This window comes from Nerophis ophidion, linkage group LG14 (genome assembly GCF_033978795.1).
Source record: "Nerophis ophidion isolate RoL-2023_Sa linkage group LG14, RoL_Noph_v1.0, whole genome shotgun sequence".
NCBI classification, from domain to species: Eukaryota; Metazoa; Chordata; class Actinopteri; order Syngnathiformes; family Syngnathidae; genus Nerophis; species Nerophis ophidion.
In genome coordinates, this window is record NC_084624.1 from 52,829,569 (window position 1) to 52,964,468 (window position 134,900).

Consider the following 134,900-nt stretch of genomic DNA (forward strand, 5'->3'; position numbering starts at 1 on the left):
AAGCCTGGGTGGAGGCCTAAATACATATTTTTACACATATATTATATTGGTTTTTGAAATAAAAACATATCAAAAAGGCCCCCGCTTGCTTTGATTTTTCAGTGAGCGGCCCTCAGTGGAAAAAGTTTGGACACCCCTGCGTTAAAGTGTGACGGTTGCTCAGCACAAAACACAACCCCTAGAAAGGCGCAGAACTTTAAAAAAGTCACCACGCTCCCTGCAGTCAAGTTTTTGTATTGATGGAAACTTGTATTAGTAGATTGCACAGTACAGTACATATTCCCTACAATTGACCACTAAATGGTAACACCCCAATAAGTTTTTCAACTTGTTTAAGTCGGGGTCCACTTTCATCAATTCATGGTAAGCATCAACTTCCCGGGGCCACAACAAAGGGATAAAAGGGCCACAGGTTGCAGACGGGTAAGATGTAGTTAGGACGGGGACAAACTAGTACTGTGTTTCTTTACGACTTGTGTCTCGCTTCCAAAACAAAAACAAGTTTTGAATGTAGTTTGCTGTTTGGGCGATGCTAAGCTAACGAGATGCCGACCTGTCCAACATGGAGGTGCAAATTCCCCGAAACTTGTAAATACTGCTTTTATTTTGGAAGCATGAAGAAAGTAGAGGAACGCTATTTGAACAAAAACTGCGGAGACGTGACGCCGTCACGCTGGCCTGGATGACTGGAGTGCTGGTCACAGTACAACTCAGACAAGTCACAGTTTTTTTGTTGCTTTTTTTTTGGAAAGAGCGGAAAGAAAATGTCAGAAGTTCACAGAAGGCACGGTAACACAACACTCATCTTTGTTTTTTTTTCTTCTTGTTGAAAATCTTTGTACATCAGGCTCGTGATTAAAAACAATAATGGCACCAACAAACTGGAAGTAGCCGCACAAAAACATGGCTCAGATTAAAATAGCACTGTTCAGGTCTTAAATCTACGGATTATGAAAGAATTAATTTAGACGCCTTCAGCCCCATTACATGATAAACATTTAGATGATAAACATTGACATGATAAACATTTAGATGATAAACATTGACATGATAAACATTTAGATGATAAACATTGACATGATAAACATTTAGATGATAAACATATCCATGATAAACATTTACATGATAACATTTACATGATAAACATTGACATGATAAACATTTACATGATAAACATCTCCATGATAAACATTGACATGATAAACATTTACATGATAACATTTACATGATGAACATTTACATGATAAACATTGACATGATAAACAGTGACAGGATAAACATTGACATGATAAACATCTCCATGATAAACATTTACATGATAACATTTACATGATAAACATTTACATGATAAACATTGACATGATAAACATTGACATGATAAACATTTACATGATAACATTTACATGATGAACATTTACATGATAAACATCTCCATGATAAACATTGACATGATTAACATTTACATGATAAACATCTCCATGATAAACATTTACATGATAACATTTACATGATAAACATTTACATGACAAACATTTACATGATAAACATTTACATGATAAACATCTCCATGATAAACATTTACATGATAAAATTTACATGATAAACATTTACATGGCAAACATTTACATGATAAACATTTACATGATAAACATTGGCACGACAAACATTGACATGAAAAACATTTACATGATAAACATCTCCATGATAAACATTTACATGATAACATTGACATGACAAACATTGACATGATAAACATTGACATGACAAACATTGACATGATAAAACATCTCCATGATAAACATTTACATGATAACATTGACATGATAAACATTTACATGATAAACATTGACATGATAAACATTTACATGATAAACATTGAGATGACAAACATTGACATGATAAAACATCTCCATGATAAACATTGACATGATAAATATTTACATGACAAACATTTACATGATAAACATAGACATGTTAAACATTGACATGATAAACATTTACATGACAAACATTGACATGATAAACATTGACATGATAAACATTTACATGATAAACATCTCCATGATAAACATTTACATGATAAACATTGACATGTTAAACATTGACATGATAAACATTTACATGACATTGACATGATAAACATTTACATGATAAACATCTCCATGATAAACATTTACATGATAACATTTACATGATAAACCTTTACATGACAAACATTTACATGATAAACATTTACATGATAAACATTGACATGATAAACATCGACATGACAAACATTGACATGATAAACATTGACATGATAAACATTTACATGATAAACATCTCCATGATAAACATTTACATGATAAACATCTCCATGATAAACATTTACATGATAAACATTTACATGGCAAACATTTACATGATAAACATTTACATGATAAACATCGACATGATAAACATTTACATGATAACATTGACATGATAAACATTTACATGATAAACATTTTCCGGTAAGTAGACATTCCTAAAGATGACATATTGGCATGATGATGATGATGTGAGGAACATTTCAGAAGCAGAGTTTGCAGACTACTTCCTGGTTCAAGGAGAAGTTAGTCAGTTTGATTCTGGAATGTTCCATTCATGCCACTGTTGCCATAGGAGGGCTCCTATGTTGATGAAATGCTTTAAGTTAATTCATTGTGATCTTGCTGCTGTGTAAGTAGACAACCAATAAGTAGAAATGGAGATGGATGATTTTGTGCAAAGTAATAATAATTACATTATGACACAGCGTTAATGTCAACACAAAACCAGTACACAAACACACTCACAAACAGGCACACACACACACAGACAGGCAGACAGACAGGCAGACAGACAGATGGACAGACAGACAGACAGACAGTTAACAGTTTTGAGACATGGTAGTTTCCATCAGAGCACCAGTCAGTGGGACAGCTGGTTTTAGCGCACGTTAGCAGCAGCATGCTAAGTGACACACTTCCACCTTTCAAAAAACAGTGAAAAAAAGTAACACACAATTGAATACGTCAACACAACAACAAAAAAAGACGAGTGAGAATACAAAATAAAAAATACACTTTAAAAAAAATTGACAAGTGAGAATTTTTGCAGAACGTATTCTTGCTCAGTAAATATATTTGAATAAATTGTCTTTTTTCTTTTTACATAGAACCCACTGAAGGAAAATATTATAAATATATAATTTCTAACCTCAACTATTGACAAAATGGACGCCACAACATATTACTCAAACACACACACACACACACACACATATATATATATATATATATATATATATATATATATATCCATCCATTTTTCTACCACTTATTCCCTTTTGGGGTCGCGGGGGGCGCTGGCGCCTATCTCAGCTACAATCAGGTGGAAGGCGGTATACACCCTGGACAAGCCGCTACCTCATCGCAAGGCCATATATATATATATATATATATATATATATATATATATATATACATACATACATACATACACAGGTAAACATCACGATTAAAATAAAGGACCATCCATCCATTTTCTACCGTTTGTCCCCTTCGGGATTGCATGTGTGGTCAAAATGTATCACAATTTAATATATTAGGGACAATTTCGTGTATATGTATATATATATATATATATATATATATATTTTAGTAGTTTTTTAAATGAGCAATTGTAACAGTGTAGTGTAAAATACTATAAATAAAAATGCTTTTTACCACAGACTATCAAAACAAAATATATATATTTTTTAAGACTAATGTATTATTTACAAATAAATTAAAACAGATTTTGAGAAATGGAGAATGGTCGAAATGTATCCAACAATTATAACTATAACTAGACTACAACTACAGTATATAAATGAACACTTTTTTCCTCCGAGTTGTCACATTTTGAGCATTAAAATGAACATTAATATCATTTTTTGGCGATAGAGTAAAGTTCATGAATACTTAATACACATCTCTTTCTAGCCTCTGATTTCACGTATGAGCACCGACAAACTCAGTGAAAATTGAAAAATGTTAATAAAAAACTTCTACGACAAACACTAATCATTCTCCCGGTTAGAATAAAAGTGAGAACAACAATTATTTGAATGTGTTTTAGTGCTGGAGTCAATGTTGCTGACACATTCTGTCTTCTAGGCATCATTTGTAAAAGAATATAAATGAGTGTTTGATGAGTACAATCATTAAAAATGAAGATCATTGGGATTGTCAGAAGACATTTGGTTTTGTGTGGACTATGTTGGTCTTTTCCTACCTTTTCTTTTCTAAGCCCATCTTAAAAAGATCCTAGCTGCACTTAATAATGAAAATAATAAAAAAAACATCAACATGACTCCACAATGACAAGAAGATGCATCGTAAAGCAAAACATTACATTCAATGCAGGACATGTCTTCTTTACAAAAAGTAATGTTTTAAAAATGAGTGAAGGACGAGGCACTTTGACATGATTTTAGGGCGCATTGATATCACTTTGACATGATTTTAGGGCGCATTGATATCACTTTGACAGGATGTTATGGAGCATTGATATCACTTTGACAGGATGTTATGGAGCATTGATATCACTTTGACAGGATGTTATAGAGCATTAATATCACTTTGACAGGATGTTAGAGAGGATTGATATCACTTTGACAGGATGTTATAGACCATTGATATCACTTTGATAGGATGTTATACAGGATTGATATCACTTTGACAGGATGTTATAGAGGATTGATATCACTTTGACAGTATGTTATAGAGGATTAATATCACTTTGACAGGATGTTATAGACCATTGATATCACTTTGATAGGATGTTATACAGGATTGATATCACTTTGACAGGATGTTATAGAGCATTAATATCACTTTGGCAGGATGTTATGGAGCATTGATATCACTTTGACAGGATGTTAGAGAGGATTGATATCACTTTGACAGGATGTTATAGACCATTGATATCACTTTGATAGGATGTTATACAGGATTGATATCACTTTGACAGGATGTTATAGAGGATTGATATCACTTTGACAGTATGTTATAGAGGATTAATATCACTTTGACAGGATGTTATAGACCATTGATATCACTTTGATAGGATGTTATACAGGATTGATATCACTTTGACAGGATGTTATAGAGCATTAATATCACTTTGGCAGGATGTTATGGAGCATTGATATCACTTTGACAGGATGTTCTGGAACATTGATATCACTTTGACAGGATGTTATGGAGCAATGATATCATTTTTACAGGATGTTATAGAGCATTGATATCACTTTGACAGGATGTTATGGAGCATTGATATCACTTTGACAGGATGTTATGGAGCAATGATATCATTTTGACAGGATGTTATAGAGCATTAATATCACTTTGACAGGATGTTCTGGAGCATTGATTTCACTTTGACAGGATGTTATGGTGGAGCATTGATATCACTTTGACAGGATGTTATGGAGCATTGATATCACTTTGACAGGATGTTATGGAGCATTGATATCACCTTGACAGGATGTTATAGAGCATTAATATCACTTTGACAGGATGTTCTGGAGCATTGATTTCACTTTGACAGGATGTTATGGTGGAGCATTGATATCACTTTGACAGGATGTTATGGAGCATTGATATCACCTTGACAGGATGTTATAGAGCATTAATATCACTTTGACAGGATGTTATGGAGCATTAATATCACTTTGACAGGATGTTATGGAGCATTGATTTCACTTTGACAGGATGTTATGGTGGAGCATTGATATCACTTTGACAGGATGTTATGGAGCATTGATATCACCTTGACAGGATGTTATAGAGCATTAATATCACTTTGACAGGATGTTATGGAGCATTGATATCACTTTGACAGGATGTTCTGGAGTCACAATGCCACTGTATCACAATGTTAAGGACAATCGATGCCACTTTGATTGGATGTTGAGAAGGATTGACATGCTACTACTTTGACAGCATGTTTAATGAGGTCTGATATCACCAGGGTTGATATCACTTTCACAGGATGATAGGGGATTGGTATCATTCTGATGTTGATATCATTGTACAAAGTCCAAAGCTGCAGATGAAGACATTTGGCCCAGCAAGACGTAGAAGAGTATGAGTAAATGGGCATGGCACTGTGAGGAAGGACCTTCATGGACATATTACTTCACGTCGGCACTAAAAGTGCAGGACTGATATCATCAAATCCTTCATGTCGCCACTAAAAGTGCAGGATTGATATCATCAGGAGCTTCACAAGCTTTGTTCATTGGCTCTCAGCCTAAATGTGGCTTGGATGCACTCGACATTCATACAATAGTGTTGCCATTATTATACAAAATACAACAGCGACCATAACATAATAACAAAATGATTAAATATTACTTTTGAATTCCCTATTTGCCAAGTTTTGAGCGTCAACATGAAGATAAAGAGGCAGCCCTTGTTTGGCTGCACGTGGTCATGATGCACCGCCATCAATCTGAGAATGATTGGAAGAATACGGAGCAGGACAAGGACATTATTCTGGTGTTCCAAGCGTGAAACAGACTTTTCTGATGGCAGTGCGTCAAAGGAGTGAAACCAGGCATGGTCTATAACGCTCAGGAGGTGGACAATCAATACTGAATGACAGCTGTTCATAGTTGCTACACTAATTGACCTTGTCCGCTCCAACAAAAAGCTAAGATGTTGTTTTATAATAGCTATTCATTCATTATTATTATTTTTTAGCATACCGTATTTCCTTGAATATACAGTATGCGCCTGCCTAGAATTACTGCCGGGTCAAACTCGTATCGCAAAATATTATTTCTATTAGTGCATGTCTGGAATTTCCACCGGGTCAAACTCGTTTTGTCAAATAATTAGCATATGCCTAGAATTTCCACCGGGTCAAACTCGTCACGTCACAAATGGAGGAGGCTGATTTCGATCATTTGAAATCGCATAAAGGGAAGAAGATTAAGAGCTATTCAGTAGGATTTAAGTTCCATGCTATTGAATATGCTAAAAAGATCAGTAAGCAGCTATGTTTTATTTATATACCGTAGCTGCGTGTGTCAAATATGAGTCATTAAATGACTCCCGCCTCCTGGTGGTAGAGGGTGCTAGTGATCCTTCTTGCGACTACTCGGCTGCAGAAGAAGTCACAACAAGCAACGATCAATTAGTTTTTCCTCTCGCTTGCACTTTTAACATGGAGGATTACATATCTAAAATAAACCTGTTTTCTAAACTGGACTTTCAATCGAAGCAGGAGGTCATAAAGGAAGATCTCCATCGAGACAGAGAGACCTTTAAAACTGAAGAAAGATAAGGAAGACTTCTATAAACAAGTTATCTATGCTTTTGATCAGAAGGAGCTGCGCATGGACTTCATTTATAAGTAAAGGTAAGACCATAATATTGTTTTTTTTATTAAATGTGCTTTTCATGATGGTATCCTTACATCACACTCAAATTTAGAAGCGCAGGCCTAAATTTACCGCATGCCGTTGTGAGAAGAGGTTTTAAAAAATTAGCGCCAAGGCGGCAATTCAAGGAAATACGGTATCTAACGTTCGAGATGTACAAGTTGGATTTTGACATTGATTATTTTTATATTCCAGCTTTCTTTCCACAGATTTGGACTCCAGTCCTTTTTTTTTTTTGTCTCTCTTTTGCAGAATAGAATGTTTCAATACGATGCAAAACTAATGAATACAGAAACAAATCTGATCTTCTATTTACAAAATCCATGAGGTTTTTTTTGTTTTGTTTTGTTTTGTGTCTATCTTTTGACATACTCAGTACTTTACGGCTGTTTGTAGAAAAAAGCAAAATGCAACATTTAAACAATGAGCATTAACATGTACAAGCGAGGCAATTGTGTGTGTGTGTGCGTGCGTGTGTGTGTGCGTGTGTGTGTGTTTTAAACCTTTGGACTCCATTCAGGCGACTTGTATGGCACTTTGAAGCACAGGACTGTACACAAAGCCAAAGAGGACCCCTACAGTACGATCACAGTTCATTAAAAGAGCTTTAAAAAGGTTGAAAAAGTGAATTTGTAAAGCCTGGACCAAATTGAAGTGAGAATGACAGTGAGGCTGGAATAAGAAAATGCTGGCGCTAATAACTTGAGGAGTACTCTACTTGTGTGTGCGGCGCTTTGGTCTCTTCCGCCCGGCGAGGATTCATGGAGGCGGCGTGGCGGCTGGCGGCGGCGAGGGGGGCGCTCACACGCTCAAGTGGGCAGGCTGATGTTGGCGCTCTCCGCCAGGGGGCTGGACATGCGTATCTGGGAGCTGCTCTTGCTCAGGATGGACAGCTGAGTCCCGCCGTTGACGCCGCTGCTGGCCAAGGAAGGATGCCTCTGCTGCTTCAGGTCCACAGCAAAGTACCGGTTCACGGTCCAGCTGCGCCATTTCCTCTTGATCTCTGACTGCACCTTCAGGGAGAAACTTCACAACGTCATTTTTAATGTACTTTAGGCCTCCACAAAAGCACACTGCACTCATATTTACAGCTACTGGACTAATATGTTGACAAATATAACAACTATCTACAGCAGGGGTCACCAAAGCGGTGCCCGCGGGCACCAGGTCGCCCGTAAGGACCAGATGAGTCGCCCGCCGGCCTGTTCTAAAAATAGCTCAAATAGCAGCACTTACCAGTGAGCTGCCTCTATTTTTAAATTGTATTTATTTACTCGACATTTCTAATTCTAAGAGAGACAAAATGTTGCGATCCGCTGCTCAGATCGTTCGTTGTTTAGATTTTTGAGGTTTTTTTGCGCACTTCCTAATTGGTTTCTGTTGCCATGGTTGCATATTTGTTTCACCTGTTCCTTGTTTCTGGACTCTCACCTGCTTGTTGATTACCATCCTTATTTAAGCCTCGCTCTCTGATCCTAGCCTTGTTTCCCACAACAGTGACGATCTCTATCTCCTGGTAATCCTGTTTTATACCGATTAGCTTCCACGCTATCCCTGTGTTTAGCGCTTTTGGTTTGTTTTATCTACCTAGCACCAGTGTTTTTGTTCTTAGCGTGTTTTTAGTTAATAAATCTACTTGTCTTACCTTTGCGCTGTGTCCGTGCCTGAACTGCATCTTGGAAGAAGCACCTTTAGCCACGTCACACAAAATTCAAATAAAATTTGAAAATCCAAGAAAATATTTGAAAGACTTGCTCTTCACTTGTTTGAATAAATTCATTTATTTTTTTACTTTGCTTCTTGTAACTTTCAGAAAGGCAATTTTAGAGGAAAAAATACAACCTTAAAAATGATTTTAGGATTTTTACCTTTTAAATTCATTCCTCTTCTTTCCTGACAATTTAAATCAATGTTCAAGTAAATTTATTGTTTTTATTGTAAAGAATAATAAATACATTTTAATTTAATTCTTCATTTTAGCTTCTGTTTTTTCGACAAGGAATGTTTGTGAAATATTTATTCAAACTTATGATTAAAATTAGATGGCGGCGCCCGGACGGGCTGCGACACTGCGGTGCTCTTGCTAAAGATGGAACATTTGGCGGAAATGCCGGACAGTTCTGCAGACTTCATGGCTGGCTCGCATCGTGGTCACTCCGTGATCACGTACGACCGCCAGACACTTCTGGATATGGACATATTGGGCCGTTTTGGACTGATAGACGCGGGCGTGCTAAACATGCTAACTAGCATGGGGATTCGTCGGCGGCTACGTCCAGCGGCCTGTGAAGCAGCGGAGTCTAGTAGCAGCGGGGGCCGTCTACGGAGCAGACGCCAGCGGTGTGATCGGAAACGCGGATGTCGAGCGGGGCTAAAAACAAAGCAGAAGGCTAATCCCCACAGAACACCACTTTCCTCCATCCCGAAGACGGATTTAGATGGAAAATGCGAGACTACTGGTCTGGGTAAGGAGTCAGTTAAATTAGAACAAGTTTTTTCTGCTTTGAGTGGTTCAGAGTTGGACATGTGTTTTACTGAGGTGGCTAACTATGATGCGTGCAGTTTATCAAAGCAACAAACAAACAATCGGAAAATCCCCGTTACTGAGGTGGCTAACCATGATGCGTGCAGTTTATCAAAGCAACAAACAAACAATCGGAACATTCCCGTCGTATCAATTCCTAGATATGGTCGTAATTATACTGAATGCACTGGGCATAATAAACACAACATTATTAATATTGCTACTACGGATAATTTGATCAAAAATTCCCTAAAACAGCCCACTACCTATAATATAGGTTTTTTAAACATAAGATCATTGTCTCCCAAAACGTTGTTAGTTAATGATATTATCAGAGACAACAATCTTAACGTCATCGGTCTCAGTGAAACCTGGCTTAAACCAAACGACTTTTTTGCGCTAAATGAGGCATGTCCTCCTAACTTTACACATGCGCATATTGCCCGTCCGCTTAAAAGGGGTGGGGGGGTCGCACTAATATACAACGAAAACTTTAACCTTAGTCCTAACATAAATAATAAATATAAATCGTTTGAGGTGCTTACTATGAGGTCTGTCACACCGCTGCCTCTACACCTGGCTGTTATCTACCGCCCCCCAGGGCCCTGTTCGGACTTTATCAATGAATTCTCAGAGTTCGTTGCTGATCTAGTGACACACGCCGATAATATAATCATAATGGGGGACTTTAATATCCATATGAATACCCCATCGGACCCACCGTGCGTAGCGCTCCAGACTATAATTGATAGCTGTGGTCTCACACAAACAATAAATGAACCCACGCATCGCAACGGTAATACGATAGACCTAGTGCTTGTCAGGGGTATCACCGCTTCCAAAGTTACGATACTCCCGTATACTAAAGTATTGTCCGATCATTACCTTATAAAATTCGAGGTTCAGACGCATGTTCGTCAAACTAATAATAATAATAACTGCTATAGCAGCCGCAACATTAATACGGCCACAACGACAACTCTTGCTGACCTACTGCCCTCGGTAAGGGCACCATTCCCAAAGTATGTGGGCTCTATTGATAACCTCACTAACAACTTTAACGACGCCCTGCGCGAAACCATTGATAACATAGCACCGCTAAAGTTAAAAAAGGCTCCAAAAAAGCGCACCCCGTGGTTTACAGAAGAAACTAGAGCTCAGAAATTATTATGCAGAAAGCTGGAACGCAAATGGCGCACGACTAAACTTGAGGTGCACCATCAAGCATTTAGTGATGGTTTAATAACTTATAAACGCATGCTTACCTTAGCTAAAGCTAATTATTACTCAAATCTCATCCACCGTAATAAAAACGATCCTAAATTTTTGTTTAGTACGGTAGCATCGCTTACCCAACAAGGGACTCCTTCCAGTAGCTCCACCCACTCAGCTGATGACTTTATGCAATTCTTTAGTAAGAAAATTGAAGTCATTAGAAAGGAGATTAAAGACAATGCGTCCCAGCTACAACGGGGTTCTATTAACACTGACACGATTGTATATACGGCGGATACTGCCCTCCAAAATAGTTTCTCTCGTTTTGAGGAAATAACATTAGAGGAATTGTTACAACGTGTAAATGGAATAAAACAAACTGGGAAACTGATCAAGGAGCTCTTTGTATTATTAGGTCCATCAGTGCTAAATATTATAAACTTATCACTTTCCTCGGGCACTGTTCCCCTAGCATTCAAAAAAGCGGTTATTCATCCTCTTCTTAAAAGACCTAACCTCGATCCTGACCTCATGGTAAACTACCGACCGGTGTCTCACCTTCCCTTTATTTCAAAAATCCTCGAAAAAATTGTTGCGGAGCAGTTAAATGAACACTTAGCGTCTAACAATCTATGTGAAACCTTTCAATCCGGTTTCAGGGCAAATCACTCGACGGAGACAGCCCTCGCAAAAATGACTAATGATCTATTGCTAACGATGGATTCTGATGCGTCATCTATGTTGCTGCTCCTCGATCTTAGCGCTGCTTTCGATACCGTCGATCATAATATTTTATTAGAACGTATCAAAACACGAATTGGTATGTCAGACTTAGCCCTGTCTTGGTTTAACTCTTATCTTACTGATAGAATGCAGTGTGTCTCCCATAACAATGTGACCTCGGACTACGTTAAGGTAACGTGTGGAGTTCCCCAGGGTTCGGTCCTTGGCCCTGCACTCTTCAGCATCTACATGCTGCCGCTAGGTGACATCATACGCAAATACGGTGTTAGCTTTCACTGTTATGCTGATGACACCCAACTCTACATGCCCCTAAAGCTGACCAACACGCCGGATTGTAGTCAGCTGGAGGCGTGTCTTAATGAAATTAAACAATGGATGTCCGCTAACTTTTTGCAACTCAATGCCAAAAAAACGGAAATGCTGATTATCGGTCCTGCTAGACACCGAACTCTATTTAATAATACAACTCTAACATTTGACAACCAAACAATTAAACAAGGCGACACGGTAAAGAATCTGGGTATTATCTTCGACCCAACTCTCTCCTTTGAGGCACACATTAAAAGCGTTACTAAAACGGCCTTCTTTCATCTCCGTAATATCGCTAAAATTCGCTCCATTCTGTCCACTAAGGACGCTGAGATCATTATCCATGCGTTTGTTACGTCTCGCCTCGACTACTGTAACGTATTATTTTCGGGTCTCCCCATGTCTAGCATTAAAAGATTACAGTTGGTACAAAATGCGGCTGCTAGACTTTTGACAAGAACAAGAAAGTTTGATCACATTACGCCTGTACTGGCTCACCTGCACTGGCTTCCTGTGCACTTAAGATGTGACTTTAAGGTTTTACTACTTACGTATAAAATACTACACGGTCTAGCTCCATCCTATCTTGCCGATTGTATTGTACCATATGTCCCGGCAAGAAATCTGCGTTCAAAGGATTCCGGCTTATTAGTGATTCCCAAAGCCCAAAAAAAGTCTGCGGGCTATAGAGCGTTTTCCGTTCGGGCTCCAGTACTCTGGAATGCCCTCCCGGTAACAGTTCGAGATGCCACCTCAGTAGAAGCATTTAAGTCTCACCTTAAAACTCATTTGTATACTCTAGCCTTTAAATAGACTCCCTTTTTAGACCAGTTGATCTGCTGTTTCTTTTCTTTTTCTTCTATGTCCCACTCTCCCCTGTGGAGGGGGTCCGGTCCGATCCGGTGGCCATGTACTGCTTGCCTGTGTATCGGCTGGGGACATCTCTGCGCTGCTGATCCGCCTCCGCTTGGGATGGTTTCCTGCTGGCTCCGCTGTGAACGGGACTCTCGCTGCTGAGTTGGAACCGCTTTGGACTGGACTCTCGCGACTGTGTTGGATCCATTGTGGATTGAACTTTCACAGTATCATGTTAGACCCGCTCGACATCCATTGCTTTCCTCCTCTCTAAGGTTCTCATAATCATTATTGTCACAGACGTCCCACTGGGTGTGAGTTTTCCTTGCCCTTATGTGGGCCTACCGAGGATGTCGTGGTGGTTTGTGCAGCCCTTTGAGACACTAGTGATTTAGGGCTATATAAGTAAACATTGATTGATTGATTGATAAAATTCACAAAATGTTTTCTGGCAAATCTAGAACATCTGTAGAATCAAATTTAAATCTTATTTCAAAGTCTTTTGAATGTCTTTTAAAAAAATTATTCTGGAAAATCTAGAAGAAATTATGATTTGTCTTTGTAAGAAATATAGCTTGGTCCAATTTGTTGAATATTCTAACAAGGATTGGATTCTAACGTATTTAAAACATGTCATCAAAATTCAAAAATTAATCTTAATCCGTAAAAATTACTAATGATTTTCCAAAAATTATTATTATTTTTTTTTTTTAAATATTCAAATTAGCTAGTTTTTCCCTTCTTTTTTTTGGTTGAATTTTTAATTTTTAAGAGTCAAAATTGAAGATAAACTATGTTTCAAAATGTATTTTTCATTTTTTTCGTGTTTTCTCCTCTTTTAAACCGTTCAATTAAGTGTTTTTCTTTCATAATTTATTCTCTACAAAAAAACCTTCCGGAAAAGGGAAAAAAATGTACGACGGAATGACGGACAGAAATACCCATTTTTTTGGTATGTATAGATTTATTTATTAAAGGTAAATTGAGCCAATTGGCTATTTCTTGCAATTTATGTATCAAACTGGTAGCCCTTCGCATTAATCAGTACCCAAGAAATAGCTCTTGGTTTCAAAAAGGTTGGTGACCCCTGATCTACTGCTTGTACTCATATTTGGATATTAGTAATACAATGTTGCAGTACAAATGGTAGAGTCCAGGAGCAATCCTAACATGAGGGTTGTTAGAATAATTATGTATAAGTTATCACACAACGTTTATGCTTTAAGGCTGTTGCTATAGTTATTATCAATTGTGCTGAAGTTGTACTTTCTATCTGTGCAAAGGGACATTGTCTTGTATCAATGTTTGTGTCCAGACCCGGCCTGCTGACTGCCAAGGGCGAACATTGCGTGCCGTGACGCAGACAAAGCAGAGACAGGGCGATATTACGAGTGTCAGTACATTTGCATTTCATGAATATTTATATATTGTGTCTAACTGGGGCTGCTGAAATTAACCCCCTTCCTTCAGAGGCAGCCTCAGTGATGTAACCAGGGACCTCCTAAATAAGTAGAAGAGGTTGGTTTTGTTACTAAGTGTACAGCTAAATACTTTTTTGCCCCACTGTATACATACACACACATATATATATATATATATATATATATATATATATATATATATATATATATATATATATATATATATATATATGTCTTGATTGGATTATCCAGAGAATAGTGCTCGATACCGTGGTAGAGCGCAATATGTATGTGTGGGAAAAAATCACAAGACTACTTCATCTCTACAGAACTGTTTCATGAGGTGTTCCCTCAATCATCAGGAGATTTTAATGGAAGCATTCACATACAATGGTTTATATAGGGCACAGAGTGGGTGGGTACAAGCAGGCGTAGGGTGTGGTGATTGGCTCATGTGTTACCTAGGAGGTGTTTCCGTCTGTGGCGGCATGTTGAAATGATTTCACTGCGCTTGTTGAGGGATGACAGATCTGGATGATATATAATAAACAGTTTCTCTTTTAAGCATCGGTTGCATCTTTTATTACCACTGTTGTAAGGTGTGCTGGATGCAAGAATTTGCCATGTTATTGAATATTCAACATTATTGTCTTTGAGGTTCCAAATGTGTTTGCTGAGTTCTGTAGAATTCCGCAAAGTCTGGTTTCTAAAGGAGGCGTTGTGATTATTCCATCTTGTTTTGAACGCTCCTTCGGTTAATCCTACCTTTACTTGGTAAACGACTGATGTCTGTAAGCACCTTCCGTTGAGAGGGCAATCAGGTTTCTTGCGACAGTTACATTCATTATTGGTTTCAGAGTCGTTTAGTCTGGGGGTAGGCAGTCCTTTTGCAATTGCTTTCTTGTGGTTTGAAATGATTTGTTGCATGTTATTCATACAGCTGTAGCTCAATTTAATGTTGTTCTTGTTGAATATTTTTCTTAGGGTGTTGCCTTTGGGGAAGCCTTTGGGCAACTCCCTAAGAAAAATATAGGTAACACATGAGCCAATTACCACACCCTACGCCTGCTTGTACCCACCCACTCTGTGCCCTATATAAACCCTTGTATGTGAATGCTTCCATTAAAATCTCCTGATGATTGAGGGAACCCCTCATGAAACAGTTCTGTAGAGATGAAGTAGTCTTGTGATTTTTTCCCACACCTATATATATACTGTATATATATATATATGTATATATATATACATATACATATATATATTTATATATATAAAGACTTTTCATTGTGTGGTGTTTTGTAATGTTTGTGTAGCAAGGTTACCTCCCCGTTGAGGAAGCAGTAGAGGACAGCCACCACGAAACCCTGCAGGACAGACAAGAGCTCTAGAATCCTGCGATCAACCATTCTGCAGAACTATTTGACAACGAGGACTCCTGTAGTCCGCTTTATGTACCTGGAACGATCCTAGGCCCAACTCGAAGACCAGACGCTCCCTCTTGCTGACGTCCTCGGGAGAGAAGGCAAAGACGGTGTAGTGAATTCCAAAGAGTGGTATGAGCAGGAGGGTGGAGCGAGCCAGGCGCCTGCACAACACACACCACACTTGTTGGACACTATATTAGGAACAGCTGGCATGCAAACGCCGATATATTTTAGCTCCACTTTCTCTTTAACAAGCTTATCTTTCTCTTTAAGAACATTATCTTTCTCTTTTTAAAGGTTATTTTTCTCTTTAACAAGCTTATCTTTGTAATTGCAATGTTTGGCTATTACTCGCTGAATACTGTACTGGTGTTTCTGAACATAGGCAGACATGAACACACCGGAGACAATCAATAGCAGGACAAAAATTATCATGACAAACAATAACATGACAGACAATAACATGAACTATAACCTGATAAACAATAACATGACAGACAGTAACATGAATTATAACATGATAAACAATAACATGACAGACAGCAACATGAACTATAACATGATAAACAATAACATGACAACAAATAACATGATAAAAAAATAACATGACAACAAATAACATGATAAACAATACCATGACAGACAGTAGCATGAACTATAATATGGTAAACAAAAACATGACAACAAATGACATGATAAACAATAACATGACAGACAGTAGCATGAACTATAACATGGTAAACAATAACATGACATCAAATAACATTACAAACAATAACATGAAACACAATAACATGACAAACAATAAAATGACAAGACAATAACATGAACCATAACATGACAAACAATAACATGACGGACAATAACATGAACTATAACATGATAAAAAAATAACACGACTACAAATAACATGATAAACAATAACATGACATCAAATAACATTACAAACAATAACATGAAACACAATAACATGACAAACAATAAAATGACAAGACAATAACATGACAAACCATACCATGACAAACAATAACATGACAGACAATAACATGAACTATAACATGATAAAAAATAACACGACAACAAATAACATGATAAACAATAACATGACAGACAGTAGCATGAACTATAACATGGTAAACAAAAACATGACAACAAATGACATGACAAACAATAACATGACAGACAGTAGCATGAACTATAACATGGTAAACAAAAACATGACAACAAATGACATGACAAACAATAACATGACAGACAGTAGCATGAACTATAGCATGGTAAACAATAACATGACATCAAATAACATTACAAACAATAACATGAAACACAATAACATGACAAACAATAAAATGACAAGACAATAACATGAACCATACCATGACAAACAATAACATGACGGACAATAACATGAACTATAACATGATAAAAAAATAACACGACAACAAATAACATGATAAACAATAACATGACATCAAATAACATTACAAACAATGACATGAAACACAATAACATGACAAACAATAAAATGACAAGACAATAACATGACAAACCATACCATGACAAACAATAACATGACAGACAATAACATGAACTATAACATGATAAAAAATAACACGACAACAAATAACATGATAAACAATAACATGACAGACAGTAGCATGAACTATAACATGGTAAACAAAAACATGACAACAAATGACATGACAAACAATAACATGACAGACAGTAGCATGAACTATAACATGGTAAACAATAACATGACATCAAATAACATTACAAACAATAACATGAAACACAATAACATGACAAACAATAAAATGACAAGACAATAACATGAACCATAACATGACAAACAATAACATGACGGACAATAACATGAACTATAACATGATAAAAAATAACACGACAACAAATAACATGATAAACAATAACATGACAGACAGTAGCATGAACTATAACATGGTAAACAATAACATGACATCAAATAACATTACAACCAATAACATGAAACACAATAACATGACAAACCATACCATGACAAACAATAACATGAAAAGACAATAACATGAACTATAACATGATAAACAATAACATGACAGACAGTAGCATGAACTCTAACATGGTAAACAATAACATGATATCAAATAACATTACAAACAATAACATGAAACACAATAACATGACAAACCATACCATGACAAACAATAACATGACGAGACAAAAACATGAACTATAACATGACAAACAATAACATGACAAGACGATAACATGATAAACAATAACATGACAGACAGTAACATGAACTATAACATGATAAACAATGACATGACAACCAATACTATGACAAACTATATCATGAAAAACAATAAAATGAAACACAATAGCTTGAACTATTACATGATAAACAATAACATGACAAGACAATAACATGAACTATAACATGATAAACAATAACATGACGGACAGTAGCATGAATTGTAACATGGTAAACAATAACATGACATCAAATAATATTACAAACAATAACATGAAACACAATAACATGACAAACCATACCATGACAAACAATAACATGACAAGACAATAACATGAACTATAACATGACAAACAATAACATGACAAGACAATAACATGAACTATAACATGATAAACAATAACATGACAGACAGTAACATGAACTATAACATGATAAACAATAACATGACAACCAATACTATGACAAACCAAATTATGAAAAACAATAATGTGAAACACAGTCGCTTGAACTATAACATGAAACACAATAACATGACAAACCATACCATGACAAACAATAACATGACGAGACAAAAACATGAACTATAACATGACAAACAATAACATGACAAGACGATAACATGATAAACAATGACATGACAACCAATACTATGACAAACCATATTATGAAAAACAATAAAATGAAACACAATAGCTTGAACTATAACATGATAAACAATAACATGACAAGACAATAACATGATCTATAACATGATAAACAATAACATGACAACAAATAACATTACAAACACTAACATGAAACACAATAACATGACAAACCATACCATAACAAACAATAACATGACAAGACAATAACATGAACTATAACATGACAAACAATAACATGAACTATAACATGATAAACAATAACATGACAGACAGTAACATGAACTATAACATGATAAACAATGACATGACAACCAATACTATGAAAAACCATATTATGAAAAACAATAAAATGAAACACAATAGCTTGAACTACATGATAAACAATAACATGACAGACAGTAACATGAACTATGACATGATAAACAATAACATGACAAACAATAACATGAAACAATAATATGAACTATAACATGATAAACAATAGCATGACAGACAGTAACATGAACTATAACATGATAAACAATGACATGACAACCAATACTATGACAAACCATATTATGAAAAACAATAAAATGAAACACAATAGCTTGAACTACAACATGATAAACAATAACATGACAGACAGTAACATGAACTATGACATGATAAACAATAACATGACAAACAATAACATGAAACAATAATATGAACTATAACATGATAAACAATAGCATGACGGACAGTAACATGAACTATAACATGATAAACAATAACATGACAACCAATACTATGACAAACCATATTATGAAAAACAATAAAATGAAACACAATAGCTTGAATTATAACATGATAAACAATAACATGACAGACAGTAACATGAACCATAACGTGATAAACGAAAACATGACAAACAATAACATGAAACAATAATATGAACTATAACATGATAAACAATAGCATGACAAACAATACACAACAGACCACACGCCCTGATGTGGGAATCTGAAGATGTCGTGGTGGCTTGTGCAGCCCTTTGAGACATTTGTGATTGAGGCCTATATGGTAAGTTAACTTTCACTGATTGATTGCTGAAGTGAAATTCATCCTAAAGTACACCTGTCACTCATCTTTGCACCGACCTGATCACTGACGTATAACAACACACCTTTCAGGTAATAATCCACCATTCAAATAATGTGTGTTCAAAATAATTTGTGTGATGAATTAAACGGTGCCAAACATGGATATATGTGGAGAGTGTTTAGCATTTTCCCATCATGCTTTGTAATTAAATTTAAATGGGAGTAATTTTGAATTTTTTTTATGGTGAATGAACATTTTTTTTAAATGTCCGCAAAGTTCAGTGAGCAGTATGTGTTACGTGTGACCATGTCTGTTAAGAGTTGTTGTTGGTTGTATTTTTTTTGCCCCATGACTAGGTAAGGTTGTTTGCATTGGGTCATATAACTAAATGCTGTGGATGTCCAATCAGAACATATTTAAAAGCCATTGACCTGAAATACTAAAGTTGTCCACTAGATGGCAAGATAGCAGCATCATCAAAATCATCAGACTATGATGATATAAATGAATGAAAATAAAATAAAATAGAAAATGATGACATCAATGAATGCTATCTTGCCATTGGTAAGATTTCTAATGAAACACATGACGGGGCCAAATCAAAGACGAAAGCAGGTTGCACTTGGCCCCTCCAGCCGTGGTTTGGGTACCCCTGTTCTGAATGGAAACCTTCACCAATCATTAAATGTCTGTGTCTTACGTTCCAATATTATGTCAAACAAACACTTTATAAAAGGGTGATAAAAAGTTAAATATATAAAATTAACTATATATATATATATATATATATATATATATATATATATATATATATATATGTATATATATATATATATATATATATACATACATATACATATGCACATATATACATGTATACATATATTTACATACATATACATATAAAAATATACACCTATTCATATATATACACAGATATATACAAATATATATACACACATACATATATATGTATACATATATATAAACATATATATATATATATTTACATATACATGTATATACATATACATACATATATACATATATTTACACATATATACACACACATACATATATAAACACATATACATATAAATACACATATACATTTATACATACATACATACATGAATATACACATATGTATTTATGTATATATACAGTATATATGGATATATGTGTATATATACATATATGTATGTGTGTGTCAATATATATTAGGGCTGCAACAACTAATCGATTAAAATCGATTATAAAAATGGTTGGCGATTAATTTAGTCATCGATTCGTTGGATGTATGCAATGCGTATGCGCTGAGGCTCTTTTTTTCACCCCCTAAACCTTTATTTATAAACTGCAACATTTACAAAAAGCTGATAAACAATAATCAACAAAAAATAAATGTAAGTTCATAAACTGTGAAAAGAAATGAAACAATGCAATATTCAGTGTTGACAGCTAGATATTTTGTGAACATGTTCCATAAATATTGATGTTAACATAATGTAACATACAAAACTCCACTTGGAAGAATTGGTGTTTTGTCGCAACTCGATCATAGTTTACTGCGACAGGTTCACTATTAAATATGTTATTGGGGCCCAAAATCTGTTCTTAAAAAGACCCAAGAAAACTGAGAGGTTAACACCAATTACTGTTAGCCAAGGGGTACTGGTTTCTAGTCCCGGTCTGGTTAAGCGCAAACTTTAAAAGTTCCAGTTGGAAGAGCTGAGTAGTTGACACCATTGGTCAACAAACAAGGGGAACTGGGTTCAAATCTCAGTAAAGAGTCAGAGTTTTGTTTCACTATCATTGTGGTTTAGTGCGACCGGTTCTCATGCTGAGTGGTTAAAGCAGCTATCTTCCAATCAAAGGGTAGGGAGTTCATTGGTCAGGTCCATCGGTAACTTGGAAATCTCCAGTCACAGTTTTATATCATAGTTTACCATGAACGGTTGGCAATTAAATATGTCATTGGGGCCTGAAATCTCGATTGCAGTACACCGAGGATAGCTGAGTAGTTGAAGCAGCTGCCTCCCAATCAAAGGATACGTGGTTCAAATCCAGGCAGGCCCATCCATAACTAGGAAAGCTCCAGCCGAATGAGTTAGTGTTTTATATCATAGATTACCGAGACAGGTTCCCAATTAAATATGTCATTGGGGCCTGAAATTGTTCTGTAAGAAGTCCAAGGGTAGCTGAGTGGTTAAAGCAGCTAGCTGCAAATCAAAAGGGTCTGGGTTCAAAACCCACGCAGGTCCATCGGTAACTCTGAAAGCTCCAGTAGCAAGAGTAAACGTTTTGTATCATAGTTTACTGAGACAGGTCCGCAAATAAATATGTCATTGGGGCCTGAAATTGTTCTGTTAGAAGTCCAAGGGTAGCTGAGTGGTTAGAGCAGCTAGCTACAAATCAAAAGGGTCTAGGTTCAAATCCCATCCAGGTCCATCGGTAACTATGAAAGTTCCAGCAGCAAGAGTAAATGTTTTATATCATAGCTTACTGAGACAGGTCCGCAAATAAATATGTCATTGGGGCCCGAAATATATGACAGAGACATCCAAGGATAGCTGAATGGTTAAAGCCGCTAGCTCCCAAACGAAGAGTGCAAGGTTCAAATCCCTGCCAGGTTCACTGGTAACTATGAAAGCTCCAGCAGCAAGAGTAAATATTTTATATCATAGTTTACTGAGACAGGTTTGCGATTAAATATGTCATTGGGGCCCGAAATCTTGTCTAACGAAGACCAAGGATAGCTGAATGGTTAAACAGCTAGCTCCCAATCAAAGGGTTCTGAGGTCAATCCCAGTCACCTCCCCCACATCAAAGTAAAGTTAAGTGGTAGCTGGTTAATTAACTTATAGTTAACAAGGTAAGTATGGGTAATAATAATAAGAAGAAATAATCTATAGTCCAAAAGTCTAAGGGTAACCTCGGGGGTTAGCTCCTCCTGTGTGCTGAGGCTAAAGTTGGGAAGTGTACCATCGGTAATTGCTGGCTGGGAATAGGAACATGAATAATTAATCATTGTGAGTGTTGACCAATTAGCTCTCCTTGGTTAATTAGTCAATTGGTTAATAAAAAAACAACCAATAAATATAACAAATTGGAATAATTGAAGAGAGAAAACTTTCTAATTGGATAATGAAAAACAAAAGAAAAATAAATGGGATAAATAAAAACAGGGGAAGTCAGTGGATAATCAAATGAGACAATAAATAAGAAAAGATAAAAGACGGAGGACGAATCCTCCTCCGTCTGACTAATTGCAATTGGAGATTAAAAACTATAAATAAGTAATAATTGGATGATGAAAAAAAGATAAAGCACAACTAAAATATGTATTACCTCATAATTTTAATAAATGATATGTACAGTCTTCTTTCTTTTCTTAATTGTTATTTTTTTATTATCCATCCCATCTTTTTTTTAAATTCTTTTTTCATTATCCAATTAGAATTTTTCCCTCTCTTCAATTATTTCAATTTGTTGTAGTTATTGGTACTTTTATATATTAACTAATTGACTAATTGATGGTCAGACAGAGGAGAGCTAATTGGTCAACACTCACAATGATTAATTATTCATGTTCCTATTCCCAGCCATCCCAGCCAGCAATTATCGATGGTACACTTACCAACTTTAGCCTCAGCACACAGGAGGAGCTAACCCCCGAGGTTACCCTTAGACTTTTGGACTATAGACTATTTGTTATTATTATTATTACCCATACTTACCTTTTTAACTATGAGTTGATTAACCAGCTACCACTTAGCTTTACTTTGTGTGGGGGAGGTGATACACCCCATATTGTCCGGCGTCCCCACTCCTGCATACTTTGGCTTGGCAAGCCGATCGACCTGACCGGGATTGAACCCAGAACCCTTTGATTGGGAGCTAGCTGTTTAACCATTCAGCTATCCTTGGTCTTCTTTAAACAAGATTTCGGGCCCCAATGACATATTTAATTGCAAACCTGTCTCAGTAAACTATGACATAAAATATTTACTCTTGGTGCTGGAGCTTTCATAGTTACCAGTGAACCTGGCAGGGATTTGAACCTTGCACTCTTTGATTGGGAGATAGCGGCTTCAACCATTCAGCTATCCTTGGATGTCTCAGTGATATATTTCGGGCCCCAATGACATATTTATTTGCGGACCTGTCTCAGTAAACTATGATATAAAACATTTACTCTTACTGCTGGAAATTTCATAGTTACCGATGGACCTAGATGGGATTTGAACCCAGCCCCCTTTGATCTGTAGCTAGCTGCTCTAACCACTCAGCTATCCTTGGTCTTCTTTAGACAAGATTTTGGGCCCCAATGACATATTTAATTGCAAACCTGTCTCAGTAAACTATGATATAAAACATTTGCTCTTGCTGTTGGAGCTTTCATAGTTACCATTGAACCTGGCAGGGGTTTGAACCTTGCACTCTTTGATTGGGAGATAGCAGCTCTAACCATTTAGCTATCCTTGGATGTCTTAGGGATAGAATTCGGGCCCCAATGACATATTTATTTGCGGACCTGTCTCAGTAAACTATGATATAAAACATTTACTCTTGCTGCTGGAACTTTCATAGTTACCGATGGACCTGGATGGGATTTGAACCCAGACCCCTTTGATCTGTAGCTAGCTGTTTAACCATTCAGCTGTCCTTGGATTTCTTCCGCCAAGATTTCGGGCCCCAATGACATATTTAATTGCAAACCTGTCTCAGTAAACTATGATATAAAACATTTGCTCTTGCTGTTGGAGCTTTCATAGTTACCATCGAACCTGGCAGGGGCTTGAACCTTGCACTCTTATGATTGGGAGATAGCAGCTCTAACCATTTAGCTATTCTTGGATGTCTTACGGATAGAATTCGGGCCCCAATGACATATTTATTTGCGGACCTGTCTCAGTAAACTATGATATAAAAATTTACTCTTGCTGCTGGAACTTTCATAGTTACCGATGGACCTGGATGGGATTTGAACCCAGCCCCCTTTGATCTGTAGCTAGCTGTTTAACCATTCAGCTATCCTTGGATTTCTTCAGCCAAGATTTTGGGCCCCAATGACATATTTAATCGCAAATCTGTCTCAGTGCGCAATGATATAAAACATTTGCTCTTGGAGCCTTCATAGTTACCATTGAACCTGGCAGGGGTTTGAACCTTGCACTCTTTGATTGGGAGATAGCAGCTCTAACCATTTAGCTATCCTTGGATGTCTTAGGGATAGAATTCGGGCCCCAATGACATATTTATTTTCGGACCTGTCTCAGTAAACTATGATATAAAACATTTACTCTTGCTGCTGGAACTTTCATAGTTACCGATGGACCTGGATGGGATTTGAACCCAGCCCCCTTTGATCTGTAGCTAGCTGTTTAACCATTCAGCTATCCTTGGATTTCTTCAGCCAAGATTTTGGGCCCCAATGACATATTTAATCGCGAATCTGTTTCAGTGCGCAATGATATAAAACATTTAATCTTGCTGTTGGAGCTTTCATAGTTACCATTGAACCTGGCAGGGATTTGAACCTTGCACTCTTTGATTGGGAGATAGCGGCGCTAACCATTTAGCTATCCTTGGATGTCTTAGGGATAGAATTCGGGCCCCAATGACATATTTATTTTCGGACCTGTCTCAGTAAACTGTGATGTAAAACATTTCCTCTTGCTGCTGGAACTTTCATAGTTACCGAAGGACCTGGATGGGATTTGAACCCAGCCCCCTTTGATCTGTAGCTAGCTGTTTAACCATTCAGCTATCCTTGGATTTCTTTACCCAAGATTTCGGGCCCCAATGACATATTTAATCGCGAATCTGTCTCAGTGCGCAATGATATAAAACATTTGCTCTTGCTGTTGGAGCTTTCATAGTTACCATTGAACCTGGCAGGGGTTTGAACCGTGCACTCTTTGATTGGGAGATAGCAGCTCTAACCATTTAGCTATCCTTGGATGTCTTAGGGATAGAATTCGGGCCCCAATGACATATTTATTTGCGGACCTGTCTCAGTAAACTATGATATAAAACATTCACTCTTGCTGCTGGAACTTTCAGAGTTACCGATGGACCTGGATGGGATTTGAACCCAGCCCCCTTTGATCTGTAGCTAGCTGTTTAACCATTCAGCTATCCTTGGATTTCTTCAGCCAAGATTTTGGGCCCCAATGAAATATTTAATCGCGAATCTGTCTCAGTGCGCAATGATATAAAACATTTGCTCTTGCTGCTGGAGCTTTCATAGTTACAGATGGACCTGACTGGGTTTTGAACCCCGTACTCTTTGATTGGGAGCTATCTGTTGTAACCACTCATCTATCGTTTGTCTACTTAGAGGAAGATTTCGGGCCCCAATGACATATTTAATTGAACACCTGTCTAACTTCTGAAAAAGAAACACTGAGTCCTCCCTGAGATTTGAACCCAGTTCCCCTTGATTGGTGGTCAACAGTGTTAACCACTCAGCTGTCCTGGGTCTTATTAAGCTGTGATTCGGAGCCCTAATGACAAATGTAATCAAGGATTTCTTTATCTCTTTTTTTCAAACAAAAATGCTTTGCTCTAATTAGGGTGTACTTGAATTAAAAAACCTTGAGAACCACTGCATTATCTGATCCAGTTCTGATCTGATGAGTTACATTTCTGTGTTGTAATTGGTGTATTATGCAACTCCAATGTTCATTTATTTAATTTAGCAGTTTTTTTTAATGTGGTGGCGTATTTGTCTTTTACGTCAAAAATGATTAATTAAATCAACTGGGTATGTATTGAGTTACATGTAAATGATGCTACTAGATAGATAGATGGATAGATAGATAGATAGTACTTTATTGATTCCTTCAGGAGAGTTCCTTCAGGAAAATTAAAACGTACTATGTACGTTCATAATATGGTTTTTCTCATTTCAGAAAGAAACAAGCCAGCATTAGTGACTTGGTACAAAGGAAGGTCTGCACACCACGGCAAGCGGCTGCACTGACTGATGCTATCCTGAATATGTTGCTAACTGACATGAAGCGACTATCAATAGTGGAGGATAAAGGTTTCAGACAAATGATTCACGTCCTCAACTCTGGTTACACTCTTCCTTCGAGGAACCATTTTACCAAACTGATGGAGAGGAAGTACGAGCAGATGTTCCAAGCAGTGTAGACTGACATGAAAGCCACCCAGAGCTAAATTGCTCTCACTACTGATGTGTGGACAAGTGTAGCCTACCTTGACAATACATGCCACTACATTGGAGAAGAATGGAACTGAAGTCAATCTGCCTTACCACCATGTCACTAGAGGAAAGACATTCAGCATCCAACATTGCAGAATGGTTGGAATAGGTAATAGCCAGGTTTGAAATTCCCCTAAGCAAAATAATTGCTATTGTGCAGGACAATGGTGCACTTTATAAAAAAACAAAACATTTTTGTAACTCTTGCCTTGTTTTATTTGGCAAGTCGAAAGGACGTGATGCCAGTATGCTGGTTTTTTAAATAAAGTATTGGAAAGGATAGAAATGTAGTTTGTCTCTTTCATCCGATTATTAATCTATTAATCGAAGTAATAATCGACAAATTAATCGATTATCAAATTAATCGTTAGTTGCAGCCCTAATATATATATATATATGTATATATATATATATATATACTGTATATGTATAACATTTTTTTTCCTTTACAGGCAGGAATATTTTTTTAATCCCTTTTTTTTTTCATAAGAATGATTTGATTAATCATTGCTGTGTAATGAAATGTTCTGAGTGCACCCTGAACCTGAGGAGGGTGAAATGCTTGTTTACTTAAAAAAACGTTTGACCCTCGAACGAACAATTTCCATTTGAATTTTCCTGGAATAAGTTGAGTTGTAACGTTTTGCTGGATTTCTTTACTAAATTCTCTTGCTTGCCCCCCCCCCCCGAGTTAGAATTCAGTGTGGGAAAAGTGTGGCGTCTTAAGTTTTAAGTTGAAATTGGTCACAAGGGGAAAGATCTCAGCGGGTAATGCATGATGTCATCACCAAGTGTGTGTGTGTGTGTGTGTGTTTGTGTGTGTGTGTTAAGAAATTTGAAGAGCTCTGTGGGTCATACATGCACACACACACACACACGCACACACACACACACACACACACACGCACTTACAGCGTGATGGTGGATAACTCTGACATCCTGCACGAATGTTGAACAGCCTGTGAGGGCTCACTGAAGCATTTCTGAGCACAGCTGCTACACGCCACAAACAAAGACAAGACAACAACACAACAAAGACTTTAGGGACACGGACGTGTTGTCGCACAAAAGCACACACACTCACACACACACACATACATACACACACACGTAGGTACAGATCATGCACCTAAAAAGTTCTACTAAAAAGGTGATATTCTTTACTGTATGCAAGGTGCATGTTTCTGTCATTTGTTTGCATATGAACATCATTTAGAGCAGACCTGGGCAAACTAAGGCCCGGGGGCCACATGCGGCCCATTAGGCTTCTCAATCTGGCCGGCCGGACATTCCCAAATAGTTGTTTTAGAGCAGGGGTCACCAATGCGGTGCCCGCAGGCACCAGTTCGCCCGTAAGGACCAGATGAGTCGCCCGCTGGCCTGTTCTAAAAATAGCTCAAATAGCAGCACTTACCAGTGAGATGCCTTTATTTTATTATTATTTTTTTATTTACTAGCAAGCTGGTCTTTGCTCGACATTTTTGATTCTAAGAGAGACAAAACTCAAACAGAATTTGAAAATCCAAGAAAATATTTTAAAGACTTGGTCTTCACATGTTTAAATAAATAAATTTATTTTTTTTACTTAGCTTCTTATAACTTTCAGAAAGACAATTTTTGAGAAAAAATACAACCTTAAAAATGATTTTAGGATTTTTAAACACATATACCTTTTTACCTTTTAAACTTCCTTCCTCTTCTTTCCTGACAATTTAAATCAATGTTCAAGTAAATTTATTTTTTTATTGTAAAGAATAATAAATACAGTTTTATTTATTTCTTCATTTTAGCTTCTGTTTTTTCGACGAAGAATATTTGTGAAATATTTCTTCAAACTTAAACTTCAAAAAAATTATTCTGGCAAATCTAGGAAATCTGTAAAAAGCAAATTTAAATCTTATTTCAAAGTCTTTTGAATTTTTTTTACAATTTTTGTTCTGGAAAATCTAGAAGAAATAATGATTTGTCTTTGTTAGAAATATAGCTTGGTCCAATTTGTTATATATTCTAACAGAGTGCAAATTAGATTTTAACCTATTTAAAACATGTCCCAAAATTCTAAAATTAATATTAATCAGGAAAAATTACTAATGATGTTCCATAAATAATTTTTTTAATTTTTTCAAAAAGATTCAAAGTAGTTAGTTTTTCTCTTCTTTTCTTTGGTTGAATTTTGAATTTTAAAGAGTAGAAATTGAAGATAAACTATGTTTCAAAATTAAATATTCACATTTTTTCCTGCTTTCTCCTCTTTTAAACCGTTCAATTAAGTGTTTTTTTTCATCATTTATTCTCTACAAAAAAGATTCCGTAGAAAGAAAAAAAATGACGGACAGAAACACCCATTTTTTAAAAATATTTATCTGTTTTTACATATATTTATTGTGAGAAATCATTAAGATGATCAGCGTTTCCACAAAGATAAATATCATTAATTATTAATAATAACATAGAGTTAAAGGGAAATTGAGCAAATTGGCTATTTCTAGCAATTTATTTAAGTGTGTATCAAACTCGCATTAATCAGTACCCAAGAAGTAGCTCTTGGTTTCAAAAAGGTTGCTGACCCCTGCTTTAGATGTTTAAGATGTAAAGTGTAGCTGCCACTCATCTTTTCTAATCACCCTAAGTCTTCAACTATACTAAGTATTTTGCATGATATAGTAGTTAGTATGCTCATCTAATTAGTTGCTATGGTAATTGATTGATTGATTGAAACTTTTATGAGTAGATTGCACAGTACAGTACATATTTCGTACAATTGACCACTAAATGGTAACACCCCAATAAGTTTTTCAAATTGTTTAAGTCATGGTACACGTTAATCAATTCATGGCACTTAATGTAAGATACAGCAGCTCAGACGAGGCACCAAGCAGTGTGGGTGGGGAACGTTTCCACAGAGTGTTTCCAGAGGCTGAAATGTGGGTGTCAGGGACAGACGTGGAAGGAGATTTTTACAACAAAGTTCTAAAGTTTAGTGATATATCACATTGTAGGTGTTATTCCGGTTTTTTTTTTACCTTTGTGATCATATTTTGCTGTATTTGTATATGTGGATGGAGAGGGGGTGTGACGTTCAAATGTTGTCAATATTCAGTGTTTTATCCTTCATAGTTAATATTGTAAATCCCACATTCTTTATTTTTGATTACATTCTGGGTGAAAAAAAAGAAAAAAAATGTGAAATTCCATTTTGTTTTTAAGGTCCATCATAACGTTTTAAGCATTCAATCAGACATTATTGAGAGGTTTTGTACTAATGTTCCTAAAAATAACACTGGCCCCCAGATACATTTTTTCCCTTTAAATTTGCTTTTCTTTCTCCTATGTCCCCCCCTCCCTTGTGGAGGGGGTCCGGTCCGATGACCATGGATGAAGTACTGACTGTCCAGAGTCGAGACCCAGGATGGACCGCTCGTCGGGACCCAGGATGGACCGCTCGCCTGTATCGGTTGGGGACATCTCTACGCTGCTGATCCGCTTGAGATGGTTTCCTGTGGACGGGACTCTCACTGCTGTGTTGGAGCCACTATGGATTGAACTTTCACAGTATCATGTTAGACCCGCTCGACATCCATTGCTTTCGGTCCCCTAGAGGGGTGGGGGGGGGGGGGGTTGCCCACATCTGAGGTCCTCTCCAAGGTTTCTCATAGTCAGCATTGTCACTGGCGTCCCACTGGATGTGAATTCTCCCTGCCCACTGGGTGTGAGTTTTCCTTGCCCTTTTGTGGGTTCTTCCGAGGATGTTGTAGTCGTAATGATTTGTGCAGTCCTTTGAGACATTTGTGATTTGGGGCTATATAAATAAACATTGATTGATTGATTGATAGTCAAAATAATTGCCCAGGCCTGATTTAGAGCATGAACCCTTTTCCTTTCGAATAAATCCAGACTAAATAACAATGTTTTAAAGCCCCAAGATGTTGACACCCCCTGAGGTGCGTTCACTTACAGGTAAATGCTGGATTCATTGCCGCCAATGTCCGGAGACTGAAGCTTCTGCACCAGGATGATGATGATTCCAATAAAGAGCACAAAATTGATCTAAAAAAAAAAAAAAGTGGAGAAAACATGACTTTAAAAAAGATGTTTTTTCAAAAGAAAACAAAGAAAGGTGTGCTACCATGATGGAGGCCACGACAGGTCCCTTGATCACCCACCAGAGGGCAGTGTTCTCATTTGTATCCCAGCATCTACAGGCGGAAGAAGCAACAACTTTTATTGTATTACTATTATTATTTCATTATTGATAATATATGATTATTTATATTTCTTTGTTTATGAAATATTTAGCTAAGTGCAAGTGTGTTTACCCAGTGTCGTGGAAATGGAGCCTGAGGACGGCCCAGACAGTTACACAAATAGTGGGAGTTCCTGGAAGAAATGATAGTCCAGCATTATAATATTAAGCATCATCATCATTATAATATACATTATCATATAACATTCTACCTAATTGAGGAATATATAATTCACAGACATTATATTAATAGATGTGTTGTTGTAGAGCAGGGGTCGGCAACCTAAAATGTTGAAAGAGCCATATTGGACCAAAAATACAGAAACAAATCTGTCTGGAGCCGCAAAAATAAAAATAAAAGCCATATTAGTTAGAGATAATGTCGCATGAGATATAAAGTGAATTAAGAGGACTTAAAGGAACTAAATGAGCTCAAATATAGCTACAAATGAGGCATAATGATGCAATATGTACATACAGCTAGCCTAAATAGCATGTTAGCATCGATTAGCTTGCAGTGACCAAATATGTCTGATTAGCTCTCCACACAAGTCGATAACGTCAACAAAACTCACCTTTGTGCATTCATGCACAACGTTAAAAGTTTGGTGGACAAAATGAGACGGAAAAAGAAGCGGCTTAAAACACGTCGGAGAGAGTTACACATGTAAAGCAGGGGTGTCAAACTCAAATACAGAGTGGGCCAAAATTTAAAAACTGAACAAAGCCGCGGGCCAAAGTTGAACAAATTAACCTTTTAATAGGACCTAAACAAGTTTTGCGTTGAATGGACTCCGGCTTATTAGTGATCCCCAAAGCCCAAAAAAAGTCTGCGGGCTATAGAGCTTTTTCATTTCGGGCTCCAGTACTCTGGAATGCCCTCCCGGTAACAGTTCGGGATGCTACCTCAGTAGAAGCATTTAAGTCTCACCTTAAAACTCATTTGTATACTCTAGCCTTTAAATAGACTCCCTTTTTAGACCAGTTGATCTGCCGTTTCTTTTCTTTTTCTTCTATGTCCCACTCTCCTTTGTGAAGGGAGTCCGGTCCGATCCGGTGGCCATGTACTGCTCGCCTGTGTATCGGCTGGGGACATCTCTGCGCTGCTGATCCGCCTCCGCTTGGGATGGTTTCCTGCTGGCTCCGCTGTGAACGGGACTCTCGCTGCTGTGTTGGATCCGCTTTGGACTGGACTCTCGCGACTGTGTTGGATCCATCTTTCACAGTATCATGTTTTCATATGTTCTCATAGTCATCAGTATCATCAGTATCACAGTATCATGTTCTCATAGTCATTATTGTCACCGACGTCCCACTGGGTGTGAGTTTTCCTTGCCCTTATGTGGGCCTACCGAGGATGTCGTGGTGGTTTGTGCAGCCCTTTGAGACACTAGTGATTTAGGGCTATATAAGTAAACATTGATTGATTGATTGAATATTGAACAAGCAAGGCTTATGTTACTTTATAGTGACTTGCAAAATGGAGTTTCAAATAATAATGATAATAATAATAATAATAAAAAAAATAGCAATGGCATATCAAATGAAATATGAATAAAAATGTAATGCCTCTTTTCTATTTGCAGCCCTCTGAGGTAAATATCAAAATAAACTTTGAACACTGACTTTTTGCAGTGTGTATAACACCGGTGGGACAGCTCTAATGTTAATTTGATATTGACTCAAGGGCCAAATTAAATTACACGACGGGCCAAACTTGGCCCACGGGCCAGAGTTTGACACCCATGATGTAAACAAACTACGGTGAGTTCAAGGACCGCCAAAATTAGTAGGACAAAACGGCGCTCGCCAAATACTCGAATCAGTGAAGCATGGTTAATGTAAATATTTTCGCTTTATAACTATTATGGAGGTTTGTGTCATGTTTGTCCTCCTACAGAAACTATATTAAAACAAAAAATATACATTTTTTACATTTTTTTCCTCTTATCTTTTTCCATTTTTCATACATTTTTGAAAAAGCTCCCGAGAGCCACTAGGGTGGCGCTAAAGAGCCGCAGGTTGCCGGCCCCTCGTAAAAATGAGTATCAAAATAAATGGAATTAAAAATATCAATCAATCAATCAATCAATGTTTACTTATATAGCCCTAAATCACTAGTGTCTCAAAGGGCTGCACAAACCACCACGACATCCTCGGTAGGCCCACATAAGGGCAAGGAAAACTCACACCCAGTGGGACGTCGGTGACAATGATGACTATGAGAACCTTAGAGAGGAGGAAAGCAATGGATGTCGAGCGGGTCTAACATGATACTGTGAAAGTTCAATCCACAATGGATCCAACACAGTCGCGAGAGTCCAGTCCAAAGCGGATCCAACACAGCAGCGAGAGTCCCGTTCACAGCGGAGCCAGCAGGAAACCATCCCAAGCGGAGGCGGATCAGCAGCGCAGAGATGTCCCCAGCCGATACACAGGCGAGCAGTACATGGCCACCGGATCGGACCGGACCCCCTCCACAAGGGAGAGTGGGACATAGAAGAAAAAGAAAAGAAACGGCAGATCAACTGGTCTAAAAAGGGAGTCTATTTAAAGGCTAGAGTATACAAATGAGTTTTAAGGTGAGACTTAAATGCTTCTACTGAGGTAGCATCTCGAACTGTTACCGGGAGGGCATTCCAGAGTACTGGAGCCCGAACGGAAAACGCTCTATAGCCCGCAGACTTTTTTTGGGCTTTGGGAGTCACTAACAAGCCGGAGTCCTTTGAACGCAGATTTCTTGCCGGGACATATGGTACAATACAATCGGCAAGATAGGATGGAGCTAGACCGTGTAGTATTTTATACGTAAGTAGTAAAACCTTAAAGTCACATCTTAAGTGCACAGGAAGCCAGTGCAGGTGAGCCAGTATAGGTATATATGTATGTATATATGTATATAAAGGTATATACAGTATAGGTATATATGTATGTATATATGTATATAAAGGTATATACAGTATAGGTATATATGTATGTATATATGTATATAAAGGTATATACAGTACAGGTATATATGTATGTATATATGTATATAAAGGTATATACAGTACAGGCGTAATGTGATCAAACTTTCTTGTTCTTGTCAAAAGTCTAGCAGCCGCATTTTGTACCAACTGTAATCTTTTAATGCTAGACATGGGGAGACCCGAAAATAATAAGTTACAGTAAAATTAAAGCAGGATTGACGAGTTCATATTAGATCAGATCAATGACTTGCGGTGTTAGAAGCGCTCGCTACAAATTGTAGACAAATGTATTTCTCAACTACAGAATGTTTCATAATGGACATCTTTATGTGCTCAACACCTCAATCATTGGTATGTTTTCATCAACAAAACCATTATTTGTATCACTCCATCTTATCTATCTTGTCTTTTAACAAAAAAACAAGGAAGTCACAATCTCCGTTCTTCAATTTGTCATCCCCCAAAGTAAGAACTGAACTGGGCAAGAAATTATTTAGGTTTTCAGCAGCGAAGGCTTGGAATAACCTACAATAGAATATTCAACTTCAAACCCTTGTTACATTAAATGAGTTTAAAGCTTCTGTGAAAGGATTGCAGTCTGTATGCACATGTGTCGTATGAGCAAGTTTTAATGTTGTAAATGTGATGTTTTATGTGTTGTTTACTGTTTTTAATGTAAACTTGCTGCTGCCCTCTTGGCCAGGTCTCCCTTGGAAAAGAGATCTTTGATCTCAATGGGATTTTACCTGGTTAAATAAATAAATGAATAATTATAAAAGCATCTAAATTAGAAAAATGTTGTAAAAATGATATATCCTAAAAAAAAAAGTGTCATCTTTTTTTTTTTCAAAAAGAGACAAAATAAAAGTCAAATCACACAGTTTCAAAAACAAAATAAGAGCAAACTGACAGACCCAGCCAATGATGGTCTGCCAGTAGAAGTATTACTCATTATTAAAATGAATAAATAAAAAGCTAACGGTGTACCAGTAGAAGTATTACTAATTATTAAAACATTAATAATAAATAAAAACTTTGACTGACTCCAGCCAACAATGGTGTACCAGTAGAAGTATTACTCATTATTAAAACATTAATAATAAATACAAACCTAACTGACCCCAGCCAACAATGATGTACCAGTAGAAGTATTACTAATTATTAAAACATTAATAATAAATAAAACCCTTGACTGACCCCAGCCAACAATGGTGTACTTGTAGAAGTATTACTCATTATTAAAACATTAATAATAAATACAAACCTAACTGACCCCAGCCAACAATGATGTACCAGTAGAAGTATTACTAATTATTAAAACATTAATAATAAATAAAAACTTTGACTGACCCTAGCCAAGAATGGTGTACCAGTAGAAGTATTACTCATTATTAAAACATAAATAATAAATAAAAACCTTGACTGACCCCAGCCAACAATGGTGTACCAGTAGAAGTATTACTAATTATTAAAACATAAATAATAAATAAAAACCTTGACTGACCCCAGCCAACAATAGTGTACCAGTAGAAGTATTACTAATTATTAAAACATTAATAATAAATAAAAACCTTGACTGACCCCAGCCAACAATGGTGTACCAGTAGAAGTATTACTCATTATTAAAACATTAATAATAAATAAAAACCTTGACTGACCCCAGCCAACAATGGTGTACCAGTAGAAGTATTACTCATTATTAAAATAAATAAATAAAAAGCTAACGGTGTACCGGAAGAAGTATTACTAACTATTAAAACTTTAATAATAAATAAAAACCTTGACTGACCACAAACTTAAGTGACCCCAGCCTACAATGGTGTACCAGTAGAAGTATTACTCATTATTAAAACATTAATAATAAATAAAAAACCTTGACTGACCCCAGCCAACAATGATGTACCAGTAGAAGTATTACTAATTATTAAAACATTAATAATAAATAAAACCCTTGACTGACCCCAGCCAACAATGGTGTACTTGTAGAAGTATTACTCATTATTAAAACATTAATAATAAATAAAACCCTTGACTGACCCCAGCCAACAATGGTGTACCAGTAGAAGTATTACTAATTATTAAAACATTAATAATAAATAAAAAACTGGACCGACCCCAGCCAACAATGGTGTACCAGTAGAAGTATTACTCATTATTAAAACATTAATAATAAATAAAACCCTTGACTGACCCCAGCCAACAATGGTGTACCAGTAGAAGTATTACTCATTATTAAAACATTAATAATAAATAAAACCCTTGACTGACCCCAGCCAACAATGGTGTACCAGTAGAAGTATTACTCATTATTAAAACATTAATAATAAATAAAAACCTTGACTGACCCCAGCCAACAATGGTGTACCAGTAGAAGTATTACTCATTATTAAAACATTAATAATAAATAAAACCCTTGACTGACCCCAGCCAACAATGGTGTACCAGTAGAAGTATTACTCATTATTAAAATAAATAAATAAAAAGCTAACGGTGTACCAGAAGAAGTATTACTAACTATTAAAACTTTAATAATAGATAAAAACCTTGACTGACCCCAGCCAACAATGGTGTACCAGTAGAAGTTTTACTAATTATTAAAACATTAATAATAAATAAAAACTTTGACTGACCCCAGCCAACAATAGTGTACCAGTAGAAGTATTACTCATTATTAAAATAAATAAATAAAAAGCTAACGGTGTACCAGAAGAAGTATTACTAATTATTAAAACATTAATAATAAATAAAAAACTTGACTGACCCCAGCCAACAATAGCGTACTAGTAGAAGTATTACTAATTATTAAAACATTAATAATAAATACAAACTTAACTGACCCCAGCCAACAATAGCGTACTAGTAGAAGTATTACTCATTATTAAAACATTAATAATAAATAAAAAACTTGACTGACCCCAGCCAACAATGGTGTACCAGTAGAAGTATTACTCATTATTAAAACATTAATAATAAATAAAACCCTTGACTGACCCCAGCCAACAATGGTGTACCAGTAGAAGTATTACTCATTATTAAAACATTAATAATAAATAAAAAACTTGACTGACCCCAGCCAACAATGGTGTACCAGTAGAAGTATTAATAATTATTAAAACATTAATAATAAATAAAACCCTCGACTGACCCCAGCCAACAATGGTGTACCAGTAGAAGTATCTCCTCTCAGGAAAGAAAGTCTCCACCAGCAGAGTGAAGAGGTAAAGGCCTTCAATGAAGAGCCAAAAGTAATTGGACATGACGCAGTAGTGGAAGAAAACCATCACAGCTTTACACGCCACCTGCAGGACGACACAAGAACTGCCTCAATTAAGCATCATCTCATAACAATTTAATAATACAGTAATCAATACCTTCAAATCAAACACGTTTCAGGTATTTTAGTGGCAGCTTTATAACTCAAAATATTTACTCAGCTTTTATTTAAAAAATTTTTTGAACGCAACAAAAATGGTTCAAGTGACAAGTTAACCTAGTCAGTTGCCATGGCAACACGGCACGTGTTCCTGTAGAGCATGGACGCATTTTTGAGCATTTTAAATATGCAATACACTATGAAATTATAATAGATAAATTATATCAATGTAATGATATTTCAAAATTAATATTGCAATGTATTACATCATTTTTTCATTGAGCAACTTTGAATTGTAATCAGAGTATTATTTAGTCGTATTATTTTCAATGTTCTAATGTATTGTACCGTTAAATTATTTCATAGCCATAACACATTGTTTGCAATGTATTTTTAAAATGTTTCTGCACTTTTTTATTTACATAAATTATACAGCTAAATCATTCTGTACATAAAAAATATATATATTTTAAAAAAAAAATCAACAATGGGATGTATTACAATTGTTTTTAATAATTGTTTTTAAATTGCCATATGTTACAGTTGAATGGTTTTGATAATGATTATAAAAATTAAAACAATCAAAACTGTAATGTATAAAAACAATGATAATCGCAAACTGTAATTTCCATATATATCGCTGTTGAATGTTTTTAATTGTAATAATTGTAATAGTAAAGTATTGCAAGAGCTTATATTTTGTAATATGTTTTTTATTTCAATATATAATAAAGTATTACAATATATTTGTTATTATACGGGCATATTTTCTTTATAATTATAACAATAATGATTGTTATTATTGCGATATGTAACATTATTTTTGTTGTTACAACTGTTCATTTACAAATAGTTTTATTAGTGCTTTTATGAAGATGGATGCAAATGCACCCGAGTGCGTGTGTGTGTGTGCGTGCGTGTGTATGTGTGTGTGTGTGTGTGTGTGTGTGTGTGTATGTGTGTGTGCATGTGTGTGTTTGTCATGCAACTACATGGCCGTCATGATTCCAGTGTCAGGGGTGCAGTTGCCATGGTGACACGGACTAAAGCAGAGTCAGCATTGACATGTTAATGTTATTGCAGCAGCGTTTCATTAGCACACCATCATTAATTAACTGGATTCATCACGGCTGCTTATTGTTTAGCAGCAAAAGAAACAATTGAAATCAGCTTGACGATTTTTATTAAATTAAAAAAAAACAACAAAAAAAAACATGTACAAACCTCGTTTCCATATGAGTTGGGAAATTGTGTTAGATGTGAATATAAGAGCGGGTATTTGTGGCGACTGACCGTGTGGACAAAGCAGTGGTCGCTGTCCTCTTGTGCGTACAAAACTCCGTCCTTGATGAAGACGGAGATGGCTCTCAGCATGAAGGACACAAAGAGGTTCATGTGGATAAAGTTTCTGGTGCAGTGGAGCTTCCTGGTGCAGAAAACAGTTCATTAACTTCCTCATAACCTGTACTGCTTATTAAGTTGACATACACCATATTGCCCAAAAAAATTTGGCCAGATGAGAATCAGGTGTCCTAATCACTTGGCCCGGTGTATCAAATCAAGCACTTAGGCAAGGAGACTGTTTCTACAAACATTTGTGAAAGAATGTGCCGCTCTCAGTGATTTCCAGCGTGGAACTGTCACAGGATGCCACCTGTGCAACAAATCCAGTCGTGAAATGTCCTCGCTCCTAAATATTCCAAAGTCTATTTTATTATAAGAAAAGTGAAGAGTTTGGGAACAACAGCAACTCAGCCACCAAGTGGTAGGCCAGGTAAACTGACAGAGAGGTCAGCATAGTGGAAAGACTTTCTGCACAGTCAGTTGCTACAGAGCTCCAAACTTCATGGGACAATTCCAATTAGCCCACATACAGTACGTAGAGCGCTTCATGGAATGGGTTTCCATGGCTGAGCAACTGCATCTAAGCCGGGGGTAGGGAACCTATGGCCCTAGAGCCAGATGTGGCTCTTTTGATGACTGCATCTGGCTCTCGGATAAATAAATGGGTTATAAATGGGTTGTACTTGTATAGCGCTTTTCTACCTTCAAGGTACTCAAAGCGCTTTGACACTACTTCCACATTTACCCATTCACACACACATTCACACACTGATGGAGGGAGCTGCCATGCAAGGCGCCAACCAGCACCCATCAGGAGCAAGGGTGAAGTGTCTTGCTCAGGACACAACGGACATGACAAGGTTGGTACTAGGTGGGAATTGAACCAGAGACGCCCGGGTTGCGCACGGCCACTCTCCCACTGCGCCACGCCGTCCCTAAATCTGAGCTGACATTGCTTAACAGGATAAGTAATGAATAATTCCACTTGTAATCATAGGGTTAAAAATAACATTACAAATATAAAACATTCTCATGCATTGTTATGTTCAAGAAGTTGCGTTAATGGTAAGAAGTAATTTATTTATTATTGGTTAGTGTTGGGCTTGCCCTCCTGGGGATTCTTCAGACCACCAAGGACCGACATGAGAGCCTGTTTTAGGGTAAAATATTGTTGTTGTTTTTTAATTAGTCTCTCAGTTGCTTTCCAGCAACTGTCTTTTTCTCTTTCGTCCTCACTCGCGCTCTGGCTCCAGCCCCAACCCTGTCTCTCATCCTGGCTGCTGCTTATAACAGAGCGACAGGTGATTAGATAAAAAGGCCCAGGTGGGCCATCTACGCACCTGTCGCTGATTTGGAGGCCGGTCCTGGCACACCCCGCTTTGCTGCAGGCCACGCCCCCTCCACAGTTAGCTTCAGAATAACTTTTTTTTTTTTTTGAAGTGAATTTTATATTTATATAGCGCTTTTCTCTAGTGACTCAAAGCGTTTTGCATAGTGAAACCCAATATCTAAGTTACATTTAAACCAGTGTGGGTGGCACTGGAAGCAGGTGGGTAAAGTGTCTTGCCCAAGGACACAACGGCAGTGACTAGGATGGCGGAAGCGGGAATCGAACCTGCAACCCTCAAGTTGCTGGCACGGCCGCTCTACCAACCGAGCTATACCGCTATTACAAAGAATAAGAGACCTATTATACTCTGGAAATCAATCAATCAATCAATGTTTACTTATATAGCCCTAAATCACTAGTGTCTCAAAGGGCTGCACAAACCACCACGACATCCTCGGTAGAAATGTTGGTCTTACTTAAAAATGCACGCGTTTAGTTGTGTTCAGTGTTAAAAAAAATATTATATGGCTCTTAGGGAAATACATTTTAAAATATTTGGCTTCTTGAATCTCTCAGCCAAAAAGGTTCCCGACCCCTGATCTAAGCCATACATCAGCAAGTTTAATGCAAAGCGTGGGATGCAGTAGTGTAAAGGACATCACCACTGGACTCTAGAGCAGCGAAGACGCCTTCTCTGGACTGATGAAGCACACTTTTCCATCTGGCAATCTGACTGACCAGTCTGAGTTTGGAGGTTGCCTGGAGAACGTTACATTTCGGACGACATTGTACCGAGGGTGAAATTTGGTGGAGGAGGAATTATGGTGTGGGGTTGTTTTTCTGGAGTTAGTTCCAGTGAAAGGAACTTTGAATGCTCCAGGATACCAAAATGGACAATTCCATGGGATGGCACTGAGTAAAGGCAGGTGGCCAAATACTTCTGGCAATATAGTGTATTTAATGAGAATCAACGTGAGAAAACAATTGTTTTCAGGAGTTTGCCATGGAGAAATAAGCTCCGCCTCTTCCTGCTCCTTTTCAGACATGTGCTACCATGCGAGCAGGTGAACTCACCTGAACCTGCAGAGAATAACCATGGCGGTGGTGAGCGACACCAGGGAGGTGCTGTAGCCCACAGTGTACAGCGCCTTGACTGATGCGTAGTACATGTCCTATGCAGTGGACACACATTGTGCACCATCAGCACTTCTGGTTGTCCGCACCTGGACCTATCAGACCGTGTTGGACTTACCGGTTTGGTGGCGTTGTCGTAAAAGAGACAGACGTCCAGGTAGTGAGGGTAAGGTTCCGACCATCCGTCCTCGGTGCAGTTACGACTGACCGTCCCCATCTCTGGAAGGAGGACATAACAATTATGAGAACGGTTGTTATTTTACCTGCAGGTGACCAGTTTGTCTTCTGCTCACCGTCCTCCGGGCCCATGAGTTCGTTGAAGAACTCTGGACAGTTGACCACCACCACCTCACCCACGCTGGCCGCCTGCCAACAAGTCAGGTTGTCCCACAGCCACGGACACACTGTGCAAATAAAAACAAAAAAAACCGGGAGATGCTGCTTCACAAAAGGACGGCCATGATGCAATTCCTTGTTTTTCATCTTTCAATCAACAAAGTTATGTTGATGGACGAAAAGAATTCAACCACCAGAGGCCTAGCTCGTTGGTGGCATCAATGGGTTATGATTACTGTACTTTCTGGACTGCCAATGAACGGGTCTATTCAGGTCTACTTTCAGACAAAAGGTGCACCGGATTATTATTATTAAAAGGGTCTGCGGAGAAGCGGAGCCAACGGTCCGACAGAGAGGCAGGGCACGCTGGAGCCCGGCCCAAGATGGCGGCGAGGAGGTGTGTGGATCGCGCACCTGTATACGATTAACGTATCTCCTCTCGCTATATAAAAGGAGAGAAGGAGGAGAGAACGGGGCTGGTGATGGTGTGGAGCGAGAGCAACCAAAACGAGGAAGGAACGAGAGAGAGAGACGACAACACGAGCAGCAGCGCGTGCGACCCGGAAGAGAGCGAGAGCGAGAGGCAGACGCAGACAACGGAAAGGCTGAAAAGCAACACGCAAAAGACTTTTGTTTAATGAAAAATAAAAGAAGTCTACACCTGCTCAAAAGGCGAGTCCTTCCTTGGTGGTCCCTGGAACCCGCAAGATGGCTAGAGTCGTTCACATGGGTCATATTATTATTATTTTTCTAGATTTAAAAGACTTCCTTGTGGTCTACATAACATGTAATGGTGCTTCTTTGCTCAAAATGTTGCATAGATGTTTTACATCCATCCATCCATCCATCCATTTTCTACCGCTTATTCCCTTTGGGGTCGTGGGGGGCGCTGGTGCCTATCTCAGCTACAATCGGGCGGAAGGCAGTGTACACCCTGGACAAGTTGCCCCCTCATCGCAGGGCCAACACAGATAGACAGACAACATTCACACACTAGGGCCAATTTAGTGTTGCCAATCAACCTATCCCCAGGTGCATGTCTTTGGAGGTGGGAGGGGCCTATCCCCAGGTGCATGTCTTTGGAGGTGGGAGGAAGCCGGAGTACCCGGAGGGAACCCACGCATTCACGGGGAGAACATGCAAACTCCACACAGAAAGATCCCGAACCTGGGATTGAACCCAGGACTACTCAGGACAGGGGTGTCCAAACTTTTTCCACTGAGGGCCACACACTGAAAAATCCAAGGGCCATTTTGGTATTTTTTAAATTTAAAAACCAATACAATAAATGAATAAAAAAGTCTACATTTAGGCCTCTACTCAGGTTTGATCCCAAAGCCAAAGGGTTTTGGTCAAAAAAATATAAAAAATACATCATTATTTAGTATTATTATTATTATTATTATTAAATCTCTCGATCGACATTAGGTCTATCTGTCAAGAAACATTTTCAACATTTAAGTTTGTATGCCCTTTTTGTAAAAGAAGAACCCAGGTTTTTCATGGAAAAAAATCACCTAATGTGCAATATTTTCCCCCAATTAAATTTCAAAGTGGAATGTTTGATATTGTAAAATAATTGGAGCCTTAAAAATGTCAATAACTCATAACAACATTGACATTTTCTGAGCAATGACACATACAAAAAAACCCGACTAAAATTATTGGGGATCCAAAAGGGTTCCACACATTAAAGTGTTAAAAAAAAACAATTTTGTTTTTTTTTCACTGTTTACTTTTAACACAGTGATCTCAAGATCAGCTACAGATCTATACTTTAAATTATAACTTTGATTGTTGTTCATGTTTTTTTTTCCGTTTTAGGCCCTTCAGCTCAGTTTTTTAAATGGCAAACACAAAATATGCAATATTTTTCCCAAAGAATATCTCAAAGTGGAATATTTAATGTGACGTTATTGGAGCCTTGAATAGGTCAATAATTCATAATGATGTTGATTTTGATTCATTATTATTTTAGCCCTGCGATGAGCTGGCGATTTGTCCTGGGTGTACCCCGCCTTCTGCCCGATTGTAGCTGAGATAGGCGCCAGCGCCCCCCCGCGACCCCGAAAGGGAATAAGCGGTAGAAAATGGATGGATGGATGGATATTATTTTTTTAAAGACACAGCCTGCATGGCAGCTTTGTGTTATTAGACTAAACATTGCAACAGTTTATTGTTACATTTCACCTATTTGCTCTTTTATACCATGTATGTTTGTTGGTTTTTTTATTGTATTTTTAGAATGCGTTTTGGGGCCGTTAAAAAATGACCTGTGGGCCGCAAATGGCCCCCGGGTCGCACTTTGGAAATCCCTGACTTAGGACCTTTGTATTGTGAGGCAGACGCACTAACCCCTCTTCCACCGTGCTGCCCTACTTTGTACTAAGCTACTGTAATTATTTGACAGCAATATTGTTTAATGAAGGACACCATTTAAAAAAATATAATGTTTAAAAGCGTTTACAGTAGAGTGGAAAAACAAGTTGCCTCTATATTGAAGCTATTATCATACATATCTGATTTATGACAGTGAAATACTTCCAAAGTTTGCAAATAAATAGATATGATCAAAAAAGTACATTTTTCACTATAAACACAACATTACATTATTTGGAGTCTTTTCCTCCTCCTTCCACGTCTTATGTGTGCAGATACGTGCTATGATATGTTTTAATAGAATGTTATGATCGACGGTATCGAAATCAGTGCTAAGATGAAATAGCAACAACATGGATGACGCATCAGCATCCATAGTAATGTTGCGGCTGCTAAAGCAGTTGTTATTAGTAGTTTGTTGACAATGATTCAGAACTTTGAATTTTATAAGGTCATGATCGGACATTACTTTAGTGTGCGGGCGTACCATAACTTTGGAGGCAAGCACTAGATCTAGCATATTACCGTTGCGATGCGTGGGTTCATTTATTATTTGTGTAAGACCACAGCTATCAATTATAGACCGGAGCACCATGCACGGAGGGTCTGCCGAAGTATTCATATGGATATTAAAATTCCTCATTATAATTATGTTATCTGTGTGTGTCACTAGATCAGCAAAAAACTGAAAATTCACTGACAAAGTCCGAATAGAGACCAGGGGTGCCAGGTAGAGACGTAGCGGTGTGACAGACCTCATAGTAAGCACCTTAAATGATTTATATTTATTACTTAGGTTAGGGGTAAGATTATGGTATTCATTGTATATTAGTGTGACCCCTTCACTTCTCTTAAGGGGACGGGCAATATGTGCACTCGTATAATTAGAAGGAGATGCCTCGTTAAGCGGGTAAAATGAATCTGGTTTGAGACAGGTTTCAGTGAGACCAGTGAGGTTGACTGTTGTCTCTAATGACCTATTAACTAATAACGTTTTGGGAGACAATGATCTGATGTTTAAAAAGTCCATATTATAGGTAGTGGGCTGTTTCGAGGAATTTTTTGTTAATGGTATCGGTAGTACTGATACTAATAACGTTACGTTTAGTTTGTGTAGTGCGCCTTAAATAGAATTTGATCCCATCTAGGAATTGATATGATGGGGATCTTGAGATGATTTGCTTGGTGCTGCGACAGATTGAACGTGTCTTGATTTGCCACCTCAGTAGAATGCACGTCATGTCATATGTTTGACAAGGAATAAAGAAAGCTGTAAAACAATTACAAGCACACAGATAGAAAGATAATACTTCGCTTTTTCGCGGCAGCAGCGATTGTCAGCAGACTTTTTACAATTGTTTTAAATTCAATTATTCTGTAAGGTTATATTTCTCCTCTTGAGTGCATGTGTGTGTGTGTGTGTGTGTGTGTGTGCTGACTTCCTTGCTAGAGTGCTGACAACATGGTACAAGCAGGGAGTGCATGGTGTGACCTGTGCAAGGGGAGAGTTTGGAGACCTTTCCCCAGTCACTGTGGTGGTCTAATGTGTGTTGCTGCTGTCTGCTCAGCCGTACAGGAAGCCAATTACTTGTAAAGGGCACATCTGAGTCAAATGAGTCGCACCGAAGCTGCAGATCAACAACTGCTTACATAAAACACTTAGTCAATGCAGCATATCATACTAGCATGGATATGAATACTAATACTAACACTAACACTAACACTAATACTAATACTAATGATAAATACTAATACAAGTACCAATATTAAAATGGATTGTAATGTTAATGTTAATCCTAATAATAATAATACAAATACAAATAATAATGTAATACTAATATAAGTACTAGGGCTGCAAATCTTTGGGTGTCCCACGATTCGATTCAATATCGATTCTTGGGGTCACGATTCAATTCAAAATCGATTTTTTATTCAATTCAACACGATTCTTGATTCGAAAACTATTTTTTCCCGATTTAAAAGGATTCTGTATTCATTCAATACATAGGATTTCAGCAGGATCTACCCCAGTCTGCTGACATTCTAGCAGAGTAGTAGATTTTAAACAAAAAAAGCTTTTATAATTGTAAAGGACAATGTTTTATCAATTGATTGCAATAATGTACACTTGTTTTAACTATTAAGCGAACCAAAAATATGACTTATTTTATCTTTGTGAAAACATTGGACACAGTGTGTTGTCAAGCTAATGAGATGCGATGCAAGTGTAAGCCACTGTGACACTTTATTTTTATTTTTATAAATGTCTAATAATAATGTCAATGAGGTATTTTTAATCACTGCTATGCTGAAATTATAAAAAATATTAATACTGTTGTTGATAACATTCATTTTTCATTCACTACTTTTGGTTTGTTCTGTGTGGTGTTTGTGTCTCCTTTCAATTGCTCTGTTTATTGCAGTTCTGAGTGTTGCTGGGTCAGGTTCGGTTTTGGAATTGGATTGCATTGTTATGGTATTCAATCAATCAATCAATGTTTACTTATATAGCCCTAAATCACTAGTGTCTCAAAGGGCTGCACAAACCACTACGACATCCTCGGTAGGCCCACATAAGGGCAAGGAAAACTCACACCCAGTGGGACGTCGGTGACAATGATGACTATGAGAACCTTGGAGAGGAGGAAAGCAATGGATGTCGAGCGGGTCTAACATGATACTGTGAAAGTTCAATCCACAATGGATCCAACACAGTCGCGAGAGTCCAGTCCAAAGCGGATCCAACACAGCAGCGAGAGTCCCGTTCACAGCGGAGCCAGCAGGAAACCATCCCAAGCGGAGGCGGATCAGCAGCGCAGAGATGTCCCCAGCCGATACACAGGCAAGCAGTACATGGCCACCGGATCGGACCGGACCCCCTCCACAAGGGAGAGTGGGACATAGAAGAAAAAGAAAAGAAACGGCAGATCAACTGGTCTAAAAAGGGAGTCTATTTAAAGGCTAGAGTATACAAATGAGTATTGTTTTGTTGGATTGATTAAAAAAAAGAAATCGATTTAAAAAAAAACGAGAATCGATTCTGAATCGCACAACGTGAGAATCGCGATTCAAATTCGAATCGATTTTTTCCCACCCCCCTAATAAATACTAATACTAATACGAATGTTAAGTGTAGTGGGCACCTACTGCATATACCACATAAACAGCCACATTATACAAACATTCATCCCATCCATTTTCTACCGCTTATTCCCTTTGGGGTCGCTGGTGCCTATCTCAGCTACAATGGGGCGGAAGGCGGAGTACACCCTGGACAAGTCGCTACCTCATCGCAGATATAGAAACATATCTACCAATTTACCATGAATTGATAAACTTGGACCCCGACTTAAACAAGTTGAAAAACTTATTGAGGTGTTACCATTTAGTGGTCAATTGTACGGAATATGTACTGTACTGTGCAATCTACTAATAAAAGTATCAATCAATTAATCAATTTTGGTTCAACACAGCATATTGTAATAATTGACTTTAATGACGTCACTATTGTTATGTTGTGTTCATGCACACTCACTCATGTCCAAGTCATCGCTGGGGTTGTGCATTGCCATCCTCTCCATGCATTTCTCATGTTCTCGCATGATGATGCAATGCTCCGACTCCGAGGAGACCTGAAGAGAGCACACCTGGTATTAGCCATATTGAAGCAGAATGAAGTATGATGAGGTATCGTGACATGATGAATTATACTGCAGGCCTCAACAGGTGCAAAGGAAATGTATCCAATGTCTGGCAACATAATGTCAAAACCTGGACTATGAGGTGGTTGTTTTCCCGAGATGCAAGTGAACTTGGACCGAGATGGCATGGAGGTAAAGACATGTTTTATTTTAACACTATAACTGCACAAAAAAAGGCAAACAAAAGGCGTGCACAATGGCAGTACAAAAACTTGGCTGTGAAAACAAAACTCGCACTAAGGCAAAACTATGAACACAAAACAAAAACTTGCACTGTGGCATCATTAACGACAAAACTTACTTGGAACGGGACATGAATCATTGGCATGGATTACAAGGTGCGTAGCAGGTGATGTAGGGTGATGTTGCAAGAATGAACAACAGAAACAGACAGGCTTAAATAATACTGGGGTGATTAGTGAAAACCGGTGTGAGACATGAGGACAGGTGAAAACTAATAGGTAGTCATGGTGACAAAACAAACCAGGAAGTGCAAAAACACGAACTGAGTGGCCAAAAAACAAACAGAACATGACTAAAACAAAACATGATCACATAGACCGTGTCTCTCCAGGAGAAAACCAGTGTTTGTTTTTCTCACGCGCTCTATGAAGATATTGTCTAATGACAAAATGTAGTATTTGTCGTTGTGTCACAATCGAGCACGGCGGCCGTTGGCGTGACCCCAGAAAGCTGAGATGACAGGCAACCTCTTTCAGAGGACAACACTGGCAGAAGAAGCCTTCTGATTGGCAGACATGGACAGGTGTGTATCCTGATTGCCAATCAGGAGACATGAGAGGGAACCAGCCCTTACCAAGGGGTTAAGTGTTGGGACATGGAGGCAAACAGGAAGTGGAATGAAAAAAAAAAGGAAATGAAAGACAACAGAAAAATGAACAACAAAGTCCAAACTGTCACATCAGCTCATGACACCATGTCCCCTTTATAGATTATAATTATACCTTTTTTAACTTTATGTCATACATCAAAAAGGAATTATTCATCTTAAATTGAATATTCTCATAGCTCTAACATAAAAAAAAAAATGTTTACAATCTGTTAAAGGCCTACTGAAAGCCACTACTACCCACCACGCAGTCTGATAGTTTATATATCAATGATGAAATATTAACATTGCAACACATGCCAGTACGGCCTTTTTAGTTTACTAAATTGCAATTTTAAATTTCGCGTGGAAGTATCATGCTAAAACGTCGCGGTATGATGAGGCGTGAGCGTGACATCACGCATTGTAGAGGACATTTTGTTCCAGCACCGTTCCCAGCTATAAGTCGTCTGTTTTCATCGCATAATTCCACAGTAGTCTGGACATCTGTGTTGCTGAATCTTTTGCAATCTGTTCAATTAATAATGGAGACATCAAAGAAGAAAGCTGTAGGTGGGAAGCGGTGTATTGCGGCCGCCTTTAGCAACACAAACACAGCCGGTGTTTCATTGTTTACATTCCCGAAAGATGACAGTCAAGCTTTACTATGGGACAGAGCGGTCAAGCGAACACGGTTGGATTGGACCACACACACAAAGTACAGTGTATTATGCAGCCATCATTTTGACAGATCGTGTTTCGAAGAGGGTCCCTTGCGAAGGGCAGAGATGGGCATCGCCACCACCCGTCGACTAGTGCTGAAGAAAGGTGCGGGGCCGACCTTCAGGTTGTACAGGTACGACCATGTAATCTCACTAAAACACTAGTAACACAATAAGCAGATAAGGGATTTTGCAGAATTATCCTAGTAAATGTGTCTAATAACATCTGAATCGCTCCCACTGTATAGTCTTTTTTTTTTTGTCTAGTCCTTCACTCTCACTTTCCTCATCCGCGAATATTTCATCCTCGCTCAAATTAATGGGGAAATCGTCACTTTCTCGGTTCGAATCGCTCTCGCTGCTGGTGGCCATGATTGTAAACAATGTTCAGATGTAAGGAGCTCCACAACCCGTGATGTCACGCGCACATCGTCTGCTACTTCCAATACAGGCAAGGCTTTTTATTAGCGACCAAAAGTTGGGAACTTTATCGTGGATGTTCACTACTAAATCCTTTCAGCAAAAATATGGCAATATCGCGAAATGATCAAGTATGACACATAGAATGGACCTGCTATCCCCGTTTAAATAAGAACATCTCATTTCAGTACGCCTTTAAACAACATCTCTTGCTTCCCCAAAGTTCCCTGCATTTTTTCATCCATTTTCTACCCCTTGTTTCTTTTTGGGGTCCCTACAAGTTTAGTAAAATTACAATGACCAAAAAAATTAATTGATGAATTTGCCTGTTCTAGAGTGAAGAAAAAGAAAAGCTGATAAAACCAAATACAAACAAAATTGAATGAAATATTTCCAACAGACCCATTTAGTACTTAAATAAGTTTAGGTGCTGTTTGAAAGCTGACGGGAAGTACTAGAAAAAGTATTTTTTCACACGTCTTTTTTTGACATATTTTATATTTGTTAAATATTTGACATAACTGTACATTGCTGTACTGTTGTAAATATGTACAGTATCTCCAATCAGTGTTTTCTCCTTTCTATCAGAAAAACTAAACAAATTAACAACAACTTTTTCTTTTTTTTTTTTGCATTAGTTCCACTAACAATTTTAGTAGTGAGTAATTAAAAAAGTGGTTTATTACACACGGAGTGAAATATTTCAAGAATGTTTTTCTTAATCATGTTGATGATTATAGCTTACACCTCATAAAAAGCCCAAATTCAGGGAAAATTGGAGAGAATTTGAACAAATAAATAATAATAAATAAATGGGTTGTACTTGTATAGCGCTTTTCTACCTTCAAGGTACTCAAAGCGCTTTGACACTACTTCCACATTCACACACACATTCACACACTGATGGAGGGAGCTGCCATGCAAGGCGCTAACCAGCACCCATCAGGAGCAAGGGTGAAGTGTCTTGCTCAGGACACAACGGACGTGACGAGGTTGGTACTAGGTGGGGATTGAACCAGGGACCCTCGGGTTGCACACGGCCACTCTCCCACTGCGCCACGCCGTCCCCATAATAATAATAAAAATAATAATAAATAACTAGTTCCATTCATCCATTTTTTACCGCTTATTCCCTTTTGGGGTCGCGGGGGGCGCTGGCGCCTATCTCAGCTACAGTCTGGCGGAAGGCGGGGTACACCCTGGACAAGTCGCCACCTCATCGCAGGGCCAACACAGATAGACAGACAACATTCACACTCACATTCACACACTAGGGCCAATTTTAGTGTGCATGTCTTTGGAAGTGGGAGGAAGCCGGAGTACCCGGAGGGAACCCACGCATTCACAGGGAGAACATGCAAACTCCACACAGAAAGATCCCGAGCCTGGATTTGAACCCAGGACTGCAGGACCTTCGTATTGTGAGGCAGACGCACTAACCCCTCTGCCACCGTGAAGCCGTGGATAATCATATGAGACAATAAATAAGAAAAGAAAAAAAATGGTGGATGAATCCTCCTCTGTCTGATTAGTTTTGGCAGTAAAATTAATTCACATCCGAATCGTAATTCTTATTTATTTACACTCTGAAATGATTCAAAATGTATGAGAATCGACATTTAAAAATATATTTTTTTAGCTCAACTCTGTATATGTCACACGTCAGCAGCCAAAGAAGAGTTTTTTTCAGAACTATTATACCAAATTGACTCTGGATGGAATCATGACCCCCAAGAATTGGAGTCAAACTAATCTGCGATCGGCAAATAAACTGCCAAAAGAGTTAAATGGGTCTCTTTGTCTGAATGAATAACTTTTGCAGAATATTGTTTTTAATAATTATGCACCTGTTTTTGTGAAAGCAGAAACCAATCAAGAAATACACAAAGCTCCTTTTAATGAAGTGCAAAAACATGTTTTCTCCTGTCGTATTTGTCTGGTGACTGGAGAGCATAAAAGTCAATGAAACAAAGGGAAGAAGAATAAAGAGCGAGTCTTTGGCGCAGCAGGAGCATCTTAACGTGCATGAAGTGATGGTCTTTGGCTGACTCATCACTCACTAATATGAATTCACCTCAGGCGTGGCTGGGCACATGAGATAAGTGACTTACTGAGAACAGCAGCACTGCCTGCTTCTCTGCAGAAGCCCGGCTGCATTTTAAAAAGGTGTCAGGAAAGCAGTTTTTGTTTGCTTCAAATGTTGCTTTCAAGGAAGACAATTACTTGTTGCTAGGCAGCAGGAGTCTTCCCAGTGAGAAGACATATGCATATTTATATTTGTATATAGGAATGGTATTAAAAGGGAATTGTTGTTGATTTACAATACATGTCATGTGATGCTGAGCAGATGTAATGCATCGTATACATACTGTGCATCTTATATATCCATTTTCTACCGCTTATTCCCTTTTGGGGTCGCGGGAGGCGCTGGCGCCTATCTCAGCTACAATCGGGCGGAAGGCGGGGTACACCCTGGACAAGTTGCCACCTCATCACAGGGCCAACACAGATAGACAGACAACATTCACACACTAGGGACCATTTAGTGTTGCCAATCAACCTATCCCCAGGTGCATGTCTTTGGAAGTGGGAGGAAGCCGGAGTACCCGGAGGGAACCCACGCATTCACGGGGAGAACATGCAAACTCCACACAGAAAGATCCCGAGCCTGGATTTGAACCCAGGACTGCAGGAACTTTGTATTGTGAGGCAGACGCACTAACCCCTCTGCCACCGTGAGGCCCATCTTATCCCATCTTATATATATATATATATATATATATATATATATATATATACACAGTATATATATATATATATATATATATATATATATATATATATATATATACACAGTATATATATATATATATATGTACAGTATATACACACACAGTACATATTTACAAACAAACATATATACATATATATGTACACACACACACACACACACACACAAACATATATATACAGGACTGTCTCGGAAAATTAGATAATTGTGATGAATACCTTTATTTTCCGTAATGCAAGTAAAAACATGAAAATGTCATACATTCTGGATTCATTACACATCAACTGAAATATTGCAAGCCTTTTATTATTTTAATAGTGCTGATTGCGGCGTCTTCAGTAATGCGGACGTTGTACCGGTCCGTTGTGGTGAAGAAGGAGCTGAGCCGGAAGGCAAAGCTCTCAATTTACCGGTCGATCTACGTTCCCATCCTCACTTATGGTCATGAGCTTTGGGTCATGACCGAAAGGATAAGATCACGGGTACAAGCGGCCGAAATGAGTTTCCTCCGCCGTGTGGCGGGGCTCTCCCTTAGAGATAGGGTGAGAAGCTCTGCCATCCGGGAGGAACTCAAAGTAAAGCCGCTGCTCCTTCCCATCGAGAGGAGCCAGATGAGGTGGTTCGGGCATCTGGTCAGGATGCCACCCGAACGCCTCCCTAGGGAGGTGTTTAGGGCACGTCCAACCGGTAGGAGGCCACGGGGAAGACCCAGGACACGTTGGGAAGACTATGTCTCCCGGCTGGCCTGGGAACGCCTCGGGATCCCCCGGGAAGAGCTAGACGAAGTGGCTGGGGAGAGGGAAGTCTGGGTTTCCCTGCTTAGGCTGTTGCCCCCGCGACCCGACCTCGGATAAGCGGAAGATGATGGATGGATGGATGGATGGATGGATGATTATGGCATACAGCTTAAGAAAACTCCAAAATCCTATCTCAAAAAATTAGAATATTTCCTCAGACCAAGTACAAAAAAAAAATATTTATGACAGCAAAACAAAATCAAACATTTGAAAATGTCCATTAATGCACTCAGTACTGGGTTGGGAATCCTTTTGCACGGATTACTGCATCAATGCCGCATGGCATAGGGGCAATCGGCCTGTGGCATTGCTGAGGTCTTATGGATGCCCAGGATGCTTCAATAGCGGCCTTCAGCTCAATTGCATTATTGGGTATGGTGTCTTTCAGCTTTTTCTTCACAATACCCCACAAATTCTCTATGGGGGTTAGGTTAGGAGAGTTGGCAGGCCAATGGAGGACAGTAATGCCAGTTACTGCTGGTTTGGGCACTGTGAGCAGGTGCCAGATCATGCAGGAAAATGAAATCATCATCTCCATAGAGCTTTACAACAGATGGAAGCATGTACACAGTTGCATTGACTCTGGACTTGATGAGACACAGTGGACCAAAACCAGCAGCTGACATGTCTCCCCAAACCATTGCTGACTGAGGGAACTTCCGTTGTCTAGAGTTCAGGAGTGGCTTGACCATGGGAATACGGCTATTGAAGCTGTATCTGTTGAAAAGCTCTATGGAGATGATGATTTCATTTTCCAGCATGATCTGGCTCCTGTTCACAGTGCCAAAACCAGCAGTAACTGGTGTACTGACCATGGCATTACTGTCCTCCATTGGCCTGCCAACTCTCCTGACCTGAACCTCATAGAGAATTTGTGGGTTATTGTGAAGAAGAAGCTAAAAGACACCAGGCCCAATAATGCAAATGAACTAAAGGCCGCTATTGAAGCATCCTGGGCATCCATAACACCTCAGCAATGCCAAAGGCCGAATGCCTCCTTGTCACGCGCCATTGATGCAGTAATCCGTGCTAAAGGATTCCCAACCAAGTCCTGAGTGCATTAATTGACATTTTAAAATGTTTGATTTTGTTTTGCTGTTATAAATCTTTTTTCTTTTACTTGGTCTGAGGAAATATTCAAATTTGCTGAGATAGGATTTTTGAGTTTTCTTAAGCTGTATGCCATAATCAGCAATGTTAAAATAATAAAAGGCTTGCAATATTTCAGTTGATGTGTAATGAATCCAGAATGTATGGCATTTTCATGTTTTTAGTCGCATTACGGAAAATAAAGGACTGTATCACAATATTCTAATTTTCTGAGACAGTCCTGTATGTATGTATGTATGTATATATATATATATATATGTATGTGTACATGTATATATATATGTATGTGTATATGTATATATATATAAGTATATATATACACACATGTACACACATCACACATACAAATACACACACACACACACACATTCAGGTTTATATATATGTATGTGGATATGTACTGTTTGTTATGTACTGTATATGCATATCTTTGGGTGTCCCACGATTCGATTCAATATCAATTCTTGTGGTCGCGATTCGATTATAAATCTGTTTTTTTGATTCAACGTAATTCTCGATTCAAAACGATTCTGTATTCATTCAATACATAAGATTTCAGCAGGATCTACCCCAGTCTGCTGACATGCTAGCAGAGTAGTAGATTTTTAAAAAAAAGCTTTTATATGTTAGGACTAGGACTAGGACTAGGACGTGGATTGTTTTCCCGAGGTGCAAGGCGATTGGAGTGGACTTTGGGGTTTGTTTTTCCAGAAGGCAAAGGAAAGTTGGCACGGGCAAGACGTGAATGTAAGTACATGATTTATTTTTACACTATACCTAAAAAACAGGAACAAACAAAAGGCGCGCACAATGGCGGAGAACAAACTTGACTAATAAAAACAAACAAAAAACTTGCACTATGGCATGAATAATGAACTATAAACTTACTTGGCATGGAACTGTGAAACATGGCATGACGTGAGTAGAGGTATCAAGGGTGATAGATGGTGGTAGACGGTGATGTTGCCAGGACAAAGAACAGAAACAGACCGCTTAAATAGCAGTGACATAATCAGTGAAAACAGGTGCGAGACATGAGGACAGGTAAAAACTAATAAGTTGCTTTGGTAAAAAAACAAAAAAAACAGGAAATGCAAAAACAGGAACTGAGTGTCCAAAAAACTAAAATAACGACTTCAACAAAACATGATCACAGACATGACATTATAATTGTAAAGGACAATGTTTTATCAACTGATTGCAATAATGTCAATTTGTTTTAACTATTAAACAAACCAAAAATATGACTTATTTTATCTTTGTGAAAACATTGGACACAGTGTGTTGTCAAGCTTATGAGATGCGATGCAAGTGTAAGCCACTGTGACACTATTGTTCTTTCTTTTTATTTTTCTAAATGTCTAATGATAATGTCAATGAGGGATTTTCATACACTGCTAGGCTGAAATTATAACTAATATTGATACTTTTGTTAATAATATTAATTTTTGTTTCACTACTTTTGGTTTGTTCTGTGTCGTGTTTGTGTCTCCTCTCAAATGGTCTGTTTATTGCAGTTCTGAGTGCTGCTAAAATATATTTTACAGCCCCGCGCCTCCAACCCCGCCCACCTTAACAACGCACGGGGGGGGGGGGGTGTATAATATAGTCAGGAAGAGTCATGGATGCAAAGGATTCTGGGTATTTGTTGTGTTGCGTTTATGTTGTGTTACTGTGAGGATGTTCTCCCGAAATGTGTTTGTCATTCTTGTTTGGTGTGGCTTCACAGCGTGGCGCATATTAGTAAGAGTGTTAAAATTGTTTATATCACAACCATCAGTGTACTCTGTGTCACCCAGTATGCCTTGCAGTCATGTTCGTGTGTCTGCGGAAGTCACACATAACATGTTGCTGGACTGGCATGCAGTTAATGCTTGTTGTAGAAGGCGTCAAAGGCAATGGCTTCATAGCAAGCCCTAATTCTTGTTAACTGGGTGACCACCAGCAGATATTCGCGAGAAAGTTTGCGGCTCCTGTTGTCTTCTTTACTTTGTGACACGGGTCAAAATGGCCCTTTGAGTGGGAAAGGTTGCCGATCCCTGAACCATGTATATCAAATATTTCCGAATGGTTCAACCGCCACCCGCCCGAATCTATTTAAAATCTAATTTTTCGTCATGTCACCCGCCCGACCCGCGGTTTATCCGCGGACTCCGCGGATGAGACCGCAAACCGCGCATCTCTACTACAAACACTTTCCAGCAAAGCATTTCTACACCAGGGCTAACAACAACTACATTTAACTAGCGCTAACAAGCACAGGATAGCATGTAGCAAGGGTTAGCATGCTAAATAGCAAAGCTAAACTAAGGATTGATTGATTGACTGGTTGATTGAAGCTGGAAGATGGTTCTTGGACGGAAATGAATACATTAAATTGTAGCGTGGGTTTAAATGAATACAAAGCAGACAAAGCGAAGTTCCGAGCTGTAACTAAAAATAAAAGCAGATGTCCAATCAGATTGGTCGGCCATTTGCAAGCTGCAGATTGCAGCATCCGCCCCCAAGGCTAAATTCAAGGGCCGGTTAACTGGGCGGGCCACCAGACCATAATAAAAGCTCCATGTGAGGCGGCAGGCCAGCAGCCTCCCTGCAGACCCATTTGACACACTAAGTACTTCACAACAGGCGCTGAAGGTCAGCGTTGGACGCGCTGTGTAAAGATGTCAACTGAAAGGGGGGACGGGGGGAGGACGCTTTACCTTTGTCAGCAAAAGAGGGGATGTGAGAACACAAATGCATTATTTTTTTCCCCTTTTTTAATGAAATAAGATTTACTATCTACAACTCAACCAAGGGAAGTGAACAATAGGATTTTTCCACTATATTTAATTTTGAATACGACATATGATGTTTCCAACACTCACATATAGACACACTCTACATTTAGAAATGTTTTGACAAAAACAGACTATCTTTGAATCTCAGTAAAATGAAAATAATGCTATTCGGTAACAGGAAAAGAGACAGAAAAACAAAAATGGTAAATGGGTTGTACAGTTGTGATCAAAATTATTCAACCCCCACACAATTCTGGTGTTTTAGCAAGTTGGACATTTATTCCGTATTTTGTTTATAGTCATATCAAATAAAGATGCATTAAATAGACAAATGCAACTTAAATTACAACATTATATTTTGTAACATACCAAACAGTGTCATTTCTCTTAATATCTCATTGACAAAATTATTCAACCCCTTGAAGATCATAACTCTTAAGAACAGCATTTGAATAAGGTCTTTTCAATCAGATGTTGAAAACACCTGTAGATGTGATTAGAACCATAACGAGCAACAATTAAACTGATTGAAAAAGACTGTGACGCTCAGCTTCTTGTAGATGGTCAATGGTGTATTTGCAACATGGTGAAGTCCAGGGAGTGGTCAAAGAAGTCAAGAGAGGAGGTAATTTCTCTTCATAAGAAAGGATATGGATATAAGAAAATAGCAAAGACATTACACATTCCAAGAGACACAGTTGAGAGCATAATTCGCAAGTTTAAAGCTAAAGGCACAGTGGAAACACTACCTGGGCGTGGTAGAAAGAGGATGCTGTCCGATATTTGAAGCGTACAGTGGTGAAAAACCCCCGGGTAACAGCTGAGGAACTACAACAGGACATTGCAGAGGGGGGAACGCAGGTTTTGTCCCAGACAAAAAGGCGCGCACTATGAGATGAAGGCCTCCATGCCATACCTCCCAGGCGCACCCCACTTCTGACTACCAGGCACAAGAAAAATAGACTCCAGTATGCCAAAAATCATCTGGACAAACACCAAAGATTTTGTTAAACTTTTCTATGGAGTGATGAGACAAAACTGGAACTCTTTGGGCCTACGAATCAACGTTATGTCTGGAGGAGAAAAAATGAAGCTTACAAAGAGAAGAACACCTTTCCTACTGTTAAGCATGGTGGGGGGTCAATCATGCTCTGGGGCTGTTTCTCTGCCTCAGGTACCGGGAATCTCCAGCACGTTTAAGGCATTATGAATTCTATTTCCTAGCAGGATATATTAGCTGCAAATGTCATGAAGTCAGTGACGAAGCTGAGGCTTGGGAGACGTTGGACCTTCCAACAGGACAACGATCCCAAGCATACCTCCAAATCAACATCAGAGTGGTTGCAGAAGAAGGGCTGGAAGACTCTGGAGTGGCCTTCACAGTCACCAGACCTAAATCCTCTAGAAAACCTGTGGTGGGACTTGAAGAAGGCAGTTGCAGCACGCAAGCCCAAGAATATGAATGAACTGGAGGCCTTTGCCCAAGAGGAATGGGCTAAAATACCTGTAGATGGTTGCAAGAAGCTTGTGTCCGGTTATGTATCACGTTTGAAGGATGTCATTACTGCCAAAGGGTGTTCTACTAAGTACTAAAGATGCATGTAACTGGGGGTTTGAATCATTTTGTCAATGAGATATTAAGAAAAATGTCCTTTTTTGGTATTTTGTAAAATACAGTGTTGAAATTTAAGTTGCATTTGTCTATTTGACACATCTTTATTTGATATGACTATAAACAAAATACGGAATAAATGTCCAACTTGCTAAAACACCAAAATTGTGTGGGGGTTGAATCATTTTGATCACAACTGTACTTATATAGCGCTTTTCTACCTTCAAGGTACTCAAGGTACATTCACCCATTCACACACACATTCACACACTGATGGCCATGCAAGGCCCTAACCAGCACCCATCAGGAGCAAGGGTGAAGTGTCTTGCTCCAGGACACAATCGACGTGACTAGGTTGGTAGAAGGTGGGGATCAAACCAGGAACCCCCAGGTTGCTGGCATGGTCACTCTCCCAACAGCGCCACGCCGTCCCACAAATACAAACAGACGGACTAGACCAGGGGTCTGCAACCTGGGGCTCCAGAGCCGCATGCAGCTCTTTTATTCCTCTGTTGTGGCTCCTGATAGTTCATCCTTGTGTGTACTGTAGTCACTACGCTGTCACGGCTCTATCAAAGTTCTGCATCAGCCGTATCTGGTGAGAAGTCATTATGCTTAACTTGTCATGATTTTGCTTGTTACCTTCCTTTGTTGCTAATAAACAATGGCAACAGGAGAGGGATTGAGTTTTATTGGAACTGGTGTTGTGTTACAATACTTTCACAAAGGTGGGCAACATAGCTCACGGCAACATGGAACATGCACTAAAAGCCAAACAATTACACCCTTTGCCGTGTCGCCCGGACTTTTTAAGGTGTAAGTCATGCTATGCAAGAGGACTTGGAGGGGGGAGACAGAGCTGGCTTTTTAGCACAGCTGCATAAACAAGTTGTAAATACAATAAAGCAAGGAGAAACATGGAAAAAAGATGTGTGACAACCCGTGTTAGGCATAATGCCCTTACATAATGATAACGTCACCAACACACATACACACACACACACACACACACACACACACATACACACACACTCAAGACGAGAAATATAACCTTACAGAATAATTGAATTTAAAACAATTGTAAAAAGTCTGCTGACAATCGCTCCTGCCGCGAAAAATGTAAGTATTATCTTTCTGTCTGTGTGCTTGTAATTGTTTTACAGCTTTCTTTATTCCCTGTCAAACATATGACATGACGTGCATTCTACTGAGGTGGAAAATTAAGACATGTTCAATCTGTCGCAGCACCAAGCAAATCATCTCAAGATCCCCATCATATCAATTCCTAGATGTGATCAAATTCTATTTAAGCCACACTACACAAACCAAACGTAACGCTATTAGTATCAGTACTACAGATACAATTAACAAAGATTCCTCAAAACAGCCCACTACCTATGATATTGCCTTTTTAAACATCAGATCATTGTCTCCCAAAACGTTATTAGTTAATAAGGTCATTAGAGACAACAGACAACCTCACTGGTCTCACTGAAACCTGGCTCAAACCAGATCAATTTTACCCGCTTAACGAGGCATCTCCTTCTAATTATACGAGTGCACATATTGCCCGTCCCCTTAAGAGAAGTGAAGGAGTCGCACTAATATACAATGAATACCTTAATCTTACCCCTAACCTAAGTAATAAATATAAATCATTTAAGGTGCTTACTATGAGGTTTGTCACACTGCTACCTCTCTACCTGGCCCCCCTGGTCTCTATTTGGACTTTGTCAGTGAATTTTCAGAGTTTGTTGCTGATCTAGTGACACACGCAGATGACATAATTATAATGTGGGATTTTAATATCCATATGAATACCCGGGCAGACCCTCCGTGCATGGTGCTCCGGTCTATAATTGATAGCTGTGGTCTTACACAAATAATAAATGAACCCACGTATCGCAACGGTAATATGCTAGATCTAGTGCTTGCCTCCAAAGTTATGGTACTCCCGCACACTGAAGTAATTTATGATCATGACCTTATGAAATTCAAAGTTCTGACTCATTGTCAACAAGCTACTAATAACAACTGCTTTAGCAGCCGCAACATTACTATGGATGCTGATGCGTCATCCATGTTGCTGCTATTTCATCTTAGCACTGATTTTGATACCGTCGATCATAACATTCTATTAAAGCGTATCATAGTACGTATTGCTAAGTCAGACTTTGCCTTATTGGCTTAACTCCTATCTCGCTGACAGGATGCAGTGCTTCCCCCATAACAGTGTAACCTCAGAGAATGCTGATTATCGGTCCTGCCGGACACCGACACCTATTTAATAATACCACCTTAACATTTAACAACCAAACAATTACACAAGGTGACTCGGTAAAGAATGTGGTTATTATCTTCAACCCAACTCTCTCGTTTGAGTCACACATTAAGAGTGTTACTAAAACAGCCTTCTTTCATCACCGTAATATCGCTAAAATATGTTTCCATTTTGTCCGCCAACGAGGCCGAGATCATTATTTATGTTCATTGTTTGTCTCGTCTCAATTACTGTAATGTATTATTTTTGGGTCTCCCTATGTCTAGTATTAAAAGATTACAGTTGGTACAAAATGCGGCTGCTGGATTTGACAAGAACAAGAAAGTTTGATCATACTGTATATACCCTTATATACCTATATATATATATATATATATATATATATATATATATATATATATATATATATATATATATATACCAGGGGTAGGGAACCTATGGCTTGAGAGCCAGATGTGGCTCTTTTGATGACTGCATCTGGCTCTTGGATAAATCTGAGCTGGCTTTGCTCAACAAGATAAATAATGGATAATTCCACTTGTAATCACAGTGTTAAAAATGTTTAAAATATAAACCATTCTCATGCATTTTTAATCCACCCATCCGTTTTCTACCGCACCAGTTCAAAAAGTTGCGTTAATGGTAAGAAGTTATTTATTTATTATTGGTTAGTGTGGGGCTTTCCCTCCTGGGGTTTGTCAGACCAACATGAGAGCCTGTTTCAGGGTTACAATATCGTTTTATTTTTCAATAAGTCTCTCAGTTGCTGTCCAGCAATTGTCTTTTTCTCTTTCGTTTTCGCTCGCGCTCTGGCTCCAGCCCCAACCCCTACTCTCCTCCTGGCTGCTGCTTATAACAGAGCGACAGGTGATTAGATAACTAGGCCCAGGTGGGCCATTTAAGTGAAGTGAATTATTATATTTATATAGCGCTTTTCTCAAGTGATTCAAAGCGCCTTACATAGTGAAACCCAATATCTAAGTTACATTTAAACCAGTGTGGGTGGCACTGGGAGCAGGTGGGTAAAGTGTCTTGCCCAAGGACACAACGGCAGTAACTAGGATGGCACAAGCGGGAATCGAACCTGCAACCCTCAAGTTGCTGACACGGCTATGCCGCACTTCTATAAGCACCTGTCGCTTATTCAGAGGCCGGTCCTGGCACACCCCAGTTTGCTGCAGTTCCACAGGCCACGCCCCCTCCACAGTTAGCTTCAGAATAACAATGTTATTACAAACAATAAGAGACTTATTATATTCTAGAAATGTTGGTTTTACTTAAAAATGCACGCATTTATTTGTGTTCAGTGTTTAAAAAAACATTATATGGCTCTTACGGAAATACATTTTAAAATATTTGGCTTTGTGGCTCTCTCAGCCAAAAAGGTTCCCGACCCCTGATATATACTGTCCCCACATCTTACACGTGGAACTAAATATGGTTCCAGCATCAAGCTTGTTCTACAAAACCAACAAACATTCAGAAACAATGAAAGGTTCAAATGTTTTTAAACATGCACGGTTACAATCACGGGACTCACCAGAGGCAGCAGGAGCATCAGAGCCAGGATCAAATCTTTCATCGTGTCCTCCGAGGGTCTTCCTCTCTGCCCTGTGTGTGTGTGTGTCTGTGTGTGTGTGTGTGTGTGTGTGTGTGTGTGTGTGGGTGTTGTCTACAATGCACTGCCTCCTCTCAGGACACACTGGAGCATCAAGGGTCCTGCAAGAATTCATGACAGAGGACATGAGAACACACTTTATTATTGTTTTCATTAATCAGTCCAACAAAATAATACAATAATAATAATACAATGCCAATTCCAAAACCAGCAACATTCAGAACAGCAATCAACAGAGCGGTGGAGAGGACACACAAACATGACACAAAACAATCCAAAAGTAGTCAACCAAAAATTATCAGTATCAGTAATATTAATAATTCCAACATTAGCAAAATCCCTCATTTGTTAGGAACTCGCGTGTCTGCAGTTGTGTGTCCCCGAGTATGCAAGAATCCAGGAGAGTTGAGTGAAGGTAAGAATATTTAATACTCATAAGAAAATAACAAAAGCAAACATAAAGCAGTCGTGCAGATAAACGTTCTCAACATAATATAGTAGAAGCATTTAAGTCTCACCTTAAAACTCATTTGTATACTCTAGCCTTTAAATAGACTCCCTTTTTAGACCAGTTGATCTGCCGTTTCTTTTCTTTTTCTCCTATGTCCCACTCTCCCTTGTGGAGGGGGTCCGGTCCGATCCGGTGGCCATGTACTGCTCGCCTGTGTATCGGCTGGGGACATCTCTGCGCTGCTGATCCGCCTCCGCTTGGGATGGTTTCCTGCTGGCTCCGCTGTGAACGGGACTCTCGCTGCTGTGTTGGATCCGCTTTGGACTGGACTCTCGCGACTGTGTTGGATCCATTATGGATTGAACTTTCACAGTATCATGTTAGACCCGCTCGACATCCATTGCTTTCCTCCTCTCCAAGGTTCTCATAGTCATCATTGTCACCGACGTCCCACTGGGTCATTTTTGTCACCGATGTCCCACTGGGTGTGAGTTTTCCTTGCCCTTATGTGGGCCTGCCGAGGATGTCGTGGTGGTTTGTGCAGCCCTTTGAGACACTAGTGATTTAGGGCTATATAAGTAAACATTGATTGATTGATTGATTGATAATATCATCATCGAGCACTGAGGAGTGCTCGAGTGAAACATAAATAGACACTAGTGTGATTGACAGCAGGTGTGAACCGCTGCCAATCAACGAAAAGAGAAAAAAAAAACAGTGCTCCGTGAATAAAACAGGAAATGCAACAAAATAAGAGCACTGAACAGGAAGTAAATACAAAAACAGAAATGAAGTGACAGATTGTCACATCATTGACATTATCATCACAGCCATTTATAGAAAATACAATCAAAACATTTAAAAAATGAACAATAGCGTCAGTGTCTCACACTTGCATCACATCTCGTAAGCTTAACAAATATATTGTGCCCGATATTTACCACAAAAATAAAATAAGTCATACTTCAGGTTCATATAATAGTTCAATCAAATTGAAATAATCCATCCCATTTTCCAATATATGACTCATTATTATCTCGACTAAATGCAGTTTAGAACACAAACATTGATACTCACTTACTCACGATATCATGTATTATTATTACGTTTATGTTTAAGAAGGCGATATTGACTTAGGCCTGGATATTTGACAACATTCACATCGTTTCATTGTGTATCTGAATGTTCTGAACTCCTGTTGCCATGCTCTTGTCTCCAGGGAACTAAACATCGCTTCTACTGGTCACACACAAGTAGTGCACGCCTTCTTTTCAACCCGTCAATCACGTTTTTTTACTCTAAAATGTATCAATTAATTTGACTTTTACACACATCTTTGGTAAGATGTATCCATATGCTTTATTACAGGGGTCACCAACGCAGTGCCCGCGGGCACCAGGTCGCCCGTAAAGACCAGAAGAGTCGCCCGCTGGCCTGTTCTAAAAATAGCTCAAATAGCAGCACTTACCAGTGAGCTGCCTGTATTTTTTAAATTGTATTTATTTACTAGCAAGCTTTACTCGACATTTTTAATTCTAAGAGAGACAAAACTCAAATAGAATTTGAAAATCCAAGAAAATATTTTAAAGACTTGGTCTTCACTTGTTTAAATAAATTCATTTATTTTTTTACTTTGCTTCTCATAACTTTCAGAAAGACAATTTTAGAGAAAGAATGCAACCTTAAAAATGATTTTAGGATTTTTAAACACATATACCTTTTTACCTTTTCAATTCCTTCCTCTTCTTTCCTGACAATTTAAATCAATGTTCAAATAAATTTGTTTTTTTTTTATTGTAAAGAATAATACATACATTTTAATTTAATTATTCATTTTAGCTTTTGTTTTTCGCCAAAGAATATTTGTGAAATATTTCTTCAAACTTATTTTTAATAACAATCCCCCCAAAAAATTCTGGCAAATGTAGAAAATCTGTAGAATCAAATTTAAATCATATTTCAAAGTATTTTGAATTTCTTTTAAAATTTTTGTTCCTGAAAATCTAAAAGAAATAATGATTTGTCTTTGTTTGACATATAGCTTAGTCCAATGTGTTATATATTCTAACAAAGTGAACATTGGATTTCAACCTATTTAAAACATGTCATCAAAATTGTAAAATTAATCTTTATCAGGAAAAATTACTAATGATGTTCCATAAATAATTTTTTTTATTTTTTTCAAAAAGATTCAAATTAGCTAGTTTTTCTCTTCTTTTTTTCGGTTGAAATTTAGAATTTTAAAGAGTCGAAATTTCAGATAAACTATGTTTCAAAATTAAATTTTCATTTTTTTGTGTTTTTTCCTCTTTTAAACCGTTCAATTAAGTGTTTTTTTGTTTGTTTTCTTTTACCATTTATACTCTACAACAAAACCTTCCTTGAAAGGAAAAAAATGTACGACAAAATGACAAACAGAAATACCCTTTTTTTTATATATATATATATATATATATATATATATATATATATATATATATTTGTATTAAAGGTAAATTGGGCAAATTGTCTATTTCTGGATATTTATTTAAGTGTGTATCAAACTGGTAGCCCTTCGCATTAATCAGTACCCAAGAAGTAGCTCTTGGTTTCAAAAAGGTTGGTGACCCCTGATCTAGATACTTAACATATCTTACCTGTTGATTCTCCAGGTCCTCATTATGTTCTAGCGGTTGAGTCTCTAGGTTATCATGTTCTCATGTCTTATCAGTTGGTTTGCACCATGTCCTAACAGCTGAGTCTCTATGTTCTCATCATGTCTTACCAGTTGGTTCTCATCGTGTTCTAATAGTTGGGTTTCCAGATCCTCATTGTGTTCTTGTAGTTGAGTCTCCATGTTCTCATAATGTTCTACTATTTGGGTATCCAAGCTGTCATCATGTCTTACCAGTTTGTTATTCAGGTTCTCCGTGTCTTACTAGTTAAATCTCCAGGTCCTCATTATGGTCAAGTTGTTGAGTCTTTAGGTTCTCATAATGTTCTACCAGTTCATCATGTTTTACAAGTTGGTTTTCCAATTTGTCATTGTGTCCTAATAGTTGGGTCTCCATGTTCTATACAGTATTTGTAGTTGAGTCTCCAGGTTCTCATCATATTCTTGTAGTTGAGTCTCCAGGGTCTCATAATGTTCTACTAGTTGAGGCTCCAGGTTCTCATCATATCTTACTAGTTGGTTTTCCAGGCTGTCATTGTGTCCTAATAGTTGGGTCTCCATGTCCTATGCAGTATTTGTAGTTGAGTCTCCAGGTTCTCATAATGTTCTCCGAGTTGAGGCTCCAGGATCTCATCATGTCTTACAAGTTAAGGCTCCAGGATCTCATTATTATTCTTGTAGTTGAGTCTCCAGGTCCTCCTTATATACTTGTAGTTGAGTCTCCAGGTTCTCATAATGTTCTACTAGTCGAGGCTCCAGGTTCTCATCATGTCTTACTAGTTGGTTCTCCAGGCTGTCATTTCGTCCTAATAGTTGGGTCTCCATGATCTATACAGTATTTGTAGTGGAGTCTCCAGGTTCTCATACTGTTCTACGAGTTGAGTCTCCAGGTTCTCATCATGTCTTACAAGTTAAGTGTCCAGGTCTTCATTATATTCTTTTAGTTTAGTCTCCAGGTCCTCATTATATTCTTGTAGTTGAGTCTCCAGGTTCTCATAATGTTCTACTAGTTGAGGCTCCAGGTTCTCATCATGTCTTACAAGTTAAGTCTCCAGGTCCTCATTATATTCTTGTAGTTTGGTCTCCAGGTTCTCATAATGTTCTACTAGTTGAGGTTCCAGGTTCTCATCATGTTTTACTAGTTGGTTCTCCAGGTTGTCATTATGTCCTAATAGTTGGGTCTCCATGTTCTATACAGTATTTGTAGTTGAGTCTCCATGTTCTCATAATGTTCTACTATTTGGGTATCCAAGCTGTCATCATGTCTTACCAGTTGGTTATTCAGGTTCTCCGTGTCTTACTAGTTAAATCTCCAGGTCCTCATTATGGTCAAGTAGTTGAGTCTTTAGGTTCTAATAATGTTCTACGAGTTGAGTCCCCAGGTTCTCATCATGTTTTACAAGTTGGTTTTCCAGGTTGTCATTGTGTCCTAATAGTTGGGTCTCCATGTTCTATACAGTATTTGTAGTTGAGTCTCCAGGTTCTCATTATATTCTTGTAGTTGAGTCTCCAGGTTCTCATAATGTTCTACTAGTTGAGGCTCCAGGTTTTCATCATGTCTTACTAGTTGGTTTTCCAGGTTGTCATTGTGTCCTAATAGTTGGGTCTCCATGTTCTATACAGTATTTGTAGTTGAGTCTCCAGGTTCTCATAATGTTCTACGAGTTGAGGCTCCAGGATCTCATCATGTCTTACAAGTTAAGTCTCCAGGATCTCATTATTATTCTTGTAGTTGAGTCTCCAGGTCCTCATTATATTCTTGTAGTTGAGTCTCCAGGTTCTCATAATGTTCTACTAGTCGAGGCTCCAGGTTCTCATCATGTCTTACTAGTTGGTTCTCCAGGCTGTCATTTCGTCCTAATAGTTGGGTCTCCATGTTCTGTACAGTATTTGTAGTGAAGTCTCCAGGTTCTCATAATGTTCTACGAGTTGAGTCTCCAGGTTCTCATCATGTCTTACAAGTTAAGTGTCCAGGTCTTCATTATATTCTTTTAGTTGAGTCTCCAGGTCCTCATTATATTCTTGTAGTTGAGTCTCCAGGTTCTCATAATGTTCTACTAGTTGAGGCTCCAGGTTCTCATAATGTTCTACTAGTTGAGGCTCCAGGTCCTCATCATGTCTTACAAGTTAAGTCTCCAGGTCCTCATTATATTCTTGTAGTTTGGTCTCCAGGTTCTCATAATGTTCTACTAGTTGAGGTTCCAGGTTCTCATCATGTTTTACTAGTTGGTTCTCCAGGTTGTCATGATGTCTTTATAGTTGGGTCTCCATGTTCTATACAGTATTTGTAGTTGAGTCTCCAGGTTCTCATATTGTTCTACGAGTTGAGTCTCCAGGTTCTCATCATGTCTTACATGTTGATTCACATCATGTTCTAAGAGTTGTGTCTCCAGGTTCTCATGTTTTAGTAGTAGAGTCCTTGTCCTCATTATGTTCTGGTGGTTGAGTCTCCAGGTTCTCATCAAGTCCTAGTAGCTGAGTCTACATGTTCTCATCATATCTTGCCAGTTGGTTCCCATTATGTTCTAATAGTTGAGTCTCCAGATTCTAATGTTTAAATAGTTGAGTCTCCTTGTTGTCATTATGTTCTAGTGTTTGATGTTTCAGGTTCTCATCATGTCTCAGCAGTTGCTTCTCATCATGTTCCAATAGTTGAGTCTCCAGGTTGTCATCATGTTTTAGTAGTTGCGTCTCCATTATGTTCTAGCAGTTGAGTCTCTAGGCACTCAACATATCTTACCTGTTGATTCTCCAGGTCCTCATAATGTTCTAGCGGTTGAGTCTCTAGGTTATCATGTTCTCATGTCTTTTCAGTTGGTTTGCACCATGTCCTAACAGCTGAGTCTCTATGTTCTCATCATGTCTTACCAGTTGGTTCTCATCGTGTTCTAATAGTTGGGCTTCCAGATCCTCATTGTGTTCTTGTAGTTGAGTCTCCATGTTCTCATAATGTTCTACTATTTGGGTATCCAAGCTGTCATCATGTCTTACCAGTTGGTTATTCAGGTTCTCCGTGTCTTACTAGTTAAATCTCCAGGTCCTCATTATGGTCAAGTAGTTGAGTCTTTAGGTTCTCATAATGTTCTACGAGTTGAGTCCCCAGGTTCTCATCATGTTTTACAAGTTGGTTTTCCAGGTTGTCATTGTGTCCTAATAGTTGGGTCTCCATGTTCTATACAGTATTTGTAGTTGAGTCTCCAGGTTCTCATTATATTCTTGTAGTTGAGTCTCCAGGTTCTCATAATGTTCTACTAGTTGAGGCTACAAATTCTCATCATGTCTTACTAGTTGGTTTTCCAGGTTGTCACTGTGTCCTAATAGTTGGGTCTCCATGTTCTATACAGTGTTTGTAGTTGAGTCTCCAGGTTCTCATAATGTTCTACGAGTTGAGGCTCCAGGATCTCATCATGTCTTACAAGTTAAGTCTCCAGGATCTCATTATTATTCTTGTAGTTGAGTCTCCAGGTCCTCCTTATATTCTTGTAGTTGAGTCTCCAGGTGCTCATTATGTTTTTGTAGTTGAGTCTCCAGGTTCTCATAATGTTCTACTAGTTGAGGCTCCAGGTTCTCATCATGTCTTACAAGTCTCCAGGATCTCGTTACTATTCTTGTAGTTGAGTCTCCAGGTTCTCATTATGTTCCACGAGTTGAGTCTCCAGGATCTCATCATGTCTTACAAGTTAAGTCTCCAGGATCTCATTATTATTCTTGTAGTTGAGTCTCCAGGTCCTCCTTATATTCTTGTAGTTGAGTCTCCAGGTCCTCATTTTATTTTTGTAGTTGAGTCTCCAGGTTCTCATAATGTTCTACTAGTTGAGGCTCCAGGTTCTCATCATGTCTTACTAGTTGGTTCTCCAGGCTGTCATTTTGTCCTAATGGTTGGGTCTCCATGTTCTATACAGTACTTGTAGTGGAGTCTCCAGTTTCTCATAATGTTCTACGAGTTGAGTCTCCAGGTTCTCATCATGTCTTACAAGTTGAGTCTCCAGGTTCTCATAATGTTCTACTAGTTGAGGCTCCAGGTTTTCATCATGTCTTACTAGTTGGTTTTCCAGGTTGTCATTGTGTCCTAATAGTTGGGTCTCCATGTTCTATACAGTATTTGTAGTTGAGTCTCCAGGTTCTCATAATGTTCTACGAGTTGAGGCTCCAGGATCTCATCATGTCTTACAAGTTAAGTCTCCAGGATCTCATTATTATTCTTGTAGTTGAGTCTCCAGGTCCTCATTATATTCTTGTAGTTGAGTCTCCAGGTTCTCATAATGTTCTACTAGTCGAGGCTCCAGGTTCTCATCATGTCTTACTAGTTGGTTCTCCAGGCTGTCATTTCGTCCTAATAGTTGGGTCTCCATGTTCTGTACAGTATTTGTAGTGAAGTCTCCAGGTTCTCATAATGTTCTACGAGTTGAGTCTCCAGGTTCTCATCATGTCTTACAAGTTAAGTGTCCAGGTCTTCATTATATTCTTTTAGTTGAGTCTCCAGGTCCTCATTATATTCTTGTAGTTGAGTCTCCAGGTTCTCATAATGTTCTACTAGTTGAGGCTCCAGGTTCTCATAATGTTCTACTAGTTGAGGCTCCAGGTTCTCATAATGTTCTACTAGTTGAGGCTCCAGGTTCTCATCATGTCTTACAAGTCTCCAGGATCTCGTTACTATTCTTGTAGTTGAGTCTCCAGGTTCTCATTATGTTCCACGAGTTGAGTCTCCAGGATCTCATCATGTCTTACAAGTTAAGTCTCCAGGATCTCATTATTATTCTTGTAGTTGAGTCTCCAGGTCCTCCTTATATTCTTGTAGTTGAGTCTCCAGGTCCTCATTTTATTTTTGTAGTTGAGTCTCCAGGTTCTCATAATGTTCTACTAGTTGAGGCTCCAGGTTCTCATCATGTCTTACTAGTTGGTTCTCCAGGCTGTCATTTTGTCCTAATGGTTGGGTCTCCATGTTCTATACAGTACTTGTAGTGGAGTCTCCAGTTTCTCATAATGTTCTACGAGTTGAGTCTCCAGGTTCTCATCATGTCTTACAAGTTAAGTCTCCAGGTCCTCATTATATTCTTGTAGTTGAGTCTCCAGGTTCTCATAATGTTCTACTAGTTGGTTCTCCAGGTTGTCATTATGTACTAATCGTTGGGTCTCTATGTTCTTTCTATACAGTATTTGTAGTTGAGTCTCCTGGCTCTCATAATGTTCTACGAGTTGAGTTTCCAAGTTCTCATCATGTCTTACATGTTGATTCACATCATGTTCTAAGAGTTGTGTTTCCAGGTTCTCATGTTTTAGTAATAGAGTCCTTGTCCTCATTATGTTCTGGTGGTTGAGTCTCCAGATTCTCATCAAGTCCTAGTAGCTGAGTCTACATGTTCTCATCATATCTTACCAGTTGGTTCCCATTATGTTCTAATAGTTGAGTCTCCAGATTCTAATGTTTAAATAGTTGAGTCTCCTTGTCGTCACTATGTTCTAGTGTTTGATGTTCCAGGTTCTCATCATGTCTTAGCAGTTGCTTCTCATCATGTTCCAATAGTTGAGTCTCCAGGTTGTCATCATGTTTTAGTGGTTGAGTCTCCATTATGTTCTAGCAGTTGAGTTTCTAGGCACTCAACATATCTTACCTGTTGATTCTCCAGGTCCTCATTATGTTCTGGCGGTTGAGTCTCTAGGTTATCATGTTCTCATGTCTTATCAGTTGGTTTGCACCATGTCCTAACAGCTGAGTCTCTATGTTCTCATCATGTCTTACCAGTTGGTTCTCATCATGTTCTAATAGTTGGGCTTCCAGATCCTCATTGTGTTCTTGTAGTTGAGTCTCCATGTTCTCATAATGTTCTACTAGTTGGGTATCCAAGCTGTCATCATGTCTTACCAGTTGGTTATTCAGGTTCTCCGTGTCTTACTAGTTAAATCTCCAGGTCCTCATTATGGTCAAGTAGTTGAGTCTTTAGGTTCTCATAATGTTCTACGAGTTGAGTCCCCAGGTTCTCATCATGTTTTACAAGTTAAGTCTCCAGGTCCTCATTATATTCTTGTAGTTGAGTCCCCAGGTTCTCATCATGTTTTACAAGTTAAGTCTCCAGGTCCTCATTATATTCTTGTAGTTGAGTCTCCAGGTTCTCATAATGTTCTACTAGTTGAGGCTCCCGGTTCTCATCTTGTCTCACTAGTTGGTTCTCCAGGTTGTCATTATGTCTTAATAGTTGGGTCTCCATGTTCTATACAGTATTTGTGGTTGAGTCTCCAGGTTCTCATCATGTCTTACAAGTTGAGTCTCCAGGTCCTCATTATATTCTTGTAGTTGAGTCTCCAGGTCCTCATTATATTCTTGTAGTTGAGTCTCCAGGTTCTCATAATATTCTACTAGTTGAGGCTCCAGGTTCTCATCATGTCTTACTAGTTGGTTCTCCAGGTTGTCATTATGTCCTAATAGTTGGGTCTCCATGTTCTATACAGTTTTTGTAGTTTAGTCTCCAGGTTCTCATAATGTTCTACGAGTTGAGTCTCCAGGTTCTCATCATGTCTTACAAGTTAAGTCTCCAGGTCCTCATTATATTCTTGTAGTTGAGTCTCCAGGTTCTCATAACGTTCTACAAGTTAAGTCTCCAGGTCCTCATTATATTCTTGTAGTTGAGTCTCCAGGTCCTCATTATATTCTTGTAGTTGAGTCTCCAGGTTCTCATAATGTTCTACTAGTTGAGGCTCCAGGTTCTCATCATGTCTTACTAGTTGGTTCTCCAGGTTGTCATTATGTCCTAATAGTTGGGTCTCCATGTTCTATACGGTTTTTGTAGTTGAGTCTCCAGGTTCTCATAATGTTTTACGAGTTGAGTCTCCAGGTTCTCATCATGTCTTACAAGTTAAGTCTCCAGGTCCTCATTATATTCTTGTAGTTGAGTCTCCAGGTTCTCATAATGTTCTACAAGTTAAGTCTCCAGGTCCTCATTATATTCTTGTAGTTGAGTCTCCAGGTTCTCATCATGTTCTACTAGTTGAGGCTCCAGGTTCTCATCATGTCTTACTAGTTGGTTCTCCAGGTTGTCATTATGTCCTAATAGTTGGGTCTCCATGTTCTATACGGTTTTTGTAGTTGAGTCTCCAGGTTCTCATAATGTTTTACGAGTTGAGTCTCCAGGTTCTCATCATGTCTTACAAGTTAAGTCTCCAGGTCCTCATTATATTCTTGTAGTTGGTTCTCCAGGTTGTCATTATGTCCTAATAGTTGGGTCTCCATGTTCTATACGGTTTTTGTATTTGAGTCTCCAGGTTCTCATAATGTTCTACTAGTTGAGGCTCCAGGTTCTCATCATGTCTTACTAGTTGGTTCTCCAGGTTATCATTATGTCTTAATAGTTGGGTCTCCATGTTCTATACAGTATTTTGTACTTGAGTGTCCGCAGGTTCTCATACTGTCTTTGTAATTAAGTTTCCAGTTTCTCAATGTGTCCTATTTGAGTCTCCAGGTTGTCATCGTGTCCTACTAGGTCAGTCTACATTACAGGCTCTAATTGTGTGTTACTAGTTGATTCTCCAGGTTCTCAACCTCTCCTATTAGTTAAGTCTCCATGTTCTCATTGTGTCTTACAACTAGTTAAGTCTCTTTGCTCTCATTGTGTTCTTACAACTAGTTAAGTCTCTATGTTCTCATTGTGTCTTACAACTAGTTAAGTCTCTTTGCTCTCATTGTGTTCTTACGACTAGTTAAGTCTCTATGTTCTCATTGTGTCTTACAACTAGTTAAGTCTCTTTGCTCTCATTGTGTTCTTACAACTAGTTAAGTCTCTATGTTCTCATTGTGTCTTACAACTAGTTAAGTCTCTTTCCTCTCATTGTGTCTTACAACTAGTTAAGTCTCTTTGCTCTCATTGTGTTCTTACGACTAGTTAAGTCTCTATGTTCTCATTGTGTTCTTACAACTAGTTAAGTCTCTATGTTCTCATTGTGTTCTTACAACTAGTTAAGTCTCTATGTTCTCATTGTGTTCTTACAACTAGTTAAGTCTCTTTGTTCTCATTGTGTTCTTACAAATAGTTAAGTCTCTATGTTCTCATTGTGTCTTACAACTAGTTAAGTCTCTATGTTCTCATTGTGTCTTACAACTAGTTAAGTCTCTTTGCTCTCATTGTGTTCTTGCGACTAGTTAAGTCTCTATGTTCTCATTGTGTTCTTACGACTAGTTAAGTCTCTATGTTCTCATTGTGTCTTACAACTAGTTAAGTCTCTATGTTCTCATTGTGTCTTACAACTAGTTAAGTCTCCATGCTCTCATTGTGTTCTTACAACTAGTTAAGTCTCTATGTTCTCATTGTGTCTTACAACTAGTTAAGTCTCTATGTTCTCATTGTGTTCTTACAACTAGTTAAGTCTCTATGTTCTCATTGTGTCTTACAACTATTTAAGTCTCTATGTTCTCATTGTGTCTTACAACTAGTTAAGTCTCTATGTTCTCATTGTGTCTTACAACTAGTTAAGTCTCTATGTTCTCATTGTGTCTTACAACTAGTTAAGTCCTATGCTCTCATTGTGTCTTACAACTAGTTAAGTCTCTATGTTCTCATTGTGTCTTACAACTAGTTAAGTCTCTATGTTCTCATTGTGTCTTACAACTAGTTAAGTCTCTATGTTCTCATTGTGTCTTACAACTAGTTAAGTCTCTATGTTCTCATTGTGTCTTACAACTAGTTAAGTCTCTATGCTCTCATTGTGTTCTTACAACTAGTTAAGTCTCTATGTTCTCATTGTGTTCTTAAAACTAGTTAAGTCTCTATGTTCTCATTGTGTCTTACGACTAGTTAAGTCTCTATGTTCTCATTGTGTTCTTACAACTAGTTAAGTCTCTATGTTCTCATTGTGTCTTACAACTAGTTAAGTCTCTATGCTCTCATTGTGTTCTTACAACTAGTTAAGTCTCTATGTTCTCATTGTGTCTTACAACTAGTTAAGTCTCTATGTTCTCATTGTGTCTTACAACTAGTTAAGTCTCTATGTTCTCATTGTGTCTTAAAACTAGTTAAGTCTCTATGTTCTCATTGTGTCTTACAACTAGTTAAGTCTCTTTGCTCTCATTGTGTTCTTACGACTAGTTAAGTCTCTTTGCTCTCATTGTGTTCTTACAACTAGTTAAGTCTCTATGTTCTCATTATGTCTTACAACTAGTTAAGTCTCTATGTTCTCATTATGTCTTACAACTAGTTAAGTCTCTATGTTCTCATTGTGTCTTACAACTAGTTAAGTCTCTATGTTCTCATTGTGTCTTACAACTAGTTAAGTCTCCATGTTCTCATTGTGTCTTACAACTAGTTAAGTCTCTATGTTCTCATTGTGTTCTTACAACTAGTTAAGTCTCTATGTTCTCATTGTGTCTTACAACTAGTTCAGTCTCCATGTTCTCATTGTGTCTTACAACTAGTTAAGTCTCCATGTTCTCATTGTGTCTTACAACTAGTTAAGTCTCCATGTTCTCATTGTGTCTTACAACTAGTTAAGTCTCCATGTTCTCATTGTGTCTTACAACTAGTTAAGTCTCTATGTTCTCATTGTGTCTTACAACTAGTTAAGTCTCCATGTTCTCATTGTGTTCTTACAACTAGTTAAGTCTTGTGTTCCCACAAATAGTTAAGTCTCTATGTTCTCATTGTGTTCTCACAACTAGTTGAGTCTCCAGGCTCTCATCTCATACAAACGTAACTGACATTACTATATTAACATGAAAAACATTATTATTACGGAGTCATACATAGGTCAAGTAAATATTTGAGTATTTATTTTTATCTAAAAAAAAACATGTGTGATGATATATTATTATATAAAATTGCATAGAAAAATATATGCATTTTTTATATGTTTAAAAAACACATTTTAAAACCAAGAACAAGTACAACATACACAACAGCCGTTGGTCTTTATCATCATTTGACAACCGTTGCCATGGAAACTGCTATGCGCAAACATCAACGTAAAAAAAAAAAAAAAAAAATGGCGCTAAAAATATTTAATTTTGAGATTTCCTTAATGCAATTAATGTACTACATTTAATATACTTTTATCCAGTGTAAAGTCTCTTTTTGGGACATTTTAATCATCTCGCCACAAACAACATCAGACTCTCAAAAAAATGAGCTTTTGTTCATCTTTTGCATTCAAACAGCACAGAACCAAAGAGGAGAGAGAGAGGGGGGGGGAACAGCATTTGGAAGGTTTGCAAAATGAGAGGGAAAAATTGAATAAATAAATAAATCAGTAAAACGCCTCCACCCTGCCTCCTCTTTTGAGTCTTACTCATCCACGCGGCTTCTTGAAACGCAACTGAATCACTGCCTGCGCAAACACGCATTTGCCAGTACCAGCACACACACACACACACACACACACACACACACACACACACACACACACACACACACACACACACACTGCATCTCACTCTTGAGCTAATCCATGCACATGCAGACAAATTCCACCCCATCCACCCACCCCCATCTCTCTCTTGCAGCCAATCCAATTAGCTGTGTAGCAGCTCTCACAACTAACTCATAAGTCAGGGGATGGAGGGGGGTGTATGGGGGGGGGGGGGGGGGGGGGGGGGGGTTAAAGAATATGAAAGCACATACATGCTGACCATGAAAAGATTGGAATTGACCATGAGGTAGGAAAATAAGACATAAAGGAAACATGCTTTGTCCCCATGCCTTAATGCCACTGCTATTGCCCCCCCCCCCCTTTAATTTGGTATTGCAGAAGAAGAATGAGGGTGTGGGGTTGCACGCACGACAGACGTGACTCACTTGGTCGGAAAAAGAAAGTCTTGCAAACAAAGAAGCTGCCATTGTTTGATTGACATCTTAACACGGAGCACATGTCCACACAAAACAACAGCAGCAGTTTGCCAATCATTGGGTGTTCGATGAAGAAATCCAACATGTTGTTGCTGCTGCGGAATGCTTGCACATGAACACATGAACGCATGAACGCATGAAGGCGCTGCACTGCCGCAAAAAAACACCTTCGCTCACATGGAACTCATCTGAGATATTTTTTGGTCATAATTCATCTTGCTTCATCTTCTTCATGCAGACGACTATAGGGGTGACGACACGTCGGGGGGCGGGGGGTGGGGGGGGGAGGAAAGGAACTTACCGATGTGTAACGCTCCAGACCGCCAAATTGTGCACAGGAAGCAGCCATGGGGGTGAAGATCGTCGCCTCTTCCTCCTTTCCTTCCAAGACAAGAAAGATGAAATATGAAATATGTGTGCCGTCTCCAGGAGAAAAATGTCAGGTGTCGTCTGTGCTGCTGATGCTGCTGCAAAGACGACGTGCCGACTGCTGCTGCTGAGGAGGAGGAGGAGGAGGAGGAGGAGGAGGAGGAGGCAAGAAGGTGGGGGTCTGATGTCAATAAAGTGAAAGAAGCAGTTCTCTCTCATTTTAGAGAAGCACTGGGTTATGAATAAATATGATGGAAACCATTAACAAAACAGCAAATGATTATACAAACCCCGTTTCCATATGAGTTGGGAAATTGTGTTAGATGTAAATATAAACAAAATACAATGATTTGCAAATCCTTTTCAAGCCATATTCAGTTGAATATGCTACAAAGACAACATATTTGATGTTCAAACTCATAAACCTTATTTTGTTCTGCAAATAATAATTAACTTAGAATTTCATGGCTGCAACACGTGCCAAAGTAGTTGGGAAAGGGCATGTTCACCACTGTGTTACATCACCTTTTCTTTTAACAACACTCAATAAACGTTTGGGAACTGAGGAAACTAATTGTTGAAGCTTTGAAAGTGGAATTCTTTCCCATTCTTGTTTTATGTAGAGCTTCAGTCCTTCAACAGTCCGGGGTCTCCGCTGTCGTATTTTACGCTTCATATTGCGCCACTGCTTCACGGTGGAAGAGGGTTTAGTGCGTCTGCCTCACAATACGAAGGTCCTGCAGTCCTGGGTTCAAATCCAGGCTTGGGATCTTTCTGTGTGGAGTTTGCATGTTCTCCCCGTGAATGCGTGGGTTCCCTCCGGGTACTCCGGCTTCCTCCCACTTCCAAAGACATGCACCTGGGGATAGGTTGATTGGCAACACTAAATGGTCCCTAGTGTGTGAATGTTGTCTGTCTATCTGTGTTGGCCCTGCGATGAGGTGGCGACTTGTCCAGGGTGTACCCCGCCTTCCGCCCGATTGTAGCTGAGATAGGCGCCAGTGCCCCCCGCGACCCCGAAAGGGAATAAGCGGTAGAAAATAGATGGATGTTTAGTAGGGCCAACAGAAGCTCCAGCCTATCTTGCCGATTGTATTGTACCATATGTCCCGGCAAGAAATCTCCGTTTAAAGGACTCCGGCTTATTAGTGACTCCCAAAGCCCAAAAAAAGTCTGCGGGCTATAGAGCGTTTTCCGTTCGGGCTCCAGTACTCTGGAATGCCCTCCTGGTAACAGTTCGAGATGCCACCTCAGTAGAAGCATTTAAGTCTCACCTTAAAACTCATTTGTATACTCTAGCCTTTAAATAGACCCCCTTTTTAGACCAGTTGATCTGCCGTATTTCTTTTTCTCCTCTGTCCCACTGGAGGCGGTCCAGTCCGGTGGCCATGGATGAAGCACTGGCTGTCCAGAGTCGAGACCCAGGATGGACCGCTTGCCTGTGTATCGGCTGGGGACCCTCTCTGCGCTGCTATTTTGCCTCCGCTTGGGATGGTTTCCTGTTGGCTCCACTATGGACGGGACTCTCGCTACTGTGTTGGATCCACTTTGGACTGGACTCCCACGGTTGTGTTGGATCCACTATGGATTGAACTTTCACAGCATCATGTTAGACCCGCTCGACATCCATTGCTTTCGGTCCCCTGGGGGGGAGGGGGGGGGGGGTGTTGCCCACATATGCGGTCCTCCCCAATGTTTCTCATAGTCATCATTGTCACTGTCACCGACGTCCCACTGGGGTGAGTTTTCCTTGCCCTTATGTGGGCTCTACTGAGTATGTCGTTGTGGTTTGTGCAGCCCTTTGAGACACTGGTGATTTAGGGCTATATAAATAAATATTGATTAAAGACATGCACCTGGGGATAGGTTGATTGGCAACACTAAATTGGCCCTAGTGTGTGAATGTGAGTGTGAATGTTGTCTATCTGTGTTGGGCCTGTGATGAGGTGGCGACTTGTCCAGGGTGTACCCCGCCTTCCGCCCGATTGTAGCTGAGATAGGCGCCAGCGACCCCAAAAGGGAATAAGCGGTAGGAAATGGATGGATGGATATTGCGCCACTAATTTTTGATGGGGGACAGGTCTGGACTAAAGGCGGGCCAGGAAAGTACCCGCACTCTTTTACTACGAAGCCACGCTGTTGTAACACGTGGCTTGGCATTGTCTTGCTGAAATAAGCAGGGGCGTCCATGATAACGTTGCTTGGATGACAGCATATGTTGCTCCAAAACCTGTATGGACCTTTCAGCATTAATGGTGCCTTCACAGATGTGTAAGTTACCCATGGCTTGTGTTGCGATCCGCTGCTCGGATCTACACATTTTTTTTTCCATTTTGTATATCTCTCCATCTGACGTCTTATTTCCTGTTTGCTATGTCACCATGGTCACTCATCAGTCCACCTGCTAGGCTCGCCCCGCACACCTGCTACTAATTATCACCCTCCTATTTAAGCCGGCCTTTTCTGTTCATTCGGTCTGGGTCCATAATTTGCTCTCATGCAACAGGTGACGACTGCTACTTTTCTACGTTTATTCTCGCCTAGCTCATATGCTAAGCCACCTGCCTTTTTCTTAGCTCACATGCTAATTGTTTTTGTTTTTACATTTTTGTATTTTCATGTCTAGTTTTCTGTTTGTATTTCCTAGTTTTCATACTAGCGTTTTTGGTTTGCCTTTTTATTAGCTCCAGTATTTCTGTTCAGAGCTCTCTTTTTGTTTAACAAATCTTTTGAGCTCTTACCTTTGTTGTGTTCACGTCAACGCATCCTCGAGGGAATCGAACCCGGCACCTCGATGCCCACCAGTCATTACACCTTGGGCACTAATGCACCCCCATACCATCACACATGCTGGCTTTTGAACTTTGCGCCCAAAACAATCCGGATGGTTATTTTCCTCTTTGTTCCGATAAAATTTGAAATGTGGACTCGTCAGACCACAGAACACTTTTCCACTTTGCATCAGTCCATCTTAGGTGAGCTCGGGCCCAGCGAAGCCGGCGGCGTTCCTGGGTGTTGTTGATAAATGGGTTTGGCTTTGCAGAGTAGAGCTTTAACCTGCACTTACAGATGTAGCAACCAACTGTAGTTACTGACAGTGGTTTTATGAAGTGTTCCTGAGCCCATGTGGTGATATCCTTTACACACTGATGTCGGTTTTTTATCCAGTACCGCCTGAGGGATCAAAGGTCCGTAATATCATCGCTTACGTGCAGTGATTCCTCCAGATTCTCTGAACCTTTTGATGATTTTACGGACCGTAGATGGTAAAATCCCTACATTCCTTGCAATAGCTCGTTGAGAAATGTTGTCCTAAAACTGTTTGACAATTGCTCATTAATTATTTAGCATTTTATGGAAGCTGATTTATACCCAATCACGGCACCCACCTGTTCCCAATTAGCCTGCACACCTGTGTGATGTTCCAAATAAGTGTTTGATGAGCATTTCTCAACATTATCAGTATTTATTGCCACCTTTCCCAACTTCTTTGTCACGTGTTGCTGGCATCAAATTATAAAGTTAATGATTATTTGCAAAAAAAAACCCCAAAAGTTTATCAGTTTGAACATCAAATATGTTGTCTTTGTAGCATATTCAACTGAATGTGGGTTGAAAATGATTCCGTTTATATTTACATCTAACACAATTTCCCAACTCATATGGAAACGGGGTTTGTATTACATTTGCAGAGAGTTTTGTCATTATAAATATTTTGACACATTTTCGTTCATTTTCAAATGTACTATAATAAATACAGTTTGTTTTATTTTTCAATAAAAAAAATTTGATTTTTTTTTTTTTTTTTTTTACAATTCATGTATTTATATTTAGTATTTTACTCATCTTACATACATAATATGGCTAACATGGTTAAATGTTTATAAATACATGAATATACATGGAAAAATACATTTTTAAAATGTACATGATTGTTGCACGATCACATCATATCTGCGCAATGTATATCATTGGTTGATTAATTTTGTTGGCCCTCTGATGAGGTGGCGACTTGTCCAGGGTGTACGCCGACTTCCACCCAAATGCAGCTGGGATACAGTTGGTACTGAAAGGGACATGTGGTAGGAAATGGATGGATGAATGGACTTTAAAACAGCAATTCCTTCTCAGAAAGGGAATTTGGTGGATGCTGGAGCCTATCCCAGCTGCAAATGGGCAGAAGGCTGGGTACACAGGGCCAACACAGATAGACAGACAATATAAAACTGAAAGTTATTGTATTTAAACAAATAAATATTACATCGGTAGTGATTTTTGTTATTATGAATATGAAACATATTTTAAATAATTGCAGCCATTCTTTTTAGATAGTTTAAATATTTGTTCATTTTCAAATGTATTACTGTTGTTATTGTTGTTATTAGAAATATTTGTTAGAAAATAAATATGGTTAGTTTTATTTTTGATTTAAATTTATTTACTCATCTTATATACATAATAGGATTATGTATGGTTAAATATTTATAAATAGATGAATAAATGTAATAAGACTTCAAAACAGCAATTCCTTGGAGGAAAGGAGAGTTGAGGGGTGGGCTGAAAAGCCTATGAAAGCTGCCCGAAAGAAGCAGTTCTCTCTCATTTTAGCAAAGGACTGGTACATTAAGAAATATACTGGAAAGGAGGAGTAAAACTGAACATTTTTGTATAAAAAAAGCAAACAAAAAAACCCATTGGTAGTTATTTTTATTATTATAAATATGGAAGATATTTTAAATAATTGCGGCCATTTTTTTTTTACATAGTTTACATCTTTGTTCATTTTCAAAAGTATTATTATTGTTATTGTTGTTATCAAAAATATTAATTACAATATAAATATGGTAGTCTTATTTTTGAATTAAATTTCTATTTAGTATTCTACTCATCTTACATACTGGGATTAAAAATGGTTAAATATTTATAAATACATCAATATATGGAATTTGACCTTAAAACATAAATTCATTCTCAGAAAGGGGGTGGGGGTGGGGAGGGGGGGGGGGGGGTTTAAGCCTATCAAAGTAATCGTTGTGAATCCCATGGGGGTTTTAATGATGTCCTCAGAGAAGTGACTAACCAGTTCTGCTTTGTTTATTTAGAAGACAATTGAACCTTTTCCAGAAATCTCCACAAGCATGTCGGCCATGTCTGTCTCCTTCTTCAGAGATTGTTGGAAAAACGCCTTTATGTCCAAGCAGAGAAATGAGAATTTCATTTGTCTTCGGTGTCTTTTCTGGGGTTCATTGTGGAGAAGGGCCATGTCCGAGCCAATCCTGCCAAGATCCAGGCTGTGGTCTTGTGGCCTTCTCCTAAATCAAGGAAGCACTTGCAAAGGTTTTTATGCTTCGCCAACTTTTATACTTTAGATGATTGATTTGCAAATTTAGCAGAAAGCTTAAACCTTTGACAAGATTTACATCGACAAAATTACTTTTCAGGTGGACCCCAAAAGCCGAGACTGCTTTTCATTATTAAAAAAAAAACAGATTACTAAAGCGCCGATCCTTACGCACGTTGACCCAGTTTTTTCAATTTTTTGTCCAGGTTGATCCATCGGATCCAGGAGTTGGAACAGTACTTTCCCAGCCAACCACAGGCTTCAAGCGTCTGCCTTCTTGAGCAACCGGTGACTGGGATGCATCGCTAGCAGAGGAGCTGAACTGCTTCTTTGCTCGCTTTGAGACATCACAAACAGTCACAGCAACACCACCCCCATCCCCCAGCACCCCCACACTCACTCTTGAGGAGCACGAGGTCAGGCGGGTGGTCGAGGCAGTGAACCCCAGGAAAGGCGACTGGTGCAGACGGTGTACCCGGGAAGGTCCTCAAAGCCTGTGCTGACCAGCTCTCCAACATTATCACCATCCTCTTTAACCTCTCCTTGGCCCAGGCACTCTTAAATCCGCCACAATTATCCCGGTACCCAAGAAAGCTGCCACAAACAACCTCAACGACCATCGCCCAGTAGCACTCACACCTGTCATCATGAAGTGCTTCGAGAGGCTGGTCCTCCCCCACATCCAAGCCTGCCTCCCCTCCCACCCTAGACCCACAGCAGTTTGCCTACCGGGCAAACAGATCCTCGGATGACGCCATATCCATGGCTCTCCACTCCACACTGAGCCACCTGGAACTATGTCAGGATGCTTTTCATTGACTATAGCTCCGCCTTCAATACCATCCTTCCAGACATCCTGGTCACCACACTGCTGGACTTAGGCCTCCCCTCACCCACCTGTCTTTGGATTAAGGACTTCCTGACCAACCGACCTCAGACAGTAAAACTTGGCCCCCATCTCTCCTCCCCCCGCACACTCAGCATCGGCTCCCCACAGGGCTGTGTGCTGAGCCCTTTGCTGTACTCCCTCTACACCCATGACTGTAGTCCGGCCCACTCGGAGAACACCATCATCAAGTTCGCCGATGACACAACGGTGGTGGGTCCCATTGCAGGGTGGGATGAGTCTGCATACAGAGATGAGGTCCTGAAACTATCAGCGTGGTGTTCAGTGAATAATTTGGCACTGAACACCACAAAAACCAAGGAACTCATCTTTGACTTCAGGAAAAACACTGGAGACCCCGCCCCCCTCTACATCAACGGCGAGGAGGTGGAGAGAGTCAGCTCCTTCAAGTTCCTCGGCACCCTCATATCTGCTGACCTGTCCTGGACCCAAAATACAACTGCGGTCATCCGGAAGGCCCAGCGGAGACTCCACTTCCTAAAGGGTGCTGAGGAAGAACAGACTGGAGAGACAGCTGGTGGTGACCTTCTATCGCTCGGCTGTCGAGAGCCTGCTGACGTACTGCATGACAGTGTGGTACGCCAGCTGCACTGAAGCAGACAAACAGGCGACTCAGAGGGTCATAAAGTTTGCAAAAAAAATCATCGGCTGTCCCCTGCCCTCCCTGAAGTATTTACACGCTAACCAGCGCCTTGCATCAGGAGCATGGGTGACGTGTCTCGCTCAAGGACACAACGTACGGGACGAGGTTGGTACTAGGTGGGGATTGAACCAGTGACTCTCGGGTTGCGCACGGCCACGCTTCCACTGCGCCACGCCGTCCCAAAGTCTGATTACCATATTTCCTTGAATTGCCGCCGGGGCTCTAATTAATTTAAAACCTCTTCTCACTCCGGCGCTTACCAAAGGCATGCGGTAAATTTAGGCCTGCGCTTATAAATTTGAATGTGATGTAAGGATACCATCATGAAAAGCACATTTGATTAAAAAAAACTAAACTTTATTATGGTCTTACATTTACTTATAAATGAAGTCCATGCGCAGCTCCTTCTGATCAAAAGCATCGATAACTTGTTTATAGAAGTCTTCCTTATCTTTCTTCAGTTTTAAAAGTCGCTCTGTCTCGATGGAGATCTTCCTTTATTACCTCCTGCTTCCATTGAAAGTCCAGTTTAGAAAACCGTTTCATTTTAGATATGTAATTGTGTAGAGACGAAGACGACGGGCCGACAACAGGACGTGAAGGCCAGGAGGCGGAGGATGTGGCGGAACGGAGGCGGGGCGTACCGGGGGCAACGCCGCCGTAATCCAAGTCAGGTGCGTAACACACACACCGGGTCTCAATCTGTCCATCTCCTGACAGAATTTAAGAGAGGAGAAGGAGGAAGCAGGGAGAGGAGAAAGGAGAAGGAACCACCCGAGACGACCGATCACGAGCACAACGAGCGAGATCCAGACGAGGGGGGGGAGGGGTGGCACAACTGCGCCCAGCCAAGCCGCAACCTCCTCCTAGGCCGCCTCCACCAGCTCCACGACCAGTACTAGCACCAGCTCCACGACCAGTACCAGCACCACGCCAAGTACCAGTACCAGCACCACGACAAATACAAGTACCAGCACCACGACAAATACGAGTACCGGCACCACGACAAATACAAGCACCAGCACCACGACAAATACAAGTACCAGCACCAGCACCACGACAAATACAAGTACCAGCACCAACTCCACGACAAATACAAGTACCAGTACCACGACAAATACAAGTACCAGCACCAGCACCACGACAAATACAAGTACCAGCACCAACTCCACGACAAATACAAGTACCAGCACCAACTCCACGACAAATACAAGTACCAGTACCACGACAAATACAAGTACCAGCACCAACTCCACGACAAATACAAGTACCAGCACCAACTCCACGACAAATACAAGTACCAGCACCAACTCCACGACAAATACAAGTACCAGCACCAACTCCACGACAAATACAAGTACCAGTACCACGACAAATACAAGTACCAGCACCAGCACCACGACAAATACAAGTACCAGCACCAACTCCAAGACAAATACAAGTACCAGTACCACGACAAATACAAGTACCAGCACCAGCACCACGACAAATACAAGTACCAGCACCACGACAAATACAAGTACCAGCACCACGACAAATACAAGTACCAGCACCAACTCCACGACAAATACAAGTACCAGCACCAACTCCACGACAAATACAAGTACCAGCACCAACTCCACGACAAATACAAGTACCAGTACCACGACAAATACAAGTACCAGCACCAGCACCACGACAAATACAAGTACCAGCACCAACTCCAAGACAAATACAAGTACCAGTACCACGACAAATACAAGTACCAGCACCAGCACCACGACAAATACAAGTACCAGCACCAGCACCACGACAACTACAAGTACCAGCACCAGCACCACGACAAATACAAGTACCAGCACCAACTCCACGACAAATACAAGTACCAGTACCAGCTCTACAACAAGTACCAGTACCAGCTCCACACCGCCAAGCACCGCCATGCCAAGAACCAAGCCAATTCTCGTCTTCTGCTGCGTCCACGCCTGACTCCTCGTCTTCTGCTGCGTCAACGCCTGTTACGACGGCGCCGACGTGCCAACTTCCACGTCGGCCATGGATGTGGCCGCCCCCTGGTCATCCGCCACGACAAGTGCGTCCACCTCCCTGTCGGCCATGGATGTGGCCGCTCCCTGGTCGCCCGCCTCGCCTGCTGCAGCGGCGTTCCACTCGCCGCCGCCACTTGACTTCTCCTCGGTGGATTCGGGGACACTTGGCCTGGCGACCCACCGCCAATTCCTCCCTCCGCCCTCCCGTGACTCTTGACCCTGCTTGTTTTTGTTTATGGACATCTGGTATCTGTCCTTGAGGAGGGGGTACTGTCATGATCCGTAGTCTGGATCATGTTTAGTTTAGTTATTTTCTGTTAGTTTGGACTCCCTTTGTTGTTTGTGTACCTTTGTGAGTCACCATGGTAACATATTAATTTCACCTGCTGCGGGTTCCAGACGCACACCTGTTTTTGTTAATTACTTCCTTAATTAAGCCTGCCTTGTCCCGTCAGTCGGTCTTGGTCCCTTGTTTGCGGAATGCAACTGTTTCGTTTGTAATTACTAGATTTCTTGTTACCTGATCCTGTGCTAGTGTTAGCATTAGCTTCTGTGCTTTCGCCACGCATTTCTTTTCCTCTGATTTTTGTACCAGTGTTTTGTTATTAAATCATTCTTACCTTTACGTTGTTGTCCGGAGTGTCTATGTTTGCGTTGGAGGAACGATACCGCGTTAAAATGCGACCCACACGTGACAATAAAGAGTCAAACCTGTTATGATGCGTCCTGCATCCAGTGTCACAGCAACCCACACGGTGACGGCGGCAGGAAGTCCGTCACAGTAATCCTCCGTGTTAAAAGCGCAAGCGAGAGGAAAAAGTAAACGATCGCTGCTCACTCTTGCTGCTTGTCACTTCTTCTGCAGCCGAGTAGTCGCAAGAAGGATCACTAGCGCCCTCTACCACCAGGAGGCGGGAGTCATTTAATGACTCATATTTGACACACGCAGCTACGGTATATTAATAAAACATAGCTGCTTACTGTTCTTTTTAGCATATTCAATAGCTTGGACCTTAAATCCTACTGAATAGCTATTAAAGGGGAACATTATCACAATTTCAGAAGGGTTCAAACCAATGAAAATCAGTTCCCAGTGGTTTATTTTATTTTTCAAAGTTTTTTTCAAATTTTTACCCGTCCCGGAATATCCCGAAAAAAGGCTTTAAAGTGCCTGATTTTCGCTATCTGCAAAGCCACCGTCCATTTTCCTGTGACGTCATCCACTGATTCCAATAGCAACAACATGGCGGATAGCACAGCAAGATATATCGACATTAGCTCGGATTCAGGCTCGGATTCAGACTCGGATTTCAGCGGCTTAAGCGATTCAACAGATTACGCATGTATTAAAACAGATGGTTGGAGTATGGAGGCAGATAGCGAAAACGAAATTGAAGAAGAAACTGAAGCTATTGAGCAAATAGCTATTGACGCTATTCGGCCATGTCTGCGTTAGCATCGCCGGTAAAATGTGCAGACCAAACGATCGGGACTTTCGCATTGACACTGGAGCAACTTAAATCTGTCGATTGGTAAGTGTTTGTTTGGCATTAAATGTGAGTGGAGGGAAAGGCTGGATGCAAATACAGCTACAAGTGTACATACAGCTAGCCTAAATAGCATGTTAGCATCGATTAGCTGGCAGTCATGCCGCGACCAAATATGTCGGATTAGCACATAAGTCAACAACATTAACAACACTTACCTTTGTGATTTCTTTGACTTTATCGTCGGAAATGCATCTGCAGGTTATTCATACATCTCTGTGCCATGTCTGCCTTAGCATCGCCGGCAAATAGCATGTTAGCATTGATTAGCATGCCGTGCTAATCGATGCGCATTCTACGTAAATCAACTTGAATCCGTTCCCGATCGTGTTGTTACACCCTCCGACAACACACCGACGAGGCATGATGTCTCCAAGGTACGGAAAACAGTCGAAAACATGGAAAATAACAGAACTGATTTGACTCGATGTGTATAATGTGTTTGAAAAAATGGTCGATTGACTACCTGGGTGAGAGCAAATAAAAGAAAGGCGTTTAATTCGCCAAAATTCACCCATTTAGAGTTCGAAATCGGTTAAAAAAATATATGGTCTTTTTTCTGTAACATCAAGGTATATATTGACGCTTACATAGGTCTGGTGATAATGTTCCCCTTTAATCTTCTTCCCTTAATGCAATTTCAAACTATTGAAATCAGCCTCCTCCATTTTGAAAATGATGACACTCGTGACGTGACGAGTTTGACCCTGCGGAAATTCCAGACATGCGCTAATAAAAATAATGTTTTGCGAAACGAGTGTGACCCGGCAGTAATTCTAGGCAGGCGCATACTATATACCCGGCGGCAATTCAAGGAAATACGGTGCTTCTGGCAGTAAAGAAAACTTGTAAAATGTTGCGATTAATCACGATTAATCACGATTAATGACGAGTTAACTACGGATACAATGTGATTAATCACCATGACCCGTTTGAATGATTTGAATATTTGAATGGTTTGATAGCTCTGAAAGGAAACCATTGATAAAATTGTCTTCAGTCGGCTGCTGCTGACATTTGCCAGACGCCCACGAGCAGCGAGCAGCAGGTTTGCTTCCCCGCTGGGTGTAATTCTCCAGGCGCTGAGTGGGTGTCATGTGACTCACCTTTCCATGATTTTAACGCCAGCCATCCCGCGCGTCTTCCTGCTCAGCAACACGTCTCAATGCCTGGAGTCGGCGTCTGATGGCGGCCGGGGTGTGGAGTTAACTTGCAGGACCAAGGACAGCGACGCATCCCTCAACTTCTACAGTGCTGACAGAGCAAAGCGTTTATTTCCAGTTCCCAAAATAGCCATCCAATGTTCCAAGAACTTATTCAAAGAGTTAGAGAACATTTTCAGTTCCCATGTTGTAAAATAGCCATGCAATGTTCCAAGAACTTTTCCAGAGAGTTACAGACACAATTCAGCTTGGTGGTATTTTGGAGGACGGCGTGGCACTGTGGGTAGAGTGGCCAGGCCAGCAATGTGAGGGTTCCAGGTTCAACCCCCGCCTTTGCCATCCAAGTCGTTGGCGTTGTGTCCTTGTCCAAAAAGCTCTCTTCCGGTTGCAGTTAGTCCAGAAGGCGGCAGCAGGACTTTTAACAGGGGCTGGGAAACGCCAGCATATAACCCCAATTTTTCAGACTTTGCACTATGGGGACTGTTCTAGGGTGAAAGTGAAAAAGGCAGCATGTGTGATGGTATGGGGGTGTATTAGTGCCCAAGGAATGGGTAACTTACACATCTGTGAAGGCACCATTAATGCTGAAAGGTACATACAGGTTTTGGAACAACATTTGCTGCCATCTGAGCGCCATCTTTTTCATGGACGCCCCTGCTTATTTCAGCAAGACAATGCCGAGCCACATTCAGCACGTGTTACAACAGCGTGGCTTCGTAAAAAAAGAGTGCGGGTACTTTCCTGGCCCGCCTGCAGTCCAGACATGTCTGCCATGGAAAATGTGTGGCGCATTATGAGGCGTAAAATACGACAGCGGAGACCCCGGACTGTTGAACGACTGAAGCTCTACATCAAACAAGAATGGGAAAGAATTCCACTTTCAAAGCTTCAACAATTAGTTTCCTCAGTTCCCAAATGTTTATTGAGTGTTGTTAAAAGAAAAGGTGATGTAACACAGTGGTGAACATGCCCTTTCCCAACTACTTTGGCACATGTTGCAGCCATGAAATTAATTATTATTTGCAAAAAAAAAAAGTTTATGAGTTTGAACATCAAATATCTTGTCTTTGTAGTGCATTCAACTGAATATGGCTTGAAAATGATTTGCAAATGATTTCCCTTCTTTAAGGCGGTCTGTCATAAGGTTTTTAGCATTCAATCAGACATTATTGTCAGGTTTTGTATTACTGTTCCTAAAAATAGATATACCAGCCCCCAGACACATTTTTTTTCTCTACATTTGGCCCCCCGAGGCGAAATAGTTGTACTATTGTGCAGGCAGTGCCGATGAAGACAAAGACAGCCTCTTCGGTCAGCATGCACACTGATGGATGATTTGAGGGCTAACATAAAATAAAAGTAAGAAACAGAAAGAGAGACAACCGGCAAAAAGGAGAAGTGTCTTCAAGACAATCAAGTTGTGTCAACAGAAAAAAAATGTAGATTGAATGATGAAGATGATTTATGCAGGAAGGTTCCGACAAACTGACTGCACTTTCTTTCTAGGACGAACATTCAAATGTGAGGACAAGTCACATGTTGGACGTCAGTAATGAGTTACGGAAGGTGTGTTCACCCGGGGAATAGCACAAAATGATGTGTTGCCGTGGTGACGCAGCCAGGATGTAAATGAGAAGTAACGGCAACTTTACATGAGACAACTAGAAGGATGGACAAGCAACATGCAGACAGGCAGGAAGACGCAGGCAGACAGACAAGACGGAGGGGTGGAAGACAGACGGATGAGCAGACAGACAAGATGGAGAGATGGAAGAGAGACCAGATGGAGAGATGGAAGACAGACAGATGAGCAGACAGACAAGACGGAGAGATGGAAGAGACAAGATGGAGAGATGGAAGACAGACAAGATGGAGAGATGGAAGACAGACAGTTGGGCAGACAGACAAGATGGAGAAATGGAAGACAGGCAGATGAGCAGACAGACAAGATGGAAGACAGACAGTTGGGCTGACAGACAAGATGGAGAAATGGAAGACAGACAGATGAGCAGACAGACAAGATGGAAGACGGACAGATGAGCAGACAGACCAGATGGAGAGATTGAAGGCAGACAGTTGAGCAGAGAGGTAAGATGGAGAGATGGAAGAGACAAGATGGAGAGATGGAAGACAGACAAGATGGAGAGATGGAAGACAGACAGTTGGGCAGACAGACAAGATGGAGAGATGGAAGACAGACAGATGAGCGGACAGACAGATCAGCAGACAGACCAGATGAAGAGATGGAAGGCAGACAGTTGAGCAGACAGGCAAAATGGAGAGATGTAAGACAGACCAGATGGAGAGACGGAAGACAGACAGATGAGCAGACAGGCAAGATGGTGAGATGGAAGACAGACAAGATGAAGAGATGGAAGACAGACAAGATGAAGAGATGGAAAACAGACAGTTGAGCAGACAGGCAAGATGGAGAGATGGAAGACAGACAAGATGAAGACATGGAAGACAGACCGATGAGCAGACAGGCAAGATGGTGAGATGGAAGACAGACAGTTGAGCAGACAGGCAAGATGGAGAGATGGAAGACAGACAGTTGAGTAGACAGACAAGATGGAAGACAGACAGATGAGCAGACAGGCAAGATGGAGAGATGGAAGACAGACAGTTGAGCAGACAGGCAAGATGGAGAGATAGAAGACAGACAAGATGAAGAGATGGAAGACAGACAGATGAGCAGACAGGCAAGATGGAGAGATGGAAGACAGACAGTTGAGTAGACAGACAAGATGGAAGACAGACAGATGAGCAGACAGGCAAGATGGAGAGATGGAAGACAGACAGTTGAGCAGACAGGCAAGATGGAGAGATGGAAGACAGACAAGATGAAGAGATGGAAGACAGACAGATGAGCAGACAGGCAAGATGGAGAGATGGAAGACAGACAGTTGAGTAGACAGACAAGATGGAAGACAGACAGATGAGCAGACAGGCAAGATGGAGAGATGGAAGACAGACAAGATGAAGAGATGGAAGACAGACAGATGAGCAGACAGGCAAGATGGAGAGATGGAAGACAGACAGTTGAGCAGACAGACAAGATGGAAGACAGACAGTTGAGCAGACAGACAAGATGGAGAGATGGAAGACAGGCAAGATGGAGAGATGGAAGACAGACAGTTGAGCAGACAGACAAGATGGAAGACAGACAGTTGAGCAGACAGACAAGATGGAGAGATGGAAGACAGACAGTTTTGCGGACAGACATGATGGAAGACAGACAGATGAGCAGACAGGCAAGATGGAGAGATGGAAGACGGACAAGATGAAGAGATGGAAGACAGACAGTTGAGCAGACAGACAAGATGGAAGACAGACAGTTGAGCAGACAGACAAGATGGAGAGATGGAAGACAGACAGTTGAGCAGACAGACAAGATGGAAGACAGACAGATGAGCAGACAGGCAAGATGGAAGACAGACAGTTGAGCAGACAGACAAGATGGAGAGATGGAAGACAGACAGTTGAGCAGACAGACAAGATGGAAGACAGACAGTTGAGCAGACAGACAAGATGGAGAGATGGAAGACAGACAGTTGAGCAGACAGACAAGATGGAAGACAGACAGATGAGCAGACAGACAAGCAAAACAAGCAGAGAGTAGGACAGACAGAATATTAGATGGACAGTCAAAGTTCAAATTAAAGTACCACACACACACACACACACACACACACACACACATACGTGTTTGGGTGACATATGAGGACTTATGACAAAAACGTGACATATGGGGACATGCCTTTCCAATGGTCCTACAGGCCTGGGACTCAGACGGTTAGTGAACCAGAATTTTAGAAACACAGTGGTCTATTGAGATTTTTGCAACTCTTTTGTTTTTTTCTGAACCTGATTTTTATGGTACATATGAGGACTTGTCAGGTTTAGGTGACAAATGAAGACCAGAGTGTTTAAGATTTCAAGTTTATGTGACATATGACGACCATGACATCACAGAGTGTTTAAGGTTTCAAGTTTATGTGACATATGATGACCATGACGTCACAGAGTGTTTAAAATTTCAGGTTTATGTGACATATGATGACCATGACGTCACAGAGTGTTTAAAATTTCAGGTTTATGTGACATATGATGACCATGACGTCACAGAGTGTTTAAGATTTCAGGTTCATGTGACATATGAGGCTAATGACATCAGAGACTTAACAAAACCACCTGAGTTGGTTTAGTTGATGTGTTGTCATTTAAAAAAAAAATCCCAATCCCATGCTACTGTAATCTAAAACCAAGAAGAGTTTAAAAGAAACATGGGTAAAAATGTAATTGTCGATTAAGTGTAACTGAATTGTTTTTGTGGATTTTGTCGCTAAGAATTATCTGGAATAAATACAAAACGCCTGCTGTTTATTTTGCTTTTTTAATTGCTGGTAACATACTCAAACTACCACAGAAGATGTGGGAAAACATTTTTTTTCCCTTTTTTTAATATAATTCTGTTATGGATGTAGTACTTGATGGCAAGCCAATCTCTGTCCTGTAGAGCTACTAGTTCTTTATGGAGGCAGGCTTCACAATCTTTTTTACCTGGTACTTTGTTGCCAGTTACAAAATGCAACATGTGTCATTCAACTGCTTCCACTTCTTCCCCTTTGCAGTTGTCATAAAGGAGACAAAATACAATTTCTTACTGAAGGAATAAGGACTATAACACAGTGAAAAGGTGCAAAACGTAATATAATATTCTAGTAAATGATGTGGATTATTTATTTACCCCGCTTTGGAGTGGACCAAGTGGAAGAAGCTTGAGACATACCCACTTCCAGCGATTTGTCCTGCTGTCAATCTGAAAGGAAGAATTAGAAAACTGTAAAAGTAAACATTTAACATATTGTGCTTTGTGAAGCAGCGGAGTATGTGTGTTGTCTGTCTATTTATGAATAATGCAGACCAGGAGTGTTGGCTGAGTTCTTAACGTTTGCTTTCAGAGCGTGCATATCACAACATACAAGATGTCGTCATGGCGACACAACCGCGCATGCTCGTCACTCCTGTTGCATGCTGGGTAGGGTAGTTTTTTTTTCCCCTGGCTCATAACATCACAATATAGTACCATGTATATGCGTTCAGTTTATCAAAGCACCAAGCAAACAGATATGGTCATAATTATTTTAAGTGCACTACGCAGAATAAACACAACATTATTAATATTGCTAGTAAGGATAATTTGATCAAAAATTCCCTAAAACAGCCCACTACCTATAATATAAGTTTTTTAAACATAAGATCCCTGATAAAAAAAAATGTTTCTGCTGTTACCTCAGAAATTTCCTGTTCAGAAGTTATGATTGTGGCTCAGAGATTTGTATGTAGATTATATTTATTTTCCATAACAAACAGGATAACTTAAATACCCTGGCAGTGGCAATAAGCTTAAATGTTTGTATTTACATTTTTTGAGTTGATTTTCATAAAATTTGCTATTTAACTGCTACTGTTTAACAAGGACTGATTTAAATTGTGTTTGCACAACAAATGTTTTGGCGCTTTTGTTCATGTGGGAGAATATTCCAATAAAGGTGCACTACACACTACTTTTGAATTCATTATTGGGCTTTGCGTATACAATGCATTTAATCGCGATTAATAAGAGAAATAGTGCGATTAACTTCGATTAAAAATTTTAATCATTGCCCAGCCCTAATATATATACAAACCCCGTTTCCATAAAAGTTGGGAAATTGTGTTAGATGTAAATATAAACTGAATACAATGATTTGCAAATCCTTTTCAACCCATATTCAATTGAAAGCATTACAAAGACAACATATTTGATGTTCAAACTCAAACTTTTTTTTTTTGGCAAATAATAATTAACTTTGAATTTCATGGCTGCAACACGTGCCAAAGTAGTTGAGAAAGGGCATGTTCACCACTGTGTTACATCACATTTTCTTTTAACAACACTCAATAAACGTTTGGGAACTGAGGAAACTAATTGTTGAAGCTTTGAAAGTAGAATTCTTTACCATTCTTGCTTGATGTACAGCTTAAGTTGTCGTGTTTTACGCTTCATAATGCACTACACATTTTCGATGGGAGACATGTCTGGACTGTGGGCGGGTCAGGAAAGTACTCGCACTCTTTTACTACGAAGACATGCTGTTGTAACACGTGGCTTGGCATTGTTTTGCTGAAATAAGCAGGGGCGTCCATGATAATGTTGCTTGGATGACAACATATGTTGCTCCAAAACCTGTATGGACCATTCAGCATTAATGGTGCCTTCTCAGATGTGTAAGTTACCCATGCTTTGGGCACTAATACACCCCCATACCATCACACATGCTGGCTTTTGAACTTTGCGCCGGATGGTTATTTTCCTCTTTGTTCCGGAGAACACCACGTCCACAATTTCCATATATAATTTGAAATGTGGACTCGTCAGACCACAGAACACTTTTCCACTTTGCATCAGTCCATCTTAGATGAGCTCGGGCCCAGCGAAGCCCGCGACGTTCCTCTGTCTTGTTGATAAATGGCATTTGCTTTGCATAGTAGAGTTTTAACTAGCATTTACAGATGTAGCGACCAACTGTAGTAACTGACAGTGGTTTTCTGAAGTATTTCTGAGCCCATGTGGTGATATCTTTTACACACTGATGTCGGTTTTTAATGCAGTACATCGCTTACGTGCAGTGATTTCTCCAGATTCTCTGAACCTTTTGATAATTTTACGGACCGTAGATGGTAAAATCCCTAAATTCTTTGCAAAAAAAATGTTTAGCAGTTTTAACATCAAATATGTCGTCTTTGTAGCATATTCAACAGAATTGGGGTTGAAAATTCTTTGCAAATCATTGTATCCTGTTTATATGTACATCTAACACAATTTCCCAACTCATATGGAAACGGGGTTTGAATGTATTTATATATATATAGCCTATTATTTGCGCACTATTTACAAGTTATGTACCAAAAACACGACCACCGAAAAAATACTTTGATCAATGAAAACAGCGCTGCAGAAATCGGCTGTAAACAAGAGGCACTGCATTTTCTGAATTGAAACACTCATTTTAAAGCTTTGACATTAACATTTTAACACACACTAATCTGGTTCAGAAAATATGAGGACCTTATATGAAACACACCTAGGTCTTTCTTGGTTCAAACAATATGAGGACATGACGAGTGCTCACATGTAGAATTTATGTTGTTGACTTGTAACATCTCCTGTTTTGCTAAACATGAGTTCCAAACTCCCTACTGACTAACATGGATGTACCCTTACGGAAATGTTGTCATATAAACTGATCTGTGAGAGATTAAAATTAATAAATGTCTTTCAAAATATAGGTTGGGTCAAATTTAGAGCAGATATAGTAAAAACAGACATGTAATAACCTGTTGGAGGGATGAAGTCGGTTTATGGCTGTCATCTGAATTTAGAGAATGTTGAGATAGAACCTCAACAGTTGGTTTCTGCAACAAAACACAAAAATATAATGTCATAACTAATTAATTATAACATTCTCACCACTTTTTGTTGATAAAAATCTGAGCATACAATGCCAGATAAAGGGTAGAGATTATTACAGAGTTTCAGCTCTTAGACAATTCATTAAGAATGTAACACACACAAAAATCTGGTTCAGAAAATATGAGGACATGAATTGAGACACTCATTTTAAAGCTTTGACATTAACATTGTAACACACATTTTCAGGTTCAGAAAATATGAGGACCTTATATGAAACACACCTAAGTCTTTCTTGCTTCAAACAATATAAGGACATGACGAGTGCTCAAATGTAGAATTTATGTTGTTGACTTGTAACATCTCCTGTTTTGCTAAACATGAGTTCTAAACTTTCTACTGACTAACATGGATGTACCCTTGCGAAAAAGTTGTCATATAAAGTGATCTGTGAGAGATTAAAATAAATAAATGTCTTTCAAAATATAGGTTGGGTCAAATTTAGAGCAGATATAGTAAAAATAGACATGTAATAACCTGTTGGAGGGATGAAGTCAGTTAATGGCTCACATCAGAATCTGGAGAATGTTGAGATGGAACCTCAACAGTTGGTTTCTGCAACAAAACACAAAAATATAATGTCAGAACTAATTAATTATAACATTATCAGCACTTTTTGTTGATAAAACTCTGAGCATACAATGCCAGATAAATAGTAAAGATTATTACAGAGTTTCAGCTCTAAGACAATTAATTAAGAATATAAAACACACTAAAATCTGGTTCAGAAAATATGAGGACCTGAATTGAAACACACATTTTAAAGCTTGGACATTAACATTGTAACACACACTAATCTGGTTTAGAAAATATGAGGACCTTATATGAAACACACCTAAGTCTTTCTTGGTTCAAACAATATAAGGACATGACGAGGGGTCACATGTAGAATGTATGTTGTTGACTTGTAACATCTCCTGTTTTGCTAAACATGAGTTCCAAACTCCTTACTGACTAACATGGATGTACCCTTACGAAAATGTTGTCATATAAACTGATCTGTGAGAGATTAAAATTAATAAATGTCTTTCAAAATATAGGTTGGGTCACATTTAGAGCGGATATAGTAAAAATAGACTTGTAATAACCTGTTGGAGGGATGAAGTCGGTTTATCGCTCACATCTGAATCTGGAGAATGTTGAGATAGAACCCCAACAGTTGGTGTCTGCAACAAAACACAAAAATATAATGTCAGAACTAATTAATTATAACATTAACAACCACTTTTGGTTGATAATATTCTGAGCATATAATTCTACATAAACAGTAAAGATTATTATAGCGTTTTAGCTCTTAGACTATTATTTAAGAATGTAACATTCACTAAAATGTGGTTCAGAAAATATGAGGACCTGGATTGAAACACTCATTTTAAAGCTTTGAATTAAACATTGTAACACACACTAATGTGGTTCAGAAAAATATGAGGACCTTATATGAAACACACTGAAGTTTTTTTTAGTTCAAACAATATGAGTACATGACAAGTGATCACATATAGAATTCATGTTGCTGACCTGTAACATCTCCTGTTTTGCTAAACATGAGTTGTAAATTCCACAGACTAACATGGATGTACGCTTAAAAAATGTTGTCATATAAACTGATCTGTGAGAGGTTAAAAGGATTAAATGTCTTTTGAAGTATAGGTTGTGTCAAGTTTTTAGCAGATATAGGGCAGCACGGTGGGACAGGGGTTAGTGCATGTGCGTCACAAATCGAAGGTCCTGAGTAGTCCTGAGTTAAATCCTGGGCTCGTGATCTTTCTGTGTGGAGTTTGCATGTTCTCCCCGTGACTGCGTGGGTTCCCTCCGGGTACTCCGGCTTCATCTTACCTCCAAAGACATGCACCTGGGGATAGGTTGATTGGCAACACTAAATTGGCCCTAATGTGTGAATGTGAGTGTAAATGTTGTCTATTTGTGTTGGCCGTGTAATGAGGTGGCGACTTGTCCAGGGTGCACTCCGCCTTCCGCCCGAATGCAGCTCAGATAGGCTCAAGCACACCCCGCCAACCCAAAAAAGGGACAGGTAGTAGAAAATGGATGGATGGATGGATAGTAAAATAGTCAAGAAATAACCTGTTGGAGGGATGAAGTCGGTTTATCGCTCACATGAATCTGGAGAATGTTGACATAGAACATCAACAGTTGGTGTCTGCAACAAAACACATAAAAATAATGTTAGAACTTATTAATTATAACATTATCAGCACTTTTTGTTGTTAACATTATGAGCATATAATGCCAGATAAATAGTAAAGATATTTATAGAGGGTTTCTGTCTCTTGTCCCGCTCATGTCTTGAGATGAACTTCCCTCGGTACTCGACCACACAAGAACTTTTTTAAATTGATGCAAGAGCAAATACACCATATCCTGATAAAACAGTTTATCAATTAACAATGTTTGGAATATCTGTTTTAAAAAGGAACAATAATAGTCGTTACTTGACTAAAAATTCAATTACAAACAGAATTACTCTTTCATAAATGTAAATAATTATTAAATTAAGTACAAACCCCGTTTCCATATGAGTTGGGAAATTGTGTTAGATGTAAATATGAACTGAATACAATGATTTGCAAATCATTTTCAAGCCATATTCAGTTGAATATGCTACAAAGACAACATATTTGATGTTCAAACTCATAAACATTTTTTTGGTGCAAATAATCATTAACTTTAGAATTTGATGCCAACAACACGCAACAAACAAGTTGGGAAAGGTGGCAATAAATACTGATAACGTTAAGAAATGCTCATCAAACACTTATTTGGGACATCCCACAGGTGTGAAGGCTAATTTGGAACAGGTGGGTGCCATGATTGGCTATAAAAACAGCTTCCCAAAAAATGCTCAGTCTTTCACAGGAAAGGATGGGGCGAGGTACACCCCTTTGTCCACAACTGCGTGAGCAAATAGTCAAACAGTTTAAGAACAACGTTTCTCAAAGTGCAATTGCAAGAAATTTAGGGATTTCAACATCTACGCTCCATGATATCATCAAAAGGTTCAGAGAATCTGGAGAAATCACTCCACGTAAGCGGCATGGCCGGAAACCAACATTGAATGACCGTGACCTTCCATCCCTCAGACGGCACTGTATCAAAAACCCACATCAATCTCTAAAGGATATCACCACATGAGTTCAGGAACACTTCAGAAAACCACTGTCACTAAATACAGTTTGTTGCTATATCTGTAAGTGCAAGTTAAAGATCTATTATGCAAAGCGAAAGCCAATTATCAACAACATCCAGAAACGCCGCCGGCTTCTCTGGGCCCGAGATCATCTAAGATGGACTGATGCAAAGTGGAAAGGTGTTCTGTGGTCTGATGAGTCCACATTTCAAATTGTTTTTGGAAATATTCGACACCGTTTCATCCGGACCAAAGGGGAAGCGAACCATCCAGACTGTTATCGACGCAAAGTTGAAAAGCCAGCATCTGTGATGGTATGGGGGTGCATTAGTGCCCAAGGCATGGGTAAGTTACCCATCTGTTTGGAACAACATTTGCTGCCATTTAAGCGCCGACTTTTTCATGTACGCCCCTGCTTATTTCAGCAAGACAATGCCAAGCCACATTCAGCACGTGTTCAGCTTCATAAAAAAAGAGTGCAGGTACTTTCCTGGCCGGCCTGCAGTCCTATCAAAAATGTGTGGTGCATTATGAAGCGTAAAATACGACAGAGGAGACCCCGGACTGTTGAACGACTGAAGCTCTACATAAAACAAAAATGGGAAAGAATTCCACCTTCCAAGCTTCAACAATTAGTTTCCTCAGTTCCCAAACGTTTATTGAGTGTTGTTAAAAGAAAAGGTGATGTAACACAGTGGTGAACATGCCCTCTCCCAACTACTTTGGCACGTATTGCAGCCATGAAATTCTAAGTTAATTATTATTTGTAAAAAAAATTATTCCGTTTGGATTTACATCTAACACAATTTCCCAACTCATACGGAAACGGGGTTTGTAATTAATGTGTTACTTGAAAAAGAAAAGTTTTAAATATCTAGCATATGCAGTTGAGAGACATTTCATGAGAGCAGAGTGTGTGTGTGCCTTTAAAAAGCTGTGCCTTTTGCCAAGTGACGTGGGACTTCAGCGCCCAGACATAGCAGAATAGTTCAGCTGTATTTTTTAGCTTAGCAGTGGCAGTTAAGATAGTTCTGTTGAATGTTTTTGTTCGCGTGTGGATGAGGCCTCTTTCTATTTGATATCGTGTTTGTAATTACTTCCGGGGGTTGCTTTCATTAGTAAAAAGATATTACCTGCACCAACCCTTTTGTGCTTCTAACGCTGTCTTGTTGACATACAATCACATCAAAAGTAGCATGCCAGATTACATAAAACGCATCGTAACAGCGTTGTAGCGTACATAAAAGTTATTAGATTACTCGTTACCGGTAAAAGTAACAGCATTAGTAACATCGTTTTCATATACCGCTGTTATACCATCCATCCATCCATCATCTTCCGCTTATCCGAGGTCGGGTCGCGGGGGCAACAGCCTAAGCAGGGAAACCCAGACTTCCCTCTCCCCAGCCACTTCGTCTAGCTCTTCCCGGGGGATCCCGAGGCGTTCCCAGGCCAGCCGGGAGACATAATCTTCCCAACGTGTCCTGGGTCTTCCCCGTGGCCTCCTACCGGTTGGACGTGCCCTAAACACCTCCCTAGGGAGGCGTTCGGGTGGCATCCTGACCAGATGCCCGAACCACCTCATCTGGCTCCTCTCCATGTGGAGGAGCAGCGGCTTTACTTTGAGTTCCTCCCGGATGGCAGAGCTTCTCACCCTATCTCTAAGGGAGAGCACCCCTACCCGGTGGAGGAAACTCATTCCGGCTGCTTGTACCCGTGATCTTATCCTTTCGGTCATGACCCAAAGCTCATGACCATGGGTGAGGATGGGAACGTAGATCGACCGGTAAATTGAGAGCTTTGCCTTCCGGCTCAGCTCCTTCTTCACCACAACGGATCGGTACAACGTCCGCATTACCGAAGACGCCACACCGATCCGCCTGTCGATCTCACCATCCACTCTTCCCCCACTCGTGAACAAGACTCCGAGGGGCCATAGAGGTCGGGTGCATTGTGAGCTGGGCGGCAGCCGAAGGCAGGGCACTTGGCGGTCCGATCCTCGGCTACAGAAGCTAGCTCTTGGGACGTGGAATGCTGTTATTCCAAACACTTCTAATTAAAGCCATATAATACAACTTCTATTAGACAGTAAGGAAAAGATCCAAATGAGATGTTGATCCAGTTACCATTGATATGATACATAACAAGACATACCTTTCCAATCATTGATCCACTGGGCCTTAAAACAAGACTTGTCACATCCAGATCACATAAACTCGGTGGCTTCAGCCTCAGGATTAGATCTCGCTCTTCTTTTGGGCACGATGTCTATTTCATGTGTTGATGCGCCTAACAAATCCACACATAAAAATGAAAAAAGTCAGTGACACAGAAATAAAACAAAGAACTAAACCCTTCAAAAACTGTTAAATTTAGGCTCAATGCAGACATGAAGCTTCTCAAACAAAGAACTAATGTAACAATATCAGTAACATGCCAACTCCACAGTGCTTATCAGCTTGAAATATTTGTATTTGAGAAAAAGTATAAACAAAATGAAGAACTCTAGTATGTCTTGTTTAAAATTAAGACAAGGTTTACTTGCATAGTGATCAAGGGTGATGGGTCAAATGCAGAGAATAATTTCACCACACCTAGTGTGTGTGTGCCAATCACTGCTACTTATAATCTTCCATGCAACTTTAAAAAAAAAAAAATTAAATGCCTTTTGGCCTTGGCCCAGAACTGAAATTCTTTATTTAACCTCATAAAATCAAATCTGGTTGCAATTAATAACAAAAAACATTTTACTGTTCTTTATAATGAACTATTTTCCTATGTTAAAAAACATTGGTCTATTTAATTACGTTAAACTCCATTTTATGCTCACCTGATTCAACCATGCTGCCGAAGACTGTCAAAGATGGTTTGTGGCCAAGATAGATGTCCCCCTCTGGTGCTGCACGTCCCGGAAGTGCTGTTCACTGAGCGCTCTGTTGTGCTCAAAATCGTGTGTGAAGTTTTGTATTTCGATTATAAATGGTCCTTTTGGAAAACCCTTTTTATATATATTCAATATTAAGTGTGATACGTGAGCTGTATAACTTCCAAGATGAAAATAGTTGACTAGTGATTTAGCCCTCTGTTAGGAGCAGACATCATCCACTGGCCAATCAGGCAGCGCCTAACTGAAAATTGGACCAATCAGACGCCGAGACTCTTCAGAGTGGGCGGAAGTAAGCATCTTGAACACAATGTGAAGTGAATACCTCCAAAAACAATCGCCAATTGAATCCAAAATTTGTCCCAAAGATAAAAATACCAAAATCATGTGCTATTGTAACCATTTGAAAATATTAAATAGTGGATGTAGTTTGAATTGCATTTGAATTACCGCCTTTGTCTCAATCAAGGTAGAAGGTTTTTTTTCAGGCACATTTAAAGTAATTATTGTGCGGCATTGTATTTTAGACAACAGAATAGAAAAAAGCCCAATAAAGTAAAATACTGAATCAAACCGATTAAATCATCACCATAATCCCTTTATTATTGATTGTCCAGCACAAATCCTCTCCAGATAAACAAAATGAATAGATAAAACTAACATAAAAAAGGTTGAGATCATCAGATCAGTTGAACATGTGTTATTTGATTTAGAATTCAAAAGTATGTTTATTGCTGTAATGATTAGATGTTTTTCAAAATGTTGGAGTGTGTGAGTTTCTGACCCACATGACATATGAGGACATATGACATATGAGGACAAGTGTGTGTGTGTGTGTGTCATAATAGCAAAGATGGCCACTAGGGGCAAAATCGAAGGTGACCAAAAAAATTAAACACACTTTCACACACTTTTTCTGAAAATTTGACAAATGAAGACTTTAGAGATTTTTGGTCTGGGAACATGCTGGGAGGGTCTAGAACACGATAGCATTGCGGGAAATATGGGGACATGGAAAATGTCCCCATATTTCAACAGGTCCTCATATGTAAGGTGAAATTTCATAAAAATGTCCCCATATGTCACTTTGACAAACGCACACACACACACACACACACACACACACACACACACACACACACACACACACACACACACACACACACACACACACACACACACACACACACACACACACACACACACACAGGACTTCAAAGCAAAGGTGTAGTAGGTTGACATGAAATAATATCTTTCTTTCCACCAAGTTGATGTCACAGGCAGGTGAGAACATGTCCTCCACTCCCAGGCTCCAGAAGGCAGGAGTCCCACCCCCTGCTGGGTGCAAATTGCACAGCGTGGTTGTCGCCTGTGACTGACTTTTTTTTTCACGTGGAACTTGGCAGACACTTCCTGTTCAAGTTCCACTTAAAAAGCAAAGAAAACAACAACAAACAGGCTGTGGCTCCCTGGGTGGTTGGGGGCCGCACTTTGTACACACTGGGGGACAAATATATTCTACATACACATTCACATACATACATACATACATACATATATACACATATACACATATAGATAGATAGATAGATAGATAGATAGATAGATAGATAGATAGATAGATAGATAGATAGATAGATATAGTACTTTATTGATTCCTTCAGGAAAATTACAAACCCTGTTTCCATATGAGTTGGGAAATTGTGTTAAATGTAAATATAAACAGAATACAATGATTTGCAAATCCTTTTCAACCCATATTCAGTTGAATATGCTACAAAGACAACATATTTGATGTTCAAACTCATAAACTTTATTTATTTTTTGCAAATAATAATTAACTTAGAATTTCATGGCTGCAACACGTGACAAAGTAGTTGGGAAAGGGCATGTTCACCACTGTGTTACATCGCCTTTTCTTTTAACAACACTCAATAAACGTTTGGGAACTGAGGAAACTAATTGTTGAAGCTTTGAAAGTGAGATTCTTTCCCATTCATGTTTTATGTAGAGCTTCAGTGGTTCAACAGTCCGGGGACTTGTTGTCGTATTTTACGCTTCATAATGCGCCAGACATTTTCCATGGGAGACATGTCTGGACTGCAGGCGGGCCAGGAAAGTACCCGCACTCTTTTTTTTACGAAGCCACGCTGTTGTAACACTTATTTTGCTGAAATAAGCAGGGGCGTCCTTGATAACCTTGCTTGGATGACAACATATGTTGCTCCAAAACCTGTATGGACCTTTCAGCATTAATGGTGCCTTCACAGATGTGTAAGTCACCCATGGCTTGGGCACTAATACACCCCCATACCATCACACATGCTGGCTTTTGAACTTTGCGCCTATAACAATCCAGATGGTTAGTTTCCTCTTTGTTCTGGAGGACACCACATCCTCGGTTTCCAAACATAATTTGAAATGTGGACTCGTCAGACCACAGAACACTTTTCCACTTTGCATCAGTCCATCTTAGGTGAGCTCGGGCCCAGAGAAGCCGGCGGCGTTTCTGGATGTTGTTGATAAATGGGTTTTGCTTTGCATAGTAGAGTTTTAACTTGCACTTACAGATGTAGCGACCAACTGTAGTTACTGACAGTGGTTTTATGAAGTGTTCCTGAGCCCATGTGGTGATATCCTTTACACACTGATGTTGGTTTTGATGTAGTACCACCTGAGGGCTCAAAGGTCCGTACTATCATCGCTTACATGCAGTGACTTCTTCAGATTCTCTGAACCTTTTGATGATTTTATGGACCGTAGATGGTAGTGAATTAAGTGAAGTGAATTATATTTATATAGCGCTTTTCTCTAGTGACTCAAAGCGCTTTACATAGTGAAACCCAATATCTAAGTTACATTTAAACCAGTGTGGGTGGCACTGGGAGCAGGTGGGTAAAGTGTCTTGCCCAAGGACACAACGGCAGTGACTAGGATGGCGGAAGCGGGAATTGAACCTGCAACCCTCAAGTTGCTGGCACGGCCACTCTACCAACCGAGCTATGCCGCCCCCCGATGGTAAAATCCCTAAATTCCTTGCAATAGCTCGTTGAGAAATGTTGTTCTAAAACTGTTTGACAATTTGCTTACAAAGTGGTGACCCTCGCCCCATCCTTGTTTGTGAATGAGTGAGCATTTCATGGAAGCTGCTTTTATACCCAATCATGGCACCCACCTGTTCCCAATTAGCCTGCACACCTGTGGGATGTTCCAAATAAGTGTTTGATGAGCACTGCTCCCCTCACCTCCCAGGGGGTGAACAAGGGTGATGGGTCAAATGCAGAGAATAATTTCGCCTCACCTAGTGTGTGTGTGACAATCATTGCTACTTTAACTTTAACTTTATCAGTATTTATTGCCACCTTTCCCAACTTCTTTGTCATGAGTTGCTGGCATAAAATTCTAAAGTTAATGATTTTTTGCAAAAAAAAAAAAATGTTTATGAGTTTGAACATCAAATATGTTGTCTTTGTAGCATATTCAACTGAATATGGCTTGAAAAGGATTAGCAAATCATTGTATTTTGTTTTTATTTACATCTAACACAATTTCCCAACTCATGTGGAAACGGGGTTTGTAATTTGATTGTACATTTTTGTACTTTACTATGTTTTCTTCCTTGATTCCATTAGTGTTTTGTCACATATTTATGATGTGGCTGGGACACAACTTTCTTTATCCCTGTGATGGATTATTTTACAAAAAAAAAGTACAGAGAATCACCAACACATGTTTAGTGTAGTGATGTCAAATAAGCATTTTTCATATTTTTTAGATTGAATAATCACACTTTTGAATTTTGATTAATGTGATTTACTGCAGTAAATTGCTTACATTATTTAAATTAGCTATCAAAAACACTCCAATATTTTCCAATGTTGTTATAAAAATCTCACACCGGAACATTTTTAGAAAATTTTACTTGAATGTATGTCATTTATTTGATGAAAACTCATCAATAAATACTTAAAAGCCAGAAGCAGTGAAGTTGTCACCTTGTGTAAATGCTAAATAAAAAGAGAATGCAACAAATCCTGTTCAACTTATATTCAATTGAATACTGACAAACTTTCTAACTTTTTGCAAATATTAGCTCATTTGGAATTTGATGCCTGCAACATGTTTCATAAAAAGCTGGCACAAGTGGCAAAAGAGAATGAGAAAGTTGAGGAATGCTCATCAAACACTTATTTGGAACATCCCACAGGTGAACAGGCTAATTGGGAACAGGTGGATGTCATGATTGGCTATAAAAGCAGCTTCCGTGAAATGCTCACTCATTCACAAACAAGGACGGGGCGAGGGTCACCACTTTGTCAACAAATGCCTGAGCAAATTGTTTAAGAACAACATTTCTCAAGCGGCTATTGCAAGGAATTTAGGGATTTCACCAGCTACGCTCCGTGATATCATCAAAAGGTTCAGAGAATCTGGAGAAATCACTGCACGTAAGCCATGATATTACGCACCTTCCATCCCTCAGGCGCTACTGCATCAAAAAGCCACATCAGTGTGTAAAGGATATCATCACATGAGCTCAGGAACACTTCATAAAACCACTGTCAGTAACTACAGTTGGTTGTGACATCTGTAGATTAGATTAGATACTTTATTTATTATGTCAGGAGAGTTCCTTCAGGAAAATTTAAATTTTCAGCACAATCCCATTCAAAATCAGACAAACATTAGAGGGAGACAGAACAGGATCGCTGACGGGTCTGCCAGCTTCCAGCGCCCCTTACAAAAAAGATGAGATGCAGGTAAACAAGTGGGGTGAATGGGAGAAAAAAATAGAAGATTAAAACAAAATTTTAAAAAATCGTGCAAGTTAAAACTCTACTATGCAAAGCCAAAGCCATTTATCAACAACACCCAGAAATACCGCCGGCTTAGCCAGACCCGAGCTCATCTAAGATGGACTGATGCAAAGTGGAAAAGTGTTCTGTGGTCTGACGAGTCCAAATTTCAAATTGTTTTTGGAAACTGTGGAGCTTGTGTCCTTTGGACCAAAGAGGAAAACAACCATGGGGACTGTTCTCGGGTGAAAGTGTAAAAGACAGCATGTGTGATGGTATGGGGGTGCATTAGTGGCCAAGGCATGGGTAACTTACACATCTGTGAAGGCACCATTAATGCTGAAAGGTACATACAGCTTTTGGAGCAACATATGTTGCCATCCAAGCAACGTTATCATGGACGCCCCTGCTTATTTCAGCAAGACGATGCCAAGCTTCGTTTTACAACAGCGTGGCTTCACAGTAAAAGAGTGTAGGTACTAGACTGGCTTGCCTGTAGTCCAGACATTGAAAATGTGTGAAGGCTGAAATATGAAGCCGGAGACTGTTGAACAACTTAAGCTGTACATCAAGCAAGAATGGGAAATAATTCAACTTCAAAATGTGTCTCCTCAGTTCCCAAACTTTTACTGAGTGTTGTTAAAAGGAAAGGCCATGTAACACACTGGTAAAAATGCCTTTTTTGCAATGTGTTGCTGCCTTTAAATTCTTAGGCAGGGGTGCCCATTACGTCGATCGCGAGCTACCAGTCGACCGGCGGGGGGTGTGTCAGTCCATCTCCAGCCAGGCTTTTAAAAAAAATAGACCTAAAAATGAGTGATCATCAATCTTCACCAAGACGTCACTTAAATGACATTCACGGTACCGGAGGGTCTTGTGAGATGACGCTGGCTGCTGCAAGATCATTATTATGAAAATATGACCGAGAGGAAGGCGAGAAACACTTTTTATTTCAACAGACTCTCGCGCCGTCCCTTCCGTCAAAACTCTAAAGGCCGACTGCACATTTCCTATCTTCACAATAAAAGCCCTGCTTCATGCTGCCTGCGCTAACTAAATACAGAGTCTCGGAAAACTGGCGAGCACAAGCGATCCCTCAGAAAGCTGGTGTGCACAAGTCTGAGACTCTTATTTTGTTAGCGCAGGCAGCATGAAGCAGGGCTTTTATTGTGACGATAGGAAATGTGCAGTCGGCCTTTAGAGTTTTGACGGAAGGGACGGCGCGAAAGTCTGTTGAAATAAAAAGTGTTTCTCGCCTTCCTCTCTGTCATTTTTTCCTAATAATGAACTGGCAGCAGCCAGCGTCATCTCACAAGACCCTCGGGTGCCGTGAATGTCAATCAAGCAAGCTACGGAATTTGCCGCCAATGTTTTTCTTGTAAAGTGTATGGAAGCTGGATGAATTAGATGCCAAAAACCAACCACTTTCATGTGGTATTGTACAGAAAGGACAACTTTTTTTCTCCTCCATTTGAAAATGTGGGCGTTATCATCATTACTGTCTGATTCCAATCAATGCAAGTCATCAGAATCAGGTAATACACCAACTTATATTCTTGTCTTGGTGAAAGAAAGACATCTATATGTGTTACACATGCTTGTATTATCATTAAACACATTTAACTTGTTTACAAAAATGTCTCTTTCATAAATAAATAAATATAAATGATATATATAAATGAGGTAGATCCCCTCGAGTTGGTCAATTGAAAAGTAGCTCGCCTGCAGAAAAAGTGTGGGCACCCCTGTTCTAAGGTAATGATTAGGCCAGTCTGCGTTCAAAAGAATACGGCTTATTAGTGATTCCTAGAGCCCAAAAAAAGTCTGCGGGCTATAGAGCGTTTTCCGTTCGGGCTCCAGTACTCTGGAATGCCCTCCCGGTAACAGTTCAAGATGCTACCTCAGTAGAAGCATTTAAGTCTCATCTTAAAACTCATCTGTATACTCTAGCCTTTAAATAGACCTCCTTTTTAGACCAGTTGATCTGCCGCTTCTTTTCTTTCTCCTATGTCCCCCCCTCCCTTGTGGAGGGGGTCCGGTCCGATGACCATGGATGAAGTACTGACTGTCCAGAGTCGAGACCCAGGATGGACCGCTCGTCGGGACCCAGGATGGACCGCTCGCCTGTATCGGTTGGGGACATCTCTACGCTGCTGATCCGCTTGAGATGGTTTCCTGTGGACGGGACTCTCACTGCTGTCTTGGAGCCACTATGGATTGAACTTTCACAGTATCATGTTAGACCCGCTCGACATCCATTGCTTTCGGTCCCCTAGAGGGGGGGGGGTTGCCCACATCTGAGGTCCTCTCCAAGGTTTCTCATAGTCAGCATTGTCACTGGCGTCCCACTGGATGTGAGTTTTCCTTGCCCTTTTGTGGGTTCTTCCGAGGATGTTGTAGTCGTAATGATTTGTGCAGTCCTTTGAGACATTTGTGATTTGGGGCTATATAAATAAACATTGATTGATTGATTGATATTTGCGGGGGGGATGACGTTACCCGGTGTGAAGATGAAATATCTTGTCTTTGCAGTCTATTCAATTGAATATAAGTTGAAATCAATCAATCAATCAATGTTTGTTTATATAGCCCTAAATCACAAATGTCTCAAAGGGCTGAAAATGATTTGTTGTACTCTCTTTTTATTTAGCATTTACACAAGGTGACAACTTCCCGGCTTTTGCAGCTCTGATTCTGTTCATGGATGAAAGCGTTCTTGCAACAAGCGTTTTTTTTTGCATTTAGTATTTTTAAGGTGTCTTAGTTCCATGATAGGAGAACTCCTGGCTGTGACGTATGCTAACATGCTAATGATGATACGTATTTTTCGAGGTAAATGCCAAGTTCTGGCAAACGTGTCATCATGCGGGACTCGGTGACGTCACCAGGCTCTGACTCAGTCCGTTCAAAAGCTACTGACTGCCTTTAATAGCAGGCTGCTTGCTACTTTGTGTGCTGATGTAATTGCGGGTTGTCACAGAAACAGAAAGCTTCTGTAAGGGATGACACATGTCCTCAGTGCACGTCCCTTTAGGCCGGGGAGGAAGAAGATGGAGGACGAAGCCCAAAAGCGGCGAAGTTGTCACCTTGTGTAAATGCGAAATAAAAAGAGAATACAACAAATCCTTTTCAACTTATATTCAATTGAATAAACTGCAAAGACAAGATATTTCATCTTCACACTGACAAACGTTGGTATTTTTTGTTGCAAATAATCATGAAGTTAGAATGTATTGGCAGCAACACATTGCAAAAAAAGGCATTTTTTACCAGTGTGTTACATGGCCTTTCCTTTTAACAACACTCAGTAAAAGTTTGGGAACTGAAGAGACACATTTGTGAAGTGGAATTATTTCCCATTCTTGCTTGATGTACAGCTTAAGTTGTTCAACAGTCTCCCGCCTAATATTTTAGCCTCACACATTGTCTGGACTACAGGCAGGCCAGTCTAGTACCCGCACTCTTTTACTATGAAGCCAGACTGTTGTAACACCTGAAATAAGCAGGGGCGTCCATGATAACGTCTTAAAGTCTCATCTTAAAACTCATCTGTATACTCTAGCCTTTAAATAGACCTCCTTTTTAGACCAGTTGATCTGCCGCTTCTTTTCTTTCTCCTATGTCCCCCCCTCCCTTGTGGAGGGGGTCCGGTCCGATGACCATGGATGAAGTACTGACTGTCCAGAGTCGAGACCCAGGATGGACCGCTCGTCGGGACCCAGGATGGACCGCTCGCCTGTATCGGTTGGGGACATCTCTACGCTGCTGATCCGCTTGAGATGGTTTCCTGTGGACGGGACTCTCGCTGCTGTCTTGGAGCCACTATGGATTGAACTTTCACAGTATCATGTTAGACCCGCTCCACATCCATTGCTTTCGGTCCCCTAGAGGGGGGGGGGGGGGGTTGCCCACATCTGAGGTCCTCTCCAAGGTTTCTCATAGTCAGCATTGTCACTGGCGTCCCACTGAATGTGAATTCTCCCTGCCCACTGGGTGTGAGTTTTCCTTGCCTTTTTGTGGATGTTGTAGTCGTAATGATTTGTGCAGTCCTTTGAGACATTTGTGATTTGGGGCTATATAAATAAACATTGATTGATTGATGATTGATAACATAGCTTGGCTGTACCTTTCAGCATTAATGGTGCCTTCACAGATGTGTAAGTTACCCATGCCTTGGCCACTAATACACCCCCATACCATCACACATGCTGACTTTTACACTTTCACCCTAGAACAATCCGGATGCTTCTTTTTCTCTTTGTTCTGGAGGACACGACGTCCGCAGTTTCCAAAAACAATTTGAAATGTGGACTTGTCAGACCACAGAACACTTTTCCACTTTGCATCAGTCCATGTTAGATGAGCTCGGGCGGCGGTATTTCTGGGTGTTGTTGATAAATGGCTTTGGCATTGCATAGTAGAGTTTTAACTTGCACTTACAGATGTCACAACCAACTGTAGTTACTGACAGTGGTTTTATGAAGTGTTCCTGAGCTCATGTGATGATATCCTTTACACACTGATGTGGCTTTTTTTCAGTCTATTTTAGATGAGCTCGGGCCCAGCTAAGCCGACGGCGTTTCAGGGTGTTGTTGATAAATGGCTTTGGCTTTGTATGGTAGAGTTTTAACTTCAATCAATCAATCAATGTTTACTTATATAGCCCTAAATCACTAGTGTCTCAAAGGGCTGCACAAACCACTACGACATCCTCGGTAGGCCCACATAAGGGCAAGGAAAACTCACACCCAGTGGCTGTGTTGGATCCGCTTTGGACTGGACTCATTATGGATTGAACTTTCACAGTATCACGTCAGACCCGCTCGACATCCATTGCTTTCGTCCTCTCCAAGGTTCTCATAGTCATCATTGTCACCGACGTCCCACTTGCACTTACAGATGTCACAACCAACTGTAGTTACTGACAGTGGTTTTATGAAGTGTTCCTGAGCTCATGTGATGATATCCTTTACACACTGATGTGGCTTTTTTTCAGTCTATCTTAGATGAGCTCGGGCCCAGCTAAGCCGACGGCGTTTCTGGGTGTTGTTGATAAATGGCTTTGGCTTTGTATGGTAGAGTTTTAACTTCAATCAATCAATCAATGTTTACTTATATAGCCCTAAATCACTAGTGTCTCAAAGGGCTGCACAAACCACAACCCAAACCACTACGACATCCTTCGTAGGCCCACATAAGGGCAAGGAAAACTCACACCCAGTGGCTGTGTTGGATCCGCTTTGGACTGGACTCTCGCGACTGTGTTGGATCCATTATGGATTGAACTTTCATAGTATCATGTTAGACCCGCTCGATATCCATTGCTTTCGTCCTCTCCAAGGTTCTCATAGTCATCATTGTCACCGACGTCCCACTTGCACTTACAGATGTAGCGACCAACTGTAGTTACTGACAGTGGTTTTCTGAAGTGTTCCTGAGCCCATGTGGTGATATCCTTTACACACTGATGTCGCTTATTGATGCAGTACCGCCTGAGGATCCAACGTGCGTAATATCATGGCTTACATGCAGTGATTTCTCCAGATCCTCTGAACTTTTTGATGATATTACAGAGCGTTGATAATGGAATCCCTAAATTCCTTCTTGAGAAATGTTGTTCTTAAACAATTTTCCCAGGCATTTGTTGACAAAGTGGTGACCCTCACCCCGTTCTTGTTTGGGAATGACTGAGCATTTCACATCTGCGGGTCCCCTCCAAGGTTTCTCATTGTCATCCTATTAGGTTGAGTTTTTCCTTGCCCTGATGTGGGATCTGAGCTGAGGATGTCGTTGAGGCTTGTGCAGCCCTTTGAGACACTCATGATTTAGGGCTATATAAGTAACTTTTATTGATTGATTGATTGATCTTTAGCGTCTCCCAAAGTGTTCTGGTGCTTTCCGAGTTCATACTAGACAGGATTTACTTTTGGTTACTTCCTGGTTCCTAATAAAGCCAAAATCCCTTCACTGGCTTCCTGTTCCACCCAGGATTGAATTCAAAATCTCCCTACGAACTCACCAGTGCCTCCATGGAAATGCCGCCCTCTACCTCAAAGAAGTGCTCACCCCCAAATCCTCCACACGACACCTCCGCTCCAAACAGGCTAACCTCCTCCAACCTCCACGGACAAAGCTACGAACTATGGGAGACCGGGCTTTCTGCTCCACTGCTCCCAGTCTGTGAAACGCTCTCCCTGACCACCTGAGGGCACGTCAGACTGTGGATGCTTTAAAAAAAAGCCTTAAAAACCCATCTTTTAAAAAAAGCCTTTTTATAGACATGCATGCTGGTTCTAGCTATTGGGCTGTTTCTAGTTTTTTATTTTATTTATTTTAAATAGACTCCCTTTTTAGACCAGTTGATCTGCCGTTTCTTTTCTTTTTCTTCTATGTCCCACTCTCCTTTGTGGAGGGAGTCCGGTCCGATCCGGTGGCCATGTACTGCTCGCCTGTGTATCGGCTGGGGACATCTCTGCGCTGCTGATCAGCCTCCTCTTGGGATGGTTTCCTGCTGGCTCCGCTGTGAACGGGACTCTCGCTGCTGTGTTGGATCCGCTCTGGACTGGACTCTCGCGACTGTGTTGGATCCATTATGGATTGATCTTTCACAGTATCATGTTCTCATAGTCATCATTGTCACCGACGTCCCACTGGGTGTGAGTTTTTCCTTGCCCTTATGTGGGCCTACCGAGGATGTCGTAGTGGTTTGTGCAGCCCTTTGAGACACTAGTGATTTAGGGCTATATAAGTAAACATTGATTGATTGATTTTTATTATCTTTTTATTATTATTATTACTACTATTTTTTTTACACTGTGGCACTTTGATGTTGTTTGCGCAATAAAATCTATCCATCCATCCATCCATTTTCTGCCGCTTATTCCCGTTCGGGGTCACGCTGAATCTATTATTATTATTATTATTAAAGCGACCTCCTGCTTGACAGTTGCCTACCTACTCTGCATCATGGATTTATCTTCAACCTTATGATATAGATTTTGACATTTAAGATCAAATATGAACGCTATTTAAACTACAATATTTGACTTTTCTTACAATGGCAAATATTTTTTATTAGAGTTGCTTTACATATTTCACATATAGGGTTCTTGAGGGTGCATGGGAGTTTGCCCAACCAGTCTACATGTGCTTTGTGGACTTGGAGAAGGCATTGGACCGTGTCCCTCGGGAAGTCCTGTGGGGAGTGCTCAGAGAGTATGGGGTATCGAACTCTCTTATTGTGGCGGTCCGCTCCCTGTATGATCAGTGTCAGAGCTTGGTCCGCATTGCCGGCAGTAAGTCGGACACGTTTCCAGTGAGGGTTGGACCCCGCCAAGGCTGTCCTTTGTCACCGACTCTGTTCATAACTTTTATGGACAGAATTTCCTGGAGAGGAGCCAGATGAGATGGTTCCGGCATCTGGTCAGGATGCCACCCGAACGCCTCCCTAGGGAGGTGTTCAGGGCACGTCCAACCGGTAGGAGGCCACGGGGAAGACCCAGGACACGTTGGGAAGACTATGTCTCCCGGCTGGCCTGGGAACGCCTCGGGATCCCCCGGGAAGAGCTAGATGAAGTGACCTGGGAGAGGGAAGTTTTGGCTTCCCTGCTTAGGCTGCTGCCCCCGCGACCCAACCTCAGAAGAAGATGGATGGATGGGCTTTACATATTGCTCACAGCTGGTGGTTGATAGTAGCATCCAAGAAAAAAGGTGCCCCATGACAGCAATATTTGATCATGCAGTCAAGTAGTTCTTCTTCCCCCAAACTCTTGCGAACCCCTCACTTTATCGATGCCATAGACCAGGTCACCAACCTTTTTGAAACCTAGAACTACTTCTTGAGTACTGATTAATGCGAAGGGCTACCAGTTTGATACACACTTAATTAAATTGCCAGAAATAGCCAATTGGCTCAATTTACCTTTAATAAATACATCTATATATATATAAAAAATGGGTATTTCTGTCTGTCATTCTGTCATACATTTCTTTTTACGGAAGGTTTTTTTGTAGAGGATAAATGATGAAAAAAACACTTGATTGAATGGTTTAAAAGAGGAGAAAAAACGGAAAAAATTAAAATTAAATTTTGAAACATTTTATCTTCAATTTTGACTCTTTAAAATTCAAAATTCAACCGAAAAAAAGAAGAGAAAAAACTAGCTAATTTGAATCTTTTTCAAAAAAAAAAAAACATTAGTAATTTTTCCTGATTAAGATTAATTTTAGAATTTTGATGACATGTTTTAAATAGGTTAAAATCCAATCTGCACTTTGTTAGAATATATAACAAATTGGACCAACTATATTTCTAACAAAGACAAATCATTATTTCTTCTAGATTTTCCAGAACAAAATTCTTTAAAGAAATTCAAAAGACTTTGAAATAAGATTTAAATTTGATTATACATTTTTTCAAGATTTGCCAACATTTTTTTTATTTTATTTTAATCATAATAAGTTTGAAGAAATATTTCACAAATATTCTTTGTCGAAAAAACAGAAGCTAAAATGAAGAATTAAATTAAAATGTATTTATTATTCTTTCCATTAAAAAAAACATTTACTTGAACATTGATTTAAATTGTCAGGAAAGAAGAGGAAGGAATATAAAAGGTAAAAAGGTACATGTGTTTAAAAATCTTAAAATCATTTTTAAGGTTGTATTTTTTCTCTAAAATTGTCTTTCTGAAAGTTATAAGAAGCAAAGTAAAAAAAAAAATTAATTTATTCAAACAAGTGAAGACCAAATCTTTAAAATATTTTCTTGGATTTTCAAATTCTATTTAAGTTTTGTCTCTCTTAAAATTAAAAATGTCGAGCAAAGCGAGACCAGCTTGCTAGTAACTAAATACAATTAAAAAAAATAGAGGCAGCTCACTGGTAAGTGCTGCTATTTGAGCTCACAGTTCCAGACAGCCTGCCTTCTATCCGGAGCTAAATAGCGAAATGGCTGCTTTTGATGGCCACTGTTTCCATGGCAACCTCCCGCAGCCTCTCAAAAAATCAGAACTCCTCGAAGAACCGTGGCTATTAAAAAGATCCGAATGAGATCCCCATGAAGGGATCCACCTGTTTGGCTTGATTGACGCCAAGACGGTGGTGAGGTCATCACCGGAGCCTTTTAACCCCGCCCTCCTCACTCCGGGGCGAGAATTCCAACGCAGGCTCCTTTTACAGCTGGCGTTTCCATGGCAACCCTCTTTGCTCGCCCACCCCTCGGCTTGTGTCATTGACTGCAATTAGCGCGGAAGGCTGTGTTTGCAGCAGAAGCCCATCCTGTATTTATGTAGACCTCAAAGGCTCCAGGAGGAGAAACACACATTTTTCAACACACCCTTAAAGCTCTTCTGTGCCCAGGATATTATTCCGTGAGTTGGTGAAAAAAATGAGTATCACATAATGATATCACCTTTGGTATCAACACCGTCGATAAATAGATCGATCCATCTTCCTCTTAGATTTATGCTGGAGAGTGGTTGCTATTAGCAACAGCAGAATACAAAACATTGTTGTATTATTGTGTCTATATCACACCTGGGCCAAATACGGCCCATTCTACATCATTTTTTTTAGACCTTTAACATGAAAACTGTTGCCGCCATGATGCTGTTTTTAAAATTGAACTATAGAAAGTACTTCAATGGCTGAAATCTGAACTTTTGGGTGCTATACCAGTTAGCAGGGTAATCTACGTCTAAAGTTCTAACTTATGTCTGTCGGGGCGTGGACTTTGGTGAGGTTTGTTTTCCCGTGGTGCAAAGCGACTGGACCAGACACGACGAGAAGGTAAGGACATACACTCAAAAGTACGACAAAAACAAACGGCGCGCACAAGGCGGGGAACAAACTTAACGCAGGTACTAAATTAACAAATACCCTATTTCCTAAAATTGCCGCCGGGGCGCTCATTCATTTAAAACCTCTTCTCACTCCGGCGCTTACCAAAGGCATGCGGTAAATTTAGGCCTGCGCTTATGAATTTGAGTGTGATGTAAGGATACCATCATGAAAAGCACATTTGATTAAAAAAAACGTTACTATGGTCTTACCTTTACTTATAAATGAAGTCCATGCGCAGCTCCTTCTGATCAAAAGCATCGATAACTTGTTTATAGAAGTCTTCCTTATCTTTCTTCAGTTTTAAAAGTCTCTCTGTCTCGATGGAGATCTTCCTTTATTACCTCCTGCTTTGATTGAAAGTCCAGTTTAGAAAACAGTTTTATTTTAGATATGTAATCCTCCATGTTAAAAGTGCAAACGAGAGTAAAAAATAAACGATCGCTGCTTGTTGTCACTTCTTCTGCAGCCGAGTAGTCGCAAGAAGAAACACTAGCGCCCTCTACCACCAGGAGGTGGGAGTCATTTAATGACTCATATTTGACACACCCAGCTACGGTATATCAATAAAACATAGCTGCTTACTGTTCTTTTTAGCATATTCAATAGCTAGGACCTTAAATCTTACTGAATAGCTCTTAATCTTCTTCCCTTTATGCGATTTCAAATGATTGAAATCAGCCTCCTCCATTTTGAAAATGATGACAGGTGAAGTGTCACTCGTGACGTGACGAGTTTGACCCGGCGGAAATTCTAGACATGCGCTAATAAAAATAATATTTTGAGAAACGAGTTTGACCCGGCGTTAATCTTGAGCAGGCGGTAATGCTAAGCATGCGCTAATTATTTTGCGAAACGAGTTTGAGCCGGCAAATATTCTAGGCAGGCGCATACTATATACCCGGCGGCAATTCAAGGAAATATGGTAAACAGACTAAGGACATGAAACAAAATTACACTATCCGTGAAGCGAAAAACATAAAACCCTGGTAAGAATTGAGCCATCAGAAGTGTCAGGAGTGTGGAGCATGAATGTGATGACGACCAACAGAAAATGACAGGCTTAAATAGTGATGTGGTGATTGAAAACCGGTGTGTTAATTCAAATGAATCAGGTGCGTGAGTCGGGAGGACAGGTGCACTGATTGGTAGTCATGGTGACAAAACAGGGAGTGAAAAAAACCCGGAACCGACAGAGTGCAAAAACCAAGAAAGGACATAGCCAAACTAAACATGATCACCAAACGTGACAATATCTGTCAGCAGCCTCGCTATGAAAGCGACACAAACTACCGGTGTAGGGAGTTTACATTATTCCCCCAACGAACTTTAGTTATTAGAGAGTTCCAGTCAAACAGTTTTTCAGGGGACACATTTCCGGTGTTCTGCTTGATTGTAAAAGATACACAACTATGGAGGAGCTGGTCTGAGAAGTGACTGTTACGGTACAGGGGGAAGAAGATGGCACAGAATGCAGGGACGTAGTTAAGCTCCATTTATTCATAAATATACAATAAGAAATGAAGTGTGAAACTAATCCACATGTGTGTGGTGTGCGACTATGTGTAGTGATTGGCTGTTGAGTGATACCGGTAGTGTCGAGTGAGGTGCGGCAGTCCAAGGGGACCAGGCAAGCTCAGGCCTCCCCAGTCCCGTCCTCCTGTGTTTGCCAATCACGAGCGTTTACAGGCAAAGTGGCGGGATGAAAGCGATTTAACCCTGGCTGCATGGCTAATTACAGCAAACAGGTGCGTGACTCATCACGCAGTCACAGCTTTCATTTAGAGATGCTGCCCAGGATATTAACCTCGCTAATTACAACAGGGAAGCTTCCAGCGATGCGATGCAGCGTGCCGGCTCTCACGGGGCGGTGGCAATCACCAAAGCACACAAGGACTATCTGCCCCGTTTTAGGAGAGCACAGGTGGGCTGGCTGCTGTTTTCACTGCTGTGACCACTCATTTGTTATGCTACGCTATGCCATGTTGGATTATGTTGTGCTAGAAGCTTCTGATAGCCGCCTGGTTCAGGTCCACCTGGGACTTGGACCTGGATCGTACTGCCATGAGGCGCTATGCTATGCTATGATATGCTGTGTGCTATGTTATATTATTTTGCGTTATATCAGGCTATTATGACATGCTTTTATTTATCTCTGCACGAACAGAAGTATGATGAAAGACACCTTGCTCTGTACTCTCTGTATCGCACTTCAGTTGCAGTCATTGTTTTTGGAACTACCGTATTTCCTTGAATTGCCGCCGGGTATATAGTATGCGCCTGCCTAGAATTACTGCCTCGTTTCGCCAAATAATTAGCGCATGCTTAGCATTACCGCCGGCTCAGGGTTAACGTCGGGTCAAACTCGTTTCGCCAAATAATTAGCATATGCCTAGAATTTCCACCGGGTCAAACTCGTCACGTGACGAGCGACACTTCACCTGTCATCATTTTCAAAATGGAGGAGGCTGATTTCAATCATTTGAAATCGCATAAAGGAAAGAAGATTAAGAGCTATTCAGTAGGATTTAAGGTCCAAGCTATTGAATATGCTAAAAAGAACAATAAGCAGCTATGTTTTATTAATATACCGTAGCCGCGTGTGTCAAATATGAGTCATTAAATGGCTCCCGCCTCCTGGTGGTAGAGGGCGCTAGTGATCCTTCTTGCGACTACTCGGCTGCAGAAGAAGTGACAACAAGCAGCAATCGTTTATTTTTTCCTCTCGCTTGCACTTTTAACACGGAGGATTACATATCTAAAATAAAACTGTTTTCTAAACTGGACTTTCAATCGAAGCAGGAGGTAATAAAGGAAGATCTCCATCGAGACAGAGAGAATTTTAAAACTGAAGAAAGATAAGGAAGACTTCTATAAACAAGTTATCGATGCTTTTGATCAGAAGGAGCTGCGCATGGACTTCATTTATAAGTAAAGGTAAGACCATAATAACGTTTTTTTTTGTTCATGATGGTATCCTTACATCACACTCAAATTCATAAGCGCAGGCCTAAATGTACCGCATGCCTTTGGTAAACGCAGGAGTGAGAAGAGGTTTTAAATTCAATAGCGCCCCGGCGGCAATTCAAGGAAATACGGTATGTTCAACTGTATCGTCCCTGGTTGAATCCATGTTTTGTGGAACTATGTGTCATAATATGCTTGGCTATGTTCTATTCTGCTATACTATGCCATGCCATTCGTTATGCTATGTTATATTAAAGTCAAAGTTAAAGTAGCAATGATAGTCACACACACACACACACACTAGGTGTGGTGAAATGTGTCCCGTCACCCTTGATCACCCCCTGGGAGGTGAGGGGAGCAGTGAGCAGCAGCGGTGGCCGCGCTCAGGAATCATTTTTGGTGATTTAACCCCCAATTCCAAGCCTTGATGCTGAGTGCCGAGCAGGGAGGTAACGGCTCCCATTTTTATAGTCTTTGGTATGACTTGAACTCAAACTCTACCCACTAGGCCACTACGCAGGTTATTGTGCAGTGCTATTCTATGCCATGTCGTGTGTTGCTGTGCTACGGTATGGTATATTATTCTATGTGCTATAATATGTTATGCTGTGCTATGTTATGTTGTCCTATATTATGTTATTTTATTTTACGTTGTATTTTGTGAGCCCATATGTTTATGCTACGATGGATTAAACGTACTGTATTTTCCAGGATATTGGGCGCACTACCGATGAATGCTCTATTTCGATCTTTTTTCATATGTAAGGAGAACCGGATTATAGAGCGCATTAAAGGAGTCATATTATTATCATTTTCTAAATCTAAATGTGGTCTACATAACATGTAATGGTGCTTCTTTGCTCTAAATATTGCATAGATGATGTTTTACATATCGTCTTCAACTCACTTCAGGTCTTATTTACGTGCCTCCACTTGGACAGCGTCTTCTACCCATCATCTTTCTTGTAGCCGTGTAGCGTGCAAGGACGGGAGTGGAAGAAGTGTCAAAAGATGGCGCTAACTGTTTTAATGACATTCATACTTTAGTTCAATCAATAACGGAGCAGCATCTCATCATCCGGAAACATCAACAACGCTCGAAATGTGTCCCGTGAAAAACCGTCTGACTGGAACTCTCTAATCACTAAAGTTCCTTGGGTGAATAATGTCAGGTCACTACACCGGTATGTTTTAGTGCTTTTATGGTGAGTTTACTGACAGATGTAAGTAAGAACTTTACACTACTTTATATTAAAAATGGCAACAGTGGAGGATGAATGTCACATAACAATAAGATAGAGACAATGAAGAAGCTTTTTAACTACGGTGTCAACACAGACTACAAAGGTGGAGGCGCGCAACTTTTCAGGACTTATGCAGATCCCAAATACAGATCAGCACGTACCAGAAGGTAAGAAAAGTTGCTTTTGCATAATATTGAGAAACAAAACAGCAGCTAATATGTCTTACCTTATACTACACACAGCATAATAATACTGTACAATCTATCAAGCGGTGAAGTGAATTATATTTATATAGCGCATTTCTCTAGTGAATCAAAGCGCTTTACATAGCGAAACCCAATATCTAACTTACATTTTTAAAGCAGTGTGGGTGGCACTGGGAGCAGGTGGGTAATGTGTCTTGCCCGAGTACACAACGGCAGTGACTAGGATGGCAGAAGCGCGGATCGAACCTGCAACCCTCAAGTTGCTGGCATGGCCGGTCTACCAAGTGAGCTATAGCGCCCCGGTGGGGCTTCATAGCTTACCAAAGTCCTACTAAAATATTTTGATAGATTTTTGGTTTGCCGTGTGTAATGTTCTATATTTTCAATGGAACATATACAATGTTGGTGTTGTTTACTTGAGTCATATAGCAGCACACATGTATCTCTTATGTGTGACTGCCATCTACTGGTCACACTTATCATTACACCATGTACCAAATAAAAAAGCCTTCGAGGTCGGTAAGCAAAACCAGAATTATTCCGTACATTAGGCCATACTTGCCAACCCTCCCGGATTTTCCGGGAGACTACCGAAATCCAGCGCCTCTCCCGAAAATCTCCCAAAATTCAGGCGGAGCTGGAGGCCACGCCCCCTCCAGCTCCATGCAGACCTGAGTGAGGACAGCCTGTTTTCACGTCCGCTTTCCCACAATATAAACAGCGTGTCTGCCCGATGACGTTATAACTGTAGAATGATCCAGGGCGAGTTCTTGGTTTCTTATGTGGGTTTATTGTTAGGCAGTTACATTAACGTCCTCCCAGCGCGGTAACAACACACAACAACAGCAGTCACGTTTTCGTCTACTGTAAAGCAGTTCGTCTGCCATAAACAGCAATGTTGTGACACTCTTAAACGGGACAATACTGCCATCTACTGTACATGCATATGGTTGGAAAAATAGTGACGGCGAATAGAACAAGGATGGACAATTCAACCCTTAACTCAACAATGAGTAGATGAGTGTTATGTGTAAATAAATGAACACTGAAATTCAAGTATTTATTTTATTTATATATATATATATATAAAATACAATATGTCTTGATTGGATTATCCAGAGAATAGTGCTCGATACCGTGGTAGAGCGCAATATGTGTGGGAAAAATCACCAAACTACTTGATCTCTACAGAACTGTTTCATGAGGGGTTCCCTCAATCTCCTGACGATTGAGGGAACCCCTCATGAAACAGTTCTGTAGAGATGAAGTAGTCTTGTGATTTTTCCCACACATACATATATAATAAAAAACAAAACAAAAAACAACAACAAAAATATATACAGCTAGAATTTACTGAAATTCAATTATTTATATATATATATATATATATATATATATATATATATATATATATATATATATATATAAAAACATTTTTTTTTTTTTTTTTAATATATGTAAGCGCACCGGGTTACGAGGTGCACTGTCGAGTTTTGAGGGAAAAAAAAAGTTTAAAGTGCGCCTTATAGTCCGGAAAATACTGTGTTTCTTGCAATGCTATTCCATTTGATGTTGTTGTGTCATGTAATATCATGCTATGCTGCTATGCTACCTGTTATTCTATGCTTTTTAAAGCTATTCCACATTCTAACACCACATGAAATATTACCCCACACTTTTCTCAAATATTGTAATGATAAACTTGAAAATATACATTTATATATATTAAAAGTGCAGCCGTTTTGGTTTGTTTCAATTGGGATTGTGCAGACTTGACGGAGATGTTCCAACATGACATCATCTCACGCTCTGCCCTGGATGATAGCAAACAGACTGTGAGAGTTAATTGCAATCCATTAAATTTAAATTTGCTCTGCACTGAGAATTTTAGAAGGCCAGCAAGGGACTTTTTTAAAAATGTTTCATTTTATTAGACAAAAGTAAATGAAGAAATAACAGAACATTTAATCAGAGACAATCCTACACGCGGAAATAAACTATGGCTTGTTATGTTTACAGTACATTGCATCACCTCAATATCAATTTTAATTTGATAAAATATTAATTTATGTTATTTTTATTAATAGAACTTCCACATTCAAACACGACCCAAACTGCAATGCTGTCAACTATTGCTGTTTTATGTTATTTTGTACCTAGCAGCTATGACCTTCTCCTAGAGCAGGGGTGGGCAGCCTTTACCACTCAAAGAGCCATTTTGACCCTTTTCACAAAATAAAGAAAATAATGGTAGCCACAAAACTCTTTTGAAATTCAGAATGAAATAACACAGCATACAGAGTTTTTTTTTTTTGTTTGCTTTGTGCTATGTATAGACCAGGGGTCTCAGACATGCGGCCCGCACTTTAATATGAAAATTTAATGTTAGTGCCACCCGCAAGTTTTAAATGAATGCCGCTTGACAGCATCACACTTGCCAACCCTCCCAATTTTGCTGGGAACTTCCCAAACTGCGGAATTAATATTATCTCGAATGTCTGCTGATTTTCAGTCACACAATGGTGGCACAGTCTTTAAGTCCCTCGACAACCTGTACATACTGCTTGCCAGCCCTAATCACAGGTTGTATGTGGCTGCTGTGGAAATACGTAAGTGAATGCAAGGCCTACTTGCTGAACAGCCATACAGGTCACACTGAGGGTGCCCGTTTAAACAACTTTAACACTCTTACTAATATGCGCCACAATGTGAACCCACACCAAGCAAGAATGTTGAACACATCCGCACCGTAACACAACATAAACAAAACAGAACAAATACCCAGAATGCCATGCAAAACTAACTCTTCCGGGCTACATTATACACCCCCGCTACCACCAATGTAGCCCGGAATAGTTAGTGCTGCATGGGATTCTGGGTATTTGTTCTGTTGTGTTTATGTTGTGTTACGGTGCGGATGTTCTCCCGAAATTGGTTTGACATTCTTGTTTGGTGTGGGTTCACAGGCGCGATGACATGTCCTAGGCATTGCCATCACGGCGCACTCTCAAAATTTGTTGTCCGGGAGAAAATCGGAGAGTGATTACCCCGAGTTGTTTTCTTGGAGAGGCACTGAAATCCGGAAATATGGGGGGTCGGCAACTATGCAGCTGGGCCACATCAGAGTGATCAAAGAGCTGCATGCTGCTCCGGAGCCGCGGGTTGCCGACCCCTGTCCTATAAGTTGCATTTCTGCTTAGGGCCACGGGTGATGGGTCACTATAAATCCAAAGAAAAAATACCTGAGAGACATATTAGGAAGACTTCTGAGGCATATTTTTTTCCAGAAAACTGAGTAAACTCCAAACATTGTACCACTTTTGCGCTTTGACTGTTGCCTTGTTCTGTTTCTCATTCACATTTGGTGATGATATGAACGTGATAAAACTGCTGAGACAAAAAGGAACGTTGAGCTTCTATTCACACACCAGCTCGGGTGACAACTGAAAAACTGTGTGTGTGTGTGTGTGTGTGTGTGTGTGCATTAGGAGTCACAAAGTGCTGACAGCAGCAGTTATCCCAGCCAAGCAGATGGTGAAGACAACACCACGCCATCCAAACGTGACCTCTGCTGCTGGCAGACTTCAAGACGTTCAGGACTTAAACTTATGTGCAGCATATTAATGTAACCGTATTTCCTTGAATTGCTGCTGGGTATATAGTACGCGCCTGCCTAGAATTACTGCCGGGTCAAACTCGTTTCACAAAATAATTAGCGCATGCTTAGCATTACCGCCGGCTCAGGATTAACGCTGGGTCAAACTCGTTTCGCCAAATAATTAGCATATGCCTAGAATTTCCCCCGGGTCAAACTCGTCACGTCACGAGTGACACTTCACCTGTCATCATTTTCAAAATTGAGGAGGCTGATTTCAGTCATTTGAAATCGCATAAAGTGAAGAAGATTAAGAGCTATTCAGTGGGATTTAAGGTCCAAGCTATTGAATATGCTAAAAAGATCAGTAAGCAGCTATGTTTTATTAATATACCGTAGCTGCGTGTGTCAAATATGAGTCATTAAATGACTCCCACCTCCTGGTGGTAGAGGGCGCTAGTGATCCTTCTTGCGACAATTCGGCCGCAGAAGAAGTGACAACAAGCAGCAAGAGTGAGCAGCGATCGTTTATTTTTTCCTCTCGCTTGCACTTTTAACACGGAGGATTACATATCTAAAAAAAACAGTTTTCTAAACTGGACTTTCAATGGAAGCAGGAGGTAATAAAGGAAGACCTCCATCGAGAAAGAGAGACTTTTATAACTGAAGAAAGATAAGGAAGACTTCCATAAACAAGCTATCGATGCTTTTGATCAGAAGGAGCTGCAAACGGACTTCATGTATAAGTAAAGTTAAGACCATAATCAATCAATCAATCAATGTTTACTTATATAGCCCTAAATCACTAGTGTCTCAAAGGGCTGCACAAACCACTACGACATCCTCGGTAGGCCCACATAAGGGCAAGGAAAACTCACACCCAGTGGGACATCGGTGACAATGATGACTATGAGAACCTTGGAGAGGAGGAAAGCAATGGATGTCGAGCGGGTCTAACATGATACTGTGAAAGTTCAATCCACAATGGATCCAACACAGTCGCGAGACTCCAGTCCAAAGCGGATCCAACACAGCAGCGAGAGTCCCGTTCACAGCGGAGCCAGCAGGAAACCATCCCAAGCGGAGGCGGATCAGTAGCGCAGAGATGTCCCCAGCCGATACACAGGCAAACAGTACATGGCCACCGGATCGGACCGGACCCCCTCCACAAGGGAGAGTGGGACATAGAAGAAAAAGAAAAGAAACGGCAGATCAACTGGTCTAAAAAGGGAGTCTATTTAAAGGCTAGAGTATACAAATGAGTTTTAAGGTGAGACTTAAATGCTTCTACTGAGGTGGCATCTCGAACTGTTACCAGGAGGGCATTCCAGAGTACTGGAGCCCGAAATGAAAAAGCTCTATAGCCCGCAGTAACGTTTTTTTTATTAAATGTGCTTTTCATGATGGTATCCTTACATCACACTCAAATGTATAAGCACAGGCCTAAATTTACCGCATGCCTCTGGTAAGGGCCGGAGTGAAAAGAAGTTTTAAAATAATTAGTGCATGCTTGCCTTTACCGCATTCCTTAGGTAAACGCCAGAGTGAGAAGAGGTTTTAAATTAATTAGCGCCCCGGCTGCAATTCAAGGAAATACGATAAGTTGACTTGGTTAGGCTTTTACTAAAAGTCAAGGAGGATAAAACGATAGCAAAACAGGACAAATCTAAAAATGAGAAAATGTTTTTTGCAGGTATTAAAAATGATCGAATTAGATGTTGAATGGACAGGAAATGGACTTTCTTTGAGTCATCCAACGCTAACCGCCTGTACTTCTTGCCTTTTCTGGCACACGCAGACACACAATGCTAGGCCTCCACGTTGCCATGGCGATGTGGTGATAGTCTTATGATTGAGAGGCTGGGGTGAAGCGGCGCCGCTACCACTTTGATTCTCACCAACGCACTGCAGGCGCTATTTCTTCATGACGGAGGAATTGACATTCGAGGAACACACGAAGGTGCGGCCGGCCACAACATTAGGTACACCTTCTCCATACCGAGATGGGAAACGACACCACTTGGGGGTGGTGTGGCTCAGTCGCTAGAGCCGCCGTGCCAGCAACTTGAGAGCCATTGTGTCCTTGAGCAAGGCGCTTTACCCACCTGCTCCCAGTGCCAGCCACGCTGCTTTAAAAGTAGCTTAAAGCAGTGTTTGGCAACCTTTTTTTTTTCATCGAAAAAATGCGGAGGCACACCACCAGCACAAATCATGACAAATTAAACTCAGCAGCCGATATTGACAGTAAAAAGTTGTTCTCGCAAGTGTTGGAAAAAAATCCAAACCATAAGCAAGCATGCATCACTATAGCTCTTGTCTCAAAGTAGGTGTACTGTCACCACCTGTCACATCACACCCTGATCTATTTAGATTTTTTGTGTGTGTTTTCCTGTGTGTAGTGTGTTAGTTCTTGTCTTTTGGTGGCTTTTCCTGTTTTGTTAGTATTTTCCTGTAGCAGTTTAATTTCTTCCTTGAGCACCATTCCACGCACCTGCTTTGTTTTAGCAATCAAAAATATTTACCGTATTTCTTTGAATTTCCGCCGGGGCGCTAATTATTTAAAACCTCTTCTCACTCCGGCGTTTACCAAAGGCATGCGGTAAATTTAGGCCTGCGCTTATAAATTTGAGTGTGATGTAAGGATACCATCATGAAAAGCACATTTAATTAAAAAAAACGTTATTATGGTCTTACCTTTACTTATAAATGAAGTCCATGCGCAGCTCCTTCTGATCAAAAGCATCGATAACTTGTTTATAGAAGTCTTCCTTATCTTTCTTCAGTTTTAAAAGTCTCTCTGTCTCGATGGAGATCTGCCATTATTACCTCCTGCTTCGATTAAAAGTCCAGTTTAGAAAACTGTTTTATTTTAGATATGTAATCCTCCATGTTAAAAGTGCAAGCGAGAGTAAAAAATAAAGGATCGCTGCTCACTCTTGCTGCTTGTTGTCACTTCTTCTGCAGCCGAGTAGTCGCAAGAAGGATCACTAGCGCCCTCTACCACCAGGAGGCGGGAGTCATTTAATGACTCATATTTGACACACGCAGCTACGGTATATTAATAAAACATAGCTGCTTACTGTTCTTTTTAGCATATTCAATAGCTTGGACCTTAAATCCTATTGAATAGCTCTTAATCTTCTTCCCTTTATGCGATTTCAAATGATTGAAATCAGCCTCCTCCATTTTGAAAATGACAGGTGAAGTGTCACACGTGACGTGACGAGTTTGACCCGGCGGATATTCTAGGCATATGCTAATTATTTGGCGAAACGAGTTTGACCCGGCAGAAATTCTAGACATGCGCTATTAAAAATATTTTGCGAAACGAGTTCGACCTGGCGTGAATCTTGAGCCGGCGGCAATACTAAGCATGCGCTAATTATTTTGCGAAACGGGTTTGACCCGGCAGTAATTCTAGGCAGGCGCAAACTTTGTACCCGGCGGCAATTCAAGGAAATACGGTAAGTTGTTTTTATCCTTCTTTGTGGGGACATTGTTGATTGTCATGTCATGTTTGGATGTACTTTGTGGACGCCATCTGCTCCGCACGCTGTCTTTGCTATCGTCCAGCATTCTGTTTTTGTTTACTTTCTAGCCAGTTCAGATTTTGTTTGTTTCTGCATAGCCTTCCCTAAGCTTCAATTGCTTTTCTTAATGGCACTCGCCTTCTGTTTATTTTTGGTTTAAGCTTAAGATACCCTTTGACCTGCACGCTGCCTCCCGCTGTCGTCCGCATATTGTGATCACGACAAAGCAATTAGCTACCTGCTGCCACCTACTGATATGGAAGAGTATTACACGGTGACTCAACAACAGCACATTATGTGCGGATTATAATTACTGGTTTGCAAAAAATATTTTTAACCCAATTAGGTGAAATTAGCTCATCTCCCACGGCACACCAGACTGTATCTCACGGCTCAGTGGTTGAAAAACACCGGCTTAAAGATGTTGATAATGGGTTTCACAATGTAAAGCGTTTTGAGTCACTAGAGAAAAAGTGCTAAATAAATATAATTCACTTCACTTCACTCCCAACATGAATGAGTGTGTTGAAACATCTGTTTTGAAACAAACAGCAAAACATCCATCCATTTTCTACCGCTTATTCCCTTCTGGGGTCGCGGGGGGCGCTGGCGCCTATCTCAGCTACAATTGGGCGGCAGGCGGTGTACACCCTGGACAAGTCGCCACCTCATCGCAGGGCCAACACAGATAGACAGACAACATTCACACACTAGGGCCAATTTAGTGTTGCCAATCAACCTATCCCCAGGTGCATGTCTTTGGAAGTGGGAGGAAGCCGGAGTACCCGGAGGGAACCCACGCAGTCACGGGGAGAACATGCAAACTCCACACAGAAAGATCCCGAGCCTGGATTTGAACCCAGGACTGCAGAAACTTCATATTGTGAGGCAGACGCACTAACCCCTCTGCCACCGTGAAGCCACAGCAAAACATGTGACGTCAAATAATCACGATATTGAATTTTATTCACACCATAACGTAAAACAAGTCAATCATTCCATTAAAATGGTATAGACCAGGGGTCACCAACCTTTTTAAAACCAAGAGCTATTTCTTGGGTACTGATTAATGAGAAGGGCTACCAGTTTGATACACACTTAAATAAATTGCCAGAAATAGCCAATTTGCTCAATTTACCTTTAACTCTATGTTATTATTAATAATTAATGATATTTATCTTTGTGGAAACACTGATCATCTTAACGATTTCTCACAAACAGATAAATATTTTTATAAATATATCTAAACTCTTTAAAATTCAAAATTCAACCGAAAAAAAGAAGAGAAAAACTAGCTAATTTGAATCTTGTTGAAAAAATAAATAATAATAATAATAATTTATGGAACATCATTAGTAACTTTTCCTGATTAAGATTAATTTTTGAATTTTGATGACATGTTTTAAATAGGTTAAAATCCAATCTGCACTTTGTTAGAATATATAACACATTGGACCAAGCTATATTTCTAACAAAGACAAATATTTATTTTTGAATTTTAATTAAAATAAGTTTGAAGAAATATTTCACCAATATTCTCCGTTGAAAAAACAGAAGCTAAAATGAAGAATTAAATCAAAATGTATTTATTATTCTTTACAATAAAAAATAAATCACTTGAACATTGATTTAAATTGTCAGGAAAGAATATGAAGGAATTTAAAAAGGTAAAAAGGTATCCATCCATCCATCCATTTTCTACCGCTTATTCCCTTTTGGGGTCACGGGGGGCGCTGGCGCCTATCTCAGCTACAATCGGGCGGAAGGCGGGGTACACCCTGGACAAGTCGCCACCTCATCGCAGGGCCAACACAGATTGACAGACAACATTCACACACTAGGGACCAATAAACTTCAATCAAAGGTATATGAGTTTAAAAATCCTAAAATCATTTTTAAGGTTTGATTTTTTCTCTAAAAAATTATCTTTCTGAAAGTTATAAGAAGCAAAGTAAAAAAAAAAAAATGAATTTATTTAAACAAGTGAAGACCAAGTCTTTAAACTATTTTCTTGGATTTTCAAATTCTATTTAAGTTTTGTCTCTTTTAGAATTAAAAATGTCGAGCAAAGCAAGACCAGCTTGCTAGTAAATAAATACAATATAAATAATAGAGGCAGCTCACTGGTAAGTGCTGCTATTTGGACTATTTTTTAGAACAGGCCAGCGGGCGACTCATCTGGTCCTAACGGGCGACCTGGTGCCCGAAGGCACCGCACCGCGTTGGTGACCCCTGGTATAGACAATTGTGAATGGTAGAAAAACAAAAAACATCAGGGTTCTGTGGTCACTACCAGAGATGATACTCAGACACTCCCACAACTACAAAGACCCTGGCAAATGTTGGCTCGGCGGACCATACATAACCCTGTACATGAACAGGTAAAACTACCAGTCTTAGGAGATAAGCCATTGAAGCACAGAGTCTGGAGATATGACAAGGCTCAGTTCTGGGAAAGGAGATGGTAGCTAACTTCCATGAACTGGTGCAATGTCTTCAAGGACGAAGATCCTGAACAAATCTGCAAGACTCTCACTGACTTATCGCAAGACAGCATGGCTGCATTCATACCAAGCAAGATCATAACCAGAAAGCCCGGGGATGGAGTTTGCTTTGATGAACATTGCCAAGAAAACATTACCGCGAGATGTAGACATCAGAGCATCAGAGCAAACATTTCTGGAAACAAGGGCGGTGTTCAATCCAACTGAGAAACGCGCAGAGACAATACAACAACTAGCTGAAAAAAGATCTACTGGACAAAACGCTCAGCTCGAAGAAATGGTGGGGCATTGGGAATTCGCTCTCTGGGAGAAATGGCTCTACGGACATACCCGTCATTGAACATCAGGGTATCCCTCATATCTCAGCAAGTAAAAAGACCAACATATTCAGCTAAACCTTTGCGAGCAAGTGCACATAGCCTGGGGGCATCAGCTCCAGAGACCACCACCATCTGACTTTGGTGATGTCCACTTCAAACCCCGAAAAGGTGAGGAACATCCTACGCAACCTAAACCCAGCTGGGGACTCAAAGCCGGATGGAATCCCAACGAAGGTCGTCAAAGAGTGCATCGCAGAACTGGCCAGTCCTCTTTGAACTCCTCTTCTCCCGTGGTTTGTTTCCTGACTAATGGAAAACTGCAAGCGTGATCCCCATTCACAAAAGCACATCCATCCAAGTACCGTCCCATATTCACGCTCAGCGTCATCAGTTAAGTGATGGGAGTCCTCTATCCACAAACCGCTACAGAGATATCTCCTCCGCCATGACCTTATCTCCAATGAACTATATATGGTTTCAGACCAAACCACAGCACAGCAGACCTGCAGTTTTGTCACAGACATGGAACAAGGTCCTCAACGGACACTGGACATTAAGGCTGCATTCAACCAGGTTTGGCACAATAGCCTTTGAGCTAAGCTCACCCCAAAGGGCATAACTGGAAGACTGCGTGTCTGGCTACAGAACTACCTTCAAGGAAGAACCATCAAGGGTGTTGACGGAGATAGATATCTACATATATCCATATTCAAGAGTTATTTCTTTCTATAGTCATATTTGAAATAGCTAGTGGTTTCCATTTGTACTCTCTTCTTTTTCTCCATCTCGTGACCGGTGGTACACTGTGAGCTACCTTGAGTTTAGGAATGTGAGGAGTAGCATTACTAATTTTTCTTATCTCATCCTGTCTCCAGATGAGGAGAACAATAGACATGTGTATTCGTTCTGGAGGGTGGGGGCGAGGGACATATTGAAGAAGACAGCGCTTCCGTAAGGTTTTCAGATCAACTTGGCGACGCGATTTGAATGTGTTGTTTTTAGGTTGGTCTCTCCAAAGCTTTGGAATAAATTGCAAAATACTTATTCTGTTCTGGGTGATCATTTAAACTCAATTTATGTGTGATCAAAAGAACTTGGGATTGACCAGTAACTTAAATTCCCTTGGAGGAACATCTGGTCCGAACGCAACAGTGTGCTCTCTGGTCAAACCTCACTTCCACTTGCCATCAACGCATCTGTACTCCAGGGATCGATTCTCGCCCCGTTATTATTCTCCATCTTCATGGATGACGTTTCGGACAGCGTGAGGACACCATATTGTTGTATGCGGACGACTCCACCATCTTTGCAATTACAACATTAAATGGACTGGAGGTAGCTGCATCGCTAAACAAAGACCTGGACCACAAGTTTGGACCTCAGTGTTCCATGTTTGCTAGCAAGGTCAAATGTCAATGCAATGATCTGCCAATGTGTATACTGTGGCCCAAGTTCTTCTAAACAACAGGAGCACTCCGACATTTATAAGAGTTTGCCTGAAAAAAATGTTTGTCTCCCAAGTTTTGAAGTGAACCTGAGGGAACCAGATTTGGCATTTAAAGCTATTCCTCGTCCTTCAGTGATAATGCTACTTTAAGAGACTTAACTTTATGTGCCAACGTGGAGGCGAAAATGTGTGATTTAGAAGCTGCAATGTGGAGGGACGTTAGCTACATGCCTGCAACATGAGCTGGTACAAGTGGCAAAAAAGAGTGACAAAGTTGAGGAAGGCTCATCAAAGACTTATTTGGAACATCCCACAGGTGAACGGGCTAATTGGGAACAGGTTGGCTATAAAAGAAGCTTCCATGAAATGCTCACTCATTCACAAACAAGGACGGGGCAAATTGTTTAAGAACAACATTTCCCAAGCAGCTATTGCAAGAAATTTAGGGATTTCACCATCTACGCTCCGTAATATCATCAAAACGTTCAGAGAATCTGGAGAAATCACTGCATGTAATCAGGCTGAAAACCAACATTGAATGCCCATGACCTTTGATCCATCAGGCGGTACTGCATCAAAAACCGACGTCAGTCTGTAAAGGATATCACCACATGGGCTCAGGAACACTTCAGAAAACCACTGTCAGTAACTACAGTTGGTCGCTACATCTTTAGTGCAAGTTAAAACTCTACTATGCAAAGCCAAAGCCATTTATCAACAACACCCAGTAACGCCGCCAGCTTCGCTGGACCCGAGCTCATCTAAGATGGACTGATGCAAAGTGGAAAAGTGTTCTGTGGTCTGACGAGTCCACATTTCAAATTATATTTGGAAACTGTGGACGTGGTGTCCTCCTCAACAAAGAGGAAAAGAAGCATGCGGACTGTTCTAAGGTGAAAGTGTAAAAGACAGCATGTGTGATGGTATGGGGGGGGGGGTTTAGTGGCCAAGGAATGGCTAACTGACATCTGTGAAGGCACCATTAATGCTGAAAGGTACAAACAGGTTTTGGAGCAACATATGTTTCCATTTCAGCAACGTCTTTTTCATGGACGCCCCTGCTTATTTCAGCAAGACAATGCCAGCCCAGGTGTTACAATAGCGTGGCTTATTAGTAAAAGTGTGTGGGTACTAGACTGGCCTGCCTGTAATCCAGACATTGAAAATGTGTGAAGGCTAAAATATGAGGCAGGAGACTGTTGAACAACTTAAGCTGTACATCAAGCAAGAATGGAAAAGAATTCCACTTCAAAAATGTGTCCCCTCAGTTCCCAAACTTTTACTGAGTGTTGTTTAAAGGAAAGGCCATGTAACACACTGGTAACAGTGCCTTTTTTGCAATGTGTTGCCATTAAATTCTAAGTTTATAATTATTTCCCAAAAAAATAAAGTTTCTCGGTTTGAACATGAAATATATTGTCTTTGCAGTTTATTCAATTGAATATAAGTTAAAAAGGTTTTGCAAATAATTGTATTCTCTTTTTATTTACCATTTACACAACTGCTTTTGTAATTAACACATGGTTTCATATCATTTGACAAGGTTTGTAAAGTGTAAGTAAGTTAGATATAGTTATCAAATACAATTAAAACCAAGAGTAAGACTGACCAGACTGACAAGAACAACTACTCAGACTTAATATTTGAGAAGGCCCTGGAACCCATTGTAGTGGAAAAGTTGGGCCCCGAGGTCCAAAAGGTTAAACACTTATTTTCTCTATGGATCACCAAGTTTTGACTTTTCCCAGTTAACTAGCCGAAGTAATGGTTACGGTACGTGCAACACCATGGCTGCCTGGTTAGCATGTTAGCTTCACTGTCAGGAGATCAAGCGTTGGAATCTACAATTGGAGATGGTGGACTTTGTGTCGGTCATTTGTGGAGACTGTACATTGACACTATGATGTGTGAATGAATGTGAGTGACAATTTGTATCAAGGTGCTCTGCCACTTACCCAATATCAGGTAAGGTAAGCTCCAGCTCACTTGTGACCTTCACTGAGGACATGTGCCCTAGAACAGTTGTCCCCAACCTTTTTGTATCCGCGGACCGGTCAACGCTTAATAATTTGTCCGCGGC

At 39.9% G+C, this 134,900-nt stretch overlaps 1 protein-coding gene and 1 long non-coding RNA gene across 4 annotated transcripts; both read right to left on the minus strand.

Moving 5' to 3' along the window:
* Positions 1-4,461: 4,461 nt before the first annotated feature.
* On the minus strand, positions 4,462-77,314 carry LOC133568856 (pituitary adenylate cyclase-activating polypeptide type I receptor-like). Of its 3 annotated transcripts, XM_061921034.1 has the most exons (15): positions 77,131-77,314; positions 62,822-63,000; positions 47,774-47,870; positions 41,817-41,927; positions 41,642-41,742; positions 41,464-41,561; positions 39,009-39,141; positions 37,488-37,641; positions 31,447-31,507; positions 31,257-31,326; positions 31,086-31,177; positions 28,043-28,126; positions 15,959-16,088; positions 15,826-15,867; positions 4,462-8,448 (listed from the first exon to the last, which is right to left on the minus strand). In XM_061921034.1, the coding sequence occupies exons 2-15, from the start codon at positions 62,861-62,863 to the stop codon at positions 8,245-8,247; spliced, it is 1,419 nt and encodes a 472-aa protein (XP_061777018.1). In that variant the 5' UTR covers positions 62,864-63,000; positions 77,131-77,314; the 3' UTR covers positions 4,462-8,244. The 3 variants fall into 3 exon arrangements, with proteins under 3 accessions (XP_061777018.1, XP_061777017.1, XP_061777019.1); XM_061921033.1 differs by lacking the exon at positions 62,822-63,000; XM_061921035.1 differs by lacking the exons at positions 28,043-28,126; positions 62,822-63,000.
* A 15,892-nt stretch (positions 77,315-93,206) lies between these two features.
* Positions 93,207-96,895, minus strand: LOC133568984 (uncharacterized). Its single transcript, XR_009809721.1, has 3 exons — positions 96,820-96,895; positions 96,210-96,287; positions 93,207-93,648 (listed from the first exon to the last, which is right to left on the minus strand). It is a non-coding gene; the product is annotated as an uncharacterized LOC133568984 (long non-coding RNA).
* Between the last annotated feature and the right edge of the window lie 38,005 nt (positions 96,896-134,900).

Coding starts and splice junctions, on each gene's coding strand:
- LOC133568856 (XM_061921033.1), bottom strand. CDS start 77,178: ATGGCTGCTTCCTGTGCACAATTTGGCGGTCTGGAGCGTTACACATCG. Junction 39,142..41,463: donor GTTATTCTCTGCAGGTTCAG/GTGAGTTCACCT, acceptor TTTCTGCACCAG/GAAGCTCCACTGCACCAGAA. Junction 16,089..28,042: donor GAGTTATCCACCATCACGCT/GTAAGTGCGTGT, acceptor TGTGTTGTGCAG/GCGCCTGGCTCGCTCCACCC.